This window comes from Plecotus auritus (genome assembly GCF_963455305.1).
Source record: "Plecotus auritus genome assembly, chromosome: 4".
Taxonomy (NCBI): domain Eukaryota; kingdom Metazoa; phylum Chordata; class Mammalia; order Chiroptera; family Vespertilionidae; genus Plecotus; species Plecotus auritus.
The window spans coordinates 99,110,439-99,229,470 of record NC_137775.1 but is presented as its reverse complement, the minus strand read 5'-3'; the positions used below and the strand labels follow the sequence as shown (position 1 = coordinate 99,229,470).

The 119,032-nt window shown below is 49.7% G+C and overlaps 2 protein-coding genes and 2 pseudogenes across 7 annotated transcripts; 3 read left to right on the top strand and 1 right to left on the bottom strand.

Annotated features, from left to right (window-relative positions):
• Nucleotides 1-8,031: 8,031 nt before the first annotated feature.
• LOC308246743 (forkhead box protein M1-like) lies at nt 8,032-9,320 on the top strand (annotated as a pseudogene). Its single transcript has one exon. The product of its transcript is annotated as a forkhead box protein M1-like (transcript).
• A 184-nt stretch (nt 9,321-9,504) lies between these two features.
• LOC308246742 (forkhead box protein M1-like) lies at nt 9,505-10,385 on the top strand (annotated as a pseudogene). Its single transcript has 2 exons — nt 9,505-9,564; nt 9,786-10,385. The product of its transcript is annotated as a forkhead box protein M1-like (transcript).
• A 13,031-nt stretch (nt 10,386-23,416) lies between these two features.
• On the bottom strand, nt 23,417-29,751 carry RPS10 (ribosomal protein S10). The gene is made up of 6 exons (XM_080666684.1): nt 29,672-29,751; nt 28,739-28,888; nt 28,339-28,510; nt 26,693-26,770; nt 24,270-24,325; nt 23,417-23,506 (listed from the first exon to the last, which is right to left on the bottom strand). Exons 2-6 carry the CDS (start codon nt 28,886-28,888, stop codon nt 23,465-23,467), a joined length of 498 nt encoding a protein of 165 aa, XP_080522810.1. The 5' UTR covers nt 29,672-29,751; the 3' UTR covers nt 23,417-23,464.
• A 27,653-nt stretch (nt 29,752-57,404) lies between these two features.
• Nucleotides 57,405-118,794, top strand: PACSIN1 (protein kinase C and casein kinase substrate in neurons 1). Of its 4 annotated transcripts, XM_080666677.1 has the most exons (12): nt 57,450-57,545; nt 57,891-58,011; nt 68,743-68,898; nt 113,152-113,277; nt 114,176-114,332; nt 115,487-115,722; nt 116,116-116,271; nt 116,367-116,542; nt 116,940-117,060; nt 117,158-117,285; nt 117,912-118,099; nt 118,548-118,794. In XM_080666677.1, exons 4-12 carry the CDS (start codon nt 113,215-113,217, stop codon nt 118,655-118,657), a joined length of 1,335 nt encoding a protein of 444 aa, XP_080522803.1. In that variant the 5' UTR covers nt 57,450-57,545; nt 57,891-58,011; nt 68,743-68,898; nt 113,152-113,214; the 3' UTR covers nt 118,658-118,794. The 4 variants fall into 4 exon arrangements, with proteins under 4 accessions (XP_080522801.1, XP_080522803.1, XP_080522804.1 ...); XM_080666675.1 differs by lacking the exon at nt 68,743-68,898 and having other exon boundaries at nt 57,405-57,545; XM_080666678.1 differs by lacking the exons at nt 57,450-57,545; nt 57,891-58,011; nt 68,743-68,898 and adding an exon at nt 68,905-68,925.
• Nucleotides 118,795-119,032: the final 238 nt, after the last annotated feature.

The window sequence follows — 119,032 nt, the reverse complement described above, 5'->3', positions numbered from 1 at the left end:
AAATAGTTCCTCAAGATAAATTCCCAGAGGCAGATCCAGCGATTAGGAACATATCTGTGGCTCTTGCCCCCAGTTGCCAAAGCCTTTGCAGAAAAGTTGTAGGAGTACAATCACACCCGCAGTTAGACAGCTGCACTGTACTATGCCACTTTATTAAAGCTGAGCGCAGAATTGTAAAAGGCATTGCAGGTGTCAGTACACAGGAGCAAAGATATGTTAGGTTGTAAACTTGATAGCAGTCTTGTGTCATTTCCCTTTACATCCCCATGGTTCTCAACCTTCCTAATGCTGCGACCCTTTAATACAGTTCCTCATGTTGTGGTGACCCGACCCTTTAATACAGTTCCTCATGTTGTGGTGACCCCCAACCATAAAATTATTTTCATTGCTATTTTATAACTGTAATTTTGTTACTGTTAATGAATTGTAATGTAAATATCTGTGTTTTCCGATGGTCTTAGGCTCTATAGCAGCGGTTCTCAACCTGTGGGTCGCAGCAGGTTGAGAACCGCTAGCAGGGTCGCCTAAGACCATCAGAAAACAGATATTTACATTATGATTCATAACAGTAGCAAAATTGCAGTTATGAAGTAGCAATGAAAATAATTTTATGGTTGGGGGTCACCACAACATGAGGAACTGTATTAAAGGGTCGCAGCATTAGGAAGGTTGAGAACCACTGTACCTAGCACAAGGCCTTATCCAAAAAAGAAAAAAAAAAAAGATCTCAGTAAATGTTGATGAAATAGATGGATGGAGGTTTCTTTTTGGTTTCTAATTCCTTCCCCAGCTTTTATGGGCCTGTGTAGTGGCAAGAGCCCAAAAGACCACTCCCAGATCCCTTGTCTTAGTAATAATTACATTTTCTTGTTCAGGAAACATTAACAAAGCAATCCCAACCTTTCCTGGAAGACAATGAATAAATATCACATTTAAATTGATTAAAACATACAGTAGTTTCCCCCCCCCCGCCCCCACCTTGTCCATGGTTTGCTTTCCACAGTCTCCGTTACCTACAGTCAACTGTGTTCCAAAAATATTAAATGAAATAAATTGATAAGTTTTAAATCGTGTGCCTTCAGAACGTGATCATCCCTTCGTCCAGCATCTCCACACTGTGCACTCTATCCTCTGGCAATCACTTGGTAGCTGTCTGGGTTATCACATCAACTCCTGGTATCGCAGTGTCTGTGTTCAAGTAACCCTTCTTTTGCTTAATAATGGCCTCAAAGCTCAAGAGGACAGCAGGTCCTCAAATAACATCCTTTCATTGTAACATTGCTGAGGTGCCAGAGGAACTTAACTCTTGCTTATGTCAATTAGCCTATGGTAAAATTGGTTTTGTTATATGCCATTTCGCTTAAAGTCACAGAACCCATCTACAACTTTAAGGAAGGACTTACTGTAGTGATACTGGCAATTCGGATATGTAAAGAGAAGCCATAAAGTCTTCCTTTAACTAAAAAGGTATATATGTATCGTATAGAAAAAACCCCAGTATATATAGAGTTTGGTACCCACAGTTTCAGTCATCCACTGGGAGTCTTAAAGTTTATTCCCCACGGATAAGAGGGGACTCCTGTATTTATTACCTTTTATTCCAGTTAAATGCTTCAAAAGTCCTATAAGAAAAAACTATTATGTAAAATGTTGCCTGTTTCCTTATGACCGTAAGTAGTAAAGTACTCTTCAGTTGCCTAAGGCAGAAATGTGGGAGGCATCGCTATATCTCTTACCTTCTATCAGTTGACAATAAACTCCATTGCTTCTGCCTCCTTGACATCAACCCAGCCCCTTCCTCCTTGCCTGCTGCCATTACTTTAGTAGGATTCTTTCTCTTGCCTCTTCTTGGCTACCATCCAGACATCCATTTAGCCCCTTTCACCCACAGCAGCCAGAGGAATCCTTCCCAAATGCAGATCTGAGTAAGTCATGGCCTTGATTAAAACCCTTCAGATGCCCTCAGTGCTTTAAAGTTAAAGTCCAAATTCTAGCAGGTTGGCCCCTACCAACCTTTCCCTATAGTCTAGTCATTCTGAATTACCTATAGTTTCTTGAACCGCTAGCCAACCTTCCAAGTCTTGAACATATTTCCCTGTTGTCTGGAGAGCTCTTCTTCCAAGATTCTCATACACTCAGTTGTCCCCTCAATGCAGAGAGAGGCCAAATTATATTTATCCTTCAAAAACTCAGATTAAAAGTCACCTCCTGGAAGCCCTCCCTAACTGCCTCTGTGCCTCCTATTGGCCTGGCCTGCTTTTATCACATTGTTTGTCACAGTGTTATTGTTTTCTTGCAAGTCTCACATTTCAGAGTATTTTTTTTTGAAAGGTGTGAGATCTTCCCCCTAAACCTGATGCATGTGTATCCCTGTACTGTCTATTTTAAAAGTCTGTGTTGATTTTCTCTTGCAAAAGAAAGTAACATGATAAATTATTTATAAGGAGACATAAATATATGATAAGGAATTACCTAAGGCAGGCAGCAAGCAGATCAGGAATTAATGCCTTTGCATAGGAAAGGCAGTCTAGCAAATCCAAGAGGGAGAAACTGATTAAATGAACTTTTTTTTTTTTTTAGCTGCTTCTAAAACAAAAGAGTCAAAGGTAGGAGATGGAATAGAATTTTGAAGGGTTTGGCCTTGCCCTAACCGGTTTGACTCAGTGGATAGAGCGTCGGCTTGTGGACTGAAAGGTCCCAGGTTTGATTCCGGTCAAGGGCATGTACCTTGGTTGCGGGCACATCCCCAGTAGGAGGAGTGCAGGAGGCAGCTGATCGATGTTTCTCTCTCATCGATGTTTCTAACTCTCTATCCCTCTCCCTTCCTCTCTGTAAAAAAGCAATAAAATATATTTTAAAAAATTAAAATAAAAAAATAAAAAATAAATAAAGGGTTTGGCCTTCTTATTCTTCATGGCTATCCTCAAACATTATATAGCAAAACTGAAACCTCCTGTTTTAATATTTTCATTCAAAACTTCTCAACTTTGGAGTTCAGAATTGCTCCAATATTAAAGTATGTAAGAAGTCTGTTGGTGGGGAGCCAATGCTGATACACATATATTTAGCTTGTGTATCTATCTATATGGAGAGTTCACACCTTTACTTTGCCTCATTCCTAGTACCCTCCTTGGATTTCATTTTTTTTTTAAATTTAATAAATCTTTATTGTTCAGATTATTACAATTGTTCCTCTTTTTTCCCCCCATAGCTCTCCTCCATCTGGTTACCACCCCACCCTCTACCCTTACCTCCCCCCCCCACTGTCCTCATCCATAGGTGTACGATTTTTGTCCAGTCTCTTTCCGCACCCCCACACCCCTTTCCCCCTGAGAATTGTCAGACCACTCCCTTTCTGTGCCCCTGATTCTATTATATTCACCAGTTTATTCTGTTCATCAGATTTTTTATTCACTTGATTTTTAGATTCACTTGTTGATAGTCATGTATTTGTTGTTCATAATTTTTATCTTTACCTTTTTCTTCTTCTTCCTCTTAAAGAATACCTTTCAGCATTTCATGTAAGATAAACTCCTTTAGCTTTTTCTTATCTGTGAAGCTCTTTATCTGACCTTCAATTCTGAATGATAGCTTTGCTGGGTAGACTAATCTTGGTTGTAAGTTCTTGCTATTCATCACTTTGAATATTTCTTGCCACTTCCTTCTGGCCTGCATAGTTTCTGTTAAGAAATCAGCTGACAATCATATAAGTGCTCCCTTGTAGGTAATTAATTGTTTTTCTCTTGCTGCTTTTAATATTCTCTCTTTGCCTTTTGCTCTTGGCATTTTAATTATGATGTGTCTTGGTGTGGTCCTCTTTGGGTTCCTTTTGTTTGGGGTTCTCTGCGCTTCCTGGACTTGTAAGTCTATTTCTTTCACCAGGTGGGGGAAGTTTTGGGTCATTATTTCTTCAAATAGGTTTTCAGTATCTTGCTCTCTCTCTTCTTCTGGCACCCCCATAATTCAGATGTTGGTATGTTTGAGGTTGTCCCAGAGGCTCCTTACACTATCTTCAAATTTTTGGATTCTTTTTTCTTTTTGCTTTTCCAGTTGAGTGTTTTTTGCTTCTTTGTATTTTAAATCTTTGACTTGATTCTTGCGGTCCTCTAGTCTGCTGTTAGGTCTCTGTATAATATTTTTTATTTCAGTCAGTGTATGTTTAATTTCTAGTTGGTCTTTTTTCATATCCTCGAGGGTCTCACTAAATTTATCGGCCTTTTCTAGGAAATTATTGAAAAACCTTATAACCATGGTTTTGAACTCTATATCCAGTCATTTGCTTTCCTCTGTTTCTTTCATTTGTGATCTGTTTCTTTGTCTCTGCATTTTCGCTGCTTCCCTGAGTTGGTAGAGTAGCTTTGTGTGGTAGGTGTCCTATAATGCCCAGTGGCTCAGCCTCCCCCAGTTACCTGAGGTGGACACTTTTGGTGCACACCTTTGTGGACTGTGGGCACAGCCTTGTTGTAGTTAAGTCTTGATTGTTGTTGGTATCACTGGGAGGAATTGACCTCCAGGCCAAATGGCTGTGAGGATCAGCTGTGTCTACGCTGGGAGAACTTCTGTGCTGGAGACACCCTTATGAGACAAGACTTGCAAAATTGCAAAAGCCTCTGTGCTCAGCTTGGATGGGGCAGAGTCTCAGTGTCCCTCGGTAATCGCTGCAAGCACCTCTGAGAGAAAGCCGCCCTGAAGTTTCACCCACTGCCAGACAGTCCAGTTTCTCCCCGAATGAGTCTGGGTTCCCAGAAACTCGCCTGGAACTGGAGTTCAGTGCACTCAGCCGCCCGTGCACTCAGCCGCCCGTCCTCTCAGCGTGCGCACGCGTGCGCATCTCCATACCTCAGCCTTTTGCAGCTCCTCTAAGTCTCAATGTGCTTTCTCAGTCAGCTTTCCTGTGGTTCTGAATGGTGTCCGTTTTCTTTTAGTTGTAGTTTTGATATTGTTGTGCAAGGCAGCCATTTAGGTGTTTACCTATGCCGCCATCTTGGTTTCTCCCCTTCAGAATATTTTTTAAAATAAATATATTTTTATTGACTTCAGAGAGGAAGGAAGAGGGAGCGAGAGATAGAAACGTCAATGATGAAAGAGAATCATTGATCAGCTACCTCTTGCATGCCCCACACTGGGAATTGAGCCAACAACCCAGGCATATGCCCTGACAGGGAATTGAACCATAACCTTCTGGTTCATAGGTCAACACTCAACCACTGAGCCATGCCTGCTAGGCACATTTCAGAGTTCTTGAAGAGAAGGTCTGTGTCTCACTTACCCTTGATTGTTTCACTCAGCATTTATCCCAGGGCCTGACATAGAACACATCTCAAAAAAAAAAAGTTGTTAATGAAAGAATAGCTATTGCCCTTCCAGAACCTGATTGTTAGTATAGAGCTCAATCACTTGCCCCACATAGAATGGGACTTACTTGTATATAGGAGCACCACTATATGACATACCTATAGCTCTCATACATTGTTGGCAGAAATGTAAAATAAAACCACTTTTGAAAACTGCTTGACAATTTCTCAAAAAAGTTAAAAATATACTTATCCTATGACCCAACAATTCCACTTCTAGGGAATTGAAAATATATGTCCACAAAAAGCTTGTACAAGAATGTTCAGAAAGCCAAAAGTTGGCACCATCCCAGGTGACCATCAATACAAGAATGGATAAATAAACTGTGGTATCTGTACAATAGAATATTATTCATCAACCCAAAGGAACACACTACTGATATACATATGTCAACATGAATGAATCTCAAAAACATTACACTGAGTGAAAAAGCCTTTCACAAAAGAGTCATGCTGAAAATTCCATTATATGAAGTTCTAAAACATGCAGAACTAATCTACTTAGGGGATGGGAGGACCAGAAAAATGGTGGCTTCATTAGTATAGAGGATGGTGATTAACTGGGAAGAGGAATGAGGGAACTTTCTGGGATGATGGTAAAATTCTGTATTTTAATAGAGAGTTGGGTTACAAGTCACATTGTCACAAAACAGTTAAAGTACACTTAAAATTTGTGTATTTCATGTATGTCAACAATATTGACCTATCAATTGATAATATCCATGCTGAAGTACTTAGGGGGTAGAGTATACTATTGTCTGCAACTTTTAAAAATATATTTTTATTGATTTTTTAGAGAGAGAGAGAAAGAAACATCAATGTGAGATTGGCTGCCTCCTGCCTGGGTTATGTTGTGTACACTCTAACCCAGGTATGTGCCCTGACCAGGAATTGAACCTGTGACCTCTGGTTCAGGGGACAATACTCAACCAACTGAGCCATGTGGGCCAGGTCTATTGTCTGCAATTTATCTGGACATATATTTTAAAAATAGGATGTGTTGGTGGATGGATATATGGATGAAGAGATGGATGGATAGTAAATAGGTAAGTGATAATGTAAGTAGTAAGTAGTAGTGAAGTGTTAATATTAGAATTTATTTATTTATTTATTTATTTATTTATTTTTTGTTAATCTTCACCTGAAGATATTTTTTCATTGATTTTTAGAGAGAATGGAGGGGGAGAGACAGAGAGAAACATCAATGTGAGAGAGACACACCAATTGATTACCTCCCACCTGGGGATCAAGTCTGTAACTGAGGTACATGCCTTTGACCAGAATCAAACCCAGAACCCTTCAGTCTGCAGTCCAGCGCTCTATCCACTGAGCCAAACCAGCTAGGTCCTAATGTTAGAATCTAGGTGGTGAGAATATGTGTTCACTGTAAACTTCTTTATTGAATTTTACAATAAGTGGCTATATTTTTTAATAAATCTTGGTTAAAAATGACCATGGCCTCTATATCACTCCATACACAAAAATTAATCTGAGAGGATCATAGACCAAAAGGTAAAACCAAGATTCAGAAAGAGTCTATAAGAAAGTATAAGGAGGGCTGACCAGCATGGCTCAGTGATTGAGCATCAACCTAGGAACCAGGAGGTCACAGTTCGATTCCTGGTTAGGGCATATGCACGAGTTGCAGGTTCAATCCCTGGTGGGGACCGTGCAGGAGGCAGCCAATCAATGATTCTCATCTTTTTGTTCTTGTTAATTTTCACCCGAGCATACTTTTCCATTGATTTTTAGGGGGAGTGAAAGAGAGAGGGAAAAACAGACAGAAACACATCAATTGGTTGCCTCCTGCACAAGCCCTGACCAGGGCCCAGGCTGGGGAGGAACCTGCAACCAAGGTACATGCCCTTGACTGGAATTGAACCCAGGGCTCTTTGATCCACAGGCCAACGCTCTATCCACTGAGCCAAACTGGCTAGGGCAGTTATTTTCTCATCATTGATGTTTCTCTCTCCCTCTCCCTTCCTCTCTAAAATCAATATATATATTCCAAAGTTTTAAAAAGAAAGAAAAAAAGAAAGTATAAGGAGGCCCTGGCTGATTTTTCTTAGTGGTTAGAGCTTCGGCCATAGGATTGAAGGGTCACGGGTTTGATTCCCGGTCAAGGGTACATACCTCGGTTACAGGCTTGATCTCTGGCTCCAGTCGGGTGCATGTGGGAGGCAACCAATCAATGTGTCTCTCTCACATCGATCTTGTCTCTCCCCCTCCCTTCCACTCTCTCTAAAACTCAATGAAAAAAAATATTCTTGGGTTAGGATTAACAACAACAACAAAAAGAAATTGACAACCTGATTCTAAAATGTACATAGAAATGTAAAAGACCAAGAATAGCCAAAACAATCTTTAAAAGGAAAAAAAGGGGTGCCCGACCCCACTCCTTGCCCCCTGGCCCAGGACCCCCTCCTTCCCAGGAACCTCCCAGGGATTCCCCACCCCTCCCACCCGGCTGGGGATCTGGCATGCCAGGCGTGAGTCCCTGCCAGGTGCCCTGGCTTGGCCCCAGGTTGGAGAAGCCTGGAGATCACCCTAGTAGCCACAGCCCAATAGCTACAGCTACAGTGGCTGCAGTCAGGAGATCTCTGACATCCTGCTGCTCCTTGCACTTTTCAGAGTCCATGCTTGTGATTCTCAATGGAGAGTGAAAACACAGATTCTAATGAAAACCAGCCCAAATCGGCCACGGATTCTCAAAAGACAGAGGCTGCCCCTACCTGTTCAAGAGGCCCCTGCCCAACAAGAGCCTGGTCAGGCACAGGCCTCCAAGGAAGAGGCAGAGTCCACCTCTTGCAAGTTTCTGGCTGGGACCAAGATTATTAACCACCCCACTATGCCCAACACCCAAGTGGTAGCCATCCCCAACAATGCCAATATCCAGAGCATCCTCACAGCATTGACCACCAAAGGAAAAGAGAGTGGCAGCAATGGGCCCAACAAATTCATCCTCATTAGCTGTAGGGGAGCCCCTACTAACCCTCCAGAACCCCAACCTTAAGCCCAAACCAGCAATGATTCCAGGAGGACAGAAGGGATCACCAAGACCCTGGGACCAGAACCTGCAGCTACAGAAGTGGAAGTGAGTCTTCCTAGACTACCTGGAGCCCGTCTAGGGCAGAGATGGGAGAACTGTGCTGGCAGTGAGGCAGCAGGCTGCACTCTTAACACCAGCTTGACCAACATCCAGTGGCTTGGCAAGATGAGTTCTGGCCTGGGCTCCTGCAGCATCAAGCAAGAGATGGAGGGAAAGAAAAACCGTACCTGGAGCCGAATCAGGTTAAGGTTGAGAAGCCTCCAAGAGGATCAACATCCTGGCAGACTCCGTGTCTGAGCAGCCACCGTACTCTTACATGGCCATGGTACAATTCGCCATCAACAGTACTGAGAGGAAACATATGACCTTGAAAGACATCTACACATGGATCAAGGACGACTTCCCCTATTTTAAGCATATGGCAAAACCAGGCTGGACAAATTCCATTTGCCATAATCTTTCTCTTCTTGACATGTTCGTTCAAGAGACATCTGCCAATGGCAAGGTCTCCTTTTGGACCATTCACCCCAGTACCAATCACTTCTTGACCTTGGACCAGATGTTTAAGCAGCAGAAATGACCCAATCCTGAGCTCCGCCATAATGTGACCATCAAAACTGCACTACCACTGGGCACACAGCGGAAAATGAAGCCGTTGCTACCCCGGGTCAGCTCATACCTGGTACCCATTCAGTTCCCAGTGAACCAGCCACTGGTGTTACAGCCCTCAGTAAAGGCGCCATTTGCCCTTGGCAGCTTCACTCATGAGCTCAGAGCTTGCCCGCCACAGCAAGTGAGTCCATATTGCCCCCAAGCTTCTGGGTGTCCAGTCTCGGTTAAGAAGGTCACCCTCAGATTGTACATGTAGTCTTCTAGATTCTCTTTCAGGATTTGTGCCGCTAGCTGATGAGGGGTAGCCCCTCTGCCCACTGCAGGGCCAGTGAAAGAGGAGAAACTCCTGCTTGGAGAAGGGCTATCACCTCTGCTTCCAGTTCAGTCTATCAGGAGAAAGAAATACACCCCGGGGAGGAAATGCCACACTTAGGGAGGCCCATCAAGGCGGAGAGCCCGCCCCGATAGAGTGGCCCTCACCGTGCGCACATGTCAAAGAGGAGCTGTCTCGGTCCTGGGAGGAGGGCTCCCCCACTCTCCCACTCCAAGGTCCGAGAAGTCCTACAGTGGGCTCAGGTCCCAACCCGGTGTGTGTCTGAAATGCTTGTGATTAAACGAAGGGAGGGGAGGGAGATGAGCTGGTCTCGAGGGAAACAGCCCCTGCTGCCTCCCTGTGTGGACCAGCCCTAGCTGCTCTTCTCAGAGGCCCCTGGGACTTCAAGACCAGACACAGAGCTCTCCCTTGAGGGCCCTCTGTGCCTGCCTCCCAGCTTGGCTACTCCCAGGAGGAGGGAGGACCTTTTAAGATACCCATTAAGGAGACGCTGCCCATCTCCTCCACCTCGAGCAAATCTGTCCTCCCCTTGAGCCCCAAATCCTGGAGGCTTATACCCCAAGCTAAAGTTGGGGGTTAGATTTCAGCCCAGTATAAACCCCTGAGGATACCTTTGGCCCTCTACCTGACTCCCTGGGGCTGACAGATCTCAGTACCACCCCACTGAAAAGTTGCCTCTCTTTGACTCACCCCAAGAACTCCTCAATTCTGAGCTCTTTGACCTCAACTCTGACCCCTGTAGCAGCTGTTCCCCTCAGAAATGGAAGTCCCCAAACCAAGCTATCCCTTGGGGAACCACAGTCTTCCAGCCTACCGTTCCCTGACAGAAGGCCTGGTTCTGGACACAATGAATGACAGCCTGAGCAAGATTCTGCTGGACATCAGCTTCCCTGGCCTGGAGGAGGACCTGCTGGGCCCTGACAACATCACTGTGCTCAGCTCATGCCTGAGCTATGGTAGAGACCTGCCCTTACCCTTGCTGCTCAACCTGTCTACTCTTCTTTGCAGTCTTGTGGCTGGGCCATCTAAGGCCTGAGTAAGGACAGCAAGCAGGGACCGTCCGCCCCTCTAGCCCCATCTTGCCTGGTTATGCCAAGGCAGACATCATGCCACAGCCACTACTGGACCCTCTACAAGCCTCAAGGCCCTGGTATCTGGACTCTGTGCCACCCTATGCTCCCCTAGAGAATCTAATTCCTCACTCCCCCTGCGAGAGCTGAAGGGTGGGCCTAGCAGAAATGAGGATGAAAAGATTAGGAACTCCCAAAACTTTGCATTCTGTGCCCAGCAGTTTCACCTTCCCTGTTTCTTGCAGGGTGTCCTGTAAATTCTGTATATGCTCCAAATTTTCCTCTAATTTTAAATGTAAGCTTATTTCCCTAGATCATTATCTACAGACTATCAGAAGGTGGGTAGGGTGACAGGGGTTTCAATTTGCTTCTGTTCCTTGCTTTTAGTCCCTAGAGAAGGGGGACCTGCAGTGCACGCTTTCCTCCAGGCCCAAGTTGCCTACCTCAGGGCTCTTAACTGTAGGCACCCAGACAAGCAGATCTGCTTGCCAGAGCCCCTCTTACTGGTCTTCCCTACCACCTCCCCATGTTTCCAAGAAGAAATCCTGGTAAAAACGTCTCTTATAATGTGTCAAGAGTTGAATTGGGGGTGGGGAGTGTATGCATTTGAAACAGAGTGTGGGTGCCCAGATATGTGCCCATTTGATGTTTCTCCGATAGTGCCCCTTATTATGCCAGAGAAACTAGCACTGATGAGAACTTGGCTTGAGGCTTGAGAAGGCTAAAAGGCTCTGACCTGCCTGGCTTCCTTAGCTTGCACTTCAGCTTTGAAAAGAGCCACCTCGGCCCCAGCTGGCCATATGCACGTGAGTCAGTGCAAGAACACTACTATAACTAGTAACTACTCAGTAAAATCCAGGGTGTAAAAAAAAGGAAAAAATCTGGAATACTTACCTAACTTTAACATTCTAAAGTCTCAATAGTTAAGACTGTGATTTTGATCTTAGGATAAACATGATATGATATAGGATAGAGTCCAGGAATCAACACACACTTCTACAATCCACTGATTTTTGACAACAGTGCCAAAGCATATCAATGGGGAAAGGAAAATATTTCAACAAATGGTGATGGAACAACTGGATATTCTTTATTTTTTATTTTTTTAAATATATTTTTATTGATTTCAGAGAGGAAGGGAGAGGGAGAGAGAGATAGAAATATCAATGATGAGAGAGAATCATTGATTGGCTGCCTCCTGCATGCCCCCCACTGGGGATCAAGCCTGCAACCTGGGCATGTGCCCTTGACCAGAATTGAACCCAGGACCCTTAAGTCCGCAGGCCAACGCTCTATCCACTGAGCCAAACCAACTAGGGCTATTCTTTTTTATCTACACTAATAATAGAGGAATATGCAAATTGTCTGGGACACAATCACAGTAACAGTAATGACCAAATAGCAGGCTGGCAGGCTGCGTGGGGCGACAAGGGTGGCAGGGGGGTTAGTGAGGGACGACCAAACGACTGAACAGCAGGCTGTGTGGGGCGACCAGGCCGGTGGCGGGGGGGAGGGGCAGTAAGGGGTGACCAGGCCGGCGGGGGAAGTTGTGGGCAACCAGGCCACCAGGGGGGGCAGTTAGGGGCGATCAGGCAGGCAGGCAGGTGAGCAGTTAGGAGCCAGTGGTCCCAGATTTTGAGAGGGATGTCTGACTGCCGTTTTAGGCCCGATCCCTGGGATCGGGCCTAAACCGGCAGTCAGACATCCCCCGAGGGGTCCCAGATTGGAGAGGGTGCAGGCTGGGCTGAGGGGACCCCCTCCATGCACAAATTTCATGCACTGGGCCTCTAGTATATATATATTTTATTGATTTCAGAGAGGAAGGGAGAGGGAGAGATAGAAACATCAATAATGAGAGAGAATCATTGACTGGCTGCCTCCTGCATGCCTCCTACTGGGGATCAAGCCCACAACCTGGGCATGTGCCCTTGACCGGGAATCCAACCATGACTTTCTGATTCCTAGGCCAATGCTCAACCACTGAGCCATGGCAGCTGGGCTGGATATTCTTATTCATATGAAAAATAATGGCCCAACCAGGGTGGCTCAGTTGTTGAGCATTGAAAAATAAAAATAAAAATAAAAATAATGAACCTTGACACCTACCTTACACTATACACAAAAATTAATTTGAGATGAATCATAAACCTAAATGTAAAAGTTAAAACCATAAAACATTTAGAAGAAATCATAGGAGAACATTTTTTGGACCTGGGGGTATGCAAGGATTTCTTAGCAGGACTCAGAAAACAGTAACAATAAAAGAAAAATTGTAAGTTAGACTTCAAAGTTGTAAAACTCTGCTCATCAAGGTACCTTTAAGAAAATGGACAATCAACCCCTATGTTCATAGCGGCTCTAAGATCTGGAAACAGCCCAAGTGCCCATCAGTAGATGAGTGGATAAAAAAGCTGTGGAAGAGCATTAGCTCAAGCACTGAAGGGTTGCGGATTCCATTTTTGGTCAAGGGCATTCGTGAGTTGCTGATTCTTTCCCCGGCCCATTTCAGGCGGGGTGCAGGAGGCAACCAATTGATATGTCTCTCTCACTTCAATGTTTCTCTCTCACACTCTCTTTCTCTCATCTCTCTCTTCCCCTCCTTCCCTTCCACTCTCTCTAAAAATCAATGGCAAAAATATCCTCGGATGAGGATTAACACACACACACACACACACACACACACACACACACACACAAAAGAAAAAGAGTGATGGTACATTTACACAATGTAATACTATGCAGCTATAAAAAAGAAGGATTTCTTACCCTTTGCGACAGCATGGATGGACCTGGAGAATATTATGCTGAGTGAAATAAGTTGGTCAGAGAGATAAATATCACTTGATCTCACTTATAAGTGAAATCTAATGAACTTAATAGACTGACAAACAAAATAGGTCCAGAGGTGTGGAGGTATGGAAGAGACTGACATACCTCAGAGGTGGCAGTGGGGGAGAGGGAGGAGGATGGAAAAAGATTAACCAAAAAACATATATGCATAACCAATGGACACACATAATAGTGTGGTGAAGGCCTGGGGTGCGGCAGGGGCTGAGAGGAGATGAGGAAATAGAGGGGAACAGGGGGACATCTGTAGTACTGTCAACAATAAAAAAAATTACATGTATAAAAATAAAAAGAAAATGGATAATCAAGCCACAGACTGAAAAAATATTCATAAAATATATTACTGATGAAGGACTTGTAAAGACTTGGGCAAAGTAATTGAATAGATACTTCCCAAAGAAAAATATACAAATGGCCAATAAGCACAAGAAAAAACACCATTGGTAATCAGTGTAATGCAAATTAAAAACAAACTACGAGATACCACTACATCTCTATTAGAATGGCTAAGCTTAAGAATGACAGCATCAAATGTATGTGAGGAAATCAAGTAATGAACTGTCATACATTGCTGTTCAGAATATAAAATAGTACAAACACTTAGGAGAACTGTTTGGCAATGTCTAATAAAGTTAAACATATTTCCACCTAAAAACCAAGCCATTCCATTCAGTGTGATGGGCAAAATAATAGCCCCCCAAAGATGTCCACATCATAATCCCCAGAACCTGGGAATACAATACCTTACATGAGAAAGGGACTTTGCAGATGTAACTAAGTTAAGGATTTCGAGATAGGGAACATTATCCTTGATCTCGATGGGCCTAATGTAATCATACGGGTCTTATAAGGGAAAGAGGGAGACAGGAGAGTCAGAGGCAGAGAAGGAGATGTGATGAGAGCAGAGGTCAGAGAGAGAGAGATTTAAAGATGCTATCCTGCTGGCTTTAAGATGGAGAAATAGGCCATGGAATGCAGGTGGCTTCTAAAAAAGGCAAGAATAGATTCTTCCCAAAGCTGCCAGAGGAATGCAGCCCTGCTGACCCATTTTGGACTTCTGACCATTAGAACTGTAAGCTCACAAATTTGTATTGCTTTATGCCACTGAGTCTGTAATAATTTGTGATAGCAGCAATAGGAAACTAATACACCTAGGAAAAATGAACATGTGCCACAAAAGACTTCTATGAAGCATTCACAGCAGCTTTATTCACAACAGCCAAACACAGATGTCCATCTGTGACAGCGGGTGGATTAACTGGGAAGGGACAGGAGGGAATTTTATGGGAAAGTGAAATGTGCTGCATCTTGATAGGGTGTCAATGCCCTCCAGCTCCCAATTAAGAATATACCTGTAGTTAAACAAGGTTGAGTTTTTTGCTCCTTGCAATGAGGGAGAACACGTACCATGGGGAAGCATGGGGTCTCGGTAAGAAGGTGTTAAGAATGACTTGTTTTAGGATTTGGTTTGTGTTAGGTGATTTTGGGGTGGTGTTAAGAAAGCAGGGCTTTGCCCTAACCGGTTTGGCTCAGTGGATAGAGGGTCGGCCTGCGGACTGAAAGGTCCCAGGTTCGATTCCGGTCAAGGGCATGTACCGGGGTTGCGGGCACATCCCTGGTGGGAGGTGTGCAGGAGGCAGCTGATCGATGTTTCTCTCTCATCCTTCTCCCTTCCTCTCTGTAAAAAAATCAATAAAATATATTTAAAAAAGAAAGAAAGCAGGGCTTTGCTCTGGATTGGATGTTATCAGGAAGCAGGTGATTATCTTTAAAAGTCTTCCTTAGGAGGAAGAAATGGATGTGGCTAAAGCTACACCTGGTAGAGAAGCAGCACTCATTAGCTGGGGAGAGGGGATGTTTGATATTTCAGTGGTTTGCACAGTGAACTTGTTTTTGTCTGTGATTTGGTAAGATTATAAAGTGATTTTTTATTTTTGTCTACTTTATCCGAGTCACAAAATGACTGTGTTCTGATGTTGATGTTTGAAGACACTGCTTATAACAGGAGAATGACAGGCCTCACTGTGAGCACCAGGCCAACTTCAAACACCTCCTGGATGTCAGGGCTGCTTTTCTCTTTCTTTCTCAGGGGTGTGAGTTACGTGGTTGTATCCATTTCTCAAAGGGTGGAGTTAAGATTTGTATATTTCAATGCTAATTTTATCCAAAATGCCCGTATAAAAAAAATCAACATGAATAAACTGTAGTACAGCCACACAATGGACTACTACACAACAAAAAAATAGGAATAAACTATTGATACATGCAACATCATGGAAGAATCTCAAAACATTATGCTGAGCAAAAGAAACCAGACACAAGCCCTGCCGGTGTGGCTCAGTTGGTTGGAGCATCGTCACACACACTGAAAGGTGGTGGGTTCGATTCCCATTCCAGGCACATGCCTAAGGTGCAGGTTTGTTCCTGGTTGGGGTGCATGTGGGGGCAACCAATCAATGTTTCTCTCTTTCTCTCCCTCCTTCCCTCTTTAAAATTAATCAATAAATAAATCAGCCACAAAAGAGATCATAATGGTTCCCTTTATCTGATATTCTGGAAAAGGCAAGATTATAGAGACCAAGAACAGTGGTTAGCAGGGAGGGTGTTGTTGACCACGAAGGGGCAGCATGGGAACTTTTTAGGGTGATGAAAAGGTTCTCTAGCTGCACTGGTTAACAACTGTATCTGTTTATCAGAACTCAGAACTGTATTCTGAAAGAGGATGACTTTTGCTGCATGTAAATTATACCTCAATAAACCGGACTAAAGAAATAATCGAGTTAGGGGTTCGAGGGGAGTGGGTATAGGTATCTATGTAACAAGGATAATAGAATATTGATGGCCGTTAAAGCTCAGTGGTGGGTATATGCTGGTTTGTTATACTCTTGTTTATCTAACATTTGTTTGAAATTTTCCATAATAAAGTTTTTCAAAAAAATTTAATGGAAAGGAAAATCTCTGTGTAATGGAGGCAAAGATGTCAGTCAGTTACTGCTCGTCTTCCCGATGCACTTTTGTATGTTAATGAACTGATGCCCCTTGAGTCTCAAACTGACCTCCTGCTTTCCATGCACGTAAATAAACTAGAATGATTTATTTGACATTTCTTGCTGGTACTTTTTAGATTTTTTTAAATATCACTTGATTTGTGGCTTTTGCAAATTTTGCTCTGTTTTGAGGTCTCCTTATTCCTTCAGCTTGGGTATCCGCTCCCATTTAGTATTTACTTACTTTAAGGGCGTCCTTTTCCTCACAATGGCCTCTTTGATACGTCAGGAAACCATGCAGGGCTTATTTTTCAAGTGGCTGTTCTTTTGGATTTGTGCCATGCATTTATCACAGGCTCCCAATAAAGCACTTTCAAATAGAAATGGGCTCCAGGCTTTCTATGGGCTGTAACTTTTTAAACAATTCCTTTCATTTCTCCCCCTTAATGCCCCCATTCTGTCCTAGTTTCCCTTTCTAAAACTGAGCAATCAAGTGATGGATTTCCCCCTCCCTTTCCCGTTAGCAGGCTGAATGTGTATTGTGGTCTCTATTGACTGAGTGGTTTACCCATGACCACTGTGCCCAGTGTGGTCACTGCCCAGACCCAAATTCAGGTTACTATTTCCTGCAGTGGGGGTTCGAGTATTTGTCAAGCAGCCAGCACTCCTGGTCATGCCAATCCTCACCTTTATTTTGTTAATTGTTTTTGTTTGTTTGTTATTATTTTTTATTATTGATTTTTTACAGACAGGAAGGGAAAGGGATAGAGAGTTAGAAACATCGATGAGAAAGAAACATCTATCAGCTGCCTCCTGCACACTCCCTACTGGGTATGTGCCAGCAACCAAGGTACATGCCCTTGACCGGAATCGAACCTGGGACCCTTGAGTCCGCAGGCCGACGCTCTATCCACTGAGCCAAACTGGTTAGGGCTGTTTGTTATTTTTTAAAATGCATTTTTATTGATTTCAGAGAGGAAGGGAGAGGGAGACATAGAAACATCAATGATGAGCCCTAACCGGTTTGGCTCAGTGGATAGAGCAATGGCCTGCGAACTGAAGGGTCCCAGGTTTGATTCCAGTCAAGGGCATGTACCTTGGTTGTGGGCACATCCCCAGTAGGGGGTGTGCAGGAGGTGGCTGATCGATGTTTCTCTCTCATCTATGTTTCTAACTCTCTATCCCTCTCCCTTCCTCTCTGTAAAAAAATCAATAAAACATATTAAAAAAAAAACATCAATGATGAGAGAGAAACATAGATCAACTGCCCCTGCCCCCCCCCCTCCCCACATGCCCCACACTGGGGATCAAGCCCACCACCCGGGCACCTACCCTGACCGGGAATTGAACCTGGTTCATGGGTCAACACTCAACTACTGAGCCACACCAGCCGGGCGCATGCCTGGGGTTGTGGGCTTGAACCCCAGTGGCGGACAGCTGATCGATGTTAATTGGCTCAGTATTGTCTATAATAATAAAAGTGTAATGTGCTAATTAGACCTAACATCCTTCTGGACTTCCTTCCAGACAACCTTCTGGACGAAGCTAGAACTCTGAGGGAAGCCCAGGTCCCGGGTGCCAGAGGGAAGCCGGTGCTGGCAGCCGGGGGAAGGAAGGCCTAATCTTGAACAAATTTCGTGCATCGGGCCTCTAGTCCAAGGATAAAATCCAAACTCTTCACACCTACTAAAGTGGCTAAAATGAAAAGACTGAAGAGACTATCAATAGATGAGAAGAAACTGAGACTCACACACTGCTGATGAGAATGTAAAATGGTATTACTACCTTCAAAAACAGTTTGGCAGTTCCTCAAAATTTTAACCATATAGTTAGCATATGACCCAGCAACTCCATTCCTAGGAATATATATACAAGAGAAAAGAAAATACACTCCCACACAAAACTTGCACATGAATGTTTATAGCAGCATTAGTCACAATAGCCAAAACTTAAAATAACCCAAATGCCCACCAACACATAAATGGATAAAAAACTGTGGTATATCCATACAATGGAATACTACTCAGCAACAAAAAGGAACTATCCATGCATGTAACAACACTAATACAAGTAAAGGAAGCCAGACTATACAGAGTGCATACTGTATAAATCCATTTTTATGAAACTCTAGAAAATGCAAACTAATCTATACTGATAGAAAGCAGATGCCTGGTGATTAGGGTGGGTGAGGGATTAGGGATTAGAAACTAAGAAGGAAACTTTTGGACTGATGGTTATGTTTATTATCTTGATTTCATGGATGTACACATATGACAAAATTCATCAGATTGTACACTCTACATATATGCATTTTATGTCAATTATACCTCAATAAAACTGAAAAAATAAAGAATAAAATAACACAAACTCCTGGCCCAGCCATCATTATTGCTTCATGCTGTTTTAGTCCCAACTGTTAAGCCCTAGCTGGTTTGGCTCAGTGGATAGAGCATCGGCCTTCAGACTGAAGGGTCCCAGGTTCAATTCCAGTCAAGGGCACATGCCCAGGTTGAGCTCGAACCCCAGTAGGGGGTGTGCAGGAGGCAGCCAATCAATGATTCTCTCTCATCATTGATGTTTCTATCTCTCCCTCCCTCTTTGAAATCAATAAAAATATATATTAAAAAAAAAAAAGATTAAGCTCACATGGTGACAGTGACCCACTATGAGAGGCTTTTCCCTGGATATTCTTTGCTCCCCTCTGCCTCACAAGTCTCCAATAAAACTCCAGCTATAGCCACTAGACCACCTACCACTTAGTGTACATTTCTAGGTCTGCCTTCCCTAATTCTAGCAGAACCTCCATAGCAATCATGCATCTCAGTCACTTTTGCATTCCCAATTGAGGCCTACAGAAACTTTTTTTTTTTTTTTTTTTGCATAGAAGGGGACAGCATCTCAGAGACAACTCCTTATAGCACATTATTCATGCAGCTAACAATTACAAAGGAGCTATTGCACGTGAGGCACTGAGTCGGCCCCTGCTGTAGGCACTAACAGGTGGGGCATCTGACCTGACTTTGAAGTAGGGGCGGTTCTGTCAGCAAAGGCTTCTTAGAGGTGATATTTAATCTGAATAATGAAGAATACATAAGAGCTCCATGTGGGTGGGAGGTGGGAGAGGTTCCCCTGTAAAAGGAATGCTGTGTGTAAAGAAGTCTCAAGCTGGGAAAGAGCATGAGCCAGTTTAGCTGGACTCTGGATTTAGAGCCTTGCTTTGGTAGACAGATGGGAAGTTGTGATGAACCTGTTAGGCCATGAAAGGAGATTTGCATTTGTCTAGGTTCTAAAACATTCTAGAAGGCCCAAGCCGGTTTGGCTCAGGGGATAGAGAGTCAGCCTATGGACTGAAGGGTCCAGGTTAGATTCTGGTCTAGGGCACATGCCCAGGTTGTGGGCTCAATCCCCAGTAGGGGCGTGCAGGAGGCAGCCCATCAATAATTTTCTCTCATCATTGATGTTTCTCTCCCTCTCCCTTCCTCTCTGAAACCAATAGGAAAAAATAATAATAAAAAAAGACTCTAGAAGGCAATACAGAACTTTTGAAGAACTTTAAGCTGGGAAACACCTTGTTCAGATTTTTGTTTCCAAAAAATAACCTTGGTGCCTCATGGAGAGCAGTTGGAAGTGAGGCAAAGCTGGAGGCCAGGGATCTCTCAGGGGAAGTTTATGGTAGTCTGGGGCAAGGCCGAGGGAGGGCTGAGCAGGAGGATGGTACACTTCTGCCTCTCCGCCCTCCCCCGCCCCCACCAGCCCAGTCACCTTCTTTTCCACAGACTGCCAGCTTCCCTCAGCATCCTAAGATCAAGTCCTTGTCCTGAAAACCTAACCAAAAAGGCCATCCACCTCTCACCTAGATGGCTGACCCTGCTGCTGATCCAATAGAGCTTTACCTTCATTGGAAACAGCCAAACTTTGTCCCAGAACAAAATGATTAAACCAGGCCTCCCTCTTCTGTGGACTTAGAAACAATTGTCCTAATGAGTGCTATCAGCAAGGCTCCATTCTCCCATCTCACTTCTTCCAGGTAAGAAGTAAAAGGATTGACAAATCCATTCTAAGGGTTCAGCTTTAAAGCAGAAGTGGTAGAAGCACCCGCCCCCGCCCCCGCATTGCAGTGGGGCCTCTACAAACTGCATTCCCAAACCTTGGATAACAGTTTGGGCTGCTTTTAGCTTCGTTAACAGACCTGGCTTCTGGAGCCCAGGGTAGGAATGGGGAATTCCTAGCCCCATGGGCCCACACTGCCCTGATGGAGGCCAGTGCCTGGGGTAGGGTGTTCTAGTGGGCCCTGTCTTTAGGGTTAGATACATCCTTTTCAGAAACACTGTCTCTCAGCATCTAACCTAGGCACATGGTAGCTGCTGTTTAAAGGTCTACTAAATTCATCAAAACAGAAGTAGGGCTGCCCTAGCTGGGTAGCTCAGTTGGTTAGAGTGTTGTCCCAATATGTTAAGGTTGCAGTTCGATCACTGGTCAGGGCACATACAAGAATCAACCAATGAATGAATAAATACGTGGAACAATAAACTGATGTTTCTCCTCTCTAAAATCAATTAAAAAACAAAACAGAAGTAGGACTTCTAGAGTCGCAGACTTAAAGCTGCTACTGGCACTGCCTATAAGAGGAATCTATTTTTCAGGGAAAGGGGGGGAAGTTGTTAAATTATGAAAAAGTATCTTCAGCTATCAGTTTCCAAAATTCCTTTAAAAATCCTGATGCCTTTCTTGCTGGTAGTAGTGGGAGTGAGCTACGAGCCTGGAGATCAACCCTGGGAGATGGGCCAAAACTCTCCCAAAAGCTTTTGTCTAACAATGTGCCCAGGCAGGTGCCCAAGTGGGCCTCTCTGTGCCCCTCATAACCCATGCACCCCAAATGACCTTCTCAGGCACTTTTAATAGCAAACATTTGTTTTTCCTAGCTTTACTAAGAAAAAAACACACCCAGAACAGCCCACCTGGCATGGCTCAGTGGTTGAACGTTAACCTATGAACCAGGTCACTGATTTCGTCAGGGCACATGCCTGGGTTGCGGGCTCGATCCCCAGTGAGGGGGCGTGCAGGAGGCAGCCGATTAGATTCTCTCATCACTGATGTTTCTAGCTCTCTCTCCCTCCCCTTTCCTCTCTGAAATAAAAATAATTTTTAAAAAATAAAAACACACAAAAAACAAAACCAACCTTCATTTCTGGCATCAGTTTCACAACCCAATACCACTTGGAAGGAAACCTCTTTAAGATGCCGACTTGTCTCACTCTCCCGCTCCTCACTTCAGCCTTCACTCATGGCCCCTGCCCTACCCTTCCTTAGAATTCAGCCTGGAAATGATACTTATGTAGTATTTGGCATGGGCTCAAGGTATAGCTTTGGTTTTGTTTTCCTAACTAGACTGTGAGGTTCTTGAAGGCCAATTTCGAGGCTTGTTTCCCAAGGCACGTACTGGCACTGATCCCTGAACAGCTACTTAATGATTATTGATTGGCAGGGGCCACACAATCTACCAAAATATGAGGAAGGGCTGGCAGGCAGCAAGAGCCACCACCATCTGCATGTTTTTACCCACAGGCTCTGCCTCTACTTTGTGGATTCTCCATGTTTTCCCAGCGTCGGTGGGAGACCTTGAAGAACACATTCTGGAACTAATTGAAATCACGAGGGAAGGGGTTGGCAAAGAGCCCTCGTTGAAAAAGGGATGCTTTAGTACCAGAAAGTCACCAAGGCTATGAGAAAACCCATCCACTTGCTCGCTGGCCTCCATGTGAAACAGAAAGGCCAGGAGCTACTAACGTTTCACATGGGATCCAGGTTAAACAATCAAGGCGTGTGGACACCAGCAAACCACTTGACATCACTGGAGCCAGCAGAAAAATTGGATAAAAAGCATTCTTTGGCAAGGCAGCAGTGAAACAGCTTCCCCAAACACAACCTTTCTGCCAAAGCAAGCGTCCGCTTATTGGTGGTTCAGATTCCAAAGCACACCTCCCAGGGCCAAGTTTAAGTGCACAATTGGTGTTGCCTTTGGCTGCCACCTTGTGGTCTAAATTACAAATGTCTATGAAGACTGAAATAGGTGGCTACCAAGACAAAACCACCTGTGTAGGATTTTTGACATCTCACTTGTGTAATATTGTACCACACAAATATAACCCCCAAGTCCCTGTACCCCTGAAGATCCACTTCAGCTGCCAGTTTTGCCGGCTGGCCAGAGCTGCTGCCTTAAAAGCTTTGACCCCCGCTTAGGAAGCACATTATACTGCACCCACCTAGTCAGGGTTTGATCTGCAAGTCAAGCCCAAGGCAGGTCACACAGCAAACATGTCTGTGCTTCTGTCCAAGCTCATCGGACTGCACCTTCACCACCCACTCCTGACACTGTGCTAAGTATATGGTGTATGCAGTGCAGGACCACAGGAATGGTCCCATCTTTTTTTTTTTAATTCAAGAGAAAACATCAACTTCTTGTTCCACTTATATTTCATAGCTAATTCTTTTATATGCCCTGACTTTTATGGGATCGACATCGCAACCTTACTGTATCAGGGTGATGCTCTAATTGAGCCACTTGGCCAGGGCTCCATCAAATCCTCTGGTACCTGTACCAAAATCCTGCTTGGCTCCAAGGGAAAATTCTCAACATCCTTCTCTTGCCACCTCTCACTAAGGCTCCAGGAAAACTGGACAATGCACCCCCTCTTGTACCCTTTGACATGTAAATCCTTTAGCCTTTAAGAGGTTGAGATTAGTAAACTGTAGGCCTGAACACCATGCCTGTAGTTTCTTCCGCCTATGTTAGTCAGACTGTGAAGGATTTTAGAACAGTATTCCCCTGGTTTTCCTTACATCCTACCTTCCCAGCACTTCTGATATTCCCAAATAGGCACAGAATCTCCGTTCCAAGACCACAAAAAAGCAACTTTCCCACCACACGGAGCTGAGCCAGCATGGCTGGTCTGGTGAAGACGCCCAGCATTCTAACAGCCTCCCAAAATGGTAACCACATTGGCCATGACTCTGCAGGGAGGTGTCTGCTGGAACAAAGAGAGCCCAAGTCAAAGCCAAGTCTTGCAGCAAGTGATGTCACCCTGGATAAGACAACTCCCCAAACCAATCCAGTCTTGCCCCATTTACATTCCATAATGCAAACAAAACGGGGGTACACAACATTGTTTTCTGACCACAAGTTTATTCAACACAAAATAACCCGTCCAACTTTACTGAGGTGGCTGACCACGTCCACGACCAAATCCGCCTCTCTGTAAGAGAAAGCACAGGACACTGGCGTTAGCAGTAAGCCGGAACAGCAGGCCTCCTTATCACTGGTGAGGCTCCCCAAAGAGAATGCAAGTCATAAGCCCCAGCCTTGCCCTATTGGCTGTAGGGCCACATTCACTTTTCGGGCTGTTTCCTCATTTGTAAGACGGGAATATGGACAACCACTAAAGAGTGTGCTCACATATACACACATAGAAGCCATAGCACGGGACAAGATCTTGTGTCTGCCACCCCCGTCCCCTTTTCACTGTGCTACTGGGCAGCGGCTATTCCAGTGATAGCCCAGTCCCCACACAAGCACTTGACCTGGATTACCTAATCTCACAATCATCTTGAGATAGCTACAATCATCACCTCTATTTTATAGGTGAGAAACTGGGACACAGATCACACCTTCTGAAGGAAAATAGAGGATCTGGTTCCAGTCCACCTTGGTTCTAGAGCCCACTCACTCTCCAGTTACAGATTCTCAACCTTACGTTTAGTTCGTGAAACTAAAGGGATTACGGTCATCATAGAAGACATAGAAAAGACCACTATGCTACACGTAGTATTTATCTGTGAGACTCATTGCAATAATCTATATATTTAAAAAAGTTTCCATCTGTCTTAATGTAAAAACCTTATTTGGAATTTGAGGGTTTTTTTTTTTTTTGGGGGGGGGGGGTGACATGAGAGGTGGGACACACAGGGCTGAGGCCATAACAGTGACTGCTCATGGAGAGCAAACAGGGGAATACTCACAAACTGGAATTCGGTTGCTGACCCAGCCCCGGCCTCAGCTTTCTTGTCAGCACCAGCTGTAACGAGAAACACCAGTTTAGATTCATCACATGGTCCCATCTACTGCAGATAAGTCACCCAACCCAATCTTGCAGGGAAAGCCATGTCAGCAAACAGACCCCATGAAGTACAAGTGAATTACACTTCTGAGCTACTTTGCCCCCTCCCTCTCCCAGAGCAGCCTTCCTTAAGTCATCCTTGAAAACTCATAGTCCAAACTATTGCCCTGACTGCCACTTCCCATCACTACATGCTTCAGATTAGCACCTAGCTTACAAAGGGAACTCAGTGAAGGAAGAACTAAAAGGTAAAGAACACAATGGCCCACCGAAGCAAAAAACAACTTTATTATGACCATGGGAAAGAAGCAAAAGGAAAAGATCTCGTGCTGCCCTGTCCAGCAGCCACTAGTCCAAATTGAGGTTTGTGTACAATACTTATCAGATTTCAAGGCTTAAGAGAATGCAAAATCTCATTAATGTTTATATGGGTTAAAAAATTAACATTCAGTGGGGTAGAGGTCAATGGGGGGGGGGAAAGAGGGGACAGTGTAACACTTTTTTCCCCCCCATTGATTTCAGAGAGGAAGGGAGGAGAGATAGAAAGATCAATCATGAGAATCATTGATTGGCTGCCTCATGCATGCCCTCTACTGATGATCGAGCCTGCAACCCGGGCATGTGCCCTTACTGGAATCGAACCTGGGACCCCTCAGTCCAAAGGCCAACACTCCATTTACTGAGCCAAACCAGCTAGGGCCATTATAATACTTTTAACAATAAAGATAAATTATAAAAAATTAACATTCATGTGAACTATTTCCATTTGCTTTAAGTGTGGCCACTAGGAAATTTTATAGTCCACACTGCAGGGGTGGGGCAGCAGGGTCAACAGTGAGTATGGTTTCAGGAAATCTTGTTCAAATTGGGGTCCCTTTGGCCCACTTCAGATCACATCCACCACAGGCTCCTGTCTGCTCACTCCCCTGCCCCTTTGACCAGTAAGTCAGTGTCTTCTCCATCTCCATACCTTTGTTCATGCTCATCTCTTGCCTGAAATGCTCACTCCCCTAAACTTGAGAACCCACCCTGAGGCTTGGTCCCAAATGTCACACCCCCTGTAGCACCATTCCCTGACTGATTTCCCATGTGGTGTGACTTCTGTAAGAGCAACCACTAACTTTCTCTAAATGGAGAGCAGGTTTGCCAGAGGAATTCATTACTACTATCTATCCTGTAAGTGTAAGGTATTCAGGTCAAGTGCTCATTTAATCAAGAACTACGACTAGAGAGAGGTAAGAGTGAAAAGTCAGTAAAAATTCCCTTTTATACCTTGTTTTTCTAACACAATTTTGTTTCTGCAACGAAGATGGTGATTCTTCCTACCACTCCTCTGCAAACACCAATGGTTCGCCATTCTACCCAAGAGTAAAACCCCAAGTCCTCTCACAGCCTACAGACTGTAAGATCCACATCCTTATCAGATTCTCAAACTGTCCTCTGTCGTTTAGACAAGCCAGATGCCTTCCCCAGGTAGCCACTGGATGGCTCCCCTCCGCATCGTCAGGTGTTTGCTTAAATCTCACTTCTGCAGCATTATTGAAAATTACACACACACACTTTAATTTTCCTATAGCATCCACATCATTGGGACATATTATGTTACTTATTTTTGCTTATCCATCTCATATCACTAAAATGCAAGTTCAATGAGAGAAGGGCCTTTTTATGTTATGTACACTACTGTCTCCTCAGCTCCTAGGACAGTGCCTAGCACACCACAGACACTCAATATATATTTGCTGAATGAACAAACATCTGTTGTTCCAAGTCAATGCTAATATTTGCTATTTAAAACAAGATTTTACAGAAGGGGGTCCTAATATAAGGTGACAGAAGATTTGACTTTGGGTGATGGGTACATGGTGCAATATACATGTCTTGTAACATAAAAACCCACACCTGAAACCTTTATGTTCATGTTGACCACTGTCACTCCAATTAATTTAATAAATGAATATTTAAAATCTAATAAAACAAGATTTTACACTTTTTTGCAATAAGAAAACAACAAAGGTAATTTGAGTGGACCCTACATTCAAGGAGCTTACAACACAGGAACACAACCTCAACATAAAACCATGTTGCTTTGCTGAAAGTTTTCAGTTTGCTCTCTAGTTAAACGTCTTCAACCTAAGTCTGTCCTTAGCTCAAAGGGTGTTTTCCCCAATCCCCACCCATCAAACCCCTGCCTAAGGCAAGAAGCACAAAGGACCCCAGCCGGAGAATGAAACCAAGACCTTTCTGGTCACTCTGGCATCTTCAAGGGCTGACGGAGAATCAAGATTCTACCCTCACACACCCCCACAGTCGACTGTTACTCACGGGGCACAGCACTTCGTCTGTAGGTGTCTCTGTCAGCTTCCCCTCGTGTGAGTCTTGCAGGTCGCTCGCCCTCCAGACCTACACAAGCAAACCACACTGTGAACATGGGCAATGGGTTCCCTTCAGGCCAAGAAAATTGGAATTGCTCTTCAAATCTCACCCGAGAACATCTTAGTCATTGTAATGAGTTAATGGGAATAGAACTCCTACACCTAGAACTACCAGCTAGAAAAACTTGTCATTGACATTGTGGCTTCTTGAAGGCCTGGGAAAACTCACATCTTAATTAAAATGCCACACATCTGCAAAAGGATTGCTTTCAATTGTATTTTTCAATATATACGCACACTTTCCAATTACTTGGCAAATTCAGAAATTCAGCTATTTTCTACAAACTTTCCAATAGCTAAAATTTTGAAATTGATCCATCTCTGAAGTGGAAACTCCCTGTACAAAGGAGGCATCACAGATGAAAACCCCACCTCCAATACTCCAATAGGAAGTATATAAATAAAAAGGCCACCAAGAATCCTTTAGTCCCCACCCCCCTTCATGCTGTGGATACATTAAGACATTATTTAAAAGGCACCTTAAAAACACTGAAGTTTAATTTAGTATTCTCTCTACCCAGTTACCTTAGAGTCCATATATAGTTAAAACACCTTTTTTTGGGGGGGGGGGGGCGTGTTTAATCCCTACCTGAGGATATTTTTTCTATTGATTTTTAGAGAGTAGGAGGGAGGGAGGGAGGAAGGGGGGGGGAGAAGAAAAAGAAAAACATCAATGTGAGAGAGACACATCCATTGGTTGATTCCTACATGCGCCATGACTGGAGCTGGGAATCGAACCTACAACCCAGGCATGTACCCTTGGACAATAAATGAACCCATGACCCTTCAGTGTTCGTCACATCAGCCCAGGCAAACCATTCTTTAATGTAAAAGAGATAAAACTGAACCTGAAGTGAGTGGCTAAAATAAATGCCAGGTCTCACACATAGGGCCACTAAATCAAGTCTGTGGGGCACTGAGACAATGGGCTCCTAGATGCAGTGTAGGACTTCTGCTCTAGTTACACAACCCCACTCAACCACCAGGAGCCCCTTGGGAGCATTTGTAAAACAAATATTCCTGAGCTCCATGGAGTCTCCAGTGGAACCTGGAAGCCACGGCCATCTGTGTGTAGGATCTCCATCATCACCCAAGCTTACAAAGTTCTTGTGACAAGTTTTTCAGAACCCAAGGAAGAGGAAATCACAACCCGGGCAAAAACATGACTGTGAGCCAGTAGATAATCTGCCCCCCACCCCACATCCACACATGAAGCACAAACTTTCACACCGTGATTTTCCTGAAAAGGTTACTCAATGCTCTACCACACAGGTCTGGTCACAGACTAATATTCTGTGTGAATGCCGTCTCCTGGGATAACCTGAGGGCCTGAGTCCAGATCCATTACAAGTCTCATCCTAGGGGACAAAGGTTTCGGGACTTGACTTGCATGCCAGAGCCCTCTACAGCTGACACCAATGGCAGATTATAAGACCCCTTTCCGTCTGCCCCCCCCCCCTCCCGTTTCCCATATACCGCTCCCAGGAAGAGCTGGTGCAGAGCAGGCCGTTGGAGGTATTTATTTGGGCACCATACCTTTGGGCCTTGGGCGGCCAGTCTCAGGCCGGCTGCGGCGCAACGTGGCGGGCACAATCTCAGGGGGCAGGTGGAGGTAATCGCGGAGGTACTGGATGCCCTCGTTGGTAAGGTACCAGTAGAAGTGTCTCCAGGCAAACTGCTCCTTCACATAGCCCCGTGACTTGAGAGACTGCAAGGCAGAAAACTACGGTTGAGACCTAACTAGGGGCTTAGATTAGAAACGCGGTGCAGAGGGGAGCTGGGCTGCACAGTAGACACGTTTTCTGATGCATCTACCTCACGGCCCGTCAAGGCAGCGAGAAGCTCGGGCTGTCCTGACTTCTCCTTGGCATTTGCCTTGAACAGCCGTGGAAAACCCCTCCATCGGCACCCACTCCAGCAGCGCCCGGCTGGCTACCTGCATGGCCTTCATGACATGAAGATTGGGCACGTTCTTGTCTGCCAGCTCGGGGTGCTTAGGCATGTGCACATCCTTCTTGGCCACCATCACCCCCTCCTTAAAGAGGAGTTCATAGATGGCAATCCGGTTCTTCTTGGGCATCAACATCTACGGGAAGAAAGCGACCACCAAGAGCAATGTGGCCAGGGGTCAGGAACCGAGTTCAAGACCCACAAACGACCATACGAAATCACTGTCCAATGGATTGGAATCTCAAACACAAAACATGCAGGAAGGAGGGATTCAAACTGACACCCACCAGTTACCAGTTCCCATCTCCAGCCCCGAAAACACTTCAGGTGAGAAAAAAGTTACCAAGGCATCATTCGCTTCAAACTTTCACTCACAACCATAAAGGAATAATGGGGCGCAGACCCGGCATTCTGATTATCTGGGGACCATCAACAACTGTACCAAGATGCGCACGGCGAGGCTGTACTCTCAGGTACGCAAGGAGAGGCCACAGGAGTCTTTTTCTCACGACGGGCCGCTGACCCGCAACCAAAGGGCTAAACCTTCGCATCCTCATTTCTTACCCCTACCCCCCCAAACTAGAGTCCCAGGGCCAAGCAAAGAGGCAACGGGAGTGGAGTTCTTCCCCAAAGGAAAAGTGTGCAAGCGGGGTACAGTCCTCCTAGCCTCGCCCACAGATACCGCCACGCAAGGGCTTCATCCTTCTCTCCTCGGCCCTCCGCCATCGGGACGCCGATCTTCACCAACAGCTTCCCACTACCCCCCCGACTGCGCCCCTGGCCTCTCATTATTCAGAAATGAGCGAGCGTGCAGTGCGAGAGGGCTCCCCTTGCCCCAACTACGGGGAAGCGCAGCGACTACGGCGGCGACAGGGCCAGGATGGAGGCCGATAAGAGCCCGCACTCCACAGGAACTCACCGCGACAGCTGCTGCGTACCGGGCCCGAGCTAGAAAGGAAGGGGCATGCGCAGCGCGGCGCGGCGTCTCTTCCGGGCCGGCGTGCCCCGCCCCCCCGTCAGGACCCGCGCACAGCCTGAGGTGGCCTCGGCGGTGCCTGAGAGACTGGCGGCTCGGCAGCTGCAAACCCTGACGACACCGGCCGGTGAAACCGCCACCGCCGGGAGCCTCTACGTGGTTTGTCAGGAAATGGTCACTTTTCTGCTTGGGCAGGCTCCTTAGAAACACGCTACTTCTTTATTCCCAGCAATAATTTAACTTAATATTATGCAAGTAATACATGCGCTTTGAGCGGGAAAAGAGAGAACATACAAAGTAATAACAACAATAACAATAATAAAAGACTTTTTAAAAACAATCCTATCAACCAAAGATAACCACTACTAACATTTTGGTATATATTCTTCCAAACTCATATACACCCAAGTAAATGTATGTATGTTTTTTTCCACTCTATGCTTGGACATATATTAAATCCTTCGCCACTCTATGTAACAATACCACACACATCTGTACCCTTGCCCAATATTTTACTTAGAATAAATTCCTGGAGGTGTAGTTGTTGAGTAAAAAAGTACACACTGACTAATCTCATTGCTCTTTTAATTTGCTCTTCTTGGTTACTTGCGATAAAACATTTTTTCTTCAAATTTTTCATTTCCCATTACCTGTTTTCTTACTGAGAGTTTTTTCCTATTAAAGTTACTAGCTCTCTGTCACATATTTTTCAAGAATTTCCCCCAGGCCCCAGCTGGTGTGGCTCAGTTGGTTGAGCATCATCCCATGCACCGGAGGGTCACGAGTTGGGTTCCCAGTCAGGGCGCATGCTCAGGTTGCAGGGTGGCACTTCAGGAGGCAGCCGAACATTGTTTCTCTAGATACGAATTTTTTGGACTGGAACACGCGGTGTTCCCTGTGCAGGATGGCTACCTGGATTCTTTGTCTGTGGGAGTCGAAGAATGAATCCTCGGACTGAAGATGGTATAGCAAAGGTAGAGATTTATTGAAGAACAAGTACAGACTTCCATGTGGGGAAGGGGAAAGAGTCCCACAGCACAGAATCCCACGTGGGGAGGGGGAAAAAGTCTCTGGACTTCCTGTTTCCATGGTTTCTAAAGGCTGCAAGTCCCTGTGTTCTGATATCCCTTCTGATTGGTCAATATTCCCTTTTTTGGTTACTATAGTAACTCCTTTTCCTTCTGGGCTTTCTTCCTTCTTTATTTTGTAAATATAGACTTTTTGGCTATTCCTAGTTCCCTTGTCTTATGGAAATGTAACTGTTGCTGCTCCCTTGTCTTATGGAAATGTAACTGTTGCTGCTCCCTTGTCTTATGGAAATGTAACTGTTGCTGCTCCCTTGTCTTATGGAAATGTAACTGAGCCTGGCTCCCTTGTGTTATGGAAATCTAAATTCTCCCAGACTGTAGCCCTGTTTTTTTTTTTCCCATGGACCCCCAATTCTAAAAATTCCCTAAACCTGCCTATATTCCCCTAAAATTCCTATTTCACTGTCTTACATCAGTGTTTCTCTCTCTCTCCCTCTCCCTCTCTTTCTAAAATCAATAAAAACATATTTTTTAAAAAAATGAATTTTCCCCAGTTTTCCATTTGTCTTGATTTTCATGGTAATTTGAAGAAGTTTTGCATTTCTTTATGTACAAACTAGAGGCCCAGTGCACGAAATTCCTGCATGGGTAGGGTCCCTAGGCTTGGCTGGCAATCAGGGTCGATTGGGGCCTTCCTTCCCCCAGCTGCTGTCTGGGGCCTTCCTTCGTTCCGCGCTGCCCCCTGGTGGTCAGCGCATGTCATAGCGAGCAGTTGAGCTCCCAGTTGGTCGACCTCCAGAGGGGACAATTTGCATATTAGCCTTTTATTATATAGGATCTTTATAATTTCAGACTTTGGTACAAATGCTTAAAAAGTCACTACATACTTCATGATTATATAAATATCCACCTGAGGATTTTTTTAAAATCCTCACTCGAGGATATGTTTCTTATTGTTTTGTTGTTTTGTCTTGTTTTATTTTAGAGAGAGAGGAACATAGATGTGAGAGAGAAACATCAATCAGTTCCTTCCCATATGTGCCAACTCGGGATCGAATCCACAACTTTTTGGTGTACAGGATGATATTCCAAACAACTGAGTGAAATGTTTTTTCAAGCATTTTTGTGGCTTTATTGTTTAAAAATAAGTATTCATCAGTTTTGCAAGATGGAATGAGTTCTGGAGATCGTTGCACAGCGATGTGAATAACTTAGCACGACTGACTTGTACACTTAAAAATGGTTAAAATGGTAAATTGTATGTCATGTATATTTTACACAATTTTAAAAAATAAGAATTCATAACATGTTTACAGAAATTTAAAAAAGAAGAAGCTTGAACATATGGACAAGAAACAACATAATCTAAGGACTTGGTTGAGCAGATTTGAAAAATATAGCAAAACTTCTAGAAGTGAAAACTAAAATGAAACTTAAAAAAACAAACAAACAAACAAACAAACAAACAAAAAACTAGAGTGCTCTCCCTCCTGGAGCAAGCCCGCCTTTCCTTTCCTCTTCCCCTCCCCCTACTCCTTCCTGCCCCAGGCACATTACCATTAGCTTCTTCACTCCCAAGCTCCAAAGGCCCTTCCTTTACCTCTATAACTCAATTCCTAAACCCATTTCTTCTAGGAATTACTTTTCCTACTTCCGTAATTTACCCAATAAATGTTCTCTTACAAAAAAAATAATAAAAAGAATAAACTATAGATTTGACACACTTAAAGAGAAAAATCAGTGAAATGGGAAGATATAAATTTAAAAATATATATTCACAATGCAGTCCAGAGATAAAAAAAAAAAAAAGAAGGAATGTTTGAAAGAAAGGATAAGAAGTATGAAGAACAGAATGAGGAAGTCTAATATATGTCTAAGTGAAGACGCTAAGGAAATAATAGAGAATGTAGGAAAGAGACACTGTCAGAATATTTTCCTGAATTATTGGAAGACAACACCCTTCAGATTCATTGCTCTCATCAAATCCCAAGTTGCAGAATATCAAAGACAAAGAGATCTTAAAAGCAGCCAGCGGGAAAAGACGGGTGTGACTGCTCACTTCCCAGTAGCAACACTGGAATGTGGTCTACTGAATCTCCCCTTTCAGTGGCCAGAGTGGCCTTCTATAACATCAGACCATGCAACTCCGGGCTTGCAATCCTCCAAAGCTGTCCCAGTTCACTTACAAAAATATTTAAAGTCTTTATGTGACTTAATTTTTTACGTTTAAATCTTTGATTCTTCTGGAATGTTTTCTGATGTAAAAATTTTCCCTCTAAAGGGTTGGCTGGTGTCTCAACATCATTTCCTCAATAAGCTATGCTTCCATTTATCTGAAATACCACTAAATTGTTTCTGAGAGATGAATTCAGTTTTAGATTTTATTGCATTTGTGCCTATGATACACCATGGTGAAAATACTCAGGATATTCCTATATAATAAAAGCCTAATATGCTAAGTGTCCAGTCATCTGGTCACCTCTTCGACCAATCAAAGTGTAATATGCTAATGATATGCTAAGGCCACTCAATTGCTTGCTATGACGTGCACTGACCACCAGGGGGCAGATGCTCCAACCAGTAGGTTAGCTTGCTGCTGGGGTTCAGCCAATCGGGACTGAGAGAGAAGGGCCGGACACGCCTTGGAGCCCTCCCACGGCCCCTCCCCCCGGCCAGCCGCAGTCCCTCCCATGCACAAATTTGTGCACCAGGCTTCTAGTTTTAGATAAAGAACTCAGAATTTGTTCTTGGGAGAGAGTTAGGTGCGATTAGGTAAGGGAATCATCTAAGGTCCTGTGAGGATCTGAGATTACCTACAGCGGTTGTGGAGTGAGAAGAGGATGAGGAGGGACCCCACAGCACTTCCCAGCTCACCTTAGGTTGGTACTCCCATGGGTATCGTCATACCTGGATGAAGCTGTCTTATGGGCAAGGACCATGCCTTTCTCCTCTCTCAGGATCCTCTCCAGCAGTTAGCACAATGTCTCAGGCATGTTAAATATACTTAATAAATGTTTCAGGCATAAACAGCGACGTCATGCCTGAGGAGATTAGAGGTTGTTGAGTAAGGAAGGAGGACTGATGAGTAATAATACCCTCTGAAACTACAAAAGACTTCTCAGATCACAGTGCACCTTTGAGTTCACTGAATTGCATGCAGCTGTTAGGCACTGAGCCCCTGGCTGTGGGCCAGGTGGTGGGGCAAGGGTGGGGGCAGGTACACATGTGTAACGGACACCAAGCAACAAATACCTCTATTATGTGCGGGAGCTATGAAGAAAATGATCAGGTGTGGTGACAAAGAGTGATGGGGAACGAGGAGGTGACTTGTCAGCTGAAAGCTATGGAGGAGTCAAGCTTGGGCTGCGAACTTAATGGGGGAACAGTTCCTGGGAAAGGCTCAGCTGCGGGGGAGGCGCCAACTGAAAGGCAACCAGCATGGCTAGGACAAGGCCCACGAGGTGATTGAGACAGCACAGTGGTCTCAGGAAGAAGTTAGGATTTTATTCAAAGTGCAATGAAACCCAGCTGGTGTGGCTCAGTGGTTGAGCGTTGACCTATGAACCAAGAGGTCACGGTTCAATTCCCTGTCAGGGCACATGCTCGGTTGCGGGCTCCATCCCCAGTGTGGGGCGTGCAGGAGGCAGCCAATCAATTCTCTCTCATCATTGATGTCTCTCTCTCTTTCTCTCTCTCTCCCTCTCTCTTCCTCTCTGAAATCAATATATACTAGAGGCCCGGTGCACAAAATTCGTGCACAGGGGTGTGTGTCCCTCAGCCCAACCTGCACCCTCTCCAATCTGGGACCCCTAGAGGGATGTCCGACTGCCCATTTAGGCCTGATCCCAGTAGGTTCGGGCCTAAACGGGCAGTCGGACATCCCTCTCACAATCCAGGACTGCTGGTTCCCAACTGCTACCCTGCCTGCCTTCCTGATTGCCCCTAACCACTTCTGCCTGCCAGCCTGATCACCCCCTAACCACTCCCCTGCCAGCCTGATTGATGCCTAACTGCTCCCCTGCCAGCCTGTTTGCCCCTAACTGCCCTCCCCTGCAGGCCTGGTCACCCCTAACTGCCCTCCCCTGCAGGCCTGGTCACCCCTAACTGCCCTCCCCTGCTGGCCTGATCACCCACAACTGCCCTCCCTTGCAGGCCTGGTCCCTCCCAACTGCCCTCCCCTGCTGGCTATCTTGTGGTGGCCATCTTGTGTCCACATGGGGGCAGGATCTTTGACCACATGGGGGCAGCCATTTTGTGTGTTGGAGTGATGGTCAATTTGCATATTACTCTTTTATTAGATAGGATAGTAATGAAAAGCCACAAAAAGATTTCAGCAGTAGTGACAGGATCAGATGTATGTTTTAAAGAGATTACCTTTATAAAGACCAGCCTGGTTTTTATCACTTGCACCCTATATTGTGCATAAAATATCAGTTTATCACCTGCCATGTGTTAAAGACACACATACACACACACACACACACACACACACACACACACAAACACTGAGGTTTAGAGAAATAGATGTGCCTTGCCCAAGGTCACTGAGGTCAGAAATGAGGACCTGGATTGTGACTGCAGAGCCTGCACGCCCCTCAATGGTCTTCCTGCTGGGCCAGAGCCCAGAATGCTGAGCGGTGGAAGGAGGGGCTTCGGCTCTCCTGGGGTTTGTTCTCATCTCTGCTCATTAGAATCCCTTGGAGGCTTTTAAAAGTCCATTCGTCCAGGCCTCACCCAAGATCCATTAAGGCAAGCATTCTGGGGGTGAGGCCCAGACATTCTACTTTTTTTTCATTCTTTTATTTTTTATTGATTTCAGAGAGAAAGAGAGAGATAGAAACATCAATAATGAGAGAGAATCATTGATCGGCTGCCTCCTGCATGTTCCCTACTGGGGATGGAGCCCACAACCCGGGTATGTGCCCTTGACCAGAATCGAACCTGGAACCCTTCAGTCTGCAGGCCGATGCTCTATCCACTGAGCAAAACTGGCTAGGGCCCAGGTATTCTACTTTTTAATTTTTCTTGATATACATATAATACTGCATCTAATATACATGCACTAAAGTGCAAATATCTTAAAGTTACAACTCTATGTGTTTTCACGTGTGTTTATGTAGGTCCTTGTTAACTACCATCCAGATCAAGAGAGAGGATATAGCCTTTGCTGGTATGTTTGTGTCTGGCTATTCCCCCCCCAGCCCCTCTCACCACCCCCCGCCCCCCGTTCTCCATCATTAGGTCTGTGGAAATCCATGTCATAGTCATCAATTCTTTGCTACTTTTTTAAAAAATATGTTCTTATTGATTTTTAGGGAGAGAAGAAGTTAGAGAGATAGATAGAAACATCGATGAAAGAGAAACATCATCGATCGGCTGCCTCCTGCATGTCCCCTACTGCAACCCAGGCATTTACCCTGACTGGGAATCAAACCAGTGATCTTTTTTTTTTTTTTTTTTTTTTTTTTTTTTAATATATTTTATTGATTTTTTACAGAGAGGAAGGGAGAGGGATAGAGAGTTAGAAACATCGATGAGAGAGAAACATCGATCAGCTGCCTCTTGCACGCCCCCCACTGGGGACGTGCCCGCAACCAAGGTACATGCCCCTGACTGGAATCGAACCTGGGACCCTTGAGTCCACAGGCCGACGCTCTAGCCACTGAGCCAAACCAGTTAGGGCAAACCAGTGATCTCTTGGTTCATGGGTCAATGCTCGACCACTGAGCTACACCGGCCAGATTCTTTGCAACTTTTTATTGCTGAGTGGTACTCCACTGTATAGATATACCACAATCTATTTATCAGTTGATGGACATCTAAGTTATTTCTAGGGTTTGGCCATTATAAATAAAGCTGCAAAGAATGTTTTTACATATGTCTTCTGGTGGACATGGATATTGGGCAGCCACTGTTGAGAACCACTGTTAAAGAGAGAACCACTGCCTGGCTGTTGTTGCTCAGTGTTAGAGCATCAGCCTGAGCGTACCTAGGTTGCAGGTTCAATACCCGGCCCCGGTTGGAGCATATGTGGGAGGCAACCAACCCATGTGTCTCACAGTGATGTTTCTCTCTCTCTTAAAAAAAAAAAATGAGTGGAAAAAATATCCATTGAAAAAGAGAATTAAGAAAAAGAATTTTAAAAAACCTGAAACAACGACAAAAATAAACAAATAAACAATAAAGAGAGAACCACAGGCCAAAAATGGCTTCAGATGTGCTAAAAGCCCATGATACCAAACCTAGGTTTTTAAAAATATTTTTATTTCAGAGAGGATGAAAGATGGAGAGAGAGAGAAAGAGAAACATCCATGATGCATTGATTGGCTGCCTCCTGCATGCCCCACACTGGGGATTGAGCCCTGACTGGGAATCAAACTGTGACCTCCTGGTTCATAGGTCAGTGCTCAACCACTGAGCCATGCTGGCCAGGCCAAACCTAGATTAAAAAAAAAAAATTATCTTTATTGTTGAAAGTATGACAGATGTCCCACCTATTTTCCCTCATTGACCCCCGCCACCCCGCCCCTAAACCTAGATTTAATACCTATTTGCAGTTTCAGCCTCTCTAGGAGTGAAATTTTAAACCAGTTTAGAACGTCCTGATCCGCATTAGTGAGGTAATCTTCCTGATAAAACTCCTGCCCTCCCCTAAGGGAAGGAAGGTGTCCTTGTCTGAAATAATCCACTTTTAACTCCTTAGTCCCGCCCTCTTTCTGTCTATAAAAACCTTCCATTTTGTACAACCCTTCAGAGTGTCCTATTTAGTAGGTGGGATGCTGCTCTATTCGTGACTCGCTTAGGAAAGCCAATTAGGGCCCCACATTCCATCGGTTGATTTTAACACCACTGACTGCGGAACCTGTCATCTCCAGAGGCCACTGCCCAGGTGGAAGTCAGGGCCGAGGCCCCAGGCTGGAACTGAGGCATCTGTGGCTGGTGCAGATTTTCTGGTTGTGGTTCCTTTCCCTTTGAGGTTCCAGAACCTTTAATAAAATCTGTGTCACAGCAGGAAAGGAGGGACCCCTGGGAACAGTGTGGCCTGTGGCCAGCACCATGGCCTCTGTCTCTGAGGCCCCAGGAGCAGGGTGGAGGGCACCCTTTCCTGGCCCGGGGAGGGTGATGCACAGGATGTAAAACAGGAAACCAGACATTCCTCAACAGCAAGGGCCTCACCTCCCCACCTCTCCCCACCTGCCCCCACTTCTCCCTCTGCTACGTCTGGAATAGCTTCCCAGGCCTGCAGCATGTTACCTCTGCCCACTCCCATAGAAACCTCCTCAAAAGAGCCATCTGTGCTGTGAGTTTTCATTTTAGTTCCCACAGCATATGAGAGTCTGGTGAGTAGGTAGGTGGCTGCTGATATATTCCTGGACACACACACGGCCCCCACATCTGGCACCATGGGCTGAGGGTTGATTTCTCCTCCAAATGGAGCCAGACCACCCCCTCCGAATGGGCAGTCCACATCATGGGCAACCTCTCTCTCAGTGACTGCCACCTGTTTGCCTGCCACTGGGGAAGCTCCTCCGACCTCACTACCTGGAGCTGCTGTGATTATCTTCCTGAATTATTTGATAACTAGAGGCCCGATGCACAAAATTGGTGCACTTGGGGGGCGGGTGTCCCTCAGCCTGGCCTGCGCCCTCTCACAATTGGGAGCGCTGAGGGGATGTCTGACTGACGGTTTAGTGGGCCTAAGCCAACAGTTGGACATCCTTAACATTGCCACGGAGGCGGGAGAGGCTCCTACCACTGCCGCTGTGCTCGCCAGCCATGAGCCCGGCTTCTGGCTGAGCGGTGCTCCCCCTGTGGGAACACACTGACCACCAGGGGGCAGCTCCTGTGTTGAGTGTCTTCCCCCTGGTGGTCAGTGTGCATCATAGTGACCAGTCATTCCACCATTCAGTCATTTGCATATTAGCCTTTTATTATATAGGATACGCTATAGATGAGGCCCCCTAGAACCATAAGAAATGCAAAAAATTCACTGTTAACTCATTCTCGAATTGCCCCCAGTTAAAATCAGATTGCCCCCCTGCCCCGTGTGCTGCACCTTGGGAACCACTGGGCTTGACACTTCCTCTCTGAGCTTCATTTCTGAATACATACGCATATACCATGGGAACTGTAATCTCTTCTCTGCCTGCCTCACTGGGTTGTCCTGAGGAGGTTCTGAGCTAATAAACCTAGAAATGTTTCATCAAGTAAGTGATGTCTAAACCGGAAGGGATTGTTATTTTTAAGTTCATGGGTACCCTTGCAGGTAGCAGGTGCTGATTAGGGGAGGAGGGCATGATTGTTTCCTGGGACTGTAGCTATGGAAGCTTTGCAGAGGGTTCCGCAGGCCTCGGAGGGGCGGGGTCTGGCCAGCAGCCCTATAGCGGTGGTCGTCCCTGGAGGCGCTGGCTGGGGGGGGCACTAGGGGGGCAGCGAGGCTGAAGGGGGAGTAACTATCAAACCTCTCCGCTTGGTGCCATTCTTTAAATTGTACGTGGCTGTTTCGCAGCTGTACCTGCTCAGGGCGGGGCTCCAATCTCCTGGAGCTGGGTGGGGGGGGGGGGGGTGGTGGGCAAGGGAGGGGCCAGGCAGGCTAGGAGGACAGGTTTAGCCACGCCCCCGGTGAGGTTCAGTGTGCTTCCGCTGTGGAGAAGGCGCTGCTGCTGTGTGTGTGTGGCGGGGGAAGGGGGGGGGAAATGGGTCTGACCCTGGGTGGCCGCCTAGGCCTGCCTCCACTCGGGTCTGGAGTTGTAGGGAGGAGAGGCGTGCCTGGCCCCAGTGGAGGGGGCCTGGCAGGATGGGCCACGGGCCACTGATGGGTTGTCACTGGCGTGCTATTGCTGTGGGCGCCCCTGGTGGGGTGGCAGGGGAAGAGATCGGGAGTCTAAGGTGCAGGCTGTGGCTACCCCCAAGGCTGAGTCTTCTCCCCATCTGGTCAGCCTCCCCGTCCCCCCGGGGGTGCAGGGGCCGGGTGTCCCCGCAGGGGGATTGAAAGAGGTCCCTGTGGCCACTTCCTCTTCCTTCTTTGCAGTCTGGGCTCCTGTCAGGCACTCTCCTCATACCCCCGGGAACTTGGCTCTGGCCACCCCGCCCCTCTGTGGCTCCCTGCAGCCCCACCCCACATGGCTTTCCCCTTCCCCCCACCTGTCAGGAGGCTGTTGGGGCACCCTGCTGCAGGCAGCATGGTCCTGGGGCAGGGGGTGGGGGTGTGGGGAGCAGCTCCAGTAAAGTTTAGTAAATTCCAGGTCCGTCACTGGGATTCGGTTGCGGGGCCACAGGGGAGTCTGCCTGGGCGGGATGAAATCTTGCTAGACCCGAAGTCCCGCCCCGCAGCCCCGCAACCCCGCCCACCCTGTGAGTGGTCTGATGTGACAGCGTCCCGGATAATTTGCATATTCCTCTATTATATATATAGATGACCCATGTTGGGGCAAAACCAGCAGACAGACATCAGGGACTGCCACACGTTAACAGCCTGTTGGGTCTGTGCCTTGTCCCTGCTCTTGAGGATGCTGCAGAGATGAGCCACACTGCTGTCAAGGTCTGGTGTAGCCCCTGTCGCTGGGAAAGCTGTGAGTGTTTCTCATGCTCCCTTGTTTCCTTTTAACTGCCTAACTACAGCTGAAAGTACTTGGATTTTTTGAAAAACTGAGGCATGTGAAGGTTCAGAATGCTAGGTCCCAGAGGGTAAGGATCTCTGCCAGTGGTGCTCACAGCTGGGACAGTGCCTGGCTCACAGGAGCGGCTCAGTGAAGATTTCTTAAGGAAATGAATGAAGCTAATGGTGGGTGCATTTTGGTTTTGAAATTCCTACCTCATATCATCTTCTCACTGAGCCCTTTTCCTCAGCAGTCCTCCTAGACAAGCAAGGGAGCCATGCTCTGCTCCACAGAGTTCCCGGCCACGTCCATCTGAGCCTCTCTCTGCCCTGCAGTTGAGAGCACAGACTCGGGGCTGCTTGGCCTGCTGCAAAGCTCAGCTCTGCCACTTTGTAGCTGTGGGGCCTGGAGCCAATCTCTAAGTCTTTCTATGCCCTGGTTTCCTCATCTCCTCACTGGAAATAGCAATAGCACCACATTCATGGAGTTGCGGGGAGGATTCAAAAAGCTTATGCAAGCCCTGGCAGGGTAGCTCAGTTGGTTAGAGCATCATCCCGATACACCAAGGTTGTGGGTTCAATTCCCAGTCAGGGCACATACAAGAACCAACCAATGAGTACATAAATAGATGTAACAACAAATCTCTCTTTCTCAAATCCATAAATAAACATATTTATTTATTTATTTAAATATATTTTTATTGATTTCAGAGAGGAAGGGAGAGAGAGATAGAAACATCAATGATGAGAGAGAATCATTGATCGGCTGCCTCCTGCGCGCCCCCCACTGGGGATCGAGCCCATAACCCGCATGTGCCCTTGACTGGAATCAAACCTGGTACCCTTCAGTCTGCAGGCCGATGCTCTATCTACTGAGCAAAACCAGCTAGGGCTAAATAAACATTTTAAAAAAGTTTATGCAAATGATGTGTTTGGAGCAGTGCCTTGCACATGGCAAGTGCTCAAAAAATGTTAGTTACTAATATTACTTTAATTTCAAAAATATATTTTTTAATTTATTTCCGAGAGGAAGGGACAGGGAGAGAGAGAAACATCAATGATGAGAGAGAATCACTGATCAGCCAACCCACCCTCCTCATGACCCTCACTGGGGATCAAGTCTGCAAACTGCTAGGTCTCCAAACCAGGAATTGAACCACGACCTCCTAGTTCACAGGTTGGCGCTCAACCACTGAGCAACACCGGCCAGGCTCCTTTTTTCTTTACAATTAAGTTTTTGAAGTATCTGGGCTGCCGACCTGGAGAGTTTCCCACAGTCTGGATTTTGCTGACTGCACGCAGAGGCATTGCTGTATTTGCAGCAAATTGGCAGCTGGACCCAGAGCACTGACGTGACTCAGGTCAAATCGCTTTGGGACAATTTCAGGAGGTAGAATGGTCTTCCCTCAGGAGGCACATGTGTCTGGCCACACCTCTTTTTGTGCCATTCGAAGGCACTGAGGCTCAATGCCCACAGCAGTTAATTCCCAGCAGGCAGCAAAATGGTGATGTTCTAATTCGCCTACTTCATTTATCAGTTGCAATACATTTATAAAGAAACTAGAGGCCCGGTGCACGACATTCGTGCACTGGGGTGGGGGGAGTCCCTCAGCCCAGCCTGCGCCCTATAGCAGTCTGGGAGCCCTCAGGGGATGTCTGACTGAAGGCTTAGGGAGCGGGCCTTAGCCGCAGTCCGACATCCTTAGCACTGCTGCCACCACTGCTGTGCTCTCCAGCTGTCAGCCTGGCTTGTGGCTGAGCTCCTGTATTGAGTGTCTGCCCCCTGGTGGTCAGTACGCATCATAGCAACCGGTCATTCAGCTGGTCAATTTGCATATTACCCTTTTATTGTATAGGATGCTTCCCTCATCTTGGTTACTCTGTAGAATAGTTCATACAGGGAAGGCAGGATAAATGCTAGATTCATTTCTTTCATTTACCAGTTTCCAAGATAATAATAAATTGGTTCCCTATCAATGTGATCAATTATTTTTTAATAGTATTATGAAGCCATGGATTTAAACATGTTTGATTGATTTTAATCCATTGCAATTCTTATCCTCGTTAATGCTCACATGGTCCGGTGGGAGCCTCTTCAAACTGGCTCCTGAGTCCTTTTGACATGATCCTGTTAGTCTCTGAGTGCCTGCTGCTCGCTGTTGCGCCACGGCTGTCCAGGCTCATCTCGTACCTTGTGTCTTCCTGCTCTAGACTTGAAACCAGGTGGTTCTCCAAGCCCTGATTTCTTTTCATAGGAAATTATATTTTAAGACCACAATCTGGGCTCTTAGGGATGTTCATTGCTGTTGGGTTGATGGCTATTTCTCGCCTTTTTTGTGGATAGAACTAAGAAATATGTGTATAATTTCTTGTACACATAGGATGTAAGAAAGAAAGGAGGTGTTGGCAATGAGAGGTAATAAAATCACACTGGCCCATCCACTGTTTCCTGGCCCTTCTCTTTTCTTCATTCCTATTGTCCCTATTCTGCAGCTCAATTTTATTCCTTGACCAGCAGTTTCTCCCCAGGGTGGGGTCCTGTCCCCACAGGGCAGGGAGCCTTGGCAGGTCTTCCAAGAGTTGACAGGAGCTAGGCCTCTCCAGCCCCTTCCAGCCCCTTGCTCACAGCCACACTGCGGTGTGATGTCCCATGACTATCTGTGGCTTATTTGCGAGTTTTCCTGTTTTCAGGTCACCAGATGCTGTCCCTGCTGCTTCCCTCAGCTTCGTTCCCCACACATGGGAGTCTTGTAGCCGTCTGCAGATGGTCCCCACCCACTTGTGTTTCGGGCTTCGTGGAAATATCTGGTCGCCAGTTGCGTTGTAAACCTTGTCTGTGGTTTTTGGTGACTGCTAGGGTCACTCAGTCAGCTGGTTGCCGGGCGAGGCTGGAAGGTCCAGAAGGCCCCATTGGGCATTCTTCACATGGCCTCTTTGTCCCCAGGGTGGCTCTGGGAGTCACCTTAGCTTCTTTAAAATTTGGTTATGGCTTCCCACAAAAGAAACTGCTACGTCTCCAAAGGTCACTCCTGCTGCATTCTGTTGGTCAAAGCAAGTCACAGGCCTGCCCACATTCAAGGGAGGGAACAGCCTCTGCCCCCTGGTGGGAGGAGCTCTGCAGCGAGGGGGTTGAACTGGGCCATCCTTGGAGATCCCAACTCGGGCTTGTGGGACCCAGAGCCTAAGAGTTCCCATCCCCACGGAAGCCTGCCCAGTCACCGTCACAGAGGGTGGGGCGATGGAGGAGGGGGGTGGCTCCTGGTCCCCAGGGCAGGCAGATGTGAAGTGTGCACCTGGGGCCCTGGGAGCATAGGGTATGTGGGGCCCTCCTCCTGTGGGGCCAGCACTGTGGAAAGGAATTAGCTCTCATCTCTCCTTCCCTCCCAGTCACTTGCAGGCCCTCTGAGGGCTGGCAGGACATATGGCCCTGCCGGTGGTAAGTCAAGCCGGGAGCGCTGCCAGGGAGGGCCAGATGGAGCAGCAGGAAGGCGGCACCAGCCTCGGTGGCCAACACCATAAGCATGTGCCCCTCTGGCCTCTGCCCGAGTCTTATGGCGCTGCAGGCCTGCTGCAGGCCTCCAGGCTGTGCCACTCCGGCCTTTCTGAGACTTCTGGGCGCTGCCTGGCACAATAGCTCTTGCAGCCTCCTGGGCAAGGACGGCTGAAGGGAAAGACTGGTTATCTGACATGCCAGGACCACTTCCAAAACTCAGTATTTTGTTCCTCCCTGTGGTTTCTGCGTGTGTGGGCTGAGCCTCCTGGCTGAGTGTGGGGACAAGAGCCGCCCTGGGGCCCTGGCATTCAGATGGATAGATCCCCAGTAGGAGTGTGTGCAGGAGACAGGCATTTTCCTTTCCGATGCCTCAGCTTTTTCCTGGGCCTGGCTGGGAGCCCCGGCAAGAGTGAGACCATATGGCAGTTCCACTTCCTCACACACCAGCGAATTTTTCTGGAGAGCCGACCCTCAGCTTTGCCAGCTGTCTCCTGTGCCTGACTTCTCTCTTCAAGGTGAAGATTCGACTTTCTGTCTCAGGTCAAATTCCACATGCTGGACCTTTGATCCTTAACAAGCAGAAACAGGGAGTTGCACATGCCAGACCTCCACAAATATCAGCTATGAGGCTCGGTAAGCTGGTGCCAGGAGGAGAGGGTGCCGGAGCTGAGCGCCCCCTGCTGCTGTCCTCTCCCGCCTCCTTCCCCCCACGCTTTGTGTAATGGAAAACATCTTAAAGTCTGTTACAGTGCAGCCCAGGTCCCACATGGGAATCACCCAGGGAGCTTTAAAAACAGTCAAGTTCGCCCAGCCGGTGTGAATGAGTGGTTGAGTGTTGACCTATGAACCACGAGGTCATGGTTCGATTCCCAGTTAGGGCACATGCCCAGGTTTCGGGTTCAATCCCCAGTAGGGGGTGTGCAGAAGGCAGCCAATCAATGATTCTCATCATTGATGTTTCTCTCTCCCTCTCCATTTCTCTCTCTAAAATCAATAAAAACATATTTTTTAAAAATTGAAAGCAGAGTTTCCAAGAGATATTTGCACACTCACGCTCATTGTCGCATTATAGTCATGTGCCATATAACAAGGAGATACATTCTGAGAAATTTGTCTTTAGGTGATTTCATCATTGTGCGAACATCATAGAGTGCACTTACACAAACCTAGGTGGCACAGCCTTCTGCACATCCAGATTATCACTATAGCCTATTGCTCCCACGCTAGAAGCCTCTACAGTGGCGATTTTTTAAAAAAGATTTTTTTATTGATTTCAGAGAGGAAGGAAGAGGGACAGAGAGATAGAAACATCAATGATGAGAGAGAATCATCGACTGCCTGTCTCCTGCAGGCCCCCGACTGGGGATTGAGCCCACAGCTCGGGCATGTGCCCTTGACCGGAATCGAACCTGGGACCCTTCAGTTCGCAGGCCGACACTCTATCCACTGAGCCAAACCAGCTAGGGCTTACAGTGGCGATTTTTAACCTCTGAGCCACAAGAACTTTTAAAACATGCAGCACCTGACTATTTAGTCAGGGGCACTGGCCTCTTTTCCCTTAGATTTCCAAATTTTAAATGACAACAGGCAACACAACAATAGCCAGCCAGTGTGAATGAATCAAAATTATACCCATTTTTTTGGTCAGCTTGGCAAAAAATATATTTTTTGGTGTGCTGCAGAATTTCAGTAATTAGCTTGTATGTCCCATGACATGATAAAGGTTGAAAGTCACTGCTTTATAGCATGTTACTCTCTTCAGCATGTTACTGCACAAAACCACATGAGATTAAATCAAGTGAAAATTATGCAATCAAGAGAGGCTGCTGCCAGCAGGGCATGGCCTATGGTTTCACAGCAGGTTTTTCTAAATAATGACCGAAAGTGTAGAATAGGAGAGACATAAACCAGTAACAGTCGTTTATTATCATCGTCAAGTATTCTGTACTGGACATAATTGTACGTGCCATACTTTCACATGGCAGTGCAGTAGGTTTGTTACACCGGCATCACCACAAACGCATGAGTAATGCATTGCACTATGATGTTATGATAGCTATGATGTCCCCAGGCAGTAGGAATTTTTCAGCTCCCTTATAATCTTTTTTGTTTTAAATCTTTCTTTTTCATCTTTAATTTTTTTAAGAGAGAGAGAGAGAGAGAAACACTGATCTGTTGTTCCATCCATTTATGCATTCATTGGTTGCTTCTTGTATGTGTCCTGACCAGGGATCCCGCATCCTCGGCATACCAGGACGATGCTCTAACCAACTGAGCTACCCAGCCAGGACCAGCCCCATTATAATCTATGGGACTGCCATTGTTACGTTGTTATGTGGTGCGTGACTACATTCACAATAGCAAGAGGCAGAAGCAACCCAAGTGTCTGTCATCTACTGAATGCATAGAGACTATGTGGCATATACATACAATGGAATACCATGCAGCCTTAAAAAAGGAGGAAACTCTGTCACATGCTACAACATGGATGAACCTTGAGGACATATGCTAAGTGAAAGAAGCCAGTCACAAAAAGATAAATACTGTATGATTCCACTTATATGAAGTACCTAAAGTAGTCAAAATTATAGAAACAGAAAATAGAAAGGTGGTTGCTAAGGGCTGAAGGAGGAGAAATTAGTGTTTAATGGCTTTGGTTTCCATTTTGCAAGATGAAAACAGTTCTAGAGATTTATTGCACAATAATGTAAATATACTCAACACTACTATAAACTTAAAAATAGTTAAGATGGTGAAGTTAATGATAAGTGTGGCCTGGGTCCTCAGCTCCTGCCTTGGCTCAATCAGATGCAGGTGGGCGAGGGGGACAGAGTCGGGTGAGGGGGCAGATGGGGCTCAGCACCTCTGTAGCCTGCCCAGCTGCCCTCCCCTTGGGCCTACTGCAGATTCTGCTGGAGAGAGAGAAGGGTGAGGGACACTCCTTCCTGCAGAAAGTGCCAAACTCCTTTCTAGTGAATTTTTCAAGAGGAAAATCTTTCCCTTCAGGAGGTGAATGGCCTACACGCAAAGCAGAGAGTGCCAGCTAGGTCCTCACATTATAGACAGTCCTTCTGACAACACAGCAAAGTGACCACTGTTCACTCCATTAGCAAATGAGAAATCTGAGCCCAAAGTGTCAGCCTGGGCCCAGGTTCACTCACACACAGCTGGCAAATGGCAGAGCCAGGGCTGCCTGGACCCAAGGCTGTGCAGGCGTCCCCTGGCCAGGCCAGGTGGCCTCAGAGAGGTTAGGAAAGGGGCTTCTTGGCAAACAGGTTCAGTGCAATCCCTATTAAGAGCCCAACAGCCTTTTATACAGAAATAGAAAAACTCATCATAAAATTCATATGGAATCTCAAGTGACCCCAAATAGACAAAACAATCTTGAAAATAAAGAACAAAGTTGAAGAACCCACACTTCTGATTTCAAAACATACTACAAAGCAACAGTAATCAAGAAGACATGGTCCAGGCACAAAGACACATAGAGACCAATGGAACAGAATACAGAGTTCAGAAATTAACCCTGTGTATACAGACAAATGATTTCCAACAAGGGTATCAAGACTACACAACGGGGGAAGGACAATTTCTTAACAAATTGTGTCAGGAAAACTGGATATTCACATGCCAAAGAATGAAGTTGGACTCCTACCTAACACCATGGATAAGAATGAACTAAAAATGGTGTCATGGCTAGGTAGCTCAGCTGGTTAGAGCAGTGGTCGGCAAACTCATTAGTCAACAGAGCCAAATATCAACAGTACAACGATTGAAATTTCTTTTGAGAGCCAAATTTTTTAAACTTAAACTTCTTCTAGCGCCACTTCTTCAAAATAGACTCGCCCAGGCCGTGGTATTTTGTGGAAGAGCCACAGTCAAGGGACCAAAGAGCTGCATGTGGCTCACGAGCTGCAGTTTGCCGACCACTGGTTAGAGCATCAGCCTGATATGCCAAGGTTGCAGGTTCAATCCCTGGTCAGGGCACATACAAGAATCAACCAATAAATGCATGAATAAGTGAAACAACAAATCAATGTCTCTCTTTCTCTCTCTCTCTCTCTCTCTCTCTCTCTCTCTCTCTCTCTCTTTTTCTTCCTTCCTCTCTCTCTAAAATCAACAAATAAAGAAAAATTTTAAAAATGAACTCAAAATGGGTTAAAGACCTAAACATAAGAGCTAACACTAGAACACTCGTAGAAGAAAACAGGGGGAAATCTTCATAACGTTGGATTTGACAATGATTTCTTGGATATGACTCTAAAAGCATAGACAACAAAAGAAAAAATAGATAAACTGAATTGGACTTCATCAAAATTTAAGACTTTCATGCATCAAAGAACACTCTCAAGAGAACAGGGGAAAAAAATTAGCCCTGTTCTTTTCAGATTTTTAAACTGATATATAACTCACATAACATAAATTATATGAGATAATTCACATAACAAAATTCACTATCTCAAAGCATACAATTCACAATTCAGTAGCATCTAGTACATTCAGAATGTTATGCAACCACCGCTCCTACCTAATTCCAGAACATTTCCATCTCCCCCAAAAGAAATCCCATATCCTCAGCCTCCCCTTCCCCAGCCCCTGGCAACCACTAGTCTACTTCCAGTCTCTTTGGATTTGGCCACATTTTGTTAATATAACATTTTAGTCAGATTTATTTCCATTATCAATTTTCATTGAGAAAATATTTTTTGGCATGAATGATATTAAGAAAGATAATCTTTGAGCAATTTTCTTTAGCATGCAGTAAATTTTTTTCCCGTTTGATTTTTACCTTGCTGAGATTATTATGATTGGGATCGATTCTTCTCTAATAATTTTTTAAAATCCCATATGGTTCATTGATTTTGGGAGGGAGAACATGTCAAGTTTCACTGTTTAGAGATCCTACAATGGTGAGTTTTCTTTGTGGCCATATTTCTACCAAGTATAATTTCCCTGATCAAATTCTGTGTATGTGAATTTTGTCAAGTTTTGATTCTTTCTTTGAGTCATTTTTATGCTGTTTTGATGATTTCTCAGGAATACTCACTGACCACCCCTATGAAGAATATCCCACCCTAGCCAGTTTGGCTCAGTGGATAGAGCGTTGGCCTGTGGACTGAAGGGTCCTGGGTTCGATTCCAGTCAAGGGCACATATCTTGGTAAAAATAAAAAATCCTGTCATTCTAACTCTTGAGTCCAATTATTCTTCATAACACTATCACCACCTGACATTATTTCATGTTTATTCATTTATCTGCTTATCATCTGTCTTCACACCAGGCTGTGAGTTCCTGGTGAGCGGAGATTTTTGGGTCTTGCTCATGGCTGTATTCCTAGTACCCATAACAGTGCTGGGACACAGTCAGCCCGCAGTAAGGGAATGAAGGAAGGCATGAAGCCTGGCTTGGATAGAACACTGATGATCTGTGTTTGTCTCTTCGTCCATGAGTAAAACCAGGAGAGCCACCCCACACCACGCTAAGGATGAACCAAGTTCCAAGGAGCTCCAATTTTGCCAGGGAGACAGTTTGATTTACTGGTGCTACAAAGTGGTGACTTCCTTGCTGTTTTTTAAGTCTCACCTGAGGATATGTTTCTATTGATTTTAGAGAGATGGAGGGAGAGAGAGAGAGAGAGAGATGAGAGACAGCAATGTCCATAGGTTGCCTCCCATATGGGCCCTGACTGGTTATTGAACCCCGACCTAGGTATGTGCCCTGAATGGGAATTGAACCGGCAGTATTTTGGTGCATGGGACAATGCTCCAACCAACTGGGACGCCTGGCCAGGGCCAAAGTGGCAAATTTTATCTTTAGGTTCAACAGGGCCCATGGTTAGCACTACCAGAAATGGTGCTGATGGCCCTAGCCAGTTTGGCTCAGTGGATAGAGCATCAGCCTGCGGACCAAAGGGTCCCAGGTTTGAGCCCAGTCAAGGGCACTTGGTTGCAGGCTCCTCCCCGGCCCAGACCCTGGTCGGGGCTCATGCAGGAGGCAACCAAATCGATGTGTTTCTCCTACATCGATGTTTCTCTTTGTCTTTCCCTCTCTCTTCCATTCTCTCTAAAAATCAATGGAAAAATATCCTCGGGTGATGATTAACAAAAACAAACAAACAAAAAATAAATAAAGGTGATTAAATGTCTAAAAAAAAAAAAAAAAGGAAAAGAAATGGTGCTGATGGTGCAAAGGCGAGACCAAAATCGACAAGGTGTAGCTCTGACAGCCCTTGAGCCCGCGCCTCATGATGCTGTAGTTGCTGGAGGCTGCATCCAGGAGCCTGGTCAGGGCTCTGCCTCCCCCTGGACCCGTCCCGTGGAACACTTACTGAGCAACGGGGCCCACGGGAATAACCTCACTTCAAGCCTTCCATCCCGTTATCCAATGCTGCGTAACAAGCCACCCCAAGCTTGGTGGCGCACACAACAATGTATCACCTTTCCGGATTCTGTGGGTCGACTCAGCTCAGCTGGGTGGTTTTCTCACTCAGGATCTCTTGTGTGTGGCCCTGGTCGGGTAGCTCAGTTACTTAGAGTGTCATCCTGATAGGCCAAGGTTGTGGGTTTGATCCCAGATCAAGGCACATACAAGAAGCAACCAATGAGTGCATAAATAAGTGGAATAACAAATTGATGTTTCTCTCTCTCTCTCATAAAAAAAAAAAAAAACCTCTTGTGCGTGGGCATTTGCAGCCAATTGCTGCTGGGGCTTGACGTATCAGAGGCTCTCTCTCCCTGCTGCTGGTTGGCGCCGGCTGTCAGCGAGGGCTGTTAACCAGAGCACGAGCAGGAAAGCTGCCAGGTCGCCCAGGGTTACATGGGAACTAGCACAGCATTACTTCTGCCACATTCTACTGGTCAAAGTAGTCCGAGGGCACAAATTAAAGGGAGGTGGAGAAGGAGGTCCACGCTGCAGAGAGCCTGGGAATGAAGCTATCGCTGGGGCCATCTTTGGAAAATATACTGTCACAGCCTCAAAATGCATCGAGGTGGGGCTCTGCCAAGATAAGCAAAGACTGTCTACTTTGCACAGTACTGTGGACTCTGCAAAGGGCTTTCCTGCCCATGCTCATCACAAAAGCTGGGAGGGATGTGGCTGCGTGAGGCAGGATAGCCGCGTGGGGCCGGAGCACCTGGGTCTGCATCTGAGCACCACTGCTTCCTTCCTGTGCGCCTAGGGGAGCGACTTCACCTTTCTGTGCCTCAGTGTCCTCGTCTGTCAAGTGGGGGAATAACAATGCCTGCCTCAGAGCTTTGCTGTGAGAACCAGGCCAAGTATTGGCTGTGGGGCACTTGGAATAGTGTCGACGATAGAACAAGTCCATGTGAACTGTGGTTTATTTTTATCTTTAAAATTTGTAATTTAGCCCAGTTGGTGTGGCTCAGTGGTTGAGCATCAATCCAGGAACCAAGAGGTCACAGTTCAATTCCTGGTCAGGGCACATATTTCTCTCTCATCCATATTTCTCTCCATCTCCCTCTCCCTTTCTCTCAAATCAATAAAAACATTAAAATTTTGGTAATTTATTTTTTAAATCATTTATACATTGACACGATTCCAACATCAAAAAGGAATACGAGTCTCTCTTTCTCTGCCATCGAGGTGCATGCATTTGCTTCCTCTTTGCCATGTCTTTCCACAGACTTTCAGGATCAAGAGGTTCCCGGCCAAGAAACAAAAGCAGCATTGGCCCATTCCCAATGGATTCGGATGAAAACTGGTAATAAAATCCAGTACAACTCAAAGAGGAGACATTGGAGAAGAACCAAACTGGGCCTATGAGGAATCACAAATGAGAGATGGCTCACATGTTTATGCTGTATCCAGGTTGCCTGCACCTTTAAATGGTTGAAAAGATCGCTACTGTCTGGACAGCTGGGGCATTTTAATTGGAAAACTATTGGATTCATGATTTTGCTCTGTTGATTTTTTTTTTTTCTGCAGGAGTAGATTGGTTCAGTAACAAATGTGTGAGACCTTAAAAAAAAAAAAAGGAATATGAGAGTCTGCAGAGTGGAATGTCCTTGCCCAGTATCCAGCCTCCTGCTTCCCTTCCCCCGGGGGAAACCACTCTTCCCATGTCCCGCAGAAATAACTCCCACATTTACATGTCACACACACACACAGGGTAGTGACCAGGCTCATAGTTTTGCACCTTGCTTTTTCCCCTTAAAATAGGTATTTGGTGATTATTTCATATCAAAATGTTGAGAGCTGCCCCATCCTTCTTTTTTTAAAATATATTTTATGATTTTTTACAGAGAGGAAGGGAGAGGGATAGAGAGTTACAAACATCGATGAGAGAGAAACATCGATCAGCTGCCTCCTGCACACCCCCCACTGGGGATGTGCCTGAAACCAAGGTACGTGCCCTTGACCGGAATCGAACCTAGGACCCTTGAGTCCGCAGGCCGATGCTCTATCCACTGAGCCAAACCGGTCAGGGCTGCCCCATCCTTCTTATCAGTTGTATAACATTCTGCTGCGCTGTGCCATGATGCACTAATGACCCTCCCGTGGAGGAGGTGTGCAGTCTTCAGTTCTAACACATTGTGCTGTGATCCATCCCCTTCGTGTTGGTGAGAAAACAGAGGTCTGACAGGCAAAGTGTCCCACGTAGTGAGCTGGCGGCAGAACTAGGGTCGGATTGCGGTCCCCGGGCCGATACCCATGATGATTCCCGTCTCATCTTGGTTTGGGCCTCGAGCTGGCATGAGAGGGGACAGGCGAGGTGCTGAGCAGGCAATCTAAAGTGCTGCTGTCGTCTCGCCTTGCCCTTGCCCTTGGCTGCACGATGGAGAAGCAGCTGGAAGGGAGAGCCCAGCGGTCAGACTGATAACAGCCAGGAGGAGACCACAGCTGGAGGGTGTTGTGCGGCAATGAGCCTCCTGCAGTGCCTTGGCATAAACCTCACTTTCTCCTTCGGGTGGGGCTGGCTTTGGAGGAAGTAGACGCTGAAACACAGGCCAGGAAGGGAGAGGAACTCGGCTCCGTAACTGAAAAGACCTGCCGCGACTCACGGACCGAAGGCAAGTCACCTAAGCTCTCTGGGCCTGGAAGGTGGAGCCTTGATCCAAGGGGGCCTCTCCAGTTCCAATGCCCACTCAATCCATGCTTCCTTGACAAGTCTCACTCCCTCATGTAAAAACGTGGGCATGAGAGTAGCCCAGCTGAGGCAGGGTTCCAATGAGACCGCACGTGGAAGCCCGTGCAGGACGAGAAATCCGCACACATGCAGTCCCTCCCCTGGAGAGTCCTTTTGAGGACGACATTACAGACAGTGAGCTCTGCCCGTGACCACAGCTTCAGTATAAGAGATCATTAGCGAGCCACACTTCTCTGTTGTTCAGGACACAGAAATTAAAAATCAACACCAAAACGTGATGTCCAGCATCTGTTAGGTATTCTGCCTGCATTTAAGGTATTATGCCACTAGGTGGTAGTGGTGTCTAGCCACTGAGGCCTATTCCAGAGCAGATACCCTATGAACCATCTCAAATACCCTTCCTTTTTATACATTGAGAAGCCTCACCGAAGGACCCACTGAGCCTCAGTTTCTTCATCTGTGAAATGGGGACAAGAGTACAAGTTGAGCTGCTGTAAAACCCTCCTATGCACAGTGAGACCCTCAGTAAATGTGTGCTTCTTTCCGGAGTGATTAAGAGCCAGGCTTTGGAACCAGGCTGATGGGCTTCAATCCCAGCTGCACTCCTCACCAGCTGTGTGGCCTTGGGAAAATTGGGCTTGGTTTCCCTGTCTGTAAGTGGGGCTAGTAATGAGTCTATCATTTACATGTGTAAAGTGCTTAGAAAGAGCCTACTCTGAGAAAAGTGCTCTGAGTTGGCCATTGGCTGTGTATGACCTGGGGTGAACCCTAATTCTGGGCACCTCCCAAGTTGAGGGCCTTGTCAAGATGATATGTCTTCAGGATGTTTTATCGCCTTTGGAATGAATTGTGGACAGAGAAAGCCACAATTCCAAGGCTCCTGCCACCCCAGTTTAGGTCCCAGGATTCAGGCCACAGCTGACAATGGCCTCTGTCCACCAAGCAGGTGATGGGAACCAATTTGCGAGTGTGAAGCCAGCTGGTGGGAAAGATTAGGAGAGGACAGAGGGGCCGTGAGGCTTTCAAAAGTACTTTTGTCCTTTGGGGGTGTCTAGCTCACCTCCCTGCATGCAGCTGGGAGGCAGCTCAGAAAAGAAACACCATGGGGTGGGCAACTGGGCCAACCGCATCTGGCTCTGTCCGGCCCCATCTCCACACAGGTTGGTGAGGGAGGTAGAGGAATCTGGTGATGACAGCACCTGACCAGAAGTCAGGTCTGTTTTTAGCTCAGCTCGGTCACTGATGCGCCGTGTGACCTTCAACGAGTCACTTTTCCTCTCTGGGCTTCAGAGTCCTGCTCTGCCAAAACTGGGACACACTTCTTGCCTTTCTTTCCAACCAGAGCTGTGGTGAGAATGGAGAAACTCCTCAAAACCTCACCTCCTCCTTGAAGCCTTCCACCTTGGATGGAACAAAAGGAAATCCAAAGTCTCCCCTCTCCTCCTCCTCTCCCAGGCCAAACATGCGACATGAATCACCAATCCATTATTCGTCATTGATTGATGGATTCCACACACGCGTGCAGTGCTGGTTTGCCCTCCGGACCGCATGTCCTTTCTGCCTTGTCTGAAAGGACAGGGGAGGGCTGTGCCTGCCTCCTTGCTCCGCATGGTATGGAGAGTCTAGCAGCCGCTGCTGATGGAAGGGCAGCTTGGGGCTCCCAGATGGGTCAGAACTTAGTAGGACAGAGAGAAGTGAGCTGCTGGGGAGATAAGAGATGTGAAAAGCACTCTGAAAAGTGAAAAGTGGCCTGGCCGGTGTGCTCAGGGGTTGAGCGTCAACCTATGAACCAGGAGGTCACGTTCGATTCCCAGTCAGGGCACATGTTCGGGTTGCAGGCTCCATCCTCAGTGTGGGGCGTGCAGGAGGCAGCCGATTGGTGTTCCTCTTTCATTGGTGTTTCTATCTATCCTTCTCCCTTCCTCTGTCTCTAAAATCAATAAAATAAAACATTAAAAAGGAAAAGAGAAGTGAAAAGTGCTGTGCAAATGAGAGAAAGTCTTATTCTCTGGACAGGAGCATAAAACAATAAGAGAGGGAGGGGGTAGGTCAGCTTCATTGAACAGTTTTGCAATCAGAAAATCTAGAAGGAAGCTAGTTCAATCAGAGGAAGCATGGCAGTTGTGTGTCAATTTCCAAAATAACTTTCAATTTGGGATGGGGAGGTGTGTGTGTGTGTGTGTGTGTGTGTGTGTTCCATTGTGATTTTTTTCTGGGCATGGGGCTGCCAGGTCTCAACTCCAATGCAGTAAGTCCAGCTTGTCCACTCCCTCACCCACTCTCCCTACCACCTGACCCTCTATCACCTGCCTTTTCAGGTCTGCCTCTCATCACCCTCCACTGCCCCAGGGTCCCAGTCTCTGCCAACCTCTAGCCTCCAGGCTCTCATAGCTCTCCGTACTATGACCCCACCCCCTGTGCCCATCTCACTCTTGCCATCCTCCACCAAATGCCTGGCTGCCAAGGGACACCGAGTGGCCCTTCCGTCAGTATCCTGTGCTCTGGACTTCACTGCCTCCTGGGAAGTTACCATCCGGGCTCCAGTCCACCAAAACCCTGATAACCCACCGAGCTGGGCTCATGTGAGTACGAGAGGGGCCGGGAGCTGGTCTATCCATGCTAGATTGCACTTTACTTATTTATTTATATAATATATTTTTATTGATTTCAGAGAGGGAGAGGGAGACAGATAAAAACATCAGTGATGAGAGAGAATCATTGATCGGCTGCCTCCTGCACGCCCCACACTGGGGCTTGATCACACAACCCGGGCATGTGTCCTGACTGGGAATCAAACCGAGACCACTTGGTCGACGCTCAACTACTGAGCCACACTGGCCAGGCTAGATTGCACTTTAAGAGCCTCTTGGGGAACTAAAAGAGGACTATCACATAGATTTGGGGTGCATGTAGTTAATGCTAATAATAGATACTAGTTATTGCATACTTATTTGGTTCCAGGCACTTTGCTAGGTGCCTTACATACTAGTATTTGTCTAATTCCAACAACCCTGTGTGGCAAGTCTAACTGTCATAGTAATAATCACAATAAAATTAACTGAGCACTGCCCTAGCCAGTTTGGCTCAATGGATAGAGCCTCAGTAGACTGAAGGGTCCCGGGTTTGATTCCTGTCAAAGGCATGTACCTCGGTTGCAGGCTCCATCCCAGCCCTGGTCAGGGCGCATGAAGGAGACAACCAATCGATGTGTCTGTCTCACATCGATGTTTCTCTCTTTCTGTCTTTTCCCCTCCCTTCCACTCTATCTAAAAATCAATGGAAAAATAAAATATCCTCAGGTGAGGATTAATAACAACAACCAAAAATTAACTGAGCACTACGTGCTAAGCAGTTCACCTAGATTGTTTTGTGTAATGCTCACACAGCCTGTTGCTGTGTCCATTTTCCAAACAAGGGAGCCAAGGCACACTGATCAATTAAGACATTTGTCACACAGCTATTACGATAAGGAGGGGCTCAGTCACATGCCCATTTTTACCAGCAGAAAAGCAACTGAGGGATGTCGGTTTCCTTCTCTCCTTCACCCTTTGCCCAGGCTCATCATGCCTTCTCCCAGGGGCAATGGGGAATTTCAGGCTGAGGTGAGGGCAGTTGGGACCAGAAACTTCTGAGGTGGGTAGGACTTCATCAGCTCAAGACACTAGCATACCCCTTACATGTAGGGTATCCAGAAATGCTCCAGGACCCCAGCCCCAGCCTCCTGCCAAATGTCACCTGGCTTTGCTGGCCTCTTCAAGTAATCCCTCCTTGCCTCCTGCTTCATGTGGCTCATCAGAATCCCAGCTATCATTCAGCACTCCATTGGAATGCTGCCTCCTCCAGGAAGCCTTCCTGGATGGCCTAAACCTAGAACCCTCTCACCTTCTCCGGAATGTTGTCCACTCACTTGGCTGTCCTGTTCATCCTTGGGGTAGGCACTGACACCTAGCATTCCTAACTAGGTGTTGAGTTTCTCCAGGCTCTAACACCTAACATGTGGTCAGTGCTCAGAGAATTCCTGTTGAATGAATAGGATGCTTTCCCCTGGGCCATTGGGGTCATGAATTTCAGTGCCTCTGGTGAGGGGAGATGGAAAGGAAGGCAAGAAATGTAAATGTGTGACCAGCCCATGTGTAAACAGCGGGGGAGGGGGTGGTGGTGAGGTCTGTGGCAAACTAGAGTCTGCATTATGCCTACCTCTGATCAAACTCAGCCATTCCCACTCCCCACAAATAGCTGGGACCTAATTTCACCCTGAATACCCTCTCTTTCCCAAGCTTTATTTTCCTACTTCATACACCCCACTTTAAAATATACTCTATGTACTGTTTATTCTTTTTAGCATCTATTTTCTGTCACAACGGTGAACTACCTGAGGGTAGAGATTTGGCACTTCTGGTCGAAACTGATCGGGGAGAGGGTTATGGGTGGGGTGATGGGAGAAGGGGCCCGCGCGCGCGCGCGCGCGCGCACACACACACACACACACACACACACACACACACACCTACACGCATCCGCACGTACCAGACGCTGGATTAGGAGAAATCAGAAACCGACAGGCGGATAGGGATGGAGAAAAGTCCAAGGAGGTGGGGAGAAGGCAGAGAGGGGAGGGGAGCGACATCCCTGGGTGCCCTGCGTGCCTGCAGGAGCGGCAGAGGAGCTGCTCCCTGCACCCGGCGCCACGGAGCCCCTCTGCCCGGGCTGGGGGGCCCCTAGGGAGGGCGCCAGCCGGGGAGCTGGGGCCGCTAGGGGCTCCCAGGGGCCCGCTAAGCCGCTTGCTGCCTCCTCAGCAGCCGGGCCCCTCCACCTGCGCAGGCACCGCCGCCCTGCGCGCCCGCCATTGGCTCGCTACGTGCCTCTAATCTGCGCATCGGTGCACGCCTCCTCCCTCACCCCCACCCCCTCGGCTCTGACCTTCCTCCTTCCCGCAGCCCGGCAGATCCCTAGACACGGCGGCGGCGCAGCAGCCTCTTCCCCTGGGAAGTCGTCCCGGCTTGAGGCCAGGCCCCAGACGCCGTGGCGCCGTCGTTGGTGCTGGGCCTCCTGCCCCAGGTAGGGGTCTGGCCCTTGGATAGAAGGTGGGGAGGGGGGCCAGTTAGGAAGTGCGTGTTGGCGGTGGGCGCCGAGACTGGAGTCTTGGGGCGAGAGCGCGGGGGTGGGGGGATGAGGGTTCGGGCAGTTACCTGGAGAGAGGTGAGCGAGAGGCCCGGGGTGTTCTAAAAGCGCAGGGGTTCGCAGACATCCCCAGGCAGTGCCAGAATGCCCTGCTGTGGGCCCCCAGAGAGACGGAGCTGGCGGCGTGGTCCTTACCCACAGGAACACGCAGGAAGTCGGTTCCTTGGTGAGCTGGGACCGGGGCCCTGGGCTGCGTGACTCTGGCCCTGGGGCATTCTGGTACCAGCGGGGCAGGGGGGGGGGAGGGTAGTGCCAGCTTGGCGCAGAGGCCTTTATGGATCAGAGTGGGCTGGGGAGAAGCACAGCAGCTGTTGTGCCCCCTGCCCTGTCTGGTTTACAATTAAAGGTGTTTTTTTCCTGTCCTCTGTCCCTTCCCTACAGCTGGGATGGGAGGGGGAGAGGAGAAGGAGCTAAATGGCGGCATATCCTGCCGAGGCCTGGTCCGTCTGGCACTGCCCTTCTCCCCAGGCCATTTGCTGCCCGTTGCCCCCCCCCCCCCCCTTATTTTTGCTTTTCAGGAGGCTATGAAACATTAAAAGGACATCAGGGTTTGGGGGACACAGTGGTAAACACCAGAGTTTGGCCAGAACCAGCTTCAAGCCCCAGCTGCCCCACCCCCACCGCCCTGCTCTGTAGCCCACGTGCGGTGACACATGTGGCCACTTTTCTTGAGCCTAACCATAAATAACCACCTTGCCCTGGCTGTGGCCCCGGGTGCAAACAGACTGTCAGGGATTCTGGAGGTCCCATCCCTCAACTGCCTGGCCTTCCCATCACTGACTCACCACTCATAGGCCACCCCCTCCAGGCCACTTCCTTGATACCCCAGGTGAGATCCTCCCTCCTGCCCTGCATCCTCCACCTCGTCTGCCTTGTGGTTTGGCTACTTAAGTCTTGTCTGTTGCTCTCTAGACCTTCAGGGTAGGAGCCTGTCTGATTCATCTCTGTCATCAACCCAGACTAGGGCCTGGCACCAAGTAAATGTTTGTGGAATAAGTAAATGAATGAACCTGAACCCTGGGAAGTAGCTGGTACCTGAAGGAAAATTCTCTTGGGGGTTTGTGTTTTCCTTCCAGCCCCTCAGGACCAAAGAGCCATCAAAAACAGACAAGCGCATATAGGCCCTTCCTGGACCTGGAAGTAGTGGGCAGCTGTTGTGTTTGGAGATCAACGCTGCAGGCGCCGGAGGGTCACTTTAAGACCCCGGTTTGCATGCCCTGGCCTAGTCCAGGCTTGGCGGAAGGCCCTGATGAAGGTTGACTTTCCTCAGCCCCTGGGTTGGCACTTTATTTCTGGGGTGCTCAGCTCAGTCCAGAGGCCTCTGTCTCTCTGTCCCAGCCCTTGGGAAGGTTCCAGGGAGCCTTGAAGCCCCAAGCCAGGCCATCCTTCGCCTTGGGTCCTCAGAGTGAGCTCTGAGCAAATCTCGTGACTCCATGTGTGGAGGAGCGAACCGGGACGGAAGAGGCTGCCACCATCCTGTCTGTGACAGACGGGACATTTGCAGAGCTTTCCCAGCCCTGCTGCTCCTTTGACAGCCATGCTGAGAAGACATCTGCAGGCGTCCTTGTCCTTGTCTTAAAGAGGGAGAAACTGAGGCCCAGGAAGGTCAGCAGCAGAGCCAGGTGACACTCAGGTCCTGCTCGGGGGAGCTGCGGAGGCCCCAGACCCAGGCCAGAGCGGCTGGTTGTCCTGGGCCCATAGGTTCCTCCTCGCTGGCGTTGTCCTGGCCCCTAGCAATGGCGGGAGTAGGGAAGAGGCGCTTCAGGGGTAGAGGGGGGCAAGTGGAGGATGTTTTAGTTGTGCCTGCAAATGGTTGGCCCTGGGGACCGTGAAGGGAGGGCGCAGTGGTTACAGTAAAAACTAACGTATACTAGTACTAGTATAGCACTTGTCATGTGCCAGGGCCTGTCCCAGGCATTTTTAACTCATTCAGTCCTCACAGCAGCCCAGAGAGAGCTACTGTTGTACCCATGTTACCAACGAGACCCAGGCACAGAGAGGTCATCTGGGCAGGGGCAGGGGCAGGGTCACATAGTTTGAAAGTGGAGGAGTAAGGATTGGAACCGAGGCTCCGGAGTCCATGCCTGTAAGCCGTATTTCCTATTGCAAGATCCAGAGGGCTGCCCTAGCTGGTTTGGTTCAGTGGATGGAGTGTCAGCCTGCGGACGAAAGGGTCCCAGGTTCAATTCTGGTCAAGGGCACATGCCCAGGTTGCGGGCTCGATCCCCAGTGAGGGGCATGCAGGAGCCAGCCGATCAATGATTCTCTCTCATCATTGATGTTTCTACGTGTCCCTCTCCCTTCCTCTCAGAAATCAATAAAAATATATTATATATTTTTTAAAAAAAGATCAAGAGGGCTGTGGACCTAGCTGCTGGGTCCGCGCTGTCTGTGGTGATACTGGCTTCAGTTGCTCCACGGCTGAATTCCCTGCGCAGGAGGTAGTATGTGCATGATTGAGTGTGATGTGCCAGTTGTGGATCAATAATAATGCCATTATCAATGAGTCCCATTGAGCAGGAGAGCAATCTTTATTAAGATGCAGGGCGGAGTCTGTCACGCCCTGCTCTGCATCCTTCAGTAGCTCCCCCATTGCCCTGCGGATAAAGTTCAGACTCCCTAATGTGGCCCTGCCTGGGCTTCCTGTCCCTTCTCACCCGCCCTCTGCCCTCCAGGGCTCTAAACTTTTCAGTTCCTCAAATAAGTCCTCCTCACCTGCAGGCCTCTGCAGAGGCTATCTCCCCCCCCCCCCCCCCCCCCCCGCCTCCCTACATATCCCTCACCCCCTGGGGTTGCTGAGGCTTCTCTTCCTCCCAGAAGCTTGGACTTGGGCTGGGAGCCCTTTCCTCAAACCCTGCTCCCCTCCCCTCACATAGTATCCTCTGGGACTTTTGATTGTTGCCTGCCCGCCCCCCCCCGCCCCCCCGCCACAGGCTGTGAAGTCCAAGGGGGCAGGGTCTGTGTCCTGTTCGCTGCATCCACAGTGTCTGGCACCGAGTAGTCCTAGCTCGCACTTGCGTAATGAGTGCATGTTGGTTCCATTCTCTCCTCACCAGTCTGAGGACTCTACAGCATTCTTCTCCCAACAGGAGATGAGGAATGGGCCATAGATTTGCATATACCTACCCCCCCCCCCCCAAACAGGGACAGCTGGTGGTAGAAGCCTTCAGTGGAGAAGTGAAAGTGCCTGTGGGCCTAGCAGGACAGGGGAGAGCATTTGGGGTGGGGAAGTTCTTTGATTTGGGGGAACTCTCCCTGGGGAAGCCGGTGGGAGCAATGGGGGAGGGGAGGGGTGGCAGGTGGATGAGGGCTGCTTGCTTTGGTTTTAGATTTATCTTAAAGGGGAAAAAAAGCTTTTATTATTTTTTCTTATTACCAAAGTGATACATGCTTGTTGTGGAAATTTTAGAATGTATTGGAAAGCCAAATGAAGAAAATCCATTAGCTAGCACCAGACCCACCCACTGTGGGGACTGTGCTGCTGGTTCCCAGCCCAGTGGACTGGAGGGGAGGTGGGGACTGGGGACCGGTGGGGCAGCCCAGGGTCCCAGGAAGCAGATTCAAGCATTAGTGTGTGTGTGTGTGTGTAGTGGGGGAGGGGGGAGGAGGGAGTCCCTGGAGCCTCACCTGTGGAGGGCAGAGGAAGGAGGCAGGATGGCCAGAGGGACAAGTAGACCTCAGATGCTGGCCCAACAGGGGAGCCCCGGGGTGCTCTGGAGCTAGAGAGGAATGTGCTTGGAATGGTGAGGCCTGGAGGCCTCAGCATCATGGGCACTGGCTGTGCCCTTGGCCGGTGGCTCGCAGCAGCAGTAGCCCTGAGAGGCTGCCAGCTGAGGGTCGGTGCTCATAGCACCCCAGCAGCTGGGGCAACAGATAGTGTCACCACCCGACAGGGGACGTACTTGTACTAAAGGTCACTTGTGGCCTCCCTGAAAGCCAACATAACTAGTTGCCCTGTGGTTTTATTTGCTAAATGTGCCCCTAGACCGGGCTGGGGAGGAGCAGAGAGAGGAGGGGAGGGCAGGGCTCCTAATTTGCTCCTCTTTTGTATCAGGGAGGGGTCAATGGATACTTGTTTGAATTTGACAGTTAAAAAAACATGTCCCTTTTTAGAAATTAATGAGCTATTTCAACGTTTGCATCTGTAACTGAAAACTGTGTAGAGGTAGCTCCCTATTTGTGGCTTTTGGTTACCTGGTGCTGCTCAGAAATAATAAGTGCTATATCCTCTTATTTATTCAGGAGGGACAAAAGGAGATTTGGTGATGCAGGGTGGAGTCACTAAATAAGGTCAATCCATTCGGAAAATAAAAGTCACCGTCATAAGAAAGCCCTGCGTGGCCCAGGGGCGGAGATTGGGCCTCACACCGGCCTGGGAGGACGGGCCAGCTCTACCTTTTTGTCAACAGCCACTAAGGTTTTGACCTGGCATTTCCTCGTCCAGGAATTTCTCCCACAGGCACCCTCTTAGTGGGGGAGGGCTGTGACATGGTCAGGCCCTCTCCAGACCACGTGGCTGTAGGCAGGGTTCATGCCTTCATGCGGTCAGTGAGTCTCGTTATGAACCTCTGTGCGGCAGGCACCGTTTTAGGTGCTGGGACACCGCGATAAAGGACGGGCCGCGCTCAGTAGCAGGTGGAAAGGCAGAGCATGTCTTCTAGTTAAAGCAAGTGACCGGTAGAACCGGATATGGTATGATCCCGTGTAAAAATACACATATATCTAGCCCAGCTGGAGTGGCTACGCTGGTTCAGCGTTGTCCTGTGCACCGAAAGGTTGCCGGTTTGATTCGCAGCCAGGGCACATGCTTGGGCTGTGGGTTGGCTCCCCAGTCAGAGAGGGTAAGGAAGGCAATGATCTCTCTCTCTCTCTCTCTCTCAACATGTCCCTCAGGTGAAGATTAAGAAAAGCACCCTATCTCCGTGTTTATGTTGCATAAATATATCTGGAAGGCTGCCATCAGAGCTGACCTCTGGGGCAGGTATTGGGAAACCAAGTGCAGGCAAGAGGGCGTGTTTCCTCTATATTTCAGCATCCTGTGCTGTTTGCATTTTATACAACAAACATCATTCCTCATAAAAACATAATTAAAATTATAGTTGCTAATACCTGAGATTTTTCTGAGAAATCAAAAAAAAAGCATTTAAATTACATCCCTCTAATCTGGCATTTGAGTCAGAGGCTGCCTCTTGGGTTCAAAGAATTTTTATTTGTGGCTGGTTTCTTGTCTCTCCTTCTCCCCTCTTCCCAGTCCTGGGGTGGATGGGACCTGCTGGGATGGGGAAGCGGGCAAGGTAAGTCTGGGTACCAGGAGGGCTGCAGAAGGAGCATCGCAGAAGCCAAGCATCCAAGAAAGTGGTGACTGAGCACCCACATTGTGTGTGATATTGGGGTGTCCTGTAGGGGCTCAAGGGATGGAGGCAGGCCCTGAGATCCACTGACGCATGCTAGGCACTGTTCCGTGTATCTATACTTATGACCTCCTTCAGTCTCCTCAGTAGCTTACAGGGTTATCCCTATTATATAGATGTGGAAACAGGGTGAGTGACTTGCCTGAGGTCACACGTGCTGTAGGTGGCTGAGGCAGGATTCACAACCTGCAGTCTGGACCCGGAGGCTGTGCCCTACCCGCTGTGCCTGGCACCGCTCGCGAGGGTGGAGATGGTCCTTGGCTCAGAGGGCAGGCAGGCGTGCTCCCAGAGACTGGGCTGGTTGATCATGGGAGGCCTTCTGCAGGAGGCAGACTGGGAAGGGAAGTACGGTGGAGTTACAGCAGGGACGAAGGTGCGGAGGCTGGAATGTGAGAGGTGGGCATAGGGGTGGGGAGGAAATGGGTGCAGGAGCCCAGGAAGTGGAAATGAGGCTGGGGGGCCAATGCCGGATGTTTTAGACCTGACTCCTTCGATTTGCTGGTGTAGGTGGCCCGGGGCTCTCCCTGCTCCTCAGGGCCTGCCAGAGGCCCAGCATCTTTCAGCCTTCCTCTTCCGCTCCTCCCCCCCGCACCCCCCCCCCCCCCCCCGCATCCCTGCCCTCCCCGCCCAGGGCCTACTCCAGGGCTTTCCACAGGGCCAAACAAGCCATCCCTGGCCGCTGGATCCAGCCTTGACCAGCCTCCAGAGAAGACAGCTGAGGCCAGGCAGGAGCATGGGCTGGGGCGGGGAGGCCCAGGGAGAGTGCTGACCCTGACTCACACAGGGTCCTTGGGCCATTCAATGCCTTCCCTTGGACTCAGCTTCTTCTTTTGTCCTTTTTAACTTTTAAAAAAATACATGTTTTATTGATTTTTTACAGAGAGGAAGGGAGAGGGATAGAGAGTTAGAAACATCAATGGGAGAAAAACATCCATCAGCTGCCTCCTGCACACCCCCCGCTGTGTATGTGCCCGCAACCAAGGTACATGCCCCTGACTGGAATCAAACCTGGGACCCTTGAGTCCACAGGCCAACGCTCTATCCTCTGAGCCAAACCAGTTAGGGCTACTTTTTAGCTTTTTATTGTGGAAAATGTTAAGCCTTTATTAAAGGAGAGACTAGAAGAGTGAATTTCTATGTACCCACAGTCAACTTAAACTGTTACCAACTCAGGGCCAGTCTTGTTTCATTTCTACCCTCCCCCATAATTCAAACCAAATCCCAGCCATCATTTCATCACAAATGTATCAAGATAAAGGTTTTTCCTACTACAGTCAGTACCGTTATTACACTAAGAAGTAGCCTTTGCTTTATATCATCAACTACCCACTCAGCATTCACATTCCCAGTTGTCAAACATGTCTATTTTTTAACTTTGTTCGAATCAATATCCAAATAAGGTCCCCACATTGTGATTGGTTGATATGTCTTAGTCTCTTTTAATCCAGTTTTCCGTCCATCTTTTTCTTTTCTTTTTTCAAATATTTTTTATTGATTTCAGAGAGGAAGGGAAAGGAGAGAGAGATAGAAACATCAACGATGAGAGAGAATCATTGATCGGCTGCCTCTTGCACGCCCCTCACTGGGGACTGAGCCCGCAACCCAGGCATGTGCCCTTGTCTGGAATCGAACCTGGGACCCTTCAGTCCGCAGGCTGACGCTCTATCCACTGAGCCAAACCCGCTAGGGCCCATCTTTTTCTTTTAAAATATTTTTAAAATTGATTTTAGAGAGGGAGAGAGAGAAACATTGATCACCTGCCTCCTGCATGCCGCCTACTAGGGATGGAGTCTGCACCCGGGGCATGTGCCCTAACTGGGAAGAGAACCTGTGACCTCTTGGTGTATGGGACACTGCTCAACCATGGAGCCACACTGACCAGGGCCATCTTTTTCTTTTCCTTGGCATTTTATCTGTGGGAGAAGCCAGGATATTTGTCACGCAGCGTCTCCCAGGTCTGGAATTTGTTGATTGCACCCCTCGGTGTAGTTTGACATGCTCCTGGGTCCCCTCTGTAAATTGCTAGTTAGGATCCTCCGCCTCCTGACCCCTCATGCAGTCATCAGCAAGTCCCCCGGCTATCCCAGCGTGTGACACTCACCACCGCCCCTGCCTGGGCTGTTGCAGCCTCTCCCGGGGGTCCCGCCCCACTCCTTGCCAAAGAGATCCTTTCAGAGTCTAAATCAGATCACGTCCTTCCTCTGCTCAAAACTTCAATATCCTCTCTTATTTGGAATAGAGCCCAAAGTCCTATAGAAAGTCCTACGGCCGCCTGCAAGGGCCCGTGTGACTGGCTGCCCAGTCCCTCTGACCTCATCTCACTCCACTCCACCCCCACTGGGATCCTGGCCGTTTCTTGGATGTGTCACATACCCCTCTGCTTCAGGGCCTTTGCACTGCTGTTCCCCGTGCCTGGCCTCAAGGGCCTGCCTGGCTTATGGTGTTCACATATCTGCCCCCATCACCTCCTCAGAGAGCCCTTCCCACTTCTCATCTGTAGTGGCCCTGCTTGATTTCCTTTCAGAGCACGTACGCATCCTGGGTGGTGCCGTCTTGCTGGTTTCTGTCAGTCTCCCCTACCTGCCTGCGAGTCCCATGAGGGCGGCATCGAGACCTTGCCCACAGAGTGGACCTCCTCCTCCTCTGGAAGCGCTGCCTGTCAGCTGCTCTTCTTTCGGGAGCATTTCCTGGGAAATACTAGTAAAACACCATCATAGCCCGGCTGGTGTGGCTCAGTGATTGACCGTCAACCCGTGAACCAAGAGGTCAACCCAGGAACCAAGAGGTCACAGATTCGGTTCCCCGTCAGGGCGCATGCCCAGGTTTCGGGCTCAATCGCCAGTAGGAGGCGTGCAGGACGCAGCTGATCAGTGATTCTCCCTCATCAGTGATGTTTCTCTATCACCCTCCCTCTCCCTTCCTCTCTGGAATCAGTAAAAACATATTAAACAACAACAAAACACCACCATACTTGTGCATTCACTTCATAGTTTACAAATACTTCCTGTCTTGGAGTCCCTAGAAGCAGGGCCCAGCACAGGGATCCCTGGCAGGTGATTTACTGCTGGCGAGTGTGCAGGGGAAGGGAGCCAGGGCACCCGTTAGGTGAGGGAGGGACTGCCGGGACTTTCGGGACTTTCGGCAGAGGTCTAGCACTAGCCTCAGCCTGCAGAGGGAAGAGCCAGCACCCCGGGCTTGTCCTTCCTCCAGGCCAGGAGCTGGCCGGCCTTTGTTCCCCTCATCAGGCTGTCATCAGCTGTGTGCAGGAGAGGACATAACCGCCCAGGCAGCTCACGCAGAAGCCAGGGTCCCCTCTCAGGACAAGGGGCAGCTGTGAGCCATTAGCAGCCATGCCCTGTCTTCTAAAGACACTGACAGCACCTCCTGCATTTCCACCTCATTTTCTGTGCTCAGTAATTGCTATCCTTCCCATTTGCTAGGTGGGGAGGCAGCGATTCTCAGGGGTGAAATGACCTGCCTGGCGTTGCTCAGCCAGGAAGAGGCAGCCCTGGGATTTGAGCTCAGGTTCTTACTGGGGATCCACTGATTGGTTGATAAATTGTCTTAGTGGCTACTGGTTCCTAGTTTTATTCTCATGCATTCGTTCAACAAACAGGTACTGAATGCTGTGCCCCTACTGAACTGGGCACTGGCCATTCAGTGGTGAATGAATGGCTTTGTCCTTGCCCCCTGGAGCTTCCAGTGTGTGGATCTGCCCAGCATTTAGCTCTCCACCACCCTACTCACCCTGCTGAGCCCAGCTCCATAACAGCCTGTGAAGTTTGTTGAGCACTTACTATGTTGGGCACTGTGCTGGGCTCCTTGTGTTGATTAGCTCAGCTCACCTTCACAGCCCCCATTTTCAGATGGGTAAGCTAAGGCAGCAGGGCGTTGAAGGTTTCAGGCCAGGGTCCCTCAGTGAGTGTGTGATTGAGCTGCGATTCAACCTTGTTCTGAACTTGGCTCTTCCCATCCTGCCTCCCCTCCCCCAGCCCCACCCACAGCAGGATATCTGGTGTCACCTCTATCAGCAGCTCCATCAGACACCAGGCTGTCACCGCTGCCTGCCCCCTGCGTGTTGGGTGACCGGCTGCCATCTCACCTGCCCCAATTGGCCCTGCCCCAGATGGGGCACCTCAGATGGAGGCCTCTCCCACCCTCCGGGGCCCAAGACCCCTGCCTCTGCTCCCCTTCCCAGTCCTTTGGTCACTGGCTCTGAGTGGCTGGATGGGCCCTTCTGCCACCCCTAGCCAGGCCTGGGCCTTGATGGCCCCTCCCGGCCCGCACCAGCTGGCCTGGTAAGCTGCAAAGTTGGCTTGGCATGGGTGCCCCTGGGCAGGGCCGGGGGCAGGGTGGCAAATCACAGCAGGCTTCCTTCCCACCTGACCACTCCCACCTGACCACTCCCACCTGACAGGGCCAAGACGAGCCCCACAGGGAGAAACCAAGTCACAGCATTGCCACTGGAGGGATGGAAAGATGGGGAGGGCCCTCCAGACTGCCTGGTGCTGGGGGTCTGTGAGGCAGGAGAATGGGGGTGGTGCCCAGCCTGCATCAGCTCCAGCTCCCAGAGACAACCTGCTTCCCTTAATGCCCCACCCCAGGCTTCTCTGAACCCCTGGGCTCTGTCCCCAACCTCAGGCCTTTTAAAATATTTTTGCTACTGTTATGAATCGTAATGTAAATATCTGTGTTTTCCAATGGTCTTAGGCTCTACAGCAGTGGTTCTCAACCTGTGGGTCGTGACCCACAGGTTGAGAACCACTAGCACGGTCGCCTAAGACCATCGGAAAACACAGATATTTACATTACGATTCATAACAGTAGCAAAATTACAGTTATGAAGTAGCAACGAAAATAATGTTATGGTTGGGGGTCAGCACACCATGAGGAACTGTGTTAAAGGGCTGCGGCATTAGGAAGGTTGAGATTCTAGGTAAAAAAACAGAAACTTGCCACAGCTCCCAGAGACCCCGGGGCTCCCGCAGCCGCCCTCTCTCCCAGAGGGAGCCTCGTCCTAAGCCTCCGAAGCAGTTACTAGCTGCTTTGGTTTTGGTTTTAAGACCTAAACATGCATCCAAAACCAAATAGTTCTGTCTCTTTCTGAAATTGAATGAACAGAATTATTGTTTTATGTCTGGCTTTTCTTCAGTTAACTTTTTTTTTTTTTGTCATGTGTCTGGGCTGTTCTTCCTAGCGGTAGTCCTTCCACTTCTCAGCATTGCCTAGAGCTCCAGTGTGTGACGATGCCGTGATTACTCTCCAGGCTACTGTTCACAGACATCAGGGCTGTTTCTGACTTGTGGTGATTCCTGTGGGGTCTTCTAGGAGCGGACCTCCTGGGCTGTGGGCTGTGGGTATCTTCAGACTTGCTTTCCAGGTGGGTGTGCCAGTACACACATTCACCAGCAGTGTGGGCAGGATCCCAGGCTCTACGTTCTTGCAGATATTTGGTTATTGGCAGACTTTGTGGGCTTTTAAATTTTTATTTCTTTTTCAAAAATACATTTTTATTGATTTCAGAGAGGAAGAGAAAGGAAGAGAAAGATCAATGATGAGAGAGAATCATTGATCAGCTGCCTCCTGCACACCCCGCACTGGGGATCGAGCCTGCAACCCTGGCATGTGCCCTGACTGGGAATTTAACTGTGACCTCCTGGTTCATAGGTCAACGCTCAACCACTGAGCCACGTCAGATGGGCTGAATTTTGATTTCTTTATCATTATGACTTTATGAAATTGATGTTTCAGTCCTTGCATGCGTTATTCTTGGCTCAAAATTTCCCCCTCTTTGACCAGTGGAAGCCTCTTCAAGTTGACTCTGGCGCCCTTTCCACACAGCTGCCCTGGTCTTTGGAAGCGGACCTGCGCTCTGGAATGATGTTCCAGGCCCTCAGAGCTGCCATCAGCCATTTTTCTCTAAGGAGCTATGGATCCTTTTATATGTTATTTGAATGTGTGTGTTTTTAAAAAATATATATTTTTATTGATTTTAGAGAGGAATGGAGAGGGATAGAGAGAGAGAAACATCAATGATGAGAGGGAATCATTGATCGGCTGCCTCCTGCACGCCCCCTACTAGGGATCGAGCCCGCAACCCGGGCATGTGCCCTTGATTGGAATTGAACCCAGGACCCTTCAGTCCACAGGCCAACGCTGTACCCACTGAGCCAAACCAGCTAGGGTTGAATGTGTTTTGTTTTTTTTAATTCAGTGACTTTTAACCATCACCTCTATCTAATTCCAGAACATTTCCATCACTCCTAAAGGAAACTTCATGCCCAATAGCAGTTACTCCTCAACTCCATCCCCTTCAAGCTCCTGGCACCACTATTCTACTTTCTGTTTCTATACATTTGCCTATGCTGGAATTTTCATAGAAGTCTTTTGTGACTGGCTTCTTTCACTTAGCATAATGTTTTTTAAAAATATATTTTTTAATTGATTTCAGAGAGGAAGAGAGAGGAACATCAGTGATGAGAGAGAATCATTGATTGGATGCCTCCTGCACACCCCACACTGGGGAATGAGCCTGCAACTGGGCACCTGCCCTGACCAGGAATTGAACTGTGACCTCCTGGTTCATAGGTCAGTGCTCAACCACTGAGCCATGCAGGCTGGGCAGCACAATATTTTAAGGTTCATTTATGGTATTGCATGTATTTATGACTGAATACTATTCCATTGTGTGGTTATATACATTTTGTTGATCCTCTCATCTATTGAGGGATATCTCCCTATTGAGGATATTTGAGTTGTTTCCACTTGGGGCTATTATGAATAATATTTCTCTGAGCATTTAAGTACAAGTTTTTGTGCGGACATAAGTGTTTTTGTGGTTTTGTTTCTCTTGGGTCTATGCCTGGAAGTGGCATTGCTGGGTCACGTGGTAACTCTGTGTTAATCTCCCGAGGAGCTGCCGACTGTTTTCTGGGCTGCACCAGGTTGCATTCCCACCAGCAATGCAAGGAAGTGCCAGGTTCTCCTCACCCTCACCAGCCCTTGCTCTTGCCATCTTCTTGATCATGGCCATCCTAGTGAGTGTGAAGTGACATCTTATTGTGGGTCTGACTTGCACTTCTCTAATGACTAATGATGTTGAGCATCTGTTCATGTGCTTATTGGCCTTTTGTATCTTTCTGGAGAAATGTCTTTTCCTATCTTGTGTCTGTTTTTAATAGGATAAGTTATATTTTTAGTGTTGAGTTATTCTAGATGCCAGACCCTTATCAGATATATGATTTGCAAATATTTCCCCCCATTCCTGTGAGGTCTTTTCCCTGTGGGCCCATTTACTGGAGAATCGTCTTTAGAGACTCATCTGGGTTTAGAGGCATTAGGCTTTTTGAATTCTAGAAACCAACTGAAGGGCCCACCATAGCCTCAGAGGCTCTGGGCAGTAGGTTGTCGTCTTACAGTGGCACTGAGCCTGCTGCTATGTGGCTGTGGGGCACCAGAGTCAGGTGCCCAGTTTAGTTGCCATTGCTCCTCTTCCCAGCCTAGCCCACATCCTCCAACCCCAAATCAGCCGTTCCCTTCATCCCAGTGTCCTCGCTCTGCTTTCTTGCTTGCAGTCCTTCCCTCAAGGAGAAGCTTCTTTGTCCGTCCCAGCCAAGGGTGCTTGTCCTCCTTGGATGAGATCCTGTGGCCCTAGGAGGTGGGAGGTTATGCTTGGACACATTGTCAGTGGTCAAATTTGGGGGAAAAACCTGGGTTCACCAAAGGTAAAGAATTTTCCTGATGCAGGACTAATCAGTGCCTTCAACCTGCGGTTGTTTATTGTGAATGTCAAAGAATTTAATTGCCAAAACTTAGAAGCAGCCAAGATGTTCTGTAATAGGTGCATGGTAAACTGTAGTACATCCAGACAATGACTGTTAATCAGCACTCAAAAGAAATGAGCTATCAAGCCATGAAAGACAAGGGGGACCTTAAGTGCATATTAATAAGTGAAAGAAGTCAGTCTGAAAAGGGTACATACTGTATGGCTCCAACTATGTGACGTTCTGGAAAAGGCAAAACTGCAGAAACAATAAAAAGATCCTGGGAGGGAGGGGGAACCCATAGATGGAATACAAGGGATTTGGGGGTAACATAACTATTCTGTATGGCACTATAGTGGGTGGATATAGGGCATAATTACATTTGTCAAAATCCATAGCATGTACAACACCAAGAGTGAACCCTGATGTAATCCACGGACTTTGGGTGCCCTTGTTAATTCATCGATTATTATTATTATTTTAAAAATCTTTATTGTTGAAAGTATTACATATGTCCCCTTCCCCCCCATTATCCCCTTCTAGCCCTCCCCCAGTCCCCATCCTAGGCCTTCACCACCCTATTGTCCGTGTCCATGGGTTATGCATATATGCATACAAGTTCTTTGGTTGATCTCTTCCCACCCACCCACCTGGTTCATCGATTATAACAAATGTAGAACTCTGCTGTGGGATGTTGATGGTAGGGGAGGCAGGGGTGCGGAGATGTGGGAATCCTCTGTATTTTCTGCTCAATTTTGCTGTGGACCTAAAACTGCTCTAAAAAATATAGTCTATTAAATAAAAAAACATAACATCAGGGAATGAGAAACGTTGCAAAGGAAAAATGAAACAGGCTTAAGAGGCTTGGGAGTAACAGGGGTGGGCTGGCTGTTTACGGGGGTGGGGGTCAGGGACATTGATCAGAGGCGGGAACAAGCCCTGTGGACATCAGGGGAAGAGCATTAGCTCTAGGAGCAGCAAGTGCAAAGGCCCTGAAGCAGGGAAGAGCCTACAATGTGTGAGGGATGCACAAAGGTGGAGTCTGGAGAGGTATGGGGAGTGGGGCAGTGTTTGGCGGTGAAGGCAAGCAGACGGGTTGGAGCCTTCATGTTCTACCTATGGGCCCAGCAAGCCCCAGGATCTTGTTCTCAGTGAGAGGGTGAGCCCCTGGAGGGTTTTGGCCAGGATTTAATGTGTCAAAATTATATTTATGTTTTAAAATATAATTTTAAAAACACAGACAGTAGGGAGCACAGCTGGAAGCAGGAGGCTTTCTTAGGAGACTGCACCATCCTCCGGACGAGAGAGAGACGATGGGGCAGGCGGACAGACCCACGCGGCTGTGGCAAAGGGGTGCAAGGTGGGGTGTGGGGTGAGGGAGGGAGAGGAATCTAGGCCTTTGGTTTGAGCATTTGGGGGAACAGTGGTGGCATTTTCTGAGGGGAGATTTTTTCCCTTGGGAGCATCGAAGAGTTCCGTGTGGGACCTGGCAACCTGTTGCCATCCAGATGGGACGCTGAGGAGGTGGGGATCTCCTGGAGCTCTGTGAAGAGGTGGGCCTTGATACGACCACCTCAACAGCAGGTGGGGAAGAGCAGAGGCTCCAGCCTGATCGCAGGACCAGGTGGTGACAGTGGCGGGGTGTGATGCCCTGAGAGGCTGAGGGGCCCATGTGGCGGCGGTGGGGCAGCCTTAGGAGGAGGATTAGAGGAGGACCAGGGTTTCAGCCGTGAGGGTCAGTGGTGGCCAGTGGGAGCCAGAGCCTGATTGGAGGGGCTTCGGGAGGGAGTGGAGACAGGACATCTGGATGGCCCTCCCTGGAGAGGATGGCCCCCCAGGAGCGGACAGCCCCCCCCCAGGAGTGGCCTCCTTGGGCCCCGGGGCAGGAGCTGAGGGCAGAGCGCAGCGGGAGAGGCTTCTTTTCTCTGTCAAGGAGAGAAACAACAGCATGTGTCTTTTGATGGGGAAGATTCTGTGTGGAGGAAATCGGTAGGGTGGTGGGGAACACTGTTGGGGGCAGCGATGTGGTTGGGGAGCCGGGCCAGGCCCAGTGCCCTGTGGGAGGCAGGCTCAGCCCAGGGCCTAGTGCAGGGCCATGGGGCGCATGTGGGGCTGCTCTGTGGCCTGCTCCCATTTTCTCAGAATAAGCAGCACAGTGGTCAGTGAGAGTGCAGGGAGGAGGTGTGGACCTGGTCTTGTGGTTCTCACGGCTGCTGTGTGAGGCCATGCCGTCATCGCCACCCTGCAGAGGAGAAAACGGGCTGAGGGTAACTTATCCGGAAAGGTCAGGACTGGATTTGAGCAGGGTCTGGCGGGTCCCCAGGGCGCTCCTCTGGGTGATGGTTCGGGAGAGGGGCGATCAGGGTGAGTCTGCACCTCATGTGCTTCACCTTCAGGGTGGACCCCAGGGCCCACCTGGGCCAGGATTCCATTCACTACCTGGTCCCCATGTGCTCCCACCCAAACGGGGCCATGGCGACTTTTTGGGCCCCTGGTACCAACATCACTTGGACCCTGTGTCTAATAGTCCTTGACATACCTGGGCACCCGTCTTTCTCCAGCGATGGTTACCCAAATAAAAGGCTGCGTCAGTCTCTCTGGGGAGGGACCGGTGGAATCATGGCTACATCCACTTGTTCCTGGGTTGCAGGGCCCTTGCTCCTGGGCTCCTGGGCGCTGCTTCAGTCCGTTGGCTCTGAAGCCTTGCCCAGGTCGGACACTGGGCAGGGGATCACGACTTTGACTGGGGTGCAACCTCTACCCTGAGCACCAGGCCTCGTTGCCGTGGTTACATAGAGTGGCAGCATCCTCCTGGGCCAGTTAACCGGTTCCATCCCTGGAGGTCAGGCCCTCCAGCGGCCGCTCTGACCTGCCAATAGCTGCGATGATTGCACCCACCTTGCTTTTGCCGAGTAAGCACAGCCACCTGCCTCTGACTTTGGGGCCCTATCTGTCATCTCCATCGCCATCAGGGCGCCTTTTCTCTAACAGCAGCGCCACCCTCGGGTCTTCAGAAGACTCAGCCCTGAGCTAGGCAGGCTGCTGGGCCCCTCGCACTGGCGCCTTCCTGTGGTCAATGCGAGGAAAGACAGACACCTGGTGGGCCTTCCGGCCCCCGACGTGGCAGACCCACCCGTGCCCACTCTCTGCACTTCTGATGCCTCTTGCACAGTCTGCCCACAGCCTTGGTGGTCCTCCATTGGATGCTGTGGCACCGCTTCCTCCCAGCAGAGCTTCCTCCCAGCAGAGCGTTAACACCTTCTGTCAGGGGCCTTGCCAGGGTGTTAATTCCTGTGTTGTGGGGTAAACTCCCTTATCCAACTTCCTGTCCCCCCTTGATCCAGCCCCTCAGGTGGCATCCTGTGCTCGCTGGCTCCCCGAGGTGTGACTTACCCCAGTTATTGGTCGGTGACCAGCGTGGAGGGGACAGATCTGAGGAGCATCCTCAACATTGTCTTTGAGCAGGCGGCCTGCTAGACTCGAGGGGTCACTTCCACGCCCCACTCTTTCCCATGCAGGGCCTGACCTTGGCGCCGCAGATGCACCGTGGGCGGAGCATTCAGCCCCCTCCGACATTCTGCTCCACTTATAATTAAGCCCTGCGCTGCCTCCGCCTCCCCTGCCCTCCAGCTGCAGGAGAGAATTTATATGCAGCTAAGGAGGCCCTCGGCTTGCACACTTGGCCTTAAATGAGTGATTAATCACTTCAACCCTTCATTCTGGGCTTTCTAGTAAGTTACTCCTTTCCCAGCCCCTCAGACTGTGGAGATGCTGCCCCTGCAGCGCTCGCCCACCACTGCCCACCCAGGGAGCGCAAGCGGTTTCCTCCATGCTGCCTGCAGGCTCCGACGTCCTGCACTGCATGGTCCTCGCTGCCAGCCACGGCTGGGGTCCCCCTCCGTCCCAGCGTTCAGGGGCTGCCTCCTAGGGCCACTCCCGTACCAACTGGCGAGGCTGGGGTGCTGGGGAAACAGACTTTGAAATGAAGGCTTGCGCGGGAGGGTCATGGAGCTATGCTCTCTGGAACCACCCTTGGGCAGAGAGAGGGGAGATGGAACACAGGCCCACTCGACCCCAAGGGGAACGCTGAGGCTGGGCTGGTGCTTCAGAGGTGTCCCGGATTAAGGCAAGGGATCCAGGCCTGTGTAACCCGTTATGGGAGGGGCTGTAAGGTGGGGGACAGGTCTTGGAGAGGGACTCTGAGGGCTGTCAGCAGTAAATACTCCCCACAGCTGGGGCAAGAAGTACCTTTGTTCTAAAGGAGTACCTTTGTCTGGGCAGTCCCACACACAGCACAGCACACAATTTAGTCCTCACCTAGGGACATGTTTTTTAAAAAATTATTATTGATTTGAGAGAGAGAGAGAGAAACATCAATGTGAGAGAGAAATATCTATCGGTTGCCTCCCATATGGGCCCAGACTAGGGTTTGAACTCGCAACCTAGGATGTGCCCTGACTGGGGATTGAACCTGCAACCTTTTGGTGTATGGGACGACGCACCAACCAACTGAGCACCCCGCCAGGGCAGCCCAGCACACAGCTTAGTCTTACAGCTGTTAATGGATATTTGGGTTGTTTGGGGCTAATGTGAATACCCCTGCTGTGAGCATTTGTGGATATGGCTTTAGTGGCCATGTGTACTCATTACTGTTGTGTGTATGCCTGAGAGTGGGCATGTGGGTCTAATGTGTACATGTAGTTATTGCTGAGTAGTTTTCCAAAGTGACTGTACCATTTTACACCATTTACTGTTCTGGATGCTCTATATCCTTGTCAACACTTGCTATTGCCTGTCCTTTTATTTTAGCCATTCTTGTGGTCCAGGCATCAATGATTCTTATGGGCAATTAGGGTGGGGAACCACTACTCCCTGGTAGGTGGGTGGATATGGTGGATGTGAGATTTGGGGAGCCCTGGGACCACCCCCATGTAATTGTACCTGATATCCATTTCAAGGATCTTATTCAAAACCAAATCCTGGCAGATATAGTAAAACGTTATTAGAGAGTAAAACCCTCATGTGACTAGGTTTTTGCAAATCCTTTCAGCCTGAGATTCCAGCTCTGAAGGGTCGTGGGGAGGAAACAGGTAAATGTTGCGGCCTGTGAGGCCAGGCGTATGTGGGGTGTCATGAGGACACCAGGGCATAGCCATGGCCAGTCACCCTCTCCTGTGGTTCATGGTTTCCCAAACGTTCGCTCATCTTAGCTCCTTGGGGCCTTACAGCAGCCCTAAATGGCAGCTCTGCTTGACAGAGAGGAAACGGAGGCCAATCACTTGTGCAGAGTCACACAGCAAGTTAGCGGCAAAGAGCGCCGCGTACCCAGCGGCAGATTCCAAGTCTAGGGCCCCGACTTTACTCTTTGTTGAATTGGCCTGTGCCCTTCCCTTCTGTTAGAGAGCTGTTCAGGGCTGGCTCTTTGGTGGGGTTTAGCCCCCTCTGCCCAGTACGCTGGGAATCTCCCCCCTCCTCCCTGAACTTGTTCCATGGTGTAGCCCTGCCTCTTGCCCGTCAATGTCCTCTTAAGAGCAGGAAATCCCAGGGCTCTCTGGGGTGAAGTGCTAGTTAGACCAGAGCCTTCCCCACCTTGGCGTGCTCAGGAGTCTCCCGGGGACCTTGCAGAAAGATTCCAAGTCCGCAGGTCTGGCGCGCTCATGATTCTGCATTTTCCACAAAATGCCAGGTGATGCCAGGGCTGCTGGTCCACAGACCACGCTCTGAGTGGCACTCCCACCTGTGGGCCGTACAAGGCAGGTTCTTACGCTGTGCTTGGTGTCCCCCATGGAGCTCAGGCAAACACCGGTCAGTTACTGTTTGGCGTGACTCTGCCATGAGTGCTAGTTACTACAAGTCCAAGCCGCTCTTCAGTTCTCTCCCTCCAGGACATGTCATTCAAGTCACGTGGCTCAGATCCAAACTCCTTACTCTTACTTCCTCTCTCAGGAGCACCTCTGCTTCCTCCCTCTTCCTGTCTCTCTTCTTTCATCCTCAATCAACACTCCTATTTCCCACCCTCCTCTCCACCCACATTAGGCAGAATCTCAGCGAGGTACTAGGCAGAAAGCTGTCTGAGTAAACTGATTTTTACTAAAGTGTGAATGACTCACATCTCTCCCTTAACTCTTCGATGCTTATTTAGAAGTGCAAAAGCGAAGCTGTTGGTTGTTGGAGAAGTTGACAGTGAGGGAAAGAACGGGAAGTACTCAGGAATTCTTTCCTGTACTCCCTAACTTTTCTGAAAGTGGGGTTGATGGTTGACATATGAGGAAACTTAAACAAATAAAATGGATAGTTGGGTTTTACTCCAGATCAACAGACTCAGAATCTCCAGGGTGAGGACCAGGAACGTGCATTTTTTATAAAGGAGATGTTGTCGCACATCCCAGTTTGGAAATGACTCTCCTAAACCATGCCGGGGGTGCTAGGTGCGACTCTGTCTCCCCTGTTTCTCAAGGAGTTACTGAGAGGGTCCCTCTGTCTCGCCCTGGAAACTGTATGGTGGGAAGGGACGGGGCCTAGATGAGGTGTTATGGGCTCGCTCCTGCCGGAACTGACCTGCCTCCGGGCCGCTCGTCCTGGGATGAGCCCTGTTTCCTCATCTCTGCAGTGGGGGTGAAGCCAGCTCCTGGAGCCGCCCTGTGGGTGTAGCTGGAGAGTGGAGGCAGCAGGGTGTGCAGACGCCGCGACTCTGCAGTGGGTGGGGGAGAGGGATGGGCAGCCTGTGATGGGAGGGTACCGCATGATGGGAGCTTGGCCCCTGTGGTCACGTGGCTCCTGGAAATAGCTGCTGTGGTAATTATGAAGATTGCACAGGCAAATGAATCCCAGTCACGTTCTGCTCCCTGCAAAGGTCATCTACAATGGCCCGACTTCCTCTGTGGTGGGGCCTGTCAGGGGCCTCTGGGCTGCCGGCCTGAGCCCTGATGGGGAGGCAGTGGGCGAGCTCTCAGCACAGAGGCTGCTCTGCCTCCTCTGGGTGATGCGTGGACTTGGGAGGGGCCACAGAGTCAGATGGTAACAGGACAGTGGGCTCTGTCCCAGGGCACTCCCGGCTAAGTCTGCTGGGCACGCGCCCTCGCTGACCCAGCGGCCTGCCCTGCCCACCGGTCTAGCTGGAAGCCTCAGCCCAGACCCCCCTCAGCCTGGCGTGCTATGGGCTTTGCAGGCCCCTTTTAGGTCTGGGTTCCAGAAATCCAGCCTTTGGTCCCCAAGTTTTGTGGAAGATTTGTGCGTGGGCTTTGGAGTCAAACAGGATAGAGTTTGAATCCTGGTTCATTCCTCTGTGTGATAATGGGCCACTGACTTCACCTCTTTGATCCTGTTTCCTCTTTAAAATAATGGTGTGACTCTCCTGGGGCCTCTGTTGGGATGAAAGGAGAGCACAGGGAGGGACTACATAGCCTGCATTATTAAGTGCTCCCCTGTGTCGGCGCCGTCCCAGGGCCTCCCGTTCTGACTCTGCGCCTCCTGCTGCCTTTGAGGAAGGGCTGCTGGGAGCCCCGTTCAAAGATGAGGGAACATGACGGTGGGAAGCATGGCCAGACGGGCTTCCAACCGGTGCCTGCTGCTGTGACGTCCCCTGGGGAAGCTTCTCCGGCGAGCCCTCCCCACTTGCTCACTCTGCCTGCGCTCCTCCTCCCTTCTTCTCTGGCCCTTCCAGGCTGCCCCCCGCCGGGCCCCAGGCCAACCTCCTCTGATTCCCTGGCATGGAGAGCCCACTGTCCTGTTACCATCTGACTCTGTGGCCCCTCCCAAGTCCACGCATGGGCCCCCGGGGCTGAACCGTGGCTGGTCCGTGTTCATTGCCTCGGATGCACCTGGTACAGCGCTGGGCTGGCATGGAAGGTGCTGGAGAACCCATGTGTTTGACAAGTCCCAGGGCTAGAATCTCCCACAATCACCCCAGACCCAGCATCAAGCCCACTGAATGCCTCCCTGGATCCTGCCTGTACTAAAAAGTGGGAATACAGAGACCAATGTGAGGCGACCCAGGATTAAGAAGACTGCAGTACAGGAGGACAGTGGTTCTCAGTTTGGGGTGCCCTTGGGAACCATTTGGGGAGCTTTGAGTTACTGGTGCCTGTGCCCCACCACAGAGCTGAAGTTGGACCTTCACCTTACAACATATTAAAAAATTAACTCAAAGTGGATCAAAGACCTAAATGTAAGAAATAACAATATAAAACTCTTAGAAGAAAACATAGTGGGCCCTGGTTGGGTAGGTCAGAGCATCATCCCAATACACCCTGGTCAGAGCACATACAAGAATCAACCAATGAATGCAAAAATCAGTGGAATGACAACTCAATCAATCTCTCTGTCCCACCCTCTCTTCCCCTCTCTCCTGTATCTCTCTAAAATCAATCAATAAATTAAAAATCTTAAAAAAAAAAAAGCCTTGGCCAATTTTGCTCAGTGGTTAGAGTGGGTTCGATTCTCAAGTCAAGGGCATGTACTTCAGTTGCAGGCTTGATCCCTAGCCCCGTTGGTCTGGGCACATGTAGAAGGCAACCAATTAATGTGTCTCTCTCATATCAATGTTTCTCTCTTTCTCCCCCGCTCCTCACTCTTTTCCCTCCCCTCCCTTCACTCTCTGTAAAAAAATCAATGGAAAAAAATATCCTCTAGTCTGGCCAGCGTGGCTCAGTGGTTGAGCGTTGACCTATGAACCAGGAGGTCACAGTTTGATTCCAGGTCAGGGCACATGCCCAGGTTGCAGGCTCGATCCCCAGTGGAGGGCGTGCCGAGAGGCAGCCGATCAGTGAGTCTCATCATTGATGTTTCTATCTCCCTTCCTCTCTGAAATAAATAAAAATATATTTTTAAAAAATAGTATGTGTATTTTAAAAAATAACCTCAGGTGAGGATTAAAATAAACAAAGAAAACACCTTCATGATATTGGATTTGGCAGTGATTTCTTGGATATAACATCAAAAGCATAGGCAACAAAAGAAAAAAATAAATTGGACTTTGTCAAAATTTAAGACTTTTGGGCATTAAGAGAGGGAAAAGAATGGGAGAAAATATTTGCAAATCATATTATCTGATAAAGGATTAATATTCAGAATCTGTAAAGAATTCTAAACAATAAAAAAATCAAACAAGCCAGTTAAAAAATGAGCAAAGGACTTGAATAGACATTTCTCCAAAGAAGATACACAGATGGCTGATAGGCGCTTGAAAAGCTGTTCAACATCATAAATCATTAGGGAAATGCAAATCAAAACTACAAGGAAATACTGCTTTCCACCCATTAGGATGGCCATTATTTAAAACAACAAAACAGAAAATAGCAAGTGTTAGTGAGGTTGTGGAGAAATTGGGACTCTTCCCCATTGCTGACAGGGATGTAGACTGGGACGGCCACTTTGGAAAACATAGACTATGATCCAAAATTCCACTTCCAGGTATCTACCCAAAAGAATTGGAAGCAGAGGTTCGAACTGATATTGTGTTCATAGCGGCACTATTCACAAAGCCAACAGGTGGGTCAGCCCACATGCCCATTGGTGGATGAGTGAATAAACAAAACGTGGTATCTGTGGGATGGAATAGTGTTTGGCCATAAAAAGGAATGAAGTACTGATACATGCTACATGGATGAACCTTGAAAACATCACGCTAAGTGAAAGAAGCCAGGCACAAAAGGAAAAATATTGTGTGCTTCCACCTAATATGAGGTGCCTAGATAGAGTATGCAGATTCATAGACACAGAAGGTACAAAGGTGGTTGCCAGGGGCTGGGGCAGGGGCATGGGGAGTTACTGTTTTATGGATATAGAATTTCAGTTTGGGATGAGGATATGTTCTAGAGATGGATGGTGGTGATGGTTGGATAACAATGTGAATATACTTAATATACTGAACTGTACACTTACAAATGGTTAACATGGTGAAGTTTATGTATATATATATATTTTTAAATATTTTTATTGATTTCAGAGAGGAAGGGAGAGAAACATCAATGATGAGAGGGGATCATTGATTGGCTGCCTCCTGCACGCCCCCCACTGGGGACTAAGCCCACAACTCAGGCACGTGCCCTTGGCGGGAATCGAACCCGGGACCCTACAGTCCACAGGCCGATGCTCTATCCACTGAGCAAAACCAGCCAGGGCGAAGTTTATGTATATTTTACCACAATTGAAAAATAGTGTTGCAGGTGATTCTCACGTACATCTGTAATAGGCATAAAAATAGTGTTGCAGGTGATTGTAATAGGCATAAAAATTCATAATCAGAGGATTGGCATGAAAATCATAGTTACACTTACGTATTACAGGTCTGTGATAGACGGGGTGTGAAGTGGAAAGGTCAGGGGTCAGGGGAGATATTTTCCCCCTATGAGGCAGGCTACTGTGATTAGGTCAGTTCTAGAGCCACACTGCTTGGTTTCAAATCCCACCCAGCTCAGTGAGTTTTGTGCAGTAACTTGGGCAAGTTGCTACTCTGCACTTTAGCTTCCTCATCTATAAAATGGGCTTGATAATTATGCCTGCCTTACAGGAAAGCTCTGAGGTTAAACAAGGTGATTCACGTTAAACATTTAGGACAGTATCTGCTCAGTAAGTATGAGCAACGTTATGGGAACACGGACATACCATAACTTATTGATCAACTTCCCAACTATGGCATTTAGGTTTTCTCCCTTTTCTGATGTAACAAAATTGCAAAGGACATTTCTGTGTCTGTTGTCCTAGCACATGCAAGATTGTTTCATACCTTAATAAAAATTTGAAAAAAAAAGAATGCTTTCCAAGAGGTGGAATTCCTGTCATAGCTGCAGGCAGGGTCACCTTTACAAGGCATGGCCACCAAGTCTCAGCACTGGGAGGCGTGCTGGGTCTCTCTTGAAAGAATCATTTCAATGAGTTAAATATGTGAACCCTGTGTTCAGACGTGTGAGCCCTGCAGACAATGAAAGATGGTCGCAGTTGAGATGCCAGTGACAGAACACCAACTCCGAATGGCTTAGTGGTCGGCAAACTCATTAGTCAACAGAGCCAAATATCAACAGTACAACGATTGAAATTTCTTTTGAGAGCCAAATTTTTTAAACTTAAACTTCTTCTAACGCCACTTCTTCAAAATAGACTCGCTCAGGCCGTGGTATTTTGTGGAAGAGCCACACTCAAGGGGCCAAAGAGCCACATGTGGCTCGCGAGCCGCAGTTTGCCGACCACAGGCTTAGAGTATAGCTTCTCAGACTCTGCTGTGTGGACAGATCACGTATTACCTGTTAAAATGCAGACTTTAAAACAGATTCTCAGAGTGCAGGTGGGGCCTGAAATTCTCCATGTCTAACTAACTTCCAGGTAATGCTAATGTTGATGGTCCACCAGCCACACATTTCATAGCAAGGGTTCTCAAACGCTGCACACTGAAAATCCTGGAGGACGTTTTAAAATATATATATATATAATTTTATTGATTTCCTAGAGGAAAGGAGAGGGAGGTAGAAACAGCAATGATAAGAGAGAATCATTGATCAGCTGCCTCCTGCATGCCCCACACTGGGGGTCGAGCCTGCAACCTGGGCATGTGCCCCGACTGGGAATCAAAGCATGACCTCCTGGTTCATAGGTCGCTGCTGAACCACGGAGCCACACTGGCTGGGCAAACCTGGGGAAATTTTTAAAAAATACTGACTCTTAACTCCTACACTGAGATTCTGACTTAATTGGTGTGGGGCAGGTTTTTAAAGCCTCCTAGGTATTCTAAGGGGCAGCCAAGTTAGGGTACTACCTGCTTAAATAAAAAGGAAGACTCATTGTGACACTGGCCAGGATCTCCGGTGGAGAGCGGCAGCGCTGGTTCATTCCACGGCTCAACCCCCTCCTTACAGGAAACCAACTCCTTCCATCCTCAGGGAGTAGGTTTGGCCCTTATGCCGGCTCCCCCTCAGGCCACAAAATGGCTGCCACATTCCAGACATCACATGCAAGCTCCACAGTGTCCAAGAAGATAAGGGACTGTTTTTTCCCAAGTCTCTTATCATCCGCAAGGAAACCCTTCCTGGATCCTTTCCCTCTGCTCTGACTGTCCAGGGGAACAGCGTGTCGCAAATGACTGCCATCAGTGCTCCAAAGTAGGGTCCCTCAGCATCACCTGAGCACTCAATAGAAATGTAAATTCTCAAGCCCTGCCACTGACCTACTGAATCCGAAATTTTGGGGATGCGGCCTGTGTTTTAATAAGTCCTTCAGGTGACTCTGATGCACGTCCAAGTTGGAGAACCAGTGGCTTAAACTTGAAGCCATAGCCCAGTGGTTCTCAGCCTGGGTTGATTTTGCCCCCAGGAGACATTGGCAATTCTGCAGACATTCTCGGGGGGTCACCACTCATGGGTGGGTGCTATTGACATCTAGTGGGCAGAAGAGGGCAGAGCTGCTGCCAAGCATCCTCCAAGGCACAGGACAACCCCCCCACAAAGAATGGTCCAGCCCAAACTATCAGTCATGCCAACGGTGTGAGGAGGCCGATCAGCATTTCCTCTGAGTCAGTGCAGTCGGGACAAGGGAGGAATGGCTGTTGGTTAGACAACCAAGAGCACCTGCTACAAAAAACTCCTCTCTCACTGTGTCAGGCATCCCCACCATTGTGCCCACACCGTCCCATGTAGAGCAGTCCTTACTTTAGAAATGACCCAGAAATACTACAGAACACAGCCTGGGACCTGCGGGGTCAAAGGCGTTCCTGTTCGTCAGGAAGAGCACACACACGGCCCCTCGCTGTGTTCTCTTGGAGGCTGGGGGACTGCTCAGGGGGTTGGTTACGGCCGGAGTCATACTGGGCTTACTCTAGTAATTACCATCATTGGCAGTATGGTTTTATCCGAGCGTAATCATCTCTCTAAATTTAGTGTGTGGTTTTAAAGGTTGGCTGCATCCCTAAGTGTGATTTTTGCACAGTTTTGGAGCCAATTATTCCAAGAAAGCAGATCCATCATATCCTGTGAGCAATGGCGCAGCTGGAATTGGATGTGTAGGAACCCTCCTTTTGGGCCCCACTAAATGTGTAACGTTGCCATGCCTGCGTTTGTGTGTTTGTTTTTTAAATTTTTTTAAAATTGATTTTAGAGAGAGAGGAAGGGAGAGGGAGAGACAGATAGAAACCTTGATGAGAGAGAAACATCAACATTGATCAGCTGCCTCCTGCACGCCCTACTGGGGATCGAGCCGGCAACCAGGGCATGTGCCCTGACTGGGAATCGAACCGTGACTTCCTGGTGCATGGGTCAATGCTCAACCACTGAGCCACTATGGCCGGCTCATTTGCGTGTTTTGACAATACCTTCCAGCACTGTCCCTTTGAACTGTGGACACTGTCCAGTATGATAGCCACTGGCCACATGGGCTGCTGAGCCCTTGAAAGGTGGCTAGTGTGGCTGAGGAATTGATTTTCTTTTTTTTAGGAATTGAATTTTCAGTTGTATTTTATTGTATTTAACTTAAATGTAAATAGTCGATGGACAGTGCCACCTTGGGCGCTCTGAGCTTCCCAGTGGCACTGGGCAGGGTGCTGGCTCCTGGTGCGCCTCCATCGACTTCATGGAGCTGGGCGAGGCTGTCAGGACCCCCTGTACAGTTGCTCTTGGCTTAAAACAACCATACTTCCAGACGGGGCTCGGTTATTTCGAATATTGCAAAAAGCTGTACCCAATCGAGCATTTCCCAAGCGGCAGCCGGGAATTTTCTCAGTTCAACATAGAAATGTTGGTTATTCACTGCCAATCAGAAACTCTACCTGATAATTCAGTCAAGTCATTTGTTTTCCAATTTTAAAAAATTACTTAGCATATGTAGTTTGTTTGATAGAGAAAAATATTCTGAATTTTCTTTGATCGTTTTTTGTTTAAAATCTCTTCCTCCTCACGTGTCAGCGTGGCCCTGTCTTGTGGTCCAGGGAGGCCTTGTGGGACTCGTACCGCTGTCGGTCCAGCGCGCTGTCTGTGAGCACAACGCAGTTCTTACTAGGGTGTGGGTGCGGACCATTCGTTGGATGATTGTAGGATGTCCATGTCCAGCCTCAAGGCAGTGCTTCTTGGTGCTGCTGGCACGTAGACTGCGGGCCTGGGGCGGGCCATTCTCACTGTTGGCCAAGGGGCCTCCCAGCTCACATTTTTGCTTCCTGTGATAGGTCTTGTGGCATTCCTGCCAGTTGTCCCGAGAGATGCCCGGGGCTCGACGCCAGCTGGAAAGAGCTTTAATTTCCAATCACAGTAGACGTGCAGTATTATATTAGTTTCAGGTGTACAGCAGTGATGAGCCATTCATACAACTTACAAAGCGACCCCCCTCATAAGCCTTAGTTCAGGGGTCCTCAAACTTTTTAAACAGGGGGCCAGTTCACTGTCCCTCAGACTGTTGGAGGGCCGGACTATAGTTTAAAAAAAAAACTATGAACAAATTCCTATGCGCACTGCGGGCCCGGGACGAGTTGGCTGCTAAGCAGGACAGGCAGCGGCACTCGGCGGGCTAGATAAATGTCCTCGGCGGGCCGCATGTGGCCCGCGGGCCGTAGTTTGAGGATGTCTGCTAGTCCCTCTGATGCCATCATAGTTCTTGTCATGTTGTTGCCCATATCCCTTGCTTGAACAGCATGCTTGTGTCCCAGTGTGTGCGGCCTGCCCTGGCAGTCAGCCCCCAGTACAGCCTGCCCGCGGCTTTCGCCTTGGCCAGTGGCTAGGACAGGTGGGGAGAGTGAGAAGCCCCTCTGAGGGCGACGCTGTGGAGTAGGGGTGACAGGCCAGGACAGCTCTTGAAGTGTGGTCACACCTGCATCACTCACGAAGGGGGACCACCTAGAAAGAAGGTCATAGGCCCCACCACAGACCGACCGTGGTGCCTGGTACATTGGTGATCCCTACCCCACCCGGGAACCCCACCTCTTGCTAGTCACACCTGACGAAGCGCACCCCCCCTCCACTCCCCCGACCTGGGCTTGGCCCTGTGATTTGCCCTGGGCAGCATGACGGGAGGAGAGGCTCCATGGATAAGTGCTCGCACGTTGGAACTTGTCCCTTTGGAATGTTCGCTCCTGGAGCCCTGAGCTACTGTGTGAGTAGGTCCAGGCACCCTGCTGGAGAGACCACGTGGGGGAGGGGAGGAGGTGGGGCAGGCACCCCGCTGCAGGCTGCGCCACCATCAGCGCAGGGTCAGTCATGTGAGTGAAGAAGCTGCCCGGGACACTTCAGCCCCAGCTGAGGCCACGTGGAAGAGAACCCCCGAGCTGGACCCAGCCGTCCCGCAGAATCACAAAATATAGTAAGTCGTTGCTTTAAGCGCTGAATTCTGGGGAGCTTCCTTATGCAGCAGTAGACAGCTGAAACCCCTGCTGAGTCAGAACCTCTGTGGCTATGGCCACAGTTCCCATTGTAAACAAGCTTCCGGTGGTTCTGATGCCCGCTAGAGCCTGAGAACCCTGGGAAGGGAAAAGGCCTAATTCCAGTGGCATGAGCGGTGTGCCTGGACCAGGTCCTTGGCTTCCCTCAACCTCCAGGTCCTTGTGTGTAACTCAGAGGTGAGGGCAGACTCCAGAGATGAGCAGGGAGGAGAGTGCTTTGTGAATCTGAACCACCAGATAGGAGCCAGGGCTCAGTAGCCTTTTTATTTTTTAAATATATTTTTATTGATTTCAGAGAGGAAGGGAGAGGGAGAGAGAGAGAGAAACATCAATGATAAGAGAGAATTATTGATCCGCTGCCTCCTGCATGCCCCACACTGGGGCTCGAGCCTGCAACCCGGGCATGTGCCCCGACCAGGAATCGAACCGTGACCTCCTGGTTCATAGGTTGATGCTCAACCACTGAGCCACACCGGCCGGGCCTCTCTTTTTTTTATTTTTAATTTAAGTATAACATATACAGTGAGGTCCACAAATCTTAGGTATGCAACTTAGTGATTTGTACATGCGTATGCACCTGTGAAACCACTCAGATGAGGACAGAGAACGTTCCAGTACCCTAGAATGTTCCCTCCTGCTGATGCTTCCAGGAGCAGCTGCTGTTCTGACTTCTCTCTGTAGATTAGGTTTTCCCATCCTTGCTTGATTTAGCTCTAGTGTTTTGTGTTTTTAAAGAATAGTTTCCTGCACGCCCCCCACCGGGGATCGAGCCTGCAACCTGGGCATGTGCCCTGACCAGGAATCGAATGGGCAGCCTCCTGGTGCACTAGGTGATGCCCAACCATCTGCCCACACCGGCCAGGGCGTAGCTGTAGTGTTTTTGACTGTATCTCTTTGAATAGATTTTTTTAGTGGTTCCCCTTGATATTACTTTTTTTATACACAACTTATCAGTCTACCGGTGTCACCATTGGCAAGTTATAGTGAAGTGTAGAAGATTTATCTCTTTAGGTCCCTTACCCCGCTCCACTTATGATCTGATTTTAATAAGCATTTCCTTTACATACTTTGAGAAACACATTGGTCAGTGTTGTAATTTTTTCTTTGACCCTCACACATAATTTAGTAAACTCAGGAGGATACGGAAATTCTATCATATTTACTCATATTTTTACTCTTTCTATCGGTCCCATTTCCCCCCTGATGCTCCAAGATTCCTCCTTTCATCCTTTCCTTTCTGTTTTAGGAATTCCCTTCAGCCATTCTTTTAGGGCAGGTCCAGCACATTCTCTCAGTTCTCCTTTATCTGGGAGACTCCATTTCTCCTTCTGTCCTGAAGGCTGTTCTCACTGAGCATGGTATTCTGAGGGGACAGCCTTTTCTTTCAGGAGCTGAAATGTGCCTGCCCCTTCTGGTCGTGGCTTCTGTGAGAAACCCGCTGTCATTTCAATGATTTTTCCTTTTGGGGTAAGATGTTGCTTCTCTCTCTGCTTTTGACATGTTTTCTTTGTCTTTAGTTTTCAGGAGTTTGATTCTGATGTGTCTTCGAATGGGTTTTTTTCCAATTTACCTGTTTGGAGTTTATTAAGCTCCTGAAATCTGTAGATAGATGTCTTTTGCCAAATTTGGGTGTGTGTTTTTTCAGCCACTATTTCTTTGAATACTTCCTCAGCCCCAACTCTCCTCTCCGTCTGGGACTCTGACAGAATGTTGAGCTTTTGTTGTAGGCCCACAGGTTCCTGAGCTGTGTTCATTTCTCTTTTTTTCCAGCCCATTTCCTCTCTGTTCCGATGGGCTGGTTTTTACTTCTCTATCTCCAAGTTCACGGACCTTTCCCATACTATTCCATTCTGCTGCTGAGCTCGGCTAATGATCTTTCAGTACTAAAATTTCCATTAGGGTCTTCTTTATTCTTCTGCTTTTCTGCGGAGGCTTTCTGCTTTTTCATTTGTTTCAAGTGTGTACATAATTGCTCGCCTTTTTAAGACGGCAGCTTTAACACCCTTGTTAGAAAATTCCAGTGTTGTGTCATCTTGGTGGCGTCTGCTGGTTGGGCCTTTTCTCCTCCTGGTTGCGATTTCCCTGGGTCTTGGTATGACATGCTTACGTTTGGTCTCCTGGACATCGGGTGTTATGTTATGAGACAGGGCTCTTAGTTAAATCTTCTGTCTTAGCAGCCTTCCTCCAGCAGGGGGCCTTATTGGTGCCGGGTGGGGGCGGGAAGGGGGAGTCCAGGTTCCCACTTGACCTTAATTGACACCCTGGTGGGAAACAGGGGTACCTCCTTGCTGCTGGGCAGGGGTGGGAGCTCCAACTTCCCACCAGACCTTCACTGACACCTCCCTGCCTGGAAAGGGAGGGTCCCTTGTTACTGCTGCCCATGTGTTCTTTTTGTTGTTGTTGTTGCGTATCTCCTTTAAAAAACACACAAAAACACCACAATTCTTTATTGTTGAAAGTATTACATGTGTCCCCCTTTGACCTCATTCATCCCCCTCCCCACCCTCACCCCCCACCCCAGGCCGTAAGCACCTGTTGTCTGTCTCCAAGGGCCATGCTTATATGCATTCAAGGTCTTTGGTTGATTACCTCCCACCCACCCACCCTCTCCTGCCTTCCCTCTGAGATTCCCCACTCTGTTCCATGCCTCCATGTCTCTGGATCCACTCCATTCATCAGTTTATTTTGTTACTTAGATTCCACATATGAGTGAGATCATGTGATACTGGTCTTTCTCTGACTGACTTATTTCACTTATTTCACATGATACTCTCCAGGTCCCTCCATGCTGTCCAAAGGGTAAGAGATTCTTCTTTTTTACTGTTCCATAGTATTCCATGGTATAAATGTACCACAGCTTTCTTATCCACTCATCTGCTGATGGGCACTTGGGCTGTGTCCAGATCTTAGCTATTGTGAATTGTGCTGCTATGAACATAGGGGTGCATACATTCTATCTGATTGGTGCTTCAGGTTTCTTAGGATATATTCCTAGAAGTGGGATCACTGAGTCAGATGGCAGTTCCATATTTAATTTTTTGAGGAAACTCCATACTGTTTTCCGTAATGGCTGCACCAGTCCGCATTCCCATCAGCAGTGCACGAGGGTTCCCTTTTCTGCACATCTTTGCCAGCATTTGTCATTTGTTGATTTGTTGATGGTAGCCATTCTGACAGGTGTGAGGTGTTACCTCATTGTTGTTTTAATTTGCATCTCTCTGATGATCAATGACTTTGAGCATCCTATATAATAAAACCCTAAAATGCAAATAGACCAAATGGCAGGACGACTGGTCACTATGACACGCACTGACCACCAGGGGCAGAAGCTCAATGCAGGACCTGCCCTCTGGTGGTCAGTGTGCTCCCACTCAGCCAGAAGCTGGGCTCATGGCTGGCGGTGCAGTGGCAGTGGCAGCAGCCTCTCCCACCTCCACTGCAGGTGGGCAATAAGGAGCAAGGGGTCCTGGACCGCCAGAACCCTGGACTGCGAGCGGGATGTCTGACTGCCAGCATAGGCCCGATCCCTGGGGATGGGGCCTAAGCCAGCAGGCGGACATCCCCCGAGGGTCTCGGACTGCGAGAGGGTACAGGCCCAGCTGAGGGACCCCTCAGTGCACAAATTTCGTGCACTGGGCCTCTAGTTTTTTTCATACGTCTCTTAGTCATCTGTATATCCTCTTTGGAGAAGTATCTCTTTATGTCCTTTGCCCATTTTTTAATTGGATTGTTTGTGTTCCTTTTGTTAAGTTGTATAAGCTCCTTATATATTTTGGATATTAACCTTTTATCAGATGTATCATTGGCAAATACGTTCTCCCACACAGTGGGCTCCCTTTTCATTTTGTTGATGGTTTCTTTTGCTGTGCAGAAGCTTTTTATTGTTATGTAGTCCCATTTGCTTATTTTCTCCTTAGTTTCCTTTGTCCTAGGAGATGTATCTGTAAACATATTGCTACGAGAGTTGTCTGAGATTTTGCTGCCTATGGTTTCTTCTAGGATTTTTATGATTTCACAACTTACGTTTAAGTCTTTTATCCATTTTGAGTTTATTCTTGTGTTTGGTGTAAGTTGGTGGTCCAGTTTAATTTTTTTTGCGTGTATCTATCCAATTTTCCCAACACCATTTATTGAATAGACTGTCTATATTCCATGTCAAATATTAATTGAGCGTAATGGCTTGGGTCGATTTCTGGGTTCTCTGTTCTGTTCCATTGATCTATATGCCTGTTCTTGTGCCAGTACCAGGCTGTCTTGATTACAGTGGCTTTGTAGTATAACTTGACATCTGGTGTTGTGATTCCTCCAACTTTGTTTTTCTTTCTCAAGATTGCTGCAGCTATTTGGGGTCTTTTTTGATTCCATATAAATTTTTGGAGTTCTTGTTCTAGATCTGTGAATTATGCTCTTGGTATTTTAATAGGGATTGCATTGAATCTGTAGATTGCCTTGGGTAGTATAAACATTTTAATGATGTTGATTCTACTAATCCATGAACATGGTATATTCTTCCACTTGTTTATATCTTCTTCTAGCTCTTTTTTCAATGTCCTGTAGTTTTCTGAGTACAGGTTTTTTGCCTCCTTGGTTAAGTTTATTCCTAAGTATCTTAATTTTTTTGTTGCAATGGTAAATGGGATTGTTTGTTTAGTTTCTTGTGGGAACCCCTTTCACGTCCCGCGTGGTTCAGGGTTCTGGTTCAGGGTTCGGGTTCTGGAGAAGGCCGCACACAAATGAAAAGAGACTCGGAAAAGTATTAATTTGGAAATATTGGGGGCCAGGCGGGAGCCCAACTCTAGTGGAAGGACTACCCTTTGCTCTGGCCTTGCAATCCCTTTTATTGAGACTATGGGATACGCCCATAACCTTTAGGCAGGAAATTCCAATAACAGAAATTTACATAGGAGAAACAGAGTTGGAGGCTGCTTCAGCTAACAATGTTTCAACTAAACAGTGAGTGATCAAAACAATTAAGGTTGTTGACCAGCCTTCCCAGTTTCCTGTCCACATCTTTCTATTAGTGATAGAATGATTGGTTTCCGGCATCTCCCCCGTTTCTTTCCTTAAAAAAAAATTTAAATCTGCAGACCAGAAATAAACACATAAGAACAAAAATGTTTGAGTCCCAATTTCAATGTCCAACAGTTCTGAGTTCCAGTTTCAATGTCCAACAGTTCTTTATATGTACATGTCAGCAATGACATCTGGATGATGGACAAATGGTGGTAAGGCAGGTCTGACCCTCTCTGGTTTGGTCCTGGGCAACCTGCTGCGTCGCACAGCTGCTGACTGCTAGCATGGCAAGGCATCATCAGCGTCTTCCGTCTCTAGATTGTTTCTCCTCTTTGTCTTCATGGCTGGAGGATTACTGTCAATTCCTCTCTGTTGCAGGAATCCACATGGTCTTGGAGTTGTTTTCTGAAAATATACAAACATACTCTCGACCAAAAGTTAATAAAGGAATCTTTTCTATAAATTTTACTTGGGATCCTTTTTATTTTTTGCCCAAACGATTTTCCTTTGGCCTATTTTGATACCATGTATGTTTTTCATTGGTGTCTTGCTGTTAGCATTACAAATGAAAATGAAAATTTTTTAAAGTAAAAATTTTCTAGATGTAATTTTCTTGCAGAATATTTTTCCTTACATGCTATTTTTCCACTATCCCCCCTTTTTTTTGATTAATGGAGGCTTTTGGAAAATTTTTTTATAAATTTTGGTTAATACTTTAGGAACAGCCTCTTGTACAATTAAATTTTCTGTCAAATTTAATACTTTAACAACAATTTTAGTTTACTCTGTAAAAATTAATGGAAAGGATTATATGCATCCTTGAGAAAGCCCTGAGCACTCCTAGATTTAGGTTAGATTTAGATATAGGGCAGTCACCATTAGCCACTTCTCTGTTGCTTGGGTCTCAATATGAGCTGGGCCAAGTCTCTTGTATGTAGCTGGATCTCAATCTGAGCTGGGCTCTGTTACCTGGGTCCTGATCTTGAGCTGGGTATGGGAAGTGCAAAGCAGCCATGGGGGCAGGAGACCTCCCTCAGACGGGGCGAGGGTTCAAGCCCCTGCAAGGTTGGGGGGGTGAGGGACTGTGCCCCACCTCTGTTGATCCCCAAGTTCTCTCCTGATGGCCCCCTGCGACTGTGCCTGTCTTAGGTTGCCCCTCCCTTGAGGAGTCTTACCCGTCATTGACTAACCAGCCATCCTCCGGGGCCAAGCAGGGTGATGTGAGGTTCAGTTCTGTCTCCTTGGTAGCCTATGCCCCTATGGCCTCCATGCCCAGCACTTGCCTTGGGATCCTCTCGCCTGCTGGCAGGGTCCCGGCACTGATCACATATCTCGGGGAACCCAGGTTTCTTCTCCAGAGAGGGCCCAGCTCACGCCATTGTGCGAGAGACAGATCCATGGTGCCAGCCACCATGAGGCTTCAACTTCAGCATGAACTGAAAATTCAAGCAACAGCTGTGGGCAATTGGATTGTGAGGAGAGGGTCCCTCTTAGCAAATAAGGCAAGAAAGGCCAATATAGGATGCTCAAGTGCCTTCCCAGTGAGGCCTTAATTCCTTTCTGGAAGGGATTAAATCCTTTCATGTCCTTTTAAATTGCTGCCATACATAAAAAAAAATTTTAGATTTTTAAGTTTGTTTGGATTAATTGTACAATATGCTGTTGTAAAATATCAAAAACTATAATGACATTGTAGAATAATACCATGCAATTTTCAAGTATATTAGATCTGTTTTTAAAAGGATTTCCTTTAAGAAGAGAGAATAATTTTCTTATATCACTCTGGGCCCTTGGAGTTTTACAAGAATCATCTCTGTTAAGGCCTTGAAATTTTTAACATGGAAAAAACGATCAAATATATATATATATATATATCCATATATGATTTTAATAACCACAACTATATAATTTCTCCCAATTTAATTTGCACTTTGAACTTTTAAAGCTGGCAAGTCAAACATTTAGCAGTTCCTAGATTAATAACAACATCCTGCTTACTTCGGGGCAAGTTTCAGCAACAGATCTGGCCGAATTAAAAGATAGACAGATCTTAAATTTTTTCTTTCTTTTTCGCTTTCCAAAATTATAACTAGCACCCAATTTGGCCAAGATTTGCATTTCCCTGCGAGTTCTTTTATAATTTTTAAATGAAACCTTAAGTAATCTCATTGCAGGAGAGCGGATAGCCTTGCCCTCTCCTGCCACCTTTGAATTTCTCCACACCAGAGGTGGTTTTTGCAGTGGAGTTTCATTTCTTATTACAGATTTTAAATTCCAAATACAAACTAAGATTTTAATTTGAATAAGAAACCACATTATTTTATAACCTAATTCTTCCCCATTAGCCTGGCTGAAAAAGACGTTCCCACCCTACTTACAGTTCGCGACTCTGCAGCTAGTCCGTGGGCTTTGTGTGCGGTGAACCTCCCTCACCTTTTTCTAGGTGAATTTTTTCCATTCCTTCGCTCTTAGGCGAAAAATATCATCTCCTCCAGAAGTCCCTGTTCGGGCGCCAGATGTGGGAACCCCTTTCACGTCCCGCGTGGTTCAGGGTTCCGGTTCAGGGTTCGGGTTCTGGAGAAGGCCGCACACAAATGAAAAGAGACTCGGAAAAGTATTAATTTGGAAATATTGGGGGCCAGGCGGGAGCCCAACTCTAGTGGAAGGACTACCCTTTGCTCTGGCCTTGCAATCCCTTTTATTGAGACTATGGGATACGCCCATAACCTTTAGGCAGGAAATTCCAATAACAGAAATTTACATAGGAGAAACAGAGTTGGAGGCTGCTTCAGCTAACAATGTTTCAACTAAACAGTGAGTGATCAAAACAATTAAGGTTGTTGACCAGCCTTCCCAGTTTCCTGTCCACATCTTTCTATTAGTGATAGAATGATTGGTTTCCGGCAGTTTCTCTTTCTGAGAATTCATGATTGGTGTATCAAAAAGCCTTTGATTTTTGGGTGTTGATTTTGCATCCTGCTGCACTGCCAAATTCATTTACTAAGTCTAGTAGTGTTTTGGTGGAGTCTTTAGGGTTTTCTATGTACAATATCATGTCACCTGCGAATAATGAGTGCCATTGTGTTCTTTGCTAACCTTATTGCTGGGGGACGGTGACAGTCCTGACTAGGCCTCCTCTGACACCAACCCAGCGCGCAGGGGAGGGTGCCTTGTTACCACTGGGTTGGGGTGAAAGTCCCAGCTCCCCACTCATTCTTCTCTGTTACCAGCCTGGTGGTGGGGGTGGGGCACTGGATACAGCCAGGCCAGGCTCATGGGAGTTGGGGTGGGGCTAGGGCTGCAGGTTTTCCATGGTGCTTGGCTAGAGTAGGGCATTAATTGTTTTAAAGGGTTTTGTCTTGCTAGACTGCACCTTCCAATCCTTTGGCTGGAGAGGCAGGTTGCTGACTTCTCCAGCAGCAAATCTGGGATATACTGGGCAACAGGAAAGCCCCGAGGACTCACTGCTGCATTGCTCCTTGGATCCTGAGGTCCCTCGTCAGGCTGCCTTCTTCTCTCCCCTTCCAGAGCCTTCATAGGTTTTTTATTTTTTATTTTTATATATGTGTGTATTTGTTTTATTTATTTTTATTGATTTCAGAGAGGAAGGGAAAATGAAGAGAGAGAAACATCAATGAGGAGAGAGAATCATTGATTGGCTGCCTTTTGCACACTCCACACTGGGGATCGAACCCACAACCTGGGCATGTGCCCTGACTGGGAATCGAAGTGTGACCTCCTGGTTCATAGGTCATGCTCAACCACTGAGCCACACTAGCCAGGCCATAGGTTTGTTTTATATATGATGGCCGGGGTCAGCTGAACCCCAAAGGAGGAACAGCAGGGAGGAGTGCGTCTGCACCCCTCATGCAGGAGCCAGAGGCCCCGGTCGGCCTGGTCTTGAACTCTGTACATAGAGCCCTCTGTTTATGTTCTTTTAAGTTTGGCTTCTCTTGCTCAGCAAGATGCTGTGAGGCTTTTCCTGCGAGATTGTGTTTTCATTGCTATAGAGCAGCGATTGTCAACCCTGTTTACCTCACGGCACACATAAACTATTCCTAAAATTCTGCAGCACACCAAAAAATATATAATATTTTTTGCCAATCTGACACAAAATAGCTATAATTTTGCCTCATTCACACTGGATGCCTGTGCCGTGCAAGCACAGTCAAGGGTTCGGTGAGTCTGAGGAGGGGCAGTGAAGGAGTAAAGAAAAAACAGACGAGAGAATACAGCTGGGGCTCAGCAGATCTCCTGTGCCTGGATGAGGACACAGACAGACCTAGCCTGCAAGCCCAGGCTTTATTTTATAGTGAGATCAAAACAAGGGTAGTGGTCAACATGTTTACAATGTTCTTGTGAGTTTTACCTTATTTTGGCAGCACTTGCTGCACCTCCCACAGCCCATTAGCTACCTAGGAAGGAATTAGGGAGGGCTATAAGGTTAAACTTAATTAAGCTAAGAGGGCTCTACCCTCCAAGCTAGGACTTGTTTGTGGCCCTGCCACAGGTCAGTCCGAGGCTTAACCCTAGTGCCGCTCCCTACATCTACCCCCTTTTTTTGTTTTTAAGCTACTACAGTAAAACTTAAACATCAAGAACAAAGCTCTGACTATCCTATATAATAAAGAGGTAATATGTAAATTGACCTTCACACCCTCACAAGATGGCTTCCTACCACCAGGCCAGTGGGGGCTTAGTGAGGGATGACCAAATGACTGAACAGCAGGCTGTGTGAGGCGACCAGGCCGGCAGGGGGGTTAGTGAGGGACGACCAAACAACTGAACAGCAGGCTGTGTGAGGCGACCAGGCCAGCAGGGGGGCCATGAGGGGTGACCAGGCCAGCAGGGGGGGCAGTTGGGGGCGACCAGGTCAGCGGGGGGCGGGCAGTAAGAGGCAACCAGGCTGGTGTGGGGGGCAGTTAGGGGCGACCAGGCCGGTGGGGGGGGAATGCAGTTGGGGGCAACCAGGCCGGCAGGGGGGCAGTTGGGGGCGATTAGGCTGGCAGGAGGGGCAGTGAGGGGCGACTAGGCTGGTGGGGGGGGCAGTTGGGGGCGACCTGGCCAGCAGGGGGGGACAGTTAGGGGTGACCAGGCCAGCAGGGGGGGCAGTTAGGGGTGATCAAGCTGGCATGCAGAGGCAGTGAGGGGTGATCAGGCCAGTGGCGGGGGGGGGCAGTTAGGGGCGACCAGGCAGGCAGGCAGGTGAGCGATTAGGAGCCAGTGGTCCAGGATTGTGAGAGGGATGTCCGACTGCCGGTTTAGGCCCGATCCCTGGGATCGGACATCCCCCGAGGGGTCCCGGATTGGAGAGGGTGCAGGCTGGGCTGAGGGAACCCCCCCCTCCCTGTGCACGAATTTTGTGCACCGGGCCTCTAGTTAAAACAATAACAAAACAATGCCAATGCAAAAACCAAACGACAGACATATTAACATTTTAAAACTTAAACATTAAGAACAAAGCTCTGGCTATTAAAACAATAGCAAAACAATGCCAATGCAACACAGCAATAAGAGAGAAACCAAACTACTGACATGTTAACATTTTTAACTACAAAATGAAAGTTTCTGAGTATATTTACTCAGAGTCCTCAGACTTGGCTGCGCAAGACTTTACAGAAGACTGGCAGCTAACCAATGCTAGCATAGCCAGAAACATGGTTGAGGGAGTAGCTACCACTTCTTGCTTTTCTCCCATCTGCTGAGCTTCAGTTGTTAACTTCTTCAGCTGACCCCATGTTGGCACCTCAGCCCCTTGTGTAGCCTTCGTTTTCTTCTTCTTCCTCATTGCTGTCATCGGGGCAACTCTTAGTCTTTTGAACAGAAGGGACAAGGAGCTTCTCTGGGTCCCCTGTACCTCCTCCAGCCATCAGTGCCGCTTCTCCATCTCCTCAATGAGGAGGCCCCACAGCTGCTGTAGGTCGGCGAGCTTCTGTGGGATGGTCTTGGCATTCAGGCTGCTGCTGTTGGTGATGATGCTCTGGCTCCTCTCGAAGATGCCATTGATGCAAAGATGTTGCCAATGCGAGGCTGGTGCTGTTGGATTTCCTTCTGGAGGGTCTGATTTTTCTTCATAGTCCTCAGGTTTGGACAGTCTTAATTTCCCATGTTTTACGCCTAGCTATTACTAAACTGCACTCCTTACCTTCCTTTTTGCTTTCTGCACGTGCTTCACTGGAGCGTCCTTTCACCTTGCAATTGTAGTGGCCCTGTACTCAGGCCCCATGTTGGGCGCCACATGTGCCGTGCCAGCACAGCCAAGGGTTCGGTGAGCCTGAGAACGGGTGGTGAAGGAGTAAAGAAAAGACAGGCAAGAGAATACAGCTGGAGCTCGGTGGATCTCCCGTGCCTGGATGAGGACACAGACAGACCTAGCCTGCAAGCCCAGGCTTTATTTTATAGTGAGATCAAAACAAGGGTAGTGGTCAACATGTTTACAATGTTCTTGTGAGTTTCACCTTGTTTTGGCATCACTTGCTGCACCTCCCACAGCCCATTAGCTACCTAGGAAGGAATTAGGGAGGGCTATAAGGTTAAGCTTAATTAAGCTAAGAGGGCTCTACCCTCCAAGCTGGGACTTTTTGTGGCCCTGCCACAGGTCAGTTCGAGGATTAACCCTAGCACTGCATCCTACAGACGCCTATTGTTGTGTTGGCTGTTGTCATTTATTTTATTTGACAATCTGAGGGAAAAGAGGTCCGTGCCCTTGACCAAATAGGTATTGCATGTTTTAAAAATTCTTGCTGCAGTCGAAAATTCTCACAGTGGCTGAAAATCGCTGCTGGATGGTATTCAACTGTGTGAACAAACCACCCGGTAGAACTTGCACATGCCATTTGGGTCGCGTCAGTGTGGTGCTGCAGATGTTCGTGGGCAGGTGAGTCAGTGGCCACATGCACTCCTTCTGTGGGAATGCACACTGCAGAAGCCTCTGAAAGGGTCTTCCTGCCCCAGCCTTTGCCCCTTTCCAATCACTGCCACATAAAAGCCACAGTCATCTTTTAGAAACATAAATTGGACCTTACCCCCTTGCTCAAAAAAACCAATGGCTTCCCTCTGTACTAAGATTAAAATCCAAAGTCCTCACCAAGGCCCACAAGGCCCTGCAGGCTCTGGCCCCTGCCTGCCTCTTTCTCACTCCTGCCTTGTCTGCTTTCTCTCCCTGCCATCCCTTCGTCCACCCCCTCAATCTGTCCATCCATCTGTCCATCCATTCAGTTTTGGGGTGCCTGCAGTGTGCCTAGCTTACTCTGACCTCAGGACATTGACCCTTGCTGTTCCCTCTGCCAGAAAGACTCTTCCCCCAAATCATCACCTACCTCCCTTTCCCCCTTTATTTAGGTCTTTGTTCAAATGTTATCTCTTCGAAGAAGGATTCTAAAATGGCCCCCACTCACCCTCTCTCTTTCTCCCCCACATTCTTTCTCTTGGTAGCACTGATCGCTACATGAACTTCTAATGTGTATTTGTTGCGTGTCTTCCTCTTGGCAGACGTGTTCATGAGGTTTTCTCATGGTTATCTGCTGTGACCCACTGCCTGGAGCAGTGCTGTGCATGGTAGGTACTCAGGGAATATTTGTTAAAAGTATCAAACACACTAGCACGGGAGCTGGTCAGACACACCTCAGTTGGACACCAGCATCATCTTCTGGCTGTCTCATGGGCAGGCCCTCCACCTGGTACTCCTCACATTCATCTCCTGGGATCCTGTGGCTGCAGACTTGGATCAGGAGGTTGGGGAGGGACCTGAGATGCTGCATGTCTTCCAGCTCCCAGGCAGGACCTGGGCTTTGAGTAACAAGGCCTTAACCCTCTGAGCCTCAGTTTCCACACCTGTAAAATGGTTCATTGTGCAAAACAAGGGGTAAGGTGCATACCGTGCACGGTGCCAGGACTTAGTGCTTGGTAATTCTCTCTTGCCCCTCCTCTGAGCACCTTTCAGGGTCTGAAACTAGAAGTCGCCTTGGGTTTTCTCCCTCTGGTCCTCCTGTCCCCACAAGTTTATCCCCAGATAGACCCTCAGGGAAGCCTTGTCCATTTTATTTCTCCGTTGCTAGCCAGCCCTGCCTGTCATAGGCCGGGGTTTGGGGAGGATTCTGGCATTTTGGCAGTCATGGGAACATATGCAAATGAGATGCAAAGCAGCAGCTAATAGGCCTTGATTGCATTTGTGCTGGGAACACGTGGGATAACTGTGCCTGGCTGGGGTGTGGGGCAATGACTGCTCTTTGGGCTGGGTGAGAGGAAGTGACAGAAGGTGTCAGCTTCTCCTGGGGGCACGAGGGCAGCTGCTCGGGGTCCTGGGTGAGACCACAGGTATAGTCTGATTGTTCCTGTGGAGTGGAACATGGTTAAGGTCCAGCAGAAGGGGCTGAGTTTGGGCTAGGGGTGCTGAGGGGATATCTCTGGGCCTGTTTGGGCCTGCAATTGGGAGAGTAGAGGGCTGCAGACAGGTGACTTGGAGGCCCCTCCCAACAGCATATGGGGCTGGATCAGGCTGACAATGGGGGTGGGATGGGGATGGATGCTCCCTGGGCTGGGCAAGGAGGGGGTGACAGAGGGTCAGCTTCTGCCACAGCGCCTGCGTGTGGGAGGGCAGAACTCGGGGGCCCACCAGGCACCAGATGGGGCCAGATCAGGCTGACAGTGGGGGTGGGGTAGGGGTGGGGTTGAGATGGATGCTTCCTGGGCTGGGCAAGGAGGGGGTGACAGAGGGTCAGCTTCTGCCACAGTGCCTGAGTGTGGGAGGGCAGAACTCGGGGGCCCACCAGGCAGCAGATGGGGCCGGATCAGGATGACGGCGGGGTGGGAGGGGCAGCTGTCTTTGGTATCCCTGGATGAAGCCGGCTCTTTAGTAGAAAGATGATCCTGGGCTGGGGGCTGGCAGGCGCCTGGGAACTCAATCCCTCCCCGCCTCCAGCTGAGGTCTCCTCACTTTCCAGGGAGCCTCTGCTCTCAGGTGCCAGGCACCCCCCTCCTGGCCTGGCCTCAACTGGACCCTCTGCTGAGGACCTCCAGGCCCAGGGACCCCAGCTGCAGCCTTCTAGTGAAGGAAGGCCTGGCAGGAAGTCACCTGTCATTCTGGGGTCCTCACTCGTGCACACTGTTTTACTGGCATTTCAGGTACACATGACCCTGCCCTGCCTGTGATGTAGGATCAAGAAGTGCACCTGACCCTGAAACTCCTGCACACAGGATCTTTCTCAGTGGAACCGATGTGGGACTGGCAGAACTTGGCAGGCAGGGGGTTACTGGCTTTGTCACTTTGGGCAAATGGCTCAGCCTCGCAGAGTCCCTGTTTCCTTGTCTGTGCTGTGACCTCACCTGCAGGGCTGCTGTGACTGCCACAGATGCTGCAGGAGAGCAGGAGTTCAGTGTCCACTAGCTCATCTCCTCCAGAGTGGGGGCTGTGGCCCACCTTTGTGTTGCACCTAGAATGGTCCCTGGTACATGGCGGGTGCCTGGTAAATACCTATTGAATGAATGAAATTCCCTGTTTCATCCATTCCAAGGTGATTTTCCCCTCACAGTTGACTTCTCTGATGCTAGGATGTTTCATGCAATTTATAGCATGCCTGATTAATTTTTTAAAATATATATTTTAAATTTTTTATTGATTTCAGAGAGGAAAGGAGAGGGAGAGAGATAGAAACATCAACAATGAGAGAGAATCATTAATCAGCTGCCTCCTGCACACCCCCTAATGGGGACCAAGCTCGCAACCCAAGTATGGGGCCTTGACTGGAATCGAACTCAGGACCCTTCAGTCCACAGGCCAACGCTCTATCCACTGAGCCAAACCAGCTAGGGCTGGCTTCATTGTCGGTGGGCTTCTGGTTCTTTGCGTTGCATCTGCCCTCTCTGGGCTGTGTGGGTCCCTGAGAGTTACTCTGGGGCACAGGGCTGCTGTGACCCTGCCTGAGGTCCTCTGAGGTGGTGCTGAGCTCGGTGTCATCCTTCGGGCAGGGTGTGTGTTCTGGGCCCCAGTCCCCACTTGGTCTCCCCCTCCCCCTTGTCACTCCCCTGCTAGATGTTGTCCCTCCTGGGGGGTAGCAGGGCTGTCTGAGGGGACGGGGAAGGGCCCATTTTACTGTCACAGCTCCAAGTTCCATAACTGGACAGCCTTAGGGAGGTGGGCGGGGATGTCCATGGGCCCCTGGGCTGAAGGGCTCCAGGTAAAATGTAGTCTGGATCAGGCAGAGGACTTAGAATGAGGGCGAGGCTGCGTGGTGAGCGGGGCCCTGTCTGCATCCCACCCCAGGCCCTTTCCACAGCAGAGCTGAGACAAGGTGGGCAGATCGTGTTTGGTCCCTAGAGGGGGGCACAGAGCAGAGTGGGGTCCTCTCCCGGGAAGTGGCTTATTACTCCGTGCACTGGTTGGGACACTTTCACGGTGTCCCTTCTAATGAGACGAGGGTTGGAGGTGTGAGTGTGCAGCTGTGATTTGGTGTAGGAAGGGTTTGTGTGTTGTATGTTCTGCATCCATGTGAATGTGTGTGCGTTGATGTTAGTGTTACAGTTATGTATGTTATTTGTGCACGTATAGATAGGTGCACACGCTTGTGGAAATGCATGTGCGCAAATATGTGTGTGTTGTTGGGATGCACATGTGCATGGATACCTGTTGGTGTGCATGGATCACACATGTGTAGTGCAAGCCTAGATGTCTGCTCTGAGGGCTGTGTGACAACCATGGCCTGGGAGAAGCACCAGAGTTGGAATCACAGGGTCATTGCCAACAGTGAGCCCAGGAGCCATGGGTGCTCAGACAAGTTGTTTTACTACTGTGGGCCTCAGTTTCCAATCTGTGAAATGGGCATGGAACTTCATGGAATGAGATAGTTCCATACTATCGCACACTCAGCCTGACGTAGAAAACTCTAAATAAAATGTTGAGGACTGACTGACGGCGAATGAATGAGAAAGCAAGTAGAAATGTTTACAGAGCAGTCCAGCCCTCAGATTTTAAGGAAAGGTGCAGCTCACAGTGTCCGGTAGGATGTCGGAGGCGGGGTCTTGAGGAGAAAGAGAGGAAAGAGGCTGCAGCAGAGCCCCAGTCCAGGGTGGCCACACCAGCCTGCGTGTCCACCAGCATCTCTGAAGGTGGAGTGTGCGCGCCCTCGTTGTTGATGCAGGCGCCGTGCAGAGGGCGGGCGTCCCCTGGTGTACACCGAAGGGAGGCTGTCTATGCAGCATTGCCCGGTTGTCATAGAAACGAGCAGAAGGAGGTGGGTGGCTGGAAAAGGAGGCGGGTCGGGAGGAGGGAGGGGGAGGCGCGGCAGTGGGGGCGGGGAGCTGACTTCTTTTCTGGCACTGCCTCCTGAGCGAGCGAGTGAGCGAGCGCAATAGAGGGGACCCAAGAAGACAGAGCCCCCAGCCCAGGGGCCAGGCGCCCCCCTGCCGGCCACCACGGAGGAGAAGGAGGACAGCCAGCCCCTCCGGCCCTGGCCTGGCCCAGCGGGGGCAGTGTGCTCCTACCTGCCTGGCTTGGTACCAAGAGGGGCCCAGGTAGGCATCCATGGGGACAGCTAGAGGAGGCTGCGTGACAAGTGGGGCCTCGGGCTCCCCATCTTCCTACCAGCAGCACTTGGTAGCAAGCAGAGGGGCCGTAGGGCCAGGGCTGTGGGGGGAGCAGCCGGCGTCCTGGAGGCACTCCTCAGACTGGGTCCTTCCTCCCCTTCCCACCCCCCCCCCCCCCCCCCCCCGTTGCCTTTCTTCTTCTGCACTTCTACCCTCCCCACTGCTGCCAGGTCTGGACTAGAAATGCCCCTCCCTGGGAAGTGGCTGAAGGGGGCTGGCGCTTCCAGGAGCTCACAATGCCAGTCCTCCCAGGCTAAGGCTAGAGGGGGGCGGGCAGGGAGAAGTGAGGTTGTCTCCCCCCCCCCCCCCCGCCACCCGCCCCGGGCACTGCTAGGCCTTGATCATTTGGAACCAGCAGATCCAGCCCTCCCACTCCCCCACTCCCACCCAGCACACCAGCAGCCTCCCTGTGGCCTCAGGCATTGGGCTTAGAGCCCCTAGTCAGGGAGGAGGCATCGTTCCCTTTTCCCCCAAACTCAGCTCCTTCCTTCCTTGTTCTCCCTGCAGAACCAGGCTCCCTGGTTTCCCAAAGGACCCCTGTTCCACCCCCAGAAAACCCAGGGTCTCCATGTTGGGTGCTGGAGAGCAGGCCCCGGTGGGGTGCCTGTGGCCCTCCCTCCCCAACTTCTGTCCCTCCCGCTGCATCGTTCCTGGGGACAGTGCGCTGCTGCTGGGGAGCTCTGGTGCTGGGGTGGAGCCTCAGGCGGCTCACACAGGGCTGGGCCTGGGGTCTGGGAGGAACTGCCTGGACTCTAGGCACAGAGGGGCAGGATGCCTGCCGGTGCAGTGGGTGGGTGCACCTGGTGCCGTGGGTGCGGTGCACCTTGTCCTGCTTTGCCCTGGATGGAGCTGGGGGGCCTTGGCCTGTATGGGGAGGTGATCCTAGCCTGAGGGGCAGGGAGTTGGTGTGTTCAACCTTGGGTGCCCTCAGGTTCCAGGGAGGCAAAGGTCTGTCCCTTCTCCTGCCTGCCTTCTCTACCCAGCACCCGCTGAGGGCCCTTCACCCTCTGAGAGCCCAGCACCCGCCTGCTGAGAGCCCAGCACCCACTGAGGGCCCGGCACCCACCTGCTGAGGGCCCAGCACCCACCTGCTGAGGGCCCGGCACCCACTGAGGGCCCGGCACCCACTGAGGGCCTGGCACCTGCTGAGGGCCCGGCACCCACTGAGAGCCCAGCACCCGCTGAGAGCGTGTCTGGATCCGTCTGAGCTCTGGCACAGCATGTGGAGCTTCTTCCCCTGGGCTCTCGGGGTCAGAGGACCTGGTGCCGGGCCAAGGTGGGGTCCCCGGCCTCTGACAGGGCGGAGGAATACCCACCCACAAGCTGATGTGGTCCCACTCATTTCTGCAAACGTTAGTTGCGCCTGCTGAATTAAAGTGCCTCCAGCTTGGGGCTCAGGGCCTGGGGAGTGAGAGGGAGGTCTCAGGCAGCAGCAGCGGGGAGGGCATGCCTAGGAGCTGGCAGCCATACAGCCCCGGCATACATCATGCCTGCTCCCCTCTTCTCACCTGGTCCCCTCCTCCCCACCAGGGCCTGGCAGGCGCTGGCATCTGCCCTACCTCACCTGCAGCCGGCCGGCCTCCATTCCAGCCCGAGTTGGGGGCTGTGAGCCTGGGGGACAGGCCCTTTGGCAAGAGCTGGAGGTTTCCCTTCCCCAGAGCCCCCCAGGCTGGGCCCTGCCTCTCCCATTCCTGGTCGCCTTCTCTAGGCCACAGCCCCACTCTCTTCAGGCTGTTGTTGTTTTTTCTGTCCCACGGGTCCCCAGGGTCTTTGCTTGCTCCATCTCTCTCCTACACTCTGTTGCCCCCAGACTCTGGGACAGTGAGCTCATCAGAATGGCCCCCCAAGGCACATTACCCAGCCTCACCCCATCGTGGCAGCCAGGTGGGAGCCCCGGCCTACCCCCAGCAGCCTTCCCCTGCGCACACAGCGGCCTGGAGCTCAGCCCGGAGCTGGGCCTGGTCTGGAACCAGTTAGGCTCCTCCTCACATGGCCCCTCGGCAGGAGCTCTGGGGAGAGGAAGGAGACATGTCCACTTGCTCTTCAGGGCAACTCAGGACTCAAAGCAGCCTCCATCTCCCCCAGTTGTTCCTCCACCCGCCATGCTCCCTCTGCTAGCTGCACAGGCCTAGACCCCAGAGCCATCTCTGACTCCTCACACAGACAAACCTTCGGCAAAGCCTGTTGGCTCGATTGTCACAGCATTTCCAGATGCCAGTCTCTTCTCACTACTTCCAGCGTCACCGCCTTGGTCAAGGCCCCATCTTCCCTCACCTGAAGGATACAGGTTATGGGGTTCCCTGTCCTGCTGGCCCCTGCAGTCTGTTCTCCCCCAGCAGGCAGGGATTCTTAAAACCCAAGCCTAATAGGGTTGAGAAGGCAGGCAGGAGAAGGGACAGACCTTTGCCTCCCTGGAACCTGAGGGCACCCAAGGTTGCACACACCAACCCCCTGCCCCTCAGGCTAGGATCACCTCGCCACACAGGCCAAGGCCCTCCAGCTCCACCCAGGGCAAAGCGGGACCAGGTACACCCCACCCACTGCACCAGGTGCACCCACCCACTGCACCGGCAGGCATCCTGCCCCTCTGTGCCTAGAGTCCAGTTCCTCCCCAGGCCCCAGGTCGGGGGGCGGGTGTTAAAGCTCTTACTCTGACCTACAAGGCCTCCTGTGACAGGATCCTTCCCCAGCCTCCCACCCAGCCTCCTTGGCCTCCCCCTCCCTCTCTCCTCACTCACTCTGCTCCAGCCATAGGGGGGCCCTTGCTCCTCAGCCAGGCAGCCATGCTTCCGCTCAGGGCCTTTGCACTGGCTGTTCCCTCTGCCTGGATGCTCTCCCCCCAGGTGGCTGCCTGGCTCCCTCTCTCATCTCCTGTGTAAAATAGCCTCATTCCCAGCCCCCACTGCCCCTCCCTGTCCCCTTCCCTGCCGTTTCTTCTCCACAGCCCTTGTCACCTTCTAGCACACTTGATCATCGGCTTATTCGTCTGGTCCCTTGTCTGTCCAGCCCCTCTGGGTGTCAGGTCCACGCAGGCAGGGAGTTTTGGGTCTTGCTCAGTGCTGTGGCCCAGGAGCCTCTGCGTCCAGCTGTAATGGGGGCCTATGACGTGGCCCTCACAGGGGAGGGGTCCGCTGCCCCTCCGGCTGGACAGTTGCCCCAGGACATCGAGTTGGGCAGGATGTCCTGCCTGGCCTGGGTCCATGCTTCTTGCCTTTTTCTGCTCCAGCCTTGGCCAGGACAGCTCACCTGGCAGGAAGGGGAGGGCAGTGAGCCACGTGCAGCTGAGGACGGGGGGCCTTCCTGTGGGAATGCAGCCCAGGGTGGGGGAAGGTGCGCACCGACCTGGCTACAGATGCACAGGGCTCAGGACAGGACAGGCCCCGCTGAAGGCCAAGTGCGGGATGATGGGTCCTGGGAGAGAGATGCACCCGGGGCGGAGAGGATGGGCCTGCCTTCCCACAGCTCCCACTCCCGCCTCCCCATCTGTGGGGTCGGGGTTGGACACTCCCAGCCGCTGAGCCCGGGGCAGGGGTCTGACTAGGACAGTCCCTTTGGGGGGTGGCCTCTGAAACACTGAGTGTGGAGGTGAGACGTGGGTGCTTTGTGGTCCCGTTCCCGCTGTGGGCCTCTGGACTCAGTCCCGCAGGTACCTCTGGGAGTCAGGAGGGTGGGAGCTGCAGCGTAGACACCAACTCTGCATCATCACTCGAGGCTGGAACCCCTTTCCCTGCCTCATTATCTCCTTAACTGTTGTCACCACCAAATAAGGTGAGACTGTCACTTCTTGGCTTTCTCCTGCTCTGGAGGGTACACTCAGAGGCTCTCTGGGGGCCAAAAGAGATGTTGCCTCCTCCACTTGTCCTGGGAACAGGGGAGTGCGGGGCTGCCTTGGGTGGTTTTTTCAGAGGAGGGGGGGCATGGGGCCTGGGGGGCTGGAGGAAGAAAGGAGAGGGTAGGGATGGCAAAGGGCCAAGGATCAGAGACCAGGGAGTGGGCAGGGAGCAGGGGCAAGGCCAGCCAGGGGGTGACCAGCCAGGAGCTGAGATGGAGTGCCTTTAAACCCTTCCCGGCTGGGGTGAGCCCACCTGGGCCCCTCTGCCGGGACCTCTCTAGGCGAGACCTGCCTCTGCCTCCCTCTGCCCCCCATTTGTGTTTCCATCCTCTTTCCCCCACCCCCACCTGAGGTTCATCATCTCTTGAAGGGAAGGAGAGTTATTTTGGGGAGAGGTGGGTGCTGGGAGGGAGGACAGCATGCACCCCAGGCTGGAGGAGGCGGCATGAGCAAAGGAGCAGAAGCGGGGTGAACACAGGGTGGCGGGAGGAGTGGAAGGACAGCACCTGGCAGCTAACCTGGATCCTTGCTGCATCTGAAGCCGCAGCAGAGGCTGGTGAGAGTCCTTGCATGGTCCCAAGTCAGGCGCAGTGGGTTTGTCCATCTCGGGGTGAGGTGCGGAGCAGAGGAGCATGGGAATGTTTGTGGGGCCTGAGACCCTCTGAGACCCAGCTCTGGCTTCCCATGGCCTTGCCCGGTTGGAGCTGAGTTGGTCCCTTAGACCAGAGGACCGGGTGACACCCATGGAGTGCTGGCTCTGTGCTGAGCACCAGGAGGGAGGGGCAGGGAAGGACTCACCTGGGTCTGGATCTGACTCTGCCTCCTCCCTCTCCCTGCTGCGTGTCCTTGGACACGTTCTTTAACCTCCTGAGTCTCAGAGAAGATGGGGAAGTCTATACGTATCTTAATGGGTTGCGGAGGATTAGAAATAAAGTGTATGAAGAGGCTGGAGCATAGTAAGTACTCAAAAATGGTTATCATAGTTGGTGTAAAGGGGGATGAAGAGGGAGTAAGGTGACAACCGAGGCTGTTGGTAACTATCCCGTGTGAATGCTGCAGGATCTCTGCGGAGGGGCCCCAGCCTGGGGGCAGGGTCGTCCTGGGGGATCAGGGAGAAAGACACCCTGGAGCTGGATCCAGGCGGGCGACTAAGAGGTAGGGAAGGGGATGCCAGGACAGCAGGGGGCATGGCCCAGGACAGGTGGAATCGAGGGTTCTCTTTATGAGATTCTGGCTTTTGGTTGTATAACCCTCATCACCAACATTTATTAAATGCCCAATGTGTGCAGGTGACTGTTTGGCTCTGGGGTACAGAATTCAGTGCTTCTGCTATTTAATGAATGAATGTTCCACAAGGTTTTTGGCATTTATTCATTCATTGAACAAAAATGATCGTGCACTTCCTCTGTGCCAGCCACTGCTCGGGATGCTAGAAATACAGCAGAGAACCAGGCAGGCTGAATCGTCAGCCTCATAGAGTTGACATTCTAGTGGGAGAGGAAGACACTGATACATGAGTACTCTGAGGTTGACAGCCTATCCAAGAACACAGTGAGGGAAGGGAGAACAGGGTGGGGTGGGGTGCTGGGGTGGAAACAGAGTTGCAAGTTTAAGTGTGGGGGGGGGGGCGGTCAAGACATTTGAGTGGACCTGGAAATCGGGTGGGTGACTATTTCTAGCAGGTGCAAAGGCCCTGGAGTTAGAACAGCAAGGAAGTTGGGGGAGCTGGAGGAGAGTGAGCGTGGTATGAGGTGAGGGCAGAGGGGTGAGGGGTGGGACAGTAGGTTATGAATTGGACTTTTATTCAGAGGAAATGGGGGGAGGGGAGGTGGTCTCTGGAGGATTCTGAGTGGGGCAGTGGTGGGATCTGATAGGTTTTTCCAGTTTTCCTCAGGCTGCTGCGTGGGGGGCTGGGGAGAGACAATGTCAGAGGTGGGAAGACCAGTGAAGAGGCTGCAGGGAGTGGAGGGGCTGGGTGTGCGGTGGGAGGAGAAAGAAGAGCTGTGGCCACCCCAAGGCCTGTGGTTGTTCATGACTAATGACATAGGAATCCACAAAGTGGCGTCCATGCCAGGCCTGGCCTCTCCAGGCTCGTGCCCTTAATTCCTCTGTCCCTTCTTGGTGGGCATGACCATGGCCCCTGCCCTCCAGGGTCTTGCTGAGGCAGCAGGCAGTGGCCTGGGCCTGAGAGGGACGTTTGCATCCTGGACCCTTCTCTCCCTAGAGGAAGGGTCAGGCCAGTGGAAAACCTCACATTCCACAGTGTTCTCTGTTCTTCCAAAGAGCTTGCTATTCTTTTATCACTTGATCTTCAAAATAGACTCAAGTATTGTTTTCCATCATATGTGTTAGAAAACTGAAACCCCTCAGGGACTCGGCCGAGCTCTCTCTGGCAGGTGGCAGAGCCGAGCGGAGCCCCATGCCCCCCGTGCTGCACGCTGAGGGTGAGAACGCACCAGCCTGCACTGAAATGGGACCACCACCCACGATGACAGCAGCGGTGACAAGTCAGTAGTGAGACCGGTTGCGCTCTTTCAGTCCCACCTCGGCCCTGAGCCCGGTCTGCAGTGTGGGGTGGTGTGAGACCTGCGAACCGTTCTTGGCACAGATATGTGCTCCATAATGTCAGCTATTAATACTAACTAGAGGCCCGGTGCATGAAAATTCATGCACTGGTGGGGGGGGTCCCTCAACCCGGCCTGCCCCCTCTCACAGTCTGGGAGCCCTCAGGGGTGGGAGGCGACCCGGCGATCAGGGAAAGGTGACGCCCCCATCACACCTCTGCTGCTGCCACTGCTGGCAGTGCAAGCTTCGGTTGGCCCTGGTTACCTGAGCCTCATGTGGCCCTGGGCAGCTGGGCAGCCGCCATCCGAGGCTTCCCTGCACCTTGGGCTGGCCCTGGGGGGCTGGGGGCTGAGGGGACTGGTGGACTCCAGAGGCAGGCACACGGAGCGGCCATACCTGCCGTGCTGTGTGCCTGCTGCTCTGGCGGGGCTGAGGGGACTGGGCGCTGCCATCTTGTGGCTGTGGGCGCCACCATCTTTTAGGGCATGGCAGTCAATTAGCATTTTCCCTCCTTATTGGCTGTGGGCGCTGCCATCTTTGAGGGGTGGCAGTCAATTAGCATATTCCCTCCTTATTGGCTATGGGTGCCGCCATCTTTGTGATGGTGTGAGGGTCAATTAGCATATTCCCTCTTTATTATATAGGATGACACAGGGCTTTTAGGGCCACAAAAAGTCAGATGGGCATCAAGCCCATTCAATGGGTTGAGGAAAGCTAAGCGTGCGTTGACTTGCCCACGGGGAGTGTCAGACACCGGCCACTCGGTTCCTGGCTCAGAGATGCAGTGATGGCACCTACCAATCGCCCTTCAGGAATGACATGGCACCTGCCTCAGGTGCAGTGGGAGGCAGGGGGAAGGTGGGGTAGGGTGTCTGGTCATACAGTGCTGCGGGCTCACACGCCCCTCCCGTATCCCCTCCCCAGCCCTAACTGGTATTCCTGAGCCCCTCTGTGCAGGTCCATCTGGGGCTGGCATGCACCCTCACCATCTCGTCTAATCCTTAAGTTGGGCCAGGTTATCCTCATCTCCTGGCAGGAACCAGCAAGGCCATGTGAGTTGCTCAAGGTCACACAGCAGTTTGGTGGCAGAGCAGGGGCCCCGAGGCTAGAGCTGTTTCTATTACACATGCTTTCTCAGCTGGGAGGGACCACAGCACATCCCACCGTCCTCGGTCTGGACCAGGTGGAGAGTGGTCTCTGCCACTGTGCGATCCTCCTAGTCCGACATGCCAGGTCCTGGCTGCCCAGCCCCGCCTCCATGCTTCAAGTGCGCCCTCGGTCCTGCTCCCAGCTCCCTCTGCTCTCCTCCGACACAGGCTGGAGGGTTTTAAGAAATAGGCAATTTATGCACACAAGGCAAAATTTAAAAGGCATAAAAGATCCTAGTGAAAAAACTCCCACCCCAGCCACCCAGTTGTACCAGCTTCCAAAAATATTCCTGCGTGTGCATGTCCACCCCCCATAGAGCCAGGAGCATCGCAGCTTGGCCGTTCTGCACCTCGCTCCTTTGACTTTAGTCACATGGCTTGGGAGGGTGCGTGCAGGACCAGAGCATTCCGCGGCCGGCCTGCACCTCCACACACTGAACCGGCCCCTGGACACGTCCAGGTTGTGTCCGGCCTTTGGTTTTTCCAGACAGATCTGCTGTAAATTCGATCGGGCAGCAGCAGTTCGCCCCACTGGCTGAAAGGGGAATTCCTAGAACCATGGGGCGCTGGGTGAGGGACGTGTGCCTCTGTGACTGTGAGAAAGGACACCGAGGTTGTGTCAAGTCGCTTCCCCTCTACCAGGGGTGCTCTCGACCTTCACTTCATGAGGGAGTCCCCCCATGAGCCGCACACTGGGAGGTCCCCAAGTTCTATGTAACTTCAAGGGTTCTAGGTGGCTCTGGTCCCAGGGATCCTTACCTAACCTGGCTGAAAGTCCTTCATCACATATCCCTGCCTTTTACTTCTCCATGTCCAGTTCAATATTTTCCTCATGAAGCAAGTACTGCTTTATAAGTGAAAAGTGCCAAATTAAAAGGAAAAAAGCTCAGACTCATTTATTTGTCCCTTGATGAACTCTAGCTGCCCTCTCTCCACCCACCCCCGCTGGACATAAGTTTGGGAGAAGTGAGTTTGTGCTAAGGGGAAAGGAGCGAAATCAATGCCTGAGAGATGCAGGGAGGCAGCCCTGGTTATGACTGGGCCAAGAGCACTAGCCCCCGGACAGGTGGGGAGACTGAGGCCAGAGGGGCAGGGACCTCTTCCGCCCAGGATCTTCATGTGCGAGTCCCCTGTCCTCGGGACCCCAGGTTGGGCTAAATCTTGCAGAGGCCAGCACTCGCCCCGGTGTCCTCATCGGTCAGGGTTCACAGTCCCTGAGGTTACAGTGCGGAACCAGGGAAGTGACCCTGGGCCCAGGCTGTCAGCTTGTAGTGGGATCAGGCCTGGCTTGGCCTCACTGCCCGTTTGGAGACCAGGCCCCTGGCCCTCTGGGTCTAGTCTCCTGACAACTGAGCCATTCAACTGAACCATTCTTGCCAGGGTGGCAGTGAGCACTGGGTGGGGGTGGGCGCAGGGCAGTGCCTGTCCCAGCCCTGGGGCAGCACATGGCCTAGTTTAGACAGCCGTGATGCCAGCCGACAGTTCCAGGCCACACACAGCTGCCTGACGCTCACACAGATCACAGCGGTCTGACCTGCGGGCCAGGAAGCTGCATGTCTGGGACTCTTAGGGACATGGAAGCAGCTCATTGAAGCCTTTGGGGTTGGGCACAGGACAGCCAGAGGGCCTTGCAGCTCAGGGAGCTGAGGAGGAGCTCAGCTTGGGCGGGAGGTAGGAGGGGCCTGCAGCCAGTTCCCAGGGAACTTGGTCCAGGCTCCAGGTAGGGGGTTTGGGAGGATTTAGGGGTTGAACCAGGGGCCCTATGTTGGTGGGGAGCTTTGGTGGGTGTTTTGGGCCTGGTGCAAGGACCTGCCTGGGTCGGGTGGGCAGTGCCGAGGGGGGCAGATTGAGATACCAGCTGCAGTTTATTGAACTCTAATGGTCCTACAGAGTGTCAGGCCTGGAGAGTGGGGGGCTGCACGGAGTGATTGCTGGCCTTGAAGACCTATGTGTCTACGAAACCAACCACAGATTTATCGAAAGCAAATACGCGATTATGTGGCTCTAACTTTCAGCTCTGAGTCCAGGAACACAAAGCAGCGGCAGGTGCCTTGTCTTGGTGACTGGGGCAGGCTTCTGAGAGAGGTGCCCACACTAAAGCTGGAGGATGGATTTGGGGGAGAGGGGATGGAGAGGAGATGGAGTGAGAGATGGGAGGTGGGCACGAGGGGTACTGTGGGGAGACGCTTGGGGCTACCCTGGGGATGGTTGGTGAGCCAGTCCCTGGGCAGGAAGTCCCTATCCCATTGCAAGGCTTTGCCTGGGGAACCCTCATCCCCACAGCAAGTTGGGGCCCGGGCCTGGAGTGGGGCATGTGGACCATGTCCCTCATCTCCAGAATCTTTTTCCTCTCCAGCGCATGAGCAGCCCAGCCTGCTGACCGCCGCTCCCCGCCTGTCCATCCTGCCACGGCCACACCATGTCCGGCTCCTATGACGAGGCCTCCCTAGCTCCGGAGGAGACCACCGACAGCTTTTGGGAGGTGAGGCTTTGATACTCCCCAGGTCCTGGGGACCAGACAGCGTAGCCTGGCTGTGGAGGCCCAGCTCCAACCACCTCATGGCCTCAGGCCTTGCTCCCCAGCCCCTCGGGCCTCTGCAAAGCCCTCCATGTCCAGCAGGCTACGACCACCCACTAAACCCAGAGCGCCCTGCCCACAGCTCCCCCTGGGGCATCCCCTGGTATTTCATGGTGTGGAACAGGCCCCTCCTGGCCCTCTGCTCTAGGCGCTGGCTCAGAGTCCTGGCACTTTACATGGGCAGGTGCAGCACTTTACAGCTCACACAGCCTTTCACGCTGCTCCCTGTCACTCCCCTGTGGAGTGAGCAGAGGCGGAGCACTGGTCCCAGGGAAATGGAGTGAGTTCAGGGAGCCCCACAGCAACACAGAAGTGGAGACAGGCCAGTATTTCAGAGCCTCCCAAAATATTTGAAACCCAGAAAATGTTTTTTCTATTGGCTTATGAAACCCAAAGTGAAAACTGCCAAACCTAAATTAATAAGTGTTTAATGAGATGTCTGCAAAACATAATATTATGTCAAGAAGTTGCAGCTCAACTCAATGCTTATGATTCTATATAAATAGATTTAGCTCATAAGAATGAAATGAATAATTCATTTGGCCCAAGTCCAAATTATAAAAAACCTTCTGCATTTTGTGGCAGCGACAAAATTGTGTTTAAAGTGTGAGGAGAAAGTGTATTGACAGGGGTGTGAGGAGAGGTGCCAAGTCCTTGAAAAGTCAGAGGGTCCCAAGGCGCACTGGGATGGTGGTGGCGGGCGCCCCCTGCAGGACGCGGCAGCCAGGGCGGGTGGTTGCAACGGGCGGGGAGGCGGCGAGGTGGGGAACCATGGGAGTCGTGCACGCTGCTTGGCCGCCAGGTGGGGAACTACAAGCGGACAGTGAAGCGCATCGATGACGGACACCGCCTGTGCAACGATCTGATGAACTGCGTGCAGGAGCGCGCCAAGATCGAGAAGGCCTATGCGCAGCAGCTCACCGACTGGGCCAAGCGCTGGCGCCAGCTCATCGAGAAAGGTGCTGCCCCCCACTCCTCACCCCCGCTCCGTGCCCATCCCCTGGGCACACCCCAGACCCCTAACCCCACTGTCTGGATCCTGGGAGCACCCAGCCACGTGGATGCATCTGCAGCCTCCAGCAACAGGGCCTTTGCGGGAATTGCCCCCACACCTGCACTCCTCCCCTCCCAGACCAAGCCAGGTCTCCCTGCACTTCAACTCCACTTTGTACAGTTTTTGTTTGGATATAAAAACAAACAAACAAAAAAATCCCCAAACTTTTTATTTTGAAATAATTTTAACTCAAAGAAAAGTTACAAGAATAGAAGAGAACTACATACCCTTCACCCAGACTCACCAGTTAACATTTTACCACATTGGTTTTACCCCTATTTATATGCATATTTTTTGAAACATTTCTATTGGAGATATGCCCCTTCACCCTAAATTCTTCATGTATCTCCTAAGAATACGAACATTCACTTATGTAGCCATAGTTGAGCTATCAAATTCAGGACATCTAATATGGCCCATATGCATATTTTATTATAGCAGTTGTTTGCTGGTCCAGGGTCCAATTCAGAATCAGATACTGCATTTAGTTATCATGTCACTAGATTCCTTTAATCTAGAACAGCTTCAAATTGAAGTTTACATATATTGAGTAATGTTTTTCTCTTCCATTAGACTCTAAATTCCATGAAGGCTAGGGCTGGGCCTATACTGCCTAGTACAGTGCCTGGCACAGAGTTGATGCCAGTATACAGAGAAACAGACTGTGGGATGTCTGGTCCCAGTAGCCTCCTGGTATCTGTCACCAGTTGGTTCTTCAGTTTTGCATTCAGCCACCATTCCTGGAGCACCTACTGTGTGCTGGTGCTGTGCTGGGCTTGTGCGAACTCACAGGGTTGAGGCTGCCCCCCACCCCCTCGGGGCTCACAAGCTGACAGGGAAGACAGGGTTAGACAGAGAGGCAGCTATATAAGAATTCAGTGAGGGCTGCAGGCTGAGGTGTGTGACAGAGCAATCAGACAAGCCTTTCTGGACGAGGTGGCTGTACTTGGGCCCTGGAGGATGAAGAAAACTGTAGGGAGAGCGGAGGAGGGTGGTGCGAGGGGGGCCTCTAGGCAGGGGATCATGAAGGCCTCGGGACCCCATGGCCATTTTCCTCAGGCCCACAGTATGGCAGCCTGGAGCGGGCCTGGGGTGCCATCATGACGGAGGCGGACAAGGTGAGCGAGCTGCACCAGGAGGTGAAGAACAACCTGCTGAACGAGGACCTGGAGAAGGTCAAGAACTGGCAGAAGGATGCCTATCACAAGCAGATCATGGGCGGCTTCAAGGAGACCAAGGAGGCTGAAGATGGCTTCCGCAAGGCCCAGAAGCCCTGGGCCAAGAAGATGAAGGAGGTGCCCAGTGGGCGGATGCTACAGAGGGGGCGAGGGTGGGCGGCTGAGCTCAGAGGGCCAGTCTGATCAGAGGGAGGGTGTCCACAGATGGGGTGGAGGTGCACTGCCCTCTGGGATTGTGCCATGGGGGAGCAGGCCGTATCCCCAGACAGGGCAGGCACTGCAGTGCTCACCAGGAGTGTGTCCTGGGGCAGCAGGCTGTGCCATGCAGGGAGACCTCCACAGGTGGGCACTGCTCCCAAATACCGGGAGCCAGGGCCTGCATCCCTCCTGCCTCGTAAGACTGTGTGCGCACAGCTCCTGGCAGAGTGGGCAGGTGGGAGGGTTGACGAGTGCCCACATTTTCTCCTGCTCACAAGTAGGAGGCCGGCCGCCTGTTCTGCTTCCCCACAGCTAGAGGCGGCCAAGAAGGCCTACCATCTGGCCTGCAAAGAGGAGAAGCTGGCCGTGACCCGGGAGATGAATAGTAAGACGGAGCAGTCAGTCACACCCGAGCAGCAGAAGAAGCTGCAGGACAAAGTGGACAAGTGCAAGCAGGATGTGCAGAAGGTGCCAGCCGGGCTGGGCTCTGAGGGCCCTTGGAATGGGCAGGGCTGGCAGCTGCGGGCCTGGGTCTCACCCTCCCTGTGTCCTGGTGTCTATAGACGCAGGAGAAGTATGAGAAGGTGCTGGATGAAGTGGGCAAGACCACGCCTCAGTACATGGAGGGCATGGAGCAGGTGTTTGAACAGTGCCAGCAATTTGAGGAAAAGCGGTTGGTCTTCCTCAAGGAGGTGCTGCTGGACATCAAACGTCACCTCAACCTAGCCGAGAGCAGCAGGTAGCTGGGTGGGGCAGCATGGTGGCTCAGGCACATCCAGGAGTGGGTAGAACTGGGGTGCGAGGCATCCCGGGCCCCGTGTTACAGTGACAGGAAGGGGAGGGCTGAGCTGCAGGGGCCAAGAGAGAAGAGGCTCCAAACACAGTGGCTTCCTGCTGCAAGCCGATGCACACTGGGTACTCAAGAAACATGCGTGGATAGATGGGTGAGTGGCTAAGGTGGGGACGGCGAAGGGTGTCCATTGGGCCTGCCCACACGGAGATGGCTCCTGGGGAAGCCTGCCTGACTCCTAGCTGGGAGCCAGCACCCCGGTTCCCTGAATGGGCTCCTGCCCTCACCAAGGATGAGAGAGGCCATGTGCATCTTGCCCCCCACCGCCCTGTCTCCCTGTGCACAGCTATGTCCATGTGTACCGGGAGCTGGAGCAGGTCATCCGGGGGGCCGACGCCCAGGACGACCTCAGATGGTTCCGCAGCACCAGCGGCCCTGGCATGCCCATGAATTGGCCCCAGTTTGAGGTAAGGATGTGTGGGGCTGGGGAAGGAGAGTCTGAGGAGGCTGGAAGGGGCCTTAGGGAGCATCACCCAGCCTGACTGCTCCCCTGGCGTCCACCAGGAGTGGAACCCAGACCTCCCTCACACCACCACCAAGAAGGAGAAACAGCCTAAGAAGGCAGAGGGGGTAGCGCTGACCAATGCCACTGGGGTGCTGGAGTCCACATCCCAGGCTGGTGACCGTGGCAGGTGAGTGTCTCCTGTGGAGCTTCTTACAGGCCAGGAATCTCTTTGAGTTTTACCTTAAGACACAAGAAATGGTCTAAATCACAGCAACCTCATTCTCCTTTCAAAAATAGTGATAGCTAATCCTTTGAGAGCACCTACTGTGTGCCAGGGACTGTTCCAAGCCTTTTCATATATTAATTCACTGAAGCCTGCAGCATTCTGAGAAGTGTGTAAATATTCCCATTTTACAGATGGAGGAACTGATACCCAGAGAAGTTAAGTGATTGCAGAAGGTCACACAGCTGGTTACTAGCCTCAGAGCCAGGATATGATGCCCAAGAGTCTGGCTCCAGAATCATCACTCTTAACCACTAGATTGTACTGCCCCTCTCAGATGAGGAGTCAGATGTTCTCTGGGGTCCCCTTCAGCACACCCTCACTCTAACTAAGGCTGAGTAATAATGCTAATAGTCTTGTCTCCCATATGTTTAAAGAGCTGTCAGTGTCACTGGGTCAGGACCCCTCTTACAAAGCCCACCCCTGCTCCAGCCTTGATGAACTATGGGGCCAGCGCTCTGGCTGGGCAGAGGGGCAGAGCTGGGGACGAGGTGAGAGGCAATTCATGCTGGGTCCTCTCTGCTTCTCAGCGTTAGCAGCTATGACAGGGGCCAGCCTTACGTCACTGAGTGGTCAGACGATGAGAGCGGGAACACATTTGGGGGCAGTGAGGCCAATGGGGGCGCCAACCCTTTCGAGGACGACGCCAAGGGGGTGCGTGTGCGGGCACTCTACGACTACGATGGCCAGGAGCAGGACGAGCTCAGCTTCAAGGCTGGTACGATGGGCGGGGCTGGCGGGGCGGAGCCTGAGGGCAGGGAGTGCGGGATTTTTGGCGAGTGCGCTGTGGGTGAGACCTGGCGCGGGGTGTGGCCAAGACCTGGAGTGTGACCTCAGCCCCGGGGCCTAGACTTAACTAGAGGGCCAGCGCGGGGCCTGAGAGTGGTCACTGGATGCCCGGGGCGGGGTCAGGACCTGAGAGGAGAGTTGGGGGTTAGGCCCGACCTGGATTGGGGGTCCCCGACTACTGACCTGGGAAATGAAGCTGGAGGCAGATGCCTGGGTGTGGCTGGGGCTGGTCCCCTGGGCCAGGCTTTGGGGCAATACTGGGGAAGGGTTTGGGGTCGGCCCAGCATCAGAGTATCCGAGGGCTACCTAGCAGCCTGGGACGGAGGGACGGCCTCTCCGAGCCCCTGTCAAGGAGCTCCTCTGTGTCCCCTTCCCAGGAGATGAGCTCACCAAGCTGGGCGAGGAGGACGAGCAGGGCTGGTGCCGCGGGCGGCTGGACAGCGGGCAGTTTGGCCTCTATCCCGCCAACTACGTGGAGGCCATCTAGCTGCCCTGCTCCCCTCCACACAGCCCTCACTCCTCCCCCCACCCACCTCCCCTTCTTTCCCACTTTTGTCACCTCCCCTTGCCATAGAGTTCCAGACGTATTTTACGATCAATCTTTTATTTTTTTAAAAGTCAAAACAGAACAAAACAAAAAATACGAAGAGATGGAGCATCTGCAGGACCACCAGGAGGCCCGGCTGGTGGGACTGGGGGGACGGCCCCTGGGTAGGTGAGGGTCTCCGGGCTTAGCCCAGCAGAGACATCACAATGTCCACGCTTTCGATCCTGCCAGAGTCTCCTGAGCTCAGAGATGCTCCTGGACCCTCCTATCAGGCGTCACTGCCCCACCCCAGGCTGCCAGCACAGGGCAGGTTCT

Excerpts from the sequence above, each read along its gene's own strand:
- RPS10 (XM_080666684.1), bottom strand. The coding sequence starts at position 28,888 with ATGTTGATGCCCAAGAAGAACCGGATTGCCATCTATGAACTCCTCTTT. Across the intron at positions 26,771-28,338 it reads TGGCCGCCCAAGGCCCAAAG|GTCTGGAGGGCGAGCGACCT; the intron begins GTATGGTGCCCA and ends TTGCTTGTGTAG. Across the intron at positions 23,507-24,269 it reads CAGCAACCGAATTCCAGTTT|AGAGGCGGATTTGGTCGTGG; the intron begins GTGAGTATTCCC and ends TTTCTCTTACAG.
- PACSIN1 (XM_080666675.1), top strand. The coding sequence starts at position 113,215 with ATGTCCGGCTCCTATGACGAGGCCTCCCTAGCTCCGGAGGAGACCACC. Across the intron at positions 114,333-115,486 it reads GCGCCAGCTCATCGAGAAAG|GCCCACAGTATGGCAGCCTG; the intron begins GTGCTGCCCCCC and ends CATTTTCCTCAG. Across the intron at positions 116,272-116,366 it reads GCAAGCAGGATGTGCAGAAG|ACGCAGGAGAAGTATGAGAA; the intron begins GTGCCAGCCGGG and ends TGGTGTCTATAG.